This window comes from Dicentrarchus labrax, unplaced genomic scaffold, assembly GCF_905237075.1.
Source record: "Dicentrarchus labrax unplaced genomic scaffold, dlabrax2021, whole genome shotgun sequence".
Classification (NCBI taxonomy): Eukaryota; Metazoa; Chordata; class Actinopteri; family Moronidae; genus Dicentrarchus; species Dicentrarchus labrax.
In genome coordinates, this window is record NW_026136721.1 from 14,926,212 (window position 1) to 15,037,366 (window position 111,155).

Here is a 111,155-nt window from a genome sequence, read left to right on the forward strand (position 1 = left end):
GTGGCTGCAGCTTTATACAGTATTTATTGTAGAGACATGAGTGCGGCATCCATTGTTTTCATTTTAATCTCTGAAAGAAAGAGATTGATTTCCCAATATGTCAAAGTATTCAGTGTTTGTGTGTATTTACCAAAGTCACTGGTACACACAGCCATAAGGACCTCTTCATCTGAGCAGGGTTTACAGGTGACTAAAATGAAAGACACAAAAAAGAAAACATTAAATACTTTAACATTAGAAACAACAGATATTCTTGTTTTCATGTTTCATTTTCTTTTCTCATTAGCTTTATATAATCCTGTGAGTAATGATTAGTCTATTTCCCGGGGCTTACGAGACCAGACAGACATCAAGAGAGTATGTGAATGAGAACAGCAGGTGAGGGAGACGTAATCACAGAATTACCCCTTGACCCTGTCAGCTATAAAAACAGCTATAAAACGTCCAGACACACAGACAGACAAACAGACAGGCTTTCTTCTGTCTCATTAGAAAAGAAGTCCAGCCTTCCTCTCCACCTACCGTCCCTCCCTTCTACCACTTTATACGGGTGGGCTACCCAAAATTCACTGCTTTGTGGAGGGGGGGGTCTGTTCTTGATTGACAGTTGAGAGACGATTGGCTGACCCTTGTGCTTGACCCTAACGGGACCTTTTGATTGGCCTGCTTGTTTTCATAAGTCTGGCTGAGACAAGGGTGTGTGGGAGTGAGGAAGTGGGGGGAGGACGGAGCATCAGAGCATGGCGGCGAGATAAAGAAACAGGGGTGAAACAGTAACGTGGCTTTTCGCCACCTTCACTTTATGTCAGAGAGAAGGCGGCCTGTGTCAGGTATGACGAGTTTAACAGACCCTTTTAAACCAATTAAATCAATTTACACAAAAACAGACAGTGTGGAAAACAACTTCAAGAGAACTGAAACTGACTTGACACAGTTAATATGTTAGAAACGTAATATGTGAGAATATTTTGACTTTTCTTTTTCTTTTTTAAGTTCTTCTGGTGATTATGAAGTTGCAAACATGAGCGGTTTTGGAAACATTTGCTTGTTGGTTCATTCAACCAGTGCTAGAAGAAGCATTCAAATGATTTAAAGTAAAAAGGTCCTGCATTCAAAGTTGTACTTGTGTAAAAGTATTAGCAAGGAAATAAACTTCAAGCATCAAAAGTAAAAGTACTAATTATGCAGAATGGCCCCTATCAATCTAATATAAATGTACCATTGGATCATTATTAATGTATTAATATGTAAGCGGTACTTTCATGTTGTAGTTGGTAAATGTGGAGGGAATTTTGACTAGTTCACATATTTTTGGGTAGTTTAATCTGTTAACAGCGCGTCGTATCTAATAAGCTGTTCATATGTTTTGTATGTAAAATGTTATGTGAAAAGTAACTAATAACTAAGCTGTCAGGTAAATGAAATGGAAATACTCAAGAACAAGAATCTTTAAGTTGTACTTGAGTAAATGTACTTAGTTATTTTCCAACACTGGATCCAACACTTGAGAATCGGCGGCTCAGTGGCATTTATAATGCAATGCCATTTTTGAATCATGTTCCTCCCATTCCCTTATAATTTACCTTCTAGATATGATTTTCCAACAACAGATAGTGAATGGAATGAATTTCAAACTTTTAGAAAACTGGATTTAGAAACTGGATCCATTTTCAAAAGCTCCAGTTTACAACTTCATAAAAATGGAAAAAATATCTAGAATTCACCAAATCAGTCTGTATATTTGTGGTAGGGGTTGGTTGCAACTTACAAAGACTTTCACGAGGCAAGTAGAAAAACAACATTCAGTATCACTGTTCACACAAAGTCACAAGACAAAGCTCAGCAGAAAAGGACTTTTTTTCTGGTGGCACAAGTCTCCACACTTATTAATGCCAACTGCATAACACACAAGGATCCAACACAAATAAGACTGTATCTCTTCCAGAATGGGTGCATTCATTCTCTTACCTAAACCAGGGTGCAGGTATGGGTACATGTGTGCCCCGGGCCCCTGACTGGGCACCAGCTCGTACTGGAAAGCTGTGATCCTCCGGCTGATGTCTGTGTGAGGGACGGCCTCCACAAAGAGAGCTCCCTCTGCCAGGCTGAAACAGTGCACTGTACCCTGAGCGTGGTCCTCCTCTGCCAGCAGCAGCGTCAGATCCCCCGCACGCTCCAGATACAAATGAGAACCCTGGACACGCAGGACCGAGAGGACACATATAATCCATCTGAGACAACAGGGGTAATATTCTGATTGTTGAGCCTGAATTCTGTCCAAGTAATGTTCATTCCTTAATACTGGTGTCATACTCTACCTGGGAGTAAGTGTAGGGTTTGATGCACACATGGAAACCTGCCATGTGTCCTGAAGAGGGCTCTGTGTTTGGCCGCAGGTTGACAATGATAGCTCCTGTGGGGTAGAGCCACTCCAGGGACCCCTGAGAGCAGCGGAGGTAGACCTGCTCCACATCTCTACGATGAGACTCGTGGCTCAAACCACTGCAGATGAGAGGGCAGATTTTTTTCAGACATCAGGCACACGGTTTACCTTTAAAGAGTTTAAGATTCAAGTGCCTAAAATCATCAAGCAACCATCAATAAGGAAACTTGGATCCGGGACTTTAGTGCTGTGAAAATGTTCCTCTGAACACGTACTAATCTGCTGGCAAAACAGAGTTAAAGAAACACATGGAAAGGATTTAATGATAGTGTGACGTTCATTAGGAGCAACTCTGGTGCAGCTGTCTGCCAACAAATCTCTCACTTTGGATGGATGCGGTCGCTTGTCTCTGATGTGCATAAGCTACCTCAACACCAGGAACTGATTGGGCTATTAAGTCGTTAAAAGTTTGAGGCCGGCAAACTTTACAACACCGAGCACGAAGTCATTTTTTATGACTTGGGGACTTGGAGGAGTGATCAAAGGGGCCATGTAGCTGTATTTACTTAAGATAGGAACTAGAGCAGAGACATTCCTCTGATTGCAAGTACATTTCCAGAATCGTAAAGGGAGCATATTTTAAAAGTTCTACTATGTGGAGAACCTTAGTGTAAATAGTCTCTCAATATTAAATTAAGGCCCCTCCTGTCCACACACAATTAGTTTCAGTTGTTTTGTGAGTCATTTTCCTTTGTGAGAAGAAGATTTTAATAAAGATGTTCATATGAATTACTGCAAAATGATGTCATAACATTTCTGAGTAGTAACCACAAGCAGTTGCACAAAGCGGGCCAAACGCATCCTTAACTGGTTCCCATTGCGGGAATATTCACTTACTTTACTCTGACCTTCCAGCGCCCTTACTGCGGATTACGGTACAATCTTAATCAAACATCCATGCGTCTGATTACCCTTTTGAGCCCAATGAAATCCCGAGTAATGCACAACAGAGCCAGTTCAAAGACACAACCTCCCTCTCACAGACGACTGAAGTCCCTTTCATGACCCCCACACACAGCACATGAAAGCGCAGCATCCCCTTACAAAAAACAATTAGATTTTCTTACGGACTTCTTTAAGAAAAGGACAATAACATGCAGATAACAACCCTAAAGTATGTGCTAGGTGTGTTTTATGTGTCGCCTGATACCAGTACAATCTCTGACTATACTCGATGGGTTGCTGTGCTATCTGCACCTATGATCAGTCCTTTGTCCCTGCTTCATCCTCACCTTCCTCGCCAGCTACACTGGTCGCTGGAGTACTGTGCCACCGCCCCACACAGGAGCACAACCGCGACCCAGTGCGCAGCCCACGGCCGGAGCATGGTGGCCAGTCCGCCCCGGTGGTCCCCGGATCCCGCACAACAGCCTGGAAGAGCCGCGCGCTCTGCTGCTCCCGAACCGCAAGATCCAACGAAATGTCCCCGAGAGCTTCAGCGCGCGCAGCCTACATGGCGGGTTGAGTCCAGCCGAGACGAAGGTCCCGTTAGAGGCAGGAAAACATTGTGCCCAGAGGTTTGTGTAAGAGGAGCGGTGCGCGCGCCGCAGGACAGCAGTCTGTTTAAAAAACTTTTGCTGCGTGACCTACGCCTCACGTCACCGGGGGGGGGGCGCGTGCCAGCAGCTGAGATGACTTGAGTGACACGCGAGCGCTCGCCCCAAACCACGCCCCACGCCCCCCCCAAGATGTGTGTAAAGAAAGCCCTCGAGCATAAGAGATACAACCACAGTTACACAAATGAACCAATTAGACCTTTTAATTAGCACCCAGCTGAGCTCGCGACACTGCTGAAGAGTCAATAGCGTGATTTTTTCAAACGTTAACAAGTAAAAAATAAACGCCCACAAAATAACCCCAGCCAAGCTTTCATTATAACATTTTATTGGTATTCCTTTAAGTCCAGATCGATTCACCAAGCGTTCTTAAATAACCTCTATTCTACTGACCAGCTCTTTTCGTATGTCAGGCTTACACTGTCAGAGACAGTTGGCTACAGGCCCGTGTGAGTGTGTTGTGCGTTGGCTTTACAAACAGATGGATCATATTATCACAGTGAAAATGGGAGCCGCATGCAGGTCTGGAACAGCAGCATCTACGATTTCTACAGCTCGCTCAAACATTCACCGAAAGTCCCGCAGCCAGACTCTCTTTACACAACCCTCTGTGGAGTTTAAGCGTGACCTTATCTTTTCAAGCATATTTTAATGTTAGAACTAATATTCCTGTATCTTTTCCATCGTTGTTCCAGAAGACAACCTGCTCGGAGAAAGAAAAAGACCTTGACACAACAACAACAACACACACACACACACACACACACACACACACACACACACAAAAAAGTCACACTTGTGCTCTAAACGCCTGTTTGGTTCTCGGACGGTTTTCCCGTGAGAAAACAGTCGGAACAGCAAGCATGTTACTGAGTCGTCACATTCCCCCACACAGCCAGAGTATGTAACGCATTTCGAGAAATACCGAAACACAGACTCTGCTACACACCCCCACACCAGATCCTCACACACACACACACACACACACACACACACACACACACACACACTCACTCACACACACACACACACACCTCTCCCATTCCAGTGCTGTTATGCGTAAGCCTCTAGCTGTGGTGGGATACCCTGTCAGCAGCAAAATTCATTCAGGGAGATTTTATATTACATTTTAAAGATATAAATCTAATGATATTCATTTTCCACTTCACTTTTTTTTGTTTGTTATTGATGATGCTGTGTGTACAATCCAAATGACATGAACAAACCGAACTGAATAAATTGACCATTTATAAAGAGTTCATAAGTATCTAATGGCTTTATTCATGTTTAATAATCATTGGCTGGTGCTTTATAGATCAGTTATTAGCCAGTAATGAGGACAAGACTTAACAACTTATTAAGCTTTTAATAAAATAAAGGTTGAACACCAGCAAAAGGGCATTGTCACAACCTGACAACCCAAAATGTGTACTTGTAACATTTGTTACAATAAACCCTTTATTTAACTTAGAAGAAAGTGGTATTAGTTCAGGTGTTCTAAAAAAAAAAAAAAACCCTACTGAATGACCCGACAGGAAGGGTGATATATCTACTCTCTCTCTCTCTCTCTCTCTCTCTCTCTCTGCATAAAGAGCAACACATCTGTACCACCAACACATTTCCCCCCTCCAGTGCCTGGATTTTTGAAAAAGATGTAATTTCACCATTAACATAATCGAAGGCCAAAGATCTGGAGGCTGCAGAGTGATTCTAATCCTGTCAGCGCAGCAGAGGAAGTGTAAGCTGCTGATGTGCCGTTTGACCTCATGTGCTCCTTCACCATGTGAAGTATTTACAGAGCAGCAGAGCCTCTGACCTGCTCCCCTCATCCCCCCTGCTGTCACCTGGCTCTTTTCAAGCGGCCTGACAGGAGGAACGCTCCGTCTGTCCACGCACTGCTTCCTCATGGAGCCACACACACACATTCCTCTATCTCTGATTTCAGTCTTCATGACCTTTAGTTCCTCACTACTCGCGCACAGCACACTCCTCTCTCTTTTTTACAACCTTTATTTACCCACGGGGCGGCTGACGGAGCAGCTCCCAGCAGCGGGGTCTGTTGGGAGGTTAAGTGCCTTGCTCGAGGGCAGCTTTGACAGTAGTTGTTGACGGAGGAGGATGAACATAACATATCCAGCTCGGAGCACTGAACTGCAGAAGCAGTGGAAAGTGGTGACAACTGAGAAAACTGGTTTTCAGGCTAACACTGTAATACCTTCACTTCGTGTTTCTTAACTGCTACACAACCTACTTAAAAAAGGAGATACTGCACTACTGCTTTTGGATGGTGTTCAATGGGAAACACAGTATCTACAAACAAAATGTGTTCTTTGAGTTTTCTTGTCTGTTTGAACTAGTTTGTGTGCTAGTGTCTATCTGCCTGACTACTTTAACACTTTAACTGATAAACTGAAATACCAAGATGCTGGTTCATCAACAGATCAAATGGATATGTATTAATTACAGATTACAGCTAGAGGATAGTAAGTTAAATTAATTATTAAAGATAATAATAAGTTAATTTAGCCTGTATAGCCTTCTATAGCTTGTAGCTATAAAACTAGCTAACTTTCACTCAATATAGCGCCAGCTTAAGCAGCCTGGTTGACTTTCTCTCTGTGACATTTCATGCTGTTCTTACAGAACGTAATATATGTAATATAACATAATATCTAGGCCTAGTTAAGTACTTTGGCATTTGGCAGACAGCCTTTCCTTTCAGTGACACACACACACAACCACACACACAACCACACACACACACACACACACACACACACACACACACACACTTCTACAAAGAGAGAGATGGTGAAACAAAGGAATGTGGTCACCTGGAAGGTAAATGAAAAGCCTTTAGTGACCTCTGTCAGCTCTCTTCACCCAAACACACCCGACTCATATCTCTTTCTCTTATCAGCTGTCTTGTAAATGCATGTGTGTGTATGTGTGTGCATTTTGTTTCTACACACATAGGTTTATTTGACTAGCGAGGGCAGGCAGGCTCCAGGGTCAGGGCCATTCATTGTGTGTGTGTGTGTGTGTGTGTTATCAGGTCTGATGTCTAGCGAGAGACAGAGTGTAAACACTGAGTAAAGCTCTGTTTACTCTCTTTCTGAAGTCTCTTTCATAGATTCTCCATTAGAACTCACTCAGATCATCTACCAAGTGCTTTATCAGGACGGCAGAGTGGGTAAAGGAGACAGAAGATATTTATACAGAGCGTGGTCTTACTTAAACAAATTTTGGTTTGTTTCTTTCTCAAATATATGGTCTCCATTTGGTGGACATGTATCCAAAGCACCTTATAGCTCAATGACTGCATACACTTTACATATGAACTTTCAAGCCTGCTGTTTCACTCAAATATTTAGCAGCAGAAATGGTGAGCAGAGGTGATAAATATCTTTAGCGTGTGTCCAATAAAAACATGTGATAAGGGATCAAAAAAGCCCCCAAAATATGTACTTAGGCACAGCAGTGCTTTGTGTTAAATGCTCACAATGACAACGTTAACATGCTGATGTTTAGCAGGTGTAATGTGGATCATCTTCACCATCTTGATTCAGAGTGTTAGCATGCTAACAGCTGAGGCTGATGGGAATGTCATTAGTTTAGCAGATACTGGGTCATAAACGAAGTGAAGCTATTCGACTAATTACAATTTTGACCTGATGACAGCAAAGGAGGCTTGGATCACCAAAGTCACTCATTTCATCTCCTGGGGACCACAAATGTCTGTACAGCATTAATCTGCATTCCATTGAACACACTGCCATCCCATGTTGTTGCCATTGATAGCCTACAGCACTGATAAAAATAAACAAACAAACAACACGCAATTTACAGATGAATACAGATGTGTGTCCAAAAAAGCCAAAAGATAAATTGTTTGATTAGGAATTATTTTAATTATTGAATTTTTCAATTTCTTAATGATGCACAATTTCCTGCTTTTCTTTGTATTATGTGACATTAAACTGAATATCTTTTGGGTTTTAGATGGTAAGACCAAACAAGTTATTTGAGTATGTAACATTGGGTACAATGCAATGAGGATTTTGTACTATTGTCTGCCTTTTTAGAGATAAACAATGAATCAATGAATCAAGAATCTAATCATTAGCTGTAGCCCTTTTGCAGAGAGTCCCGTCTCTGACGAGGACACCTTCTTGTTTAAGTGTCTGTGTGTATAAACACAGAGGGGGAAGAGGGGTCTAGGTGGAGAGTGAGTGCTAAGTGGATGTGATATTTTTCTCAGCCTCTACACAGCACTGTACTGTGGGTGGCAGAGACCTGGGGTTTTCAACTCAAACCTAAGGCTGAATCAGGCCCAAACAGCCATTTATCAAACATAATGAATTAAAGCCGAACCTCTAATACGGTACAGTGATTCTGTGCATCCACACCACTGTGCAACTGTATGTTCAGTCTATGATAACAAACAAAGCTAGTGAAAATAAAATATGGCAGAGTTGAATACCCCATTCCAGTTTTTCTTTTATCGCCACTGCTGCTTCCCTGCAAACTGCTGTGGGGAGATTTACAGTAAGGCAGACCACGTCGCAGACCCAGGAAACACCAGGGGAGATTTTGTGGAGAAAGGTCTGTTTACCTTTGGGCAGAAAAACTCCACAGTCTGTGAGGTAAAATAAACTTTGTGTGTGTGTTTATGTATCAGAACTGTGCTCCCTTAAAGAGGTTATTGTTCTTTAGATTTCATAAGAGACCCAGGGAAAGAAAAACAAATACATGCAGTATCAATGTTTGTACATTTGTAGCAGATGTGTGCGTGTATCTGATTTTGCATGGTTGCACCAGAGAGACTGTTAGGAAATCAGTTTACGATGCTGGCCATAAAACATCCCACCCTTTATAAGTTGAACCTTCTGTGATGTGATGATGTGCTGACTCCTTTGACTTAACCAACACAGGTTAAAATATGTAGGTTGGAAAATACCAGGCCACACGGGATTAGAAAAGACAATAACTTTTAATTTCTCCAATGGTCTACACTGGCAATCACCATGTCCTCTTGCATGATAAATAGCTGTAGTGCCAATACCCTCTGAGTCCGATTATGGTTACTTTTATTACCCTAAACATCAATCATGGTTCCCAGTCTTTTTAAGAAATCATTTTCCAAGAGGTTTTCTTGACAGTACAAGTCAGCACTTGCCCACAAACGGTCATTTAATTTATCAGCTGCGGTAGACCTATTGACACATTTAACTTCAGTTTAATTCCTCCCTGTTTATTGATGTTGGGTTCATGAGGAAGTGTCTCTGGTTCGTTATAGGTAGGTGGTCAGCATTTATAGGACGCTTTCATGGTGTGTTTTGCTGTTCTCGCCACAGCGGATTTTTCCGACACAACTAGTTGACTCAGGCTAAAGTAACAAAATCCGAGCTACCAGTACCTCTAAAGCTAATTAACATGTGTAAAAAGGACCAAAAAACTGGAGTTACTGTGGATGACCAAGAAATACATAACCCCTAATAAAATGGCAAATTGTCATTGTATTGAACAAACATTATATAACGTGTTAATTAGTGAGCTTCAGAAGTGCTGCTAGGTGCATTTAGTTACCTTTGGACAGAGCCAGGCTAGATGTTTTCCCCCCCGTTTCCAGTCTCTGTGCTAAGCTAGGCTAATGTCTTCTGGCTGTAGCTTTATATCCAATGGACAGACATGAGAGTGGTATTGAACCACAGTGCTGTAGGATGAACTGTTGTGCCTTTATCAGACGTTTCATCAACTTTTCCAAGTAAAACTTAAAAACGTTCTCATTCTTTCCCACACATAAAAGGCATCTTTTAACACTTAAAAAGACACTATAACCTCCTCTTTCCTTTGCTGTGGTATTATCTCTGTCCCAGTTTCAGGTCACTCTTCCTGTTATCACCTGCCTATCGCGCAGTCCCCTGCATTCCTCTTAGCTGCAGGGCTCCTCTTGTCTTCTCCATCGCTCTGAGCAGTCAGTTGAAATGGTAGAAATCTATTCCTTCCTTTAGCTGCAAAGAGTTGAGGTTTTCCTCCAGAATGCCTCCAGTCATGTCCTACAGATGAAACATGAGAGAAAGATGAGGAACAGAAAACCTTTCACTCAAAAAACATTATAAGAAGTATAATTCCTTCTCGTCTTCAGTGCCCTGTGCTGTGCGTCTTAACTGTACTGAAGTAAAGTCAAAGGTTATTTAGAGGCTAAAGAGATTCAGCCATGGAAAATGTACAAAGTTCAAATGATTTGTATATTTACTGATTATAGTTATTTAACATCTGGGTATAAAAAACATATCTGATTGAGTCCAGGTGTTTATGTGAGTGTGTGTGTGATTGAGTCCAGGTCTCCTTGTCATCTGACTATGATTACTTCTCCCAATTCCCATAATTGAGCAATTAGTAGCCCCCGTAGGTGGGGTCATTCTGGATTTGATGTCTGAATCTGGCTAGGTGGTAAATAGGCTATTAGTGATTTGGCTGACAGGACAGCTATATGTTTGTGCATGTTAAAATAATAATAAAAAGAGAATGTCGTTGTCTTATATGCAATATTGCAGTAGTGAATAGTGACTATTGCTGAAATGACAAAGCGTACAAAATGGACAGTGAACAGTGGCAAAGACACCCGATGTTTGTACAAGCATCATGTGATCAAAGATCAGGCTGCTGTCTCTACCCATTTCCTGACTGCCTTCTGTGTGTGTGTGTGTGTGTGTGTGTGTGTGTGTGTGTGTGTGTGTGTGTGTGTGTGTGTGTTATGTCCTGTGCCGGGCACACGCCCTTGATCATTATGTCGTTAACTTAGATTACAGACCTGAGGGACAGGCGGTTAGAAACAGCAAACATACAACACACAAACACGCTTTCTGCTCACCAGTTTAACACAGATAATGAAAGGGGCGGAGGCGTCTTTGTAGTGTACAACTGGGATTTTTGGCTTAGGTCTTTGCTGGAGGGAATTCAACAGAAAGAGAGACACGTAAACCACATAAAGTGATTGAGTGACCATTCATTTGAATAATATCTTATAAACTAATACACTGAATCACAATAAACCTGCTGTACTTGGTATCCACAGTTGCTGATCTCACCTGGGATTCCTCATATGTGTAAAAGCCTTTCTGGATCTTGTTCTCATCGACATCACAGAAAGCCTTCACCTGACAAATGAATCAGAATGATGATGAAAGAAAAAAAAAATTATAATTTGGCTAGTGTCTCCCATCCCACTAGCTGGAGATGACGTACCTTCCTCTGATTGGTCGGACTGAGGTAGCGGTACAGCTTCCGGCCCTGTTTCCCAGCGTTCCATATGGTGAAGCTCTCCCATTGGCTGAGAACTCTCTCCTGCAGGAAGTCCACTCGCAGCTTCCAAATAGTTTCCCTGGAAACAGAGGAGACGAGTAGTGGATCAGAGGATGGACACAGAAGTAGGCAACGTTAGTCTGTCTGTGGGTCTAAATGGAGACTGTCTCATTTAGTGTGAAATATACAGATACACGGTATGTGGTATATAATATGCACTTCTATTCCTATATCCTAGTTTGGTTTTTGAGGTGACTTGTATGGAAACTAATTTGGAGGAGAAAATTTAGCCAAAAGTTCAAATTATTACCCAAACTGCCCATTGTAAACACATTACATAACAACTCTGTTTAACTTTGACTGACTATACTTGCTATAGTTGTATATGAACAAATCATTATTACAGACATTTTAGTTTCAGTTTTAGCTCCAAATGAAGTGGTTTAGTTAATTAGACTAAAATCTTGTTTAGTTTACTGCCTGTTTGTGATTTTTGCTTGTCAGACTTTATTTAGGGGAAGTTCCCAGATCTTAACAGATACTCTGACGATCACAATGCTATCACAACTGAAAGAAATTGAAGATAAAACTACAAAAATAAGACCCAAACTGTAATAAATCCGAACAATCCTTACGGTACCAGACCATAATCTCCTAATTTTTCAAAAGCATTCCTTGCATTTGATAAAAAATACACTTATTTTTCAAGACAGAAAAATTGCGCCTGTTTTAAATTAGCTTGTTTTCCTGTTGCCTGCACCTTGACTGATATGCACAGCTGTGCACAGGCCTCTCTCTCTCGCTCGCTCTCTCTCACACACACACACACACACACACACACACCTTTACCCTCAGATATGTCTTCACGCTCTACTCATGCTCTTAACCCCTTCCTCACTCTCTCTTACGCACGCACACACGAACACAGACACACACACACACAGACACAGACACACACACACACACACGCACGCACGCACACACACACACACACACACACACACACACACACTGGTATTGAGTAATTATATGGACACATGCACAAGGGGTGCTCCACTCTCTTCTCCTGATGTGAGCTTCTGACTGGGGCTAACAGTGGGCCTCATATGACAAACAAACCAAAACCCACCACCACCATCAGGGAGCGCGGGTGGTCTCTTTCCTGTACATTCTCTATACAGTCTTTGATTCTAAGACATGGCAGAAATATGGCAGAGATTTACTATAAACTGTATCTGTATACACATACTGGAGCCTTCATCCTCCTAATACCCTGCGGATCAAAAGGCAAACACACTTTCACACACTCTGATATAGATTCACATACACACACTCACATTTATAAACACAGCCTGTCTGTTAGGAAGCTTCATATCTCAGTTACTCTTTGGCACCATCTTAATTTTTTTTAAAACACTTTTCACCCCACTGACATAGCCTCTACAATTACGCGTGTGTGTGTGTGTATGTGTGTGTGTGCATATGTGAATGAAAGAAATAGGATGATGGTTTCATTTCACTAAAGAGAGGAAGTAGGTAAGCTGGGCAGGGGTGACAAGAAGTGGGTGAGAGTGGAAAGTAGGCAAGGCGAGCTTTAAATAGGCGTCCAAAAATAGGCAGATGATAGATGAAGACAGAGAGGTGGATGATCGGTGAAGGAGTGCGTCAACACGAGGAGATATACGAGCAGCGGACAGACGTAGGGGAGGAAGGAAGGAAGGAAGGAGGAAAGGAAGGGAGGTGTGGGGGGAGGGAAGGCAAGAAAGACCTTTTCATTTGGTGTGTTCAGGCGACACAGAGACATCCCACACACACACACACACACACACACAAACACACACAGACAAGATCCGATTCCTTCCCAACAGCGTCAGAGAGATACTGCACATTCCACAGAAGAAAACAGGTTGAAATTCCTGATTCATAGGCTGGGAAAGTATCTGGAATTCCAAAAACACATTCAGAAAATCTCAAGATTACAAAAACATGCGTCTGTGTGTGTGTGTGTGTGTGTGTGTGTGAGCATATTAGTGTGTGAGAGTATGGATCCTTGAGAAAATCTGGGATGCCCATGAGCAGCTGTGAGTAGGTGGAGGATCAACACTGTGTCCAAGTATGTGTGTTATGTGTGTATATGTGTGCTGTGTGTGTATGTGTGTGTGTGTGTGTGTTGTGTGTGTATGTGTGTGTGTGTGTGTGTGTAGCTGAGTGGGACTGACTCTGTTACAGAGTGTGTGGTGGCCTTCTCGTGGTAACGGTACACCAGCAGGCACTGGTCGACTCTGGCCACGCCCCCTCCTTGTCGCATACTCTGGTAGAAGAAAAGCAAGTCCTCCGGGACTCCCTAGAGAGGAGGAAGTAGAGCGTGAAATAATAGTTGGAGATGACAATTAATAACTGCAATATATTTCTATATCAGACATTTTAGGTGCTAATAGAGTTTGGGCGAGTTCAGGTAGAACTGCCTAAGGCTACAGTCCAGGGTTTGGCTCAGTATTTGGTGATAGTGGCTGGGATGTAATAGAAATGAGCAGGTCCAAAACTTTGTATTTTGAATTTGAGTTTGAGAATTTCTCTTCAGTCATTCATCCTGTGTTCGTGTTCGAGGACATTTTGGTGAAGTTGGGAACAAGATAAAGTCTTTTGTGGCTCCAGATGGAGCTGTGTGATGAGTTATTATAGTCTTGTGTTTCTCATTAGTTCTTATTTTATGTTGTTTTTATTTTTTGGTTTTCAATTCAGTTTAGTTTTGGTTCGTTTCCAGAGTGGGTTTGCTTATTTCGGTTTATTTTTAATTTTTAAAATTTTTTTAGTTTTAGGTAGTTTTTATAAGCTAGTGTAAGTTTTAGATTAAAAAAAAAAAACCAATATGGGGGCTGTTTGTCACTGGCAAGATTTAAGACATTTAGAATAGCTATTACAACACAAACACTTTGTGAAGGCAACTGATTCACAGTCATGTAGAAATCCTAGTCTCATGCTTGTTGTGCTGAAGGACTCAACCTTGATACATGGGACGCCAGCTCTACCATGTAAGCTACCCTGGTGCCCCAGTTTTTTGTTTAGCTGTAGTTAACTGTAACAACCTTGGTGTGAAGTCCAATAAATTGCCTCAAGTGATGTCACGTGAGTCAGTGTCGACTGGGTCTGAAGACTACAAGTGAAAATGAAAAAGGCTGGGGTTTTCTCTGCTTGTGGCTCACAACTTAAGGGTACATTAGTCGCACATTAACACATCCAAATCGCCGATTTAATTGTCAGCGGACAAGTTGCATTGTGGATAATGTAGGTGTCAGGTTTTGACATGGAAGAAGAATGCATGGAATAAAAAAAGACGATATATCTGGGCCTGCGGCATCGATCTTGGTCTTTTTTTGTCCAGCATAGTTTTTAGAGTCCATTCCTACATCAGGATTTTATATCATTATCTCTATAAGTCAACTTACCACAGCTTGTACAGCTGCATCAGTCTCATCCTGGCTTGTTGCCATTTTTCTGTCGCTATTTTTCATAAATGTAATTATATAGGTAGCTATCTATGTATGAAAATGACTCCTTAAAATTGAACCAAACGACAGATGGACTGATGCTTGCACTGTACAAAAGAAAGGGATGCACAAACAAGAAACACAAACACAGAATGAAAAGGCTTTGGGAACAGTTTGGGGGTGAACTCTTACCTTGCCTCCCTCGTCAAACGGTCCAACCTTCAGGAACCAGCTCCTCGAGCAGAACCATGTCGGCATGACAACTGTGGGCCCATGAGACGTGTACACCTGAGACACAGGAACAGTTCAGACTGTAACACAGAGTATTTGGACATATACAGTCCATGGCTCTGCTCTCTCCCTGTCTGCCATCAAGCCATCACCTCTTCCAACAAGAACTCTGTACCAACAGCCAGTCGTTGCTGTTTTTGTGGTACACTTTCTGTTATGAAGCTAGTTCATTTTGCCAATCAGTGTAGTTTCTTTGGCTGCCATTTTGATTTACAACTGTTTTTCTTTCTTCTTCAGGATCACCTGCCTGCCTGCCCTCTGCCAAGCCTCCATCCGGACTTCTCCATCCAGCAACACTGTTCTAAAAGTACACCTGAAAACGCATTGCATTACAGATTACATTCTGTGAGTATAAATAAAGTTTTATTATCTTACAAACAAATCTGCATTTGGGCTGCCATAATCAGATCCTGCAAGAGTTACCGGGACATGTAATTAGATTCATCCCCTGCGGTTTATCCCGCAAAAGCTCTCCCTCTCTCTCTCCATCTCCCTCCCTCACACACACACAGTGCAGGAAACATCATTTAATTTCAGCGGAAATATGAAAATAAAGGACGTTTTTTTGTCGTGGTTAGAGAACACCCACATCAGCTTTAAACCTCACCAAGATTTGGCAGATGGTCTGGGGAAATTTCCCATTTGGCTTTCTGGAACAAACAGAAGATTCTCCAAAAGTTAACTTCTAATCCTGCGAACAAAACAGGTTAGAGTGCAGCCACGTGTGCTCTCTTACAGAAGTGTGCGCTTCCTGAAGTGTGCAGGGGAAGGACACACATTTCCATCCTCTTGACTAATGAGTTTGTTTTCTCTCTTCTCTTTCTAACCAAAACCTGTTTAATACACCAGGACCACATTAGGCCTCTATATTTCTTTCTCTATTTTACCCCCACCTCATGCTCACTCCTCTATCTAGACCACAACCGCTTTATGTTGCTCCTTTCCTCTGTGTGTGTGTTTTGTACAGCAGCAGTGTTGTTTTGAATCCGAGGGTCATTCCAGGTTGATCTCTTTCTTTGTCCAACTACTTCACTGTGTTTCACATGTGTGTACTTGTGACTGTTCTTGGTTGAAGTGGAATATTACTACATAACTGAAATGCATCACAGATGAAGACAATTGTGAAAAACATCTGGATTCAGCCAGTCAAACAGCTGGACAGAATCTAGTGTGTGTGTGTGTGTGTGTGTGTGTGTGTGTGTGTGTGTGTGTGGGGGGGGGGGGGTGAGGGAGGGGGGGGGGGGGGGGGGGAGGGGGGGGGGGGGGGAGGGAGAGAGGGGGGAGAGAGTGTGTGTGTGTGTGTGTGTGTGTGTGTGTGTGTGTGTGTGTTTGTCCACCTACGTACAACTCCTCTTCCCTTCTGTTGTAATGTTGCAACATTGTGCAGATATAAGTTGTGGCCAAAGGCATGAATAAGAGGAATAAGAATGAGTTCTGGGAAACCAGGGGACAGAGAGAAGTGGTGTAGGGCAGGTTTGGGATAACCATATCTAATGTTCTACAGATGAAAGCTCAAGTTCCAGCTCTGGCTCAGGTTAAACGAGCAACACGCTGAGTAAATCTCTGGTTTAACTCAGTTAGATTCTGTTTCTTTTAGCCAGAAATTGACAGTAAGGAAGATAAAGTGAAGAAAGGGAAGGGGGAGGAAAAGGAGCTGCTATAAAGCCTGCAGAATCAATGTATGATCTCATTCTCATGCTCCATGAAACTTAATATCATATAAATATCCTGGAATGTCTGCTAAAGAGTTATGCAGACTGTGTGTGTGTGTGTGTGTGTGTGTGTGTGTGTGTGTGTGTGTGTGTGTGTGTGTGTGTGAGTTAAAGAGAGCGGGTCCAGGTTGTATCCTTGGTGACAGTGTGTTTTGTTCAGACAGCAACAGTTGACTTCCATCTCTACGTAAACAGAAGTAGTGCCAGTGGTTTCACTTTTATATCACTAGCTCTCTTATCATTCAGTGATTAACGAGACTATTTAATATGATGAAAGGATATGTATTAGCTGTAAAAGTGGAATGCAAAGATGTTCACTTAATAACAGCTCAAAGTAAGTTACAGCTATATGATCTGAAGTGTAAAATATAATAATAATAACTGATATAATAATATTCTATCAGTATTTCTGAATGCACTGTGATACCACAGTGTAATTACTGACTGAAGTACTAAATCTGCAAACCAGCACAACTGAATGCCACTGTAGGAACAACGTTCAGTCAGTTATTCTTGTTATTTGAGAAGATCTGATCAGGTGATAACAGAGTGGAGTATACTTGGCTAAAAGATATGGCAGACATGACTCTTGGATCCTGACCATTTACAACTTGTCATCCTCATTGATTTCACCATCTGCCACAGCAGGAAATTGGAGCTCCACCTGCTCCGGAGGAACAGCAGCCATTTTTATGTTTTGGGCCATAAAACAATTTCTTATGAAATCCAATCTGGTGGAGTGCAGAAGCTGATGGCGAGACTTTAAATTCTGGTGTTGGATTTGCTTACAGTTTGTACACTGTTTTGTTTGTTTTTCCTGATGTTGTTATGTGGCAACTTTCACATAGTGGTGCAGAACAACAACCAGCAATATAAAAAATGTCCACTGCAAGATCAGTTGAAACAGAAACTTTTCCACCGCCAACAGTTTCCACTATGGACTACCCTGAACTGACGGCTGGCAGCGCGACCTGTTTCCTGTAGTGGGACTGAAATGGACAGAGAGGTCGGGAGTGATGCTGCGGGCGCCATTCACTCCGCTACCACATTTCCGTGGAAACTGTGGATGGCAGGTACGTATCCTGTTTCTGTTGTGACCTGGTTGCTGCCTGGCACATGACCTCTCACATACACACAAACACTCACATTCACAGTATGTGTGCCAAAAAACACGTGCTGTACCAGGTATTGTGTACCTGTGTGATGAGCTGATCCTGAGTGATTGTGTTGATCCAGCGAGTGTAGCGCTCCGTAGATCCCTCGGGAACCCTCTGAACTTTACAGCCAATCAGCTTTCATGAAAGCACACAGACACATACACCATATGAGCCTAAACATATTTTCCTTTCAGCAACCAATGAAAATATTTTCTGAACTAGTACATCTGGGTCAGTGTTAGGCTGCAAAGATCAGCCTTCAGAATAAAGGTACATTAAAGCTTAAAACACCTCAACCTTTAAATTCTGCTGAGACTGTTCAAAGCTGAAATCAGTTGAACAATCAATTAGTTGACTGACAGAAAAATAACATGCAACAATTTTGATAATCAATTCATTGTTTAAATAATTTTTAAAGCAAAAATCCCAAAATGCACTGGTTCCAGGTTCCCAGATTGCCTCTTGCAAAGGGAATTTTATAGACTAAACAATTCATATTTCATTCATCAAGAGAATACTTGACAGAATAAGCAAAGATGAAAACAGATGTTAGTTACAAGCCCCAGTTATATATAGCAGTTTTCAATATTTTTGACACACACACGCCAAATCTCAGGAGAGAGGCCAATGAGAAGTAAATAGGGGCTAACATACAGAAGAGAGGCGTGGTATACAGAATTGAAAAGGAGGACCACATCTTAAGCAGCAGCATAAGATAGTACAGCCACAACAGAAAGAAGTAGGTTGTTTGTGCAGGGCAGCAAGCCTGCTGTCTCCATGCTGTCTCCCTCACTTCCCTCACACACACAACCTTTAACCTCTGACCTGGCAGGCCACAGAAAGCATCAACACCGGATACTCACACTGTTCTGCATGCCAACAGCATGGAAGCACACAGAAACACAAACACACACACACACACACACACACACACACACACACACACACACACACACACACACACACACACACAGAAACAACATGAATATTTTTGATATTGTTTTTAAGGGAGGGATTGGTCAGATGGTTAGAGAGAGGGGGAAGGGGGAGGGGGGGAAGAAGAAAAGAGAAAAGGGGAGGAAGGGCGAAGGCAGAGTGCAACGGAGAGGGAAGGAAGTGAGTAAGCAAATACTTGAGGGAGAACTTACAGAGTTTGGGTGGAGGAGAGACTCCTCATACTGCAGACCAACCCTTTCAGGCAACATAACGTCATCCTGGAGTAAAAAAATAATAATTCAAACCTGTATGACTTGTTACTTATACAGAATACTTATACTCTTCAACTTATACCATACAAAGTCAGTAAAAAAACAATGTTTTCTCAGCCACTGTGGGAAGAAAGAATGCAGATGTAGACAGAAGACACAAGAGTATTTAAATGGAGAGATAAACGTTTCATTTTAAGTTTTAGTGAAAGAGGCGCACCAGGATGTGAATAGTGTCGAGCAGCAGACAAATGCACAAATAGAATTACGTGACTGTCTGTGAAAGCAAACTAAATTAATAATAATTAGTTTTTCATTCTGGCAACAGTCAATTAGTAGATAAACCCAAAAAAACTATTAAAGTCATGATGGTGTGATATTTGTTGGGTTCTGCATCTCAAAAAATTGCACAGGGCCATGTTGCAATTTCGATAATATTTCGATTACTTGTGCAGCTTTACTGTATGACTCAAAAACAATATAAACCTGACCATAGTTCACAAATTTAGATATTGTGGCCTTTGATTTGTAGATTTGACAATTCAGCCTGCAGTTGAGCAACTACAAAGCACAAAGCTGCCATTCATATACATGAAACGCACATATATCAACCACTGTTCCCAGCTCATTAGTCATGTGCTTTGACGGGTCTGTCAAACAGTCACTGAGCTGCTGAGGTCTGCGTGTGAATGTGTCTACAGCCTGTATATTTGGACAAACCAATTTGATCTAATTAGTTTTGACTCACTACTGTATGTGTTATGCAAGACATCTGGACACACACACAGCCCCCGACACACACGCACACGCACACACACACACACACACACACACACACACACACACACACACACACACACACACACTTACCGCATCCTGAAAGCACAAGTACTGTCCACAACTCTGAGATATTGCTTTATTCTTTGCATATCCCACTGAAAGACAAAATGACAGTGTATGTTTCTATTTGTGCGTGTGTGTTCTTGCATTTGTATATACATCTGCCAGCTAACCATTTGGCCATGTGTTAGTAATTATGTTATTCAAACATTACAGTCAACATGTGACAACAATAAAAATTAAAGGAAGTGATTTTCAAAATGTTAAACCAAAAAATGAAACAATAAAAGGCAATGTCAGTCTCATATGCATGAGATAGATAGTCTACCACAGCTGTTTTATTTTTGTGAAACGTGATTGTTCCCTAGTTAATTAGAATAATATAAAACTAAAAACAAAGCTTCTTCATATTGTGCACCTTTTTATTGTAAATAACCAGTTTTTGATCTGATTCTGAGACAGTGAGGTAGATGAATTTCAACAGGCAGTTTCAGCCCTGACAGTGTTGTTGAAAGATCTGAGGCTGGGTGCAGGTAGATATGGGCACAAACACTCTAAAAGTAATGGGTAAAACCAAAAAGATCATCTGGAAACCAATGCAAATATGCCACATTTCATACTTTAATGGATTACACACATACATTACTCATCTTCCTCAGTCACTCACTGAATTATGAGCCTTTTTGTCAATATAATCTTAACTAAAGATCCAGTTTCTAACTTTTTCTTGATCAACAACCTAAAGGTCTACTGACCTCCTCGGGGTTGTGCAGAGTTGTGGCCGGAGATCACCACTGAGATGCCCCTCGCCTCCAGCCTCTCCCTCCAGCCCTGCACCACTTTCCTCGAGTCATCCTGAAGAACACACACATGCACAGGATTTTAACTTCAACTGAGACAAATTACATATTCACATGTGTAAATATGCAAACAAACAGCAAACAGACTCACGGTGCTTGCATCGTCGAAGACCGAGAGCTCCATGGTTCCAGTAAAGTCTTGGTGTAATATGGCCTGCAGACATTCATCCAGCCAACAGGATGCGTTGTACATTGGCATGATAATACTCTGAGCACAGAATACACACACGGAACGTTTTTAACTAATAACGCATAAACAAGCAGCCCTATGGGGATAACAATATAAACAAGCAGTTCAGAGCATTTGGATGAATGAGTCAAACAGGTGAAGTGACTCTTGTTAAGGATGGTTTGTGGAACAGTCTGTTTACATCAGCACTCATCATGTTAATCTGATACACAACTTCAAATCAACAGTAATTTCACACATTTAGACCTGAAGTTCCATATCCGAATCACTGCCACTCCTCCTGTATATTCTGTGTTAGTGTGTATGGATAAACACACACCACATCCACTGCAGTCCTCTCCTCCTCCTCCTCCTCCTCTTCCTCCTCCTCCTGCCATCCTTCCTTCCTTTCATTTTCTGTGGTGCAGAGTCGCTTCGGTGGGTTCATGTCAACCTCTCAGCCTCCGTCCTTCCGCTACTTATCTGCGCAGCCACACCGCCGTTAACCGACGTCTGTCCTCGGTTTAGTGGATTCAATATGTTAAATTATGTCTGAAAGCAGTGAAGATGAACCGTATGAACGTCTACAAGAGCCGGTGACCCCCGCGTGCTACACGTTCATACGAATGTCCGTAAAAACTACTTTTTTTTAAAAAAAATGTTCTCTATATAAAATAGATCCACGTCAACAAATGGCATCTCTTGAAATGTGTTCCGTACATTTTAGTGACGATAAAATGAACCATTTAGTCAAAACGCGAGGTCATAACTTGCTGCGTGGTTAACCGCTTCACGACTTCCGCAAACAATGAATCCCGGACGCTCATTGGCTCCTGCAAAACACGGACAGACCTCGGATTGGCTGAAACTCACAAACTCACCGTCAATCATCTGGACGACTGACGTCCCTAACGTGTGTAAAATAGACTCATTTCTGTGGGCGGTGGAAAAAACCTGTTCTGGCTTTTATAATCTTATAATAGAAGTGCTCCCATCTTAAACCTGACAAATTAGTATTAACACTCAATTAAGATTTCTATATTGTTTAAAATATATTTGTATTTTGTCTGGAGTTTCGTGAACGTGTCCCTGTAACCTTATGTCACCATTATGTATCCTATCATTTGTATTTTGCTTGTCAGTATTCATTATTTTGACTTTTTCAGAGCTTTCAGCCACATCACATGGCCTTCATCAGTGGGTGTTTGCTTTGCTATTATTTCAGATAATTTGGGGATTTTTAAAACAAATATCCACTGAAGTAAAGAGTTCTGTTTTTCTGTCTTTTCATGTTTTGTTTGGTGGGACTTGATGACATTAGACATGGCGCAGCTCTCTCTAGCTTTCCTGTGGTGTTCAACAGGGAAGCAGAGCAGTGTGTTTTTTATGTTAATGTTGGCAGCTGCATCATGGGAGGTTTGTCTTGGTGAGCAGACAGAAAAACAGGATGGGCAGAAATATTGTTTTTGACCATCGTTTTCATTTTCCCTCAGAAAGGAAAGTAAGTGAGTAATGAGAGCGATATATAGTGTGTGTGTGGCGTTCACTGCAGTTGTTGTACTACTCTACCAGCTCCAGGTGTTGTATCAGTATGTGTGAGTCATTCTGAGTCATTAAGATGTTTTTACAATGTACTTACTGTAACTACACAATGAATAAATATCACGGCACTCGGCTGAAGCAGGGATGATCCAGCAGTTCAGGCCATGATGTCAGGAAACAAACAACAGTCCTGGATTATGAAATATCCAAACTCTGTTACCCATTAGATCTGCAGTACTTCCAGAGTACAGAAGGCCAACCACCCCTATTATTAAGTTTAATCCTTATTTTTTATTTTCTTGTTTGTGTCCCGATAAAACCAATCATGAGCAACAAAAAAGACAAAATCCTGGAGGGACTTAAGCTGCTTAACTTCTATGTTACCCACTTTAGAAACACATAAACTCTCTCTCTTCTGGCTAAAGTCCCGAGATATTTTTTAATGAGATCCTGGATTTTACACACAATCCTGCTTAATCAGGGCACCACTCAGACAGGATGTAGCTTAGAGATTGTGCTGCAGAATAATTGTTCCCACATTGCAGCAGCATCTCGATCAGACTAAGCTTAATTTATCACTTTGAATGCATCTTTAAATTGGACGAATGCCTCACTGCAGCCCAGGAACAACAGCTCCAGGGGGTGTCGACAGACCAGGGCCAAGATCAGGGATTATTCTCTCATGCTTGAGCGCTTGATAAATGGGATCAAGAGAGAATCTGGCCCAACTGTAACAGCGCACACACACCTGCTAAACAGAATAGTTATGAGACAGACTGTGTGTACTCTTATGGAAATAGCTAACAAATACATTGTTAAATGTTTGTGTTACCGTCTTTTAAAACTCAGTGGGAGTCCAGAGAAACCATCCATGTATCTTTACAGGAGTTTTTTGTGAAGCAAACCAGATATAAATTTCTGACCAATAGAGATTGATAGTTGCAGTATGATTAACTAAACGATATTCAGGAGATTCAATCTTAGAGATTCAGGTTAAGGTAATGAGTCCTTGTGAGTCTGTTCTGACTGGGGCTGTGAAGTTTGTCCAATTCCTTGCACTGCAGGTCCACATGGACCTCAGATAAACTTTTGCAATAGAGATTACTCTGCATTCACTCTCACAAATGTTCTCACAACCAATCACTGCCGCCTGTTTACGTACCTTCCTCCACCAAATCAACACCACATGGTGATGTTGCATTTCAAATGCGCGCACAAGTTGAGTTACTGTATCTGGAGGTCGGGACTGCAGCTGTTTCAATCTCTGATCAGAAGACTGCAGTTGATTTTGTTTGGACAGAAATGCCAGACATCAAAGAGACGGGAAGTGTGTGAGTGTATCTGGAGGTATGGGCATGATTGGATTTCCTTCATTCATTTAGTTTCGCTTTGAGAATCGCGCATTTGACCTTTTGTGAGAGTTTGTGGTGGTTTTAATTTATCTTGTCCAGGTACACATCAGACACACACACAGATTGAAGACACACAGCATGTTGACAGCTGAGGATGGCCATATGTTGACAGGGGCCACAGCAGGGCCTAAGGATGGAAGTATCAGTCTTTCTTTCATTTCAATACTTTGTAAAGGGCAAGAAATCTCCAACAACTGGCCATGCTGCCGTTACATTTCCCCTTCAGCAAGACTCTAGTCCATGGCAAGGAATCTGGAAAACTGAAAGCCCAGTTGCCATGGTGACACGGACGAAACATTAGTTTGATATACTACTACAGATTAAATAAATGTCTTAGGAGCAGTGTGAGGAGCTGTGTAAGAAATGCCAGATATGAAAGTCAGTTGTAAAATAACTATTCATATCCTTTACTTAAGTTAAAAAAATTATAAATAAAACACCACTGAGAAAATACTCACTACAAGTAAAAGTAAAAGTATCAAAAGTCAATATAGTGAAGAAGAATTATAAAATTGCATGAAATGGAAATACTTAAGTAAATACAAGTACCTCAAATTAGATTTTGTTTCTTCCCTTTCTAGAAAAAAGATATTTACAGTTCACCAGTTTCATTTCCTTAGAGAATAGCTGCTGTTGTGTAAGTGCAGTGCTGGATTAACAAAAAAGCTCACACATGGCTATCAGTGCCACGCCACAATAATCACTGTGGTACAGCTGTTGTTTACAGTGCTGCTTCTTGAAATCTAAAGTGTGCTGACTGCTGGTTCATCACTAACAGACATGTCACCATATACATTTTGAATCCCAGGTGTAAAACTCGAGCTAAATAGCTGGAAAGAAAACCTGCACGGTGCAAACCCTGTCGCACACTGTGTCAATACTACCATCTTGTGGTCAATGAGGAAAAACTGCTCATATCAACTTCATCTTTAGCAGCAGCATACAGTGTACAATAGAACTTTTGCCTTGGTTCCTGTCTCATATGTTAATGCCTGTGTGTGTTTGTGCGCAGCTTTCTTGAACAATGGTGGTGGGCAATCGGAACATTTTGCAATGTCTGTGTATTCAACTCCTTTGGTAGTGTGAGGTAAAAGAAAGAAGGGTGCTCTAGCCGGGGGGGGGGGGGGGGGACTGGAGAAATATTCAAGGGGTGGCCAGAGGGTGGCATGGAGACTTTTAGGGATGGCAAATATATGCCAATCACATATATTAATAATTGTTTGGAAAATCACCCAAATGAAGATATTTGAACTTGAAATATTACATTATTGTTGCATATATAACTAAGGCATTGGCACTAGAACTCAATAAACTCACAGAGATGTTGACATAACTACTACTATACCTACATCCCTAGGAAAATATATATAAAGTGGCTATAATCAATATTTTAATAATAACAATATAAAATGACAATGTGAAAGGGGCCGCTTGTAGAGATGAACGGCTAAATCTGCAGCTCCTTTCCACAGCGAGTTTCAGTTCATTGTTTAGCTCCAAGAAAGTGGAGAAACACTGGATATAATATAACTTGTGATCAAAACATATAGCTTATTGCAAGGCTGTTTTTAGGCACAGGTGAGCTAGGATGTAGCCTAGGACACTACCAGCTGGAGGGGCACCAAAGAGGAGGGAGATTTCTTTGTCATTTATTTCAGACATCCAAATCTACTCATGCCTACTCTTCATTGTTCACAGTTTACATAGGGCTGAAGTTTACTGGTATACCATGAATTAAAGCTGCTGGCTGTCGCTTACTTTGTGACCCACGCAGTTTATTTGTTCACATCGCTGCGTGAGAATCTGAGACATGGATAACCAGATTGGCTAATTGTGTGTCATCAATTCCCACATATCAAAGGAGTCTGCTCTGGTTTTGGTGTGGGAGGCACAATGTCACAAAATATGCTCTGTATTGTTAACATACTAATCCTCATCATTTTTAGTTTCCAATATATTTTAACATGTTTTAAAAAAATCCAGAAAAATTAAGTTGGCTGTACCAGTTAAATGGGGGATAATGGCACACACTCGTCGCAGCCATTCATGCTCGCTTGTGTACACGAAAAGAGATAAAAAGAAATTCTGCGTGTTGAACAATCTGACGAGGCCTGAAAGTATTTATGTATAAAGTTTTGTTGAACAGTGGCCAATGTGTGCTGTGTAAGTGTACATCAATCAATCATATGAACACATCAGAAATTATAATGCAAACACCATTCATTTATTGGTATAATATGTCATAATACTTTATAGGTATCATTCTGTTAAATACATTATGTACTAAGCCTGTGTGTATCTATAGGCAGGCATTTCACATTCAGGTCCAGGTTCAGTGCAGTGATGACCAAACATGTCGTCTCGTCCCACTCTTTTGTTCCTAACACAGAAGTGAACGAGGAGCCGAGGAGAGCAGCAACTGCTCAATACATCAGTTTATCATCTGTAATCATTTTACTTTATTTCTCGTCAGCTTTCCTCTACTCCTCCTTTATCTGTTCATCATCTCATTTTCATACTCACATCTGAAATAAAGTCATTGATCTCCCCTGTCATTTCTTTTTATTTGTAGACAAATGCCTTTCCACTCACTAAGGTTGAATCTCAATGGAGGAGGGACAGAGCGGTCTCCCTGAGGTCCTCCTTAATGGCGCCAATATCAACCAGCCGGGAATGCACTGTGAGTCAGCTGTAAAGACAGGCACGCGGGTCCAATAGGGTACAATCAGTGATCAGTTTAGGTCCAGATTGAGACAGTAAAGTCTAGCTTAGGCTGGTTTAGTCCAGTTTTGAATCCACCTGATTCCTGTTGGGGCTACTTGCCTTCAAGGACAAATAACTAACTTAGGACCAGATGCTATTGGGATTACAAGGTAACAAGGCAATGCAAACTAGATTATGTTTATGTAGGAAGGAATACCTGAGTCAATTAGTTCTTGAACAGTGCTGAATGCTGTCTTGAATCTCACAGTAACACACTTTTGGGGCCTTCTAAAATGATTCAATTGTGCCAATAAAGCTCAAGATACTATTTGACTCATCAGAAAAACAGGATTTATTTGAAGAACTCATCTCAGGTGCTCAGCAGAATAGGATAGTTTGGAGTCTCGGGGGGTGGGATGCATTCATGCTTTCGTCGGTGAAGCAGCAGCGGTAAGGATCCTTGTGAATCATGGTGAACAATCAAAGTATGTGACTTCATACCAACGTTCTAAGGTCTCTGTGGGCCATAGGGATGTCACAAAACCAAAAATGTAGTACTCAATCCAATACCAGGGAAATTCTACAAATTACAATACTTTATTAATAATACAGGTGAATAGCTTTGCATTGTATTAAGAAAAACATGCCTGCATCCAAGCTGTTCCTCATTGTTTATAATTTATTTATAGCCAAAGTAGGCTATAAAATCGCCTAACAATCTCTCTCCATAGTCTTTTTTGGTCTTGGCCCTTTAGGGAATTTCTCTCTTCCTTATTCATTTGTTATTTTTTGTCTTTTGTGGGGATTACATTAAGAAATTGCCCTTATTGGTTTTTTTTTAAAGGAGCTTTTGTTGCACTTGCAGTGGCATATTGAGTGTGCGGCTCTCCACCGCTATCTGTCTCGCCTCCTGCACACACAGTTCAGTGGAGTGGAGAAGAGACAGGCAGCGAAGACAGTTGCAACAGCCGTAAAAGTAAAATCACCTGTACACCTGCATTTCTTCCAATGGCATTTAATGTCAGACAAGAATATTTGTAGGCTTATATATTGCCCCTTCAGGTCCGGAAGAATGTAATTTCCGTCACCTACAGCACTGTTTAGAAACAAGTACCGTCAAGTTTTCCGAATTTTGGCATTGACTTGGTAACGAATTATTGGTTCTTGTGAAATCCCTAGTGGTCAAAGGATGCTCAGAGTTGTCAATGTTGATGGGGAAAAGGCATCGAAGGGACTGTTGAGATACACCCTGTTAGTTTGGTGGTGTGTGCATGTTTGTGTCTGTGCAGCCTTAAGTGCGCCTGAGTGCGTGTGTGTGTGTGTGTGTGTGAGAATTTTTCTTCAAGAGTTCAGGTTATATAGCAGCTGATGTGTCTTTAGACAGACACGCATACATCCAGTCCAAGATTAATCCGCTTCAAGTGTGCACAATGACATCAGACCAGGATCCGCAGTCCAGTTCAGGCTCATTTTAAACTAGTCTCATTGTAGACAGCATAGATGAATCCAAAAAGAGTCCATTCTGTCGGCTTCCTCTGCAGACCAGAGCTTGAAAGACGCAGGTGTCTCAGAGGAAGGGGTTGTGGCTGTGTGTCTGTGTCTGGGACTGAGTGCGGGGTGCTGGTCGTGGAGAAAGGGGGAGCAGGGGCTGTGGGAGGTTTGAGGGAAGGTCCAGGAGTCCGGCAGGAGGTTGCGTGAGAGAGGAGGGGAGGATGGTTGGCTGGTGGTGCAGAGGGAGGGGCAGCGACGGGCTGTAGGAGAGCATGTGCGGGGGTAGTGGGGATGTAGAGGATGGCCGCATTTGGTTGAGGGTGAGGCGAGGCTGGTCGCAGTGGAAGGGGTTTGTGGGAGACGGAGCACTCAGACCTGGGAAGAAAGAATTGGGTGGAAAACCTTTTAATAATCTCACAATCATGTTTCTGTGAGTACAGAATGTGAGAACACTTCTTTCTTACCTGAGAGGAAGGGGTTGTTGTGCGTCTTACTAGGGGGGTTGGAGGGTATCAGTGCATCTAAATTGACCAGCGAGGCCCCTGTAGGTCCCAGGAAGGTCTCTGGGGTTCGACACACACGAGTAGGTGGGGCACTGAGCGGGGGTGCTAGCCGCGACAGGTCAAACATCTCTGGGCTTGCCGACTCACGTCCGTTTACCTGGGGTTTCACCGGAGGGTCAGTCCCAAACGGATCTGGCTTGGAATCCGCTTCAGCAAATGGGTCAGAGTCTGCTTTAATGCCAAACAGCTCTACATCTGAATCAGGACAAGAAGAATAGTTATCGAGGGGATATGATGCAATATGATGTGTGCTGCATGGGTGACAATAAAGGACATCCAAACATTAAGTGTCTTGTCCACAATGACTTAGCTTACTCCAGAACAACTTCATTGCCCTTTGTCTTAGATTCTCAAAGTCTCTGAGGGGGCCTGGTGGTGCAGAGCGCTGTCTAATATCCAAATCTGAAATCTGGTGCCTGTTAAGGCTTTAGCCTACAGTATGGTTCACATCATTTTATATCATTTAGCGACCCCTCGTGCTCTACAAGAAAGATATTAATTTGTTATGCTTCTTCATTGATTTATTAAAGTTATTTCTTGAATTTGTCCCCCACCTGTATGAAATAATTGGTAACAAGTGGATCCACTACAAGGACCCCTCCCTCTACATTACAATGCAATCCATTACAATAGTTGTAAACTGTACTGTTTTGTATATATACAATGAGTTATCTTGCCAATCATGTTGGAACAAGATATTATTCTTTCCAGCTGTCAATGCATGAGACTTATTGCTTCTGTAAGATGTACAGTAAAAAATGCTTCTGCCTGTCCTGCACTAACACTACCTGTGGGACTAGCACGTTGAGGGGAGGACACTTGAGGAACCTCATCTTGAGGCTTCTCCTCTTCCTGTGCAGCAAACGGATCCACCCCATCTCCATCTGCATGTCAAATTGAAAACAGGACAATCTTACATTGAAAACTACGATGTATATGCATATTGATGAGGCTGGTGTTTCTGAAAGGTACCTCCGTCTGTTGGGCTGTCCCACGAGTGGTTGACAGGACTGGAGGAGATAGGTGCTGCTTCCCAGGGGTCTGTGTGTGAGTTGGCGCATGGAGCCCAAGGATTGGATGTGGCGGAGGACGAGGGTGGGGCCGTCCAAGGGCTACCAATCACAGGAGTGCTGCAGTGGACTGCTGTGAAGAGAGACATGTGAAGCATTAAAGACACAAAAACTCCTAGAATCTGAGAAAAAACTGAGATGGTAGAGTAGGTATAGAACCATATTAGTCTTTGTATGTTTGTTATGAGCCACCCACCTACAGATTCCCAGGGGTCAGAGGTGATGTCACCGGTTGCTTGGGTAGAGTTCCAAGGGTCACTAGGCGGAGGTGGGGCCTCCGATGAGGGGCCAAATATGTCCACCAGGTCCAGCATGGCTGACTACAGAGGGAGCAAACAACCTTTCTGTAAATCTGTGGCAAATGTTTTCAACAATGTGTAATTGGATGGGGTTTTGAACCATGTAAGACTCTTAATAAGAAAACCTATCCAACCCTGTTGAGATCTGTGGAGGAGAGTATGAGGAATGATACAATTACTGTGATTATATGTGACAGTTACTTTGTAACACTATTTACACACTCAGCTTGACAGAGCTTGGTTAACTGAAGTAGTTGACACATAATTAGTGGTGTAAAGAGGAAGCTCTGCTGAAATGTTTCCCTGATGTTTTAAACCCTATCACTGTACAAGATTATTATAGTTCTCAAACTCAACTAAAACGTACAAACTAGGTGTGAAGAAACATTTTAGTTAACCACAATAAAAATACAAACTAGACTCTGGAAAAAACTAAAACAAACTGAAATGATATTGTGTACTTGTGTACTGTGTACATATAAATAAACTCATATAACATAAAAATGTACAGGAAATGTCTTTAGTTTTAGTCTTTGTCAATTTGGTCAAATTTGTCAACTCAAGCATTGGTGCTTAATGTTTACTGAGGATGTCTAAACTGAATTGAAAACAAAAATATAACAATATGAATAAAAACTAATGAAACATACGAAACTATAATAAGTCTGTCACTGTGTACAATGAAAGCCATGTGTCTTTGCTACTTTGCTCATTTTTATTCTTTTGGGCTGAGAACATTCTCATACTTCTTAAGCTAAATAAACCAAAAAGGTATTGTCACAAAGATGGAAACTCATGAAAAGTTGATGTTTTGCAGATACAGTGTTGTCTTCATTCATTCACCTGGAAAAAGTATGCACAACTGCTTATATTTGACTGCCACCCTACTGAAAACACACATTTATAACAGCAGCACCATTTTTCTCTCTTTGTGAGTTCTATAATTATTCACTGGTCCGTTATTGTAGATTCTGATTGATATAAATCAGATCAGAAATCAGATCAGAAACAAAAACTGGATGTTGCTAATGTCTGTATTGTTATGAGGTGCAGTGGGATTGCACAACATAATGCAGTGAAAAGTGCTTGAGGTAATTCAGGAACAGTTTGTCAGGCTGCATCTGGACTCTTCTGCATCTGCACTGTTTAGATTATTCTGCAGCAGCGTCTCTCAGCAGAGTAGACAGTAGTGCAACAACTATTTGTGTACTGTTTCTTACAATACAGATAAAATATCTTATGTTAACACATGTGAGGTTGACATTATCATGTGAGAGCATTATTGATCATGAAACCCTTTCAACAAAATATAGAACAACAGACATGATGCCACGTTAGGTGCGTGTTTTGAAATGTGCATTGCTCGTCATTTACAGTAAGAACATGTAATAATGAAATTTATTTCATGTTAGCACATAAATAAATACACAGGAAAATATTTTTCACTATTGTTAATTGAAACATTTTCCACACTTCACGTCCCATGTCAATATCATTATTATAACAATGTGTATAAGTCAACTCTATATTTAGACAGAGACAATTATTCTTTATATTCCATTTAACAGCTACATATCACCACAAACAGCATCATCTCTCTCTACCCTGGGCTCCTCACTCATGTTCAGAAAATCAGTTTAACATCAACTGACCCCATGTGAAATTATGGCATGTATAATAATAATAATAATAATAATAATAATTTATTTATTATTAATTTAATAATACATTTAATTTATAGAGCACTTTTCAAGAAACTCAAAGACACTTCACATAGGTTAAAAAGGAAAATAAAAAGGTAATAAAAATACAGGTATAACTTTGACATTTCAAATATGTTCATATTAGTTGTTTACATGTGAAACCTGAAAGTTTGTCTGAAATGTTCATTTTACTGTAAATAATCTGCTTATTTTATTCAATATTTCCTTTAATGTTAGCAGTTTTAAGTCACCTTCACTGAAAATGTGTTTTTGTTATGGGGTGAGGTTTGACCTTCACTGTGCAGAACGATGTGTGTGCAGAGTTTGTTTTCATGTTGATCTGCTGAGGGGCGAAATTACTCTGGGCTCACCTTAATTCTGACTTTATCACATATGCATACCAACATGATTTTGAAACATCACACCTTCAGTTTGGAGGCAAATCAGGGTCCAGTATGCAACTTAAACAAAGGTTGATGTGGAAACTTGAAGCCTCCCATGCACATAGACTAACAATCTTGCACCAAGTAATTAAACTTTTGAAACAAAGAATGTTTGCTCATTCATAGATTCAGGATTTTTCAATGATTAGGTAGTGGTAGCAGTAACAACACAAAACTGTAATTAAAAAATGTATTTTATTTTTTTACTTTCATGTGTTAAACCATGCCTGAAGGGGATCTTTAAGAACCTTGCTACACACATTTTAAATTGCACTAAATCAAAGCATCAGATAAAAGGCCAGAAATAAAATGTTTTTTTTGAACGTGTGATGATCCTACAAGTCATGATAATCTGTGACGCGCATTTGACCTTGTGAATATGTCAGGACTTACGTCAGAGAACCATTGAGAGGCTCTGGTCTATATTTCCATGCTTTTTTTCTACAGAGCACCTGAAAGCGTCAGGAGTTCTGTGATAAGCAACATAATATAACCAATTACAAGCCATGGGGACCTTTACATAAGACAGCTGGTGACTGATAGGCTCTTTGACAGGCCAATGAGTAAAGGAGCTGGTGTGCTACAAGATAAGGAGTATGCTTTCAGGGAAATGGCATGCTGAGCTCAAGGTTAGACAAGACAAAGTCATTATCATTCAGCAGGCACCTCTTTCTCCTCTCTCTCAGCTCTCTAGCATTTCTCTCGCAAACCTCTCTCATTATGCTGATCCATGTCTTTTTGTCTGTTTCCCTCCCTAGCCCACAGTCCGCACTATAAACTCCACTTCATTCTCTAAATGTCTGCCAGCAACCACCTACAAATGCACCCAACCACCTCTTCCATGCAAACACACACTCATGTAGCATGCCTGCACCCACACACGTACTGTACATCGCACACACACACACACGTTTTTAAACTCACCTCCTGTGTCCCTGACTGGCTCTCTCTCCTGCTCTCATCTAGGGCCTTCTGTAACAGAGACTCGTCTCCTTGACGACAGCACTGCTCCTGCAGGGGTGGCAATCGTGACATCATCAACATTATCGCAAAGGAAATGAGCACGGACGCACGTACAAGCACACTCACATACACACCAGCGTAAATGAAACAGTCTTTGGTTTTGGCCCAGCGAAATGAAGGCGGCACTGGCGCCTTTTTTGTGCCGTTGAAATATTTAGTTGACAAATGCAGAGGCTGGATCAAGCAGAGAAAAAGGATGCAGATCATGTTTTATATGTCGAAATTTAAACATTTAAACCAAATCTGAACAGACTGAGAGCCATTGAAAAGAGTGAGCTGGATGAGCACGGAAAAAGTTGGGAAGAAAGTCATTACATGGCCACAGAGAAGCATTTCAAGATGTAAGAGCCATATCATCAAATGCACAGAAAGAAACTACAGGGTTAATAAATGTAGATACTTAATGGTATGGAGTGAGGTGTGTTTTTGTGTTTTTGTGTGTGTGTATTTGTACCTGCTCATGTTCCTTTTGGCTGAGGCTTAAGGCAATCTGTAGTTGTGTGTCTTCAGCCATCTCTATGGTAACAGGGGAAATGAAGGGCTAGCTAGATGAAGGTGGGCGAATGTTCAGATTTTTTGTACAAAATTTGAATTATTGGAATCATCAAGAGGCAATGAGACATGTGTGGCTCGAGTACAGAGGAAGGATGGTATGCTGTCACACCAAAGGAGATTATATATTATCATAATATGTGTGTGTGTGTGTGTGTGTGTGTGTGTGTGTGTGTGTGTGTGTGTGTGTGTGTGCGTGTGTGTTGTGTTACCTTCTGACTCTCCTCCCTGCTCATGGCTAAGGCCAGCTGGAGCTGCAGCTCCTCCTCACCACTGGTCTGTGGTCGCGCTTGCTCCAGGTCTGAGGCGGCGCGAGGAGACGAGGACGAGGCTGCAGAGGGAACAAGTGAGGGAGTTTGAGGGAGGAGGCAATGGCGGTGCGTCAGGAGAAATGGTCAGATTGACGTGGGGATGCATGAGACATGGAGCACAGGAGTTGTGGGGCTGATTTGAATATTTTCAGGCCTACGCTGCATTATTGATAATCCATGTGGGGGAATGTTTAAAGTGCTGGGCTACAGCACAAAATAGTTTTCACAAGGGATCAGCTCGAATACAAGTGTGTATTTTTAACGCCTCATCCATTCATTCACAGATTGCCAACACATAAAATAATCCATAAATTTATAATAACAATGTATCAGATGACAATGTGAAAGCAATGTGACAAAGGATGTAGTGTAATGAGTTTTAGCTCATTGTTTAGCTGCCCTGTCTGCAACTTTACTGTTTTGGTTCACTCTAACCACTCTCATAGTGTCGTTGTCAGCAGGCAGCTGTTCTCAGTGAAAAGGCTCTAAAAACCCTGGCCCGGGACTGTCTCCCAAACCCTCAGGGAAGAGGCCGTGCGCTGCTCTTTAATGGAGGTGGAGTGGTTAACCAGATGCACATTTGCCCAAGCAAATCAGTCTTCATCCTTAAAGTCTTTGTCTCTTGTAAAACTACAAACAAAATACAGTTTGAGAACACTTCACATGAAGCATCTCACCTTTGTGTGGCTTGCCAAAGTTTGTTTTTGAGTGTAGAAGGGGCTCATTGTTGCCACTTGTGGCCGTTGAGGGGAAAAACACACACTATGACATCGATCAGAAGGGCAGTAAAGACCCCATTATGGTTGCCAGCAAGTTTGCCACATCAACTTTAAAGGTGATGATTTGCTAATGTTGTTTTCACAGCTTGTTTCCTCTGCCCCTAAGCGGCCAAATAAAATCTGTTTTAAATACCCACAATACTCACAGTTAAAGGAGGACGGAGAGCCTCTGGAGCGGCTGAACTCCTCCCCATAGAGCACAGCCATGCTGGGCTGGCTTGTTCGCCTGCCTGGGTGGTAAGAAGGGGGTATACCTCCATACACACCCCCACCCCCCCCCCCCACCCCCTCCTCCACTGCCTCCTCCACTGCCTCCTCCAGCCATTCGCTCCTTGGTCTTTAGGGCTTGACCCCTTTCCTGGCGGAGCCGTTCCTCGTCCCGGAGGAGACACACCAGTTGGCGTGCTTTTTCTCTCACGTTGGCCCCCTGGTCTCTGCCGTCACGGTCCACATATTGGAAGTCACGTAGTGTCTGAACCACACAAAACATTTCCATGATCTTTCAGAGATCAACATGGACTTAAAATACTTAAAATAATGGAGAACTAGTGAAAGGTTATGGTTAAGAAGAAACCTCAATAATCTGAGTAATGAAATTACAGAAATTGATCTAAATAATATTTTAACCTTGACTGGTCTAGTCAATGTTTGAATGTAAGTCTTGCATGTTGTGGGATTTTTAAAAAAAAATGTATGTAGTGTCTATTCTCCTCTTGTTGTAGTCCAGTACCTGAATAGTGAACGCATTCTCACGGCACTGTTGGGCCACTCTCTCTGATCCTGTCTTCAGCAGGTAATCCAACAGAGTCAGGGCCTGGAGACAAATGCTGATTACCGCACTGATACTACAGAAATACTATTTTCTTACATCCCTACTCTATACATTTTAGTTGTAAAATATTGTTAAACAGAACTACTGTATATGTACAATGAGATGGATGCAGGAGAGAATGGTGTAACAAGAGTCTATAGCCATGCTCTGTGAGGCTGTACTTGTACTAAATGCTAACATGCACATCAGCAATAAACACAAATACAACTGAGGAAGAGTCATTTGGAGATATTTAGTCATAAACCTGGAGAAAAGTAATTTTGACCAGATGATGCTGCTAGATGAAATGTCAAGAGACTTGAGAGAAAAAATTTTTTGGGGGGGACTCAGCCTTGGTACATGGGGTGCCAGCTATAAAAGACACCCTTATGATACATCTTCTGGGGATCATTAATTGTATTAACTAATTATGTACCAAATTTCACAACAAAAAATCAAATAGTTGTTGAGATTTATCAATAAAGAACTACAAAGTCATTAGGATTCCTCCTCTGGGGACCACGAATGTCTGCACATTTCCTGGAAATCCATCAAACAGTTGTCAACAAGAACTCTAAAAACAGACATTGGTATCAGACAAATCTTTACACAAACATATGGAACGGAAGTGTGGAGGTGAACTGTGTATGTGGATGGAGAGAAGAAAGTGGAATGAATTTTGAAAGAGCGGGAAAGGTGAAGGGACGGAAGCACAAAAAGAGAGCATTTATAACTAAACCTAGCAGTCTGACAGAAACACGTGTCCTTCGTCAGGTCACCTTGTAGACGTGTCTCCAGTTCTTGCCACTGTCATTGAGGCGTTTCCACACCATGCCCATGACCTCAGCAAACGCCACCACGTTGAAGGTCAAGTCAGCGATCTCTGACATGAGAGACGAGGACGGGCCCCATGGGTCATTCGAGGTGGCCTCACGGACCTACACATCACCAGCAGAGCAACAATGTTGTCCATTCGTTCACATATTTAGATTTCATGCACACAATATTCTTTTTCATCCGGTATTATAGAAAAGTGAGAGATTACAAGTGTCAAAGCACTTCCTTTAATAACACAAACGTTCCAAGTCAAGAAGAGGCAGGAGAGACTTTTGTTCTGTGTTTTCATCTGATCAAATTCAACATCAGTTTTAATTTGAAGGAGTTCTAAAAGCTACTGCACATCAATGACAGTTGAGGAGAGTGTAGTTCATTTTGTAATACCTTGATCTCCGCTTCTGAATAGTTGTGCACAATATTCTTCACCTGCCGGCGCAGGGCTGAGGTTGTCATGGTGACAGATGATGGAGGATGTGGAGGGATAGAAAGTGGAAAACAAACACTCAACAGGTGATAAGAGGGGTTAAAAAAGGGGGGGAACGTGGACTGGAGGAGGAGAGGAGAGGAGCGGTAGCTATGGCATTGAAGGCTCCTTTTCTCTGTCAGGAGTTATAGGACGCCCCTGTGAGGAAGAGATAAAGACAATATGACTGAAATGTTGCAATCTTTTAAGGTTTATCTAATTATCCAGGAATGCCTAAATTAGATTGGGGCATTTCAGAGTCTCCATTCTGAGCCTCAGTTATATCTGTAATGCAATGCTTTGTAATGCTAAGCATAATGTTGCTATGCATTCAGTGAGTGATGCTGGGCTCCAATTTAAGCCCCGTTTGTTACTCTATATTCGTTTACATTTTGGAAAACTGGCACCATTAAAAGTCAAATCAAAAATAAATATAAAAACATATGCCAACAAATTTGACAAAATACTTTAAAATAGTTGCATAAACACTATACACTGATATAAAATACTCAAGTATTCAAAGAGATATTTCTCAAATGTCTATTGCACAAGTAAACAATTAATGTGCCGTGGTGTTTTGCCTTTATAAAGATAGTTAATTATCAATTGTTCTGTTATAAAATCATAACTGTTTTTAAGAAGGGACGCGGTTAATAGGAGTGTATAAGTAGACTGTAATAGGAATGTCATTGTTTTTGCAAGTATTTGCACATAAACCGAAAGCCTTGAACAAGTCGAAATAGTCACCGTGGTCACCAATGTCATGCTGAGGAGAACATGAACCACAATGCAATACACCGGTCGCTAGCATGGCTCGAAACAATGGGTCAAGGTAAAGGCGGCACTCGTTGATTTTACTTCTTGGCTAATCACATCAATACGAAAACACTGAGCAGCATAAACAGAGAATGACGATAGTGACTGAACGAGTGGCTCATAATTGCTGCCCACTCAGGAAGTAGGTCATACAAAAGCTCTGGCACTCAGGTGTCTGATGAAGCTTCTTGGTAGCTTATTTTATTCAGGCCAGCACACACAAACACACGCACACATACACACACCTACACACACACACACACACACACACACAGACACACACACACACACACACACACAACCTAAATTCATATTTCAGAGAGGACACGTGGGAATTGATGATTAAGGATTCCTGTGATACATTTCCCTCTGCCTAAGCCGTCACAAACACAGAACGTATAAAGCACTAACCCAAAGCTGAACTAGGGTGACCTCACTAAACTAAACCTCTCATCAGTCATTGGCTCACTCAGTTGGCCGCTTGTTAAAGATAGGGTTACGTTTCAAATCAAATACCCATCTGATCATGATCATCCTTCTTTTAGTTACAGTTTGAACGAATGGGTGAAGCAGAAATGTGCTTTTTTTTTAATTTGTCTTTTTTTGAAAAGAGTTTTGTCTGTTAGCTTCACATATTTTAGTAATTTGTTCCTGTGTTTCTGATCATTTTCTGAACAAAAAAATGAATATGTATGAATAACTATAGGAATTATAATGCATTTCTTTCAGTTAAGGTCTATTGTGTGCATTAAAATACAAGCTTTAGTTCAGCTTTACTTTAGTTTTATTTCTCAAGACCAAACCACTCTGTCTGAAACACAGTGTCATGTTTGCTGCAGTCTCGCCAATATACTGTCCCAAACTATATATGGGCTAATATTAGGAACTCATATCATATGTCTGTCAATACTGTATGTCTGCCACTAAGTACAAATGTTGCCCAGAATAAATGAAATTTAGAGTTGCCTTATCATAAATGTGTGCTTATATTTTGTGTTTTATGTAAATAAAAACAGATTTAATCAGATGTTTTAAACTTTCAAACATCAATATCAGTGTTGGCCTTAAGAAAATCCTGCATTGGTCGGGTTTTGATAACTACCAAAAAGGATACAAAAATCTCTCTATTTGGGTTGAATACTGTGATTAAACTAATTTTTATAACAAATTCATAGACAATACAATAACATACACTTAATGGAATATTAATCAATTTTCCATGAAGTGTGCAGTATATATTTTTTTCCTTCTAACTTACAGTATGATGAATATTTCAGGTGTCTTTTTCAGGTTTACCACTAAAAAGTGCTGCTGCAGCTAAAATTTGTATTTTGTTTGTCTTCCCAAGGAAAAAAAGCTACTCCATTCAAGTGCTTATGGGCCACTGACCTATGGGCCCTTGAGCTTGTGCCTGATAAGCCCATTCAGTAATCCATCCATGCATGTGGCTCTGAATAGCAGAACATTATTACCAGACTGCTACTGCGACAATCACTACTAACAATAATAAATATAATTAACAATTACTAACTTTGTTAAAGACTCTCTTTTGATTGTCATTATCTACGGCTGCTCCATGTCAGCTCACGTCACAGGATGCCTCATCCTGCCAAAACGCAAACATCAGCAGAAGCACAGAGCAACTGAGATGCACACAGCAGGGACACGGGCAGAACACTCTGAGGGGAGGTCGGGTCTGAGAGTGTTTGTGCAAGAGAGACAGAGAGGGAGAGAGACAATGAAGGGCATAAAGAAGAAAGTGAAGCTCAGCAACTTCAACCAGTATCACCTTTCTGCATAATCATCTTCAGCTTTATGTTCGGACATAGACACACGCCAAACACACACACACACACTCACACCCACACGCACACGCACACATAGGTTTTTAATGGCTGGTGCTGTGAGGTGTTATTGTCTTTTTGTCCCTTTTCAACAGACAATGGATAATTCACATTGTGGGAGTAAAATGAACTTTCTCCATGTGCATGACAACTCTAAAAATAAACAGAGGGGACAAGTGGAAGGAATTATAGGAGATGGAACCAGCTGAAAGAGTGTGTGATGTCAATTTCTAAATACACCCAACCGTGTGACAAAGGAAGATATTTCATATAGACGTTCAATGTTGTGACAGCGCATCATATTTTAGAAGATGTCATGTTTTTAGGTAAAAGTAACTGTTACTAACTGTTAATGAAGTAAAAAGTGTAATATTTTCCCCTGAAAAGTGGAGTAGAAGTATGAAGTAGCAAAAAATGGAAATACTCAAGTACAAGTATCTCAAAGTTCTACTTAAGTAACATACTTAGTTACTTTCCACCATTGCTATATGATCATCTTCCTTTAGGAATCCCATCTATCCCATCAGAGAGAACCTGAAATTACTTGACATGCCCTCATACTTACTATAGGATACTTAAGAAAAAGTACATTTACGGTATTAAAACAGTCTGAGTGCAACAATTAATGTGCAATGAATCTTACAACTGAATCCACAAACACCACAATGGGTGCCAGAAGTAAAATCCATCCTGAACACTTTCAATTAGCAAGATATGTCTCAGTGATTGTACAGCTCAGTTTGAATGTGTGTATTTGATGAAGCCTCATGCAGCACACAGACAGACAGACACAGTGGTGATGAAGTCATCCAGGGACAAACTGTGGAGCTGCTCTGTGAATAATCCGACAACTCCTGGGACTCGATGACAGCACCCAGCGGTGCTTTTACTGGGATATGGGCACACAGCTTCTCAGATTCACATGACTCAACTGTGTGTAATAATTCCAATTCATTCTGAGCCACAGTTGCTCAATCCCCTGATGAAATCTCCAACTCAGGTCCTGATGCTCAACCCTGGGGAGAGTCTGTGTGTGTTAATGCTACTGTAATAACACAATGCACATGAGCTACAGCTGAGGATTAACTTAAAACATCCAACTACAACACACCGACTCATACATCCAAATAAGACTGGTTAGGTTCAAGAGCTCACGAGCTCTGGTCTGATGCGTCAAATTGCTCAAACACAGAGGGGCCTACGTCACCCCGTCGTCCACGTTTATGGCTGCGCATGCGTGCTGCGGTAGCAGGTGTACTGTATTTTCAGGTGGCGATGCTGATGAGTAGGGCGCCCATGGTGGGTCTGCATAATGCATTGCACCCCCCCCCCCCACACACACACACAATCTGTCTCTTGCGGTGGAGTCCCAGTGACGGTTTCCATGTGTCGCGCGGATTCCTGTGCAAGGCCAACTGCCACTGGAGTTACATATAATAGGTCGGCATGGTAGTTAGTCATAGCGTATAAATATACCCACTTCTAAAGAGAAGGAATGCCCCCCCCTCATTTCAACAACATCCACTTTACCTTGCCCATTGCTCATCTCCCGCCGCGTCCACTGAGCATCCTCTCTGCTACCACCTCTCCAGGTCCCCGGTAATATCCCCTCCACTGGGATCGGTTAACCAGGGCAACCACGATTATCCACCCCCCCCCTCCCCTTTCCACCTATATCCGGAAAACGTGAGAGAGGAGCCGAGTGTTTTAGGAAGCCTTGAATGGGAATGTCAGTGTCCGAATCCCCCGGCCTACCCTGGCTGATGCGAGCCGCTCGGGCGGGCAGTCAGCGGTGAAATCCGCATAGGACAAGGATAAGCCACAGCACAGCACACGGCAGCTCGCTCACTCCCTCTCTCTCTCAGGCAGCCCTCATCCACACACGCACCCGGCAGGCCACGCATGCACGGCACGGCACGGCAATCAACGGGGAGCGTAGAGAGAGAGAGAGAGAGAGAGAGAGAGAGAGAGAGAGGGACGGACGGGGGCGCGACGTTTGCGGAGTCAGCGGTCCTTACTACCGTCCGCTGAGGATGAGCGTGACTCAGTGAGCGAGACAGGATGAATGTTACCCAGAGGAACAAAAAAAGTTTATTGGTTTCACAATCGTTTGATCAGTTTCATTTAACATTTACATTTAGTAGTATTCACTGGGCTTCCGTACGCGTGCCTGCCTCTGGTGTGTCCCTTCATTCTCTCTCATTAAGCTCATCCATCAGGTCACACAGGCTGTCCACCAGGTCCTCCATCAGAGCATAAACCTGCGGGACAGATAAGTAGAAAGATTCATGTATTCATAAGATCAATATAGGACAGTGGGAAACCTTTAAAGTGGGCTGGATGCTTTAGATGCAGGGGGGGTGGGAGTCTTCTTTTAAAAGCGGTCAGAATTGAAGCAGCAGAGGTCGACATATCCTGACTTTTAATCACTAGTTGAATGTTATGGAATGAATAGGGTAAAAATAGCAATAAAGTAACACAGTATGAACAGTGTAGTAAATAGTGCCGCAGCTCAGCAGCCTGTTGCACCAGCTGTGTGTAAGTAAGTGTGTGTGCATGTCCAGTGAGTTGTCAGACTGATTCAGAGCAGTTATAGTTGTGTGGAAGAAGCTATAGTTTGAGTCAAGCTCCAAAAACTCATCCAACATTTCCCATAATGCAACTGGATAGTTTCTTTCATTAGTTGACATCATCAGGGTTATTTATGTGGGACAGTGGAGTAGTGATCTCCTCACATGACAAGTAAAATGATGTATTTAAAGATAATCAAAAGACCTTTTTGTGCAGGAGCCTTGAGTAAATGTCCAGCACCTCCAGCTCTACATTTTGGTCACCAGGAGGTTGTCCACTGACGCTCTCTGGACGGGTGTCAGTCAGCGAGGACCATTCCTTCCCTTGCTTGTCTCTGCTACGTTTCCCCGCTTCATCCCTTCTTTTCCCCTTCTGTCTGCTGTCCTGTGAGCAGGATGGCCGGGAAGAAGACAGACAAGAGTTAGACAGAGCGAAGGAGAGAAAGACATTAGCGTGAATTACTGAGGAATGACAATGGCATTTTTACTGAGGACGCAGGAGGGTCCAACTTGGACACTGTGTTGGCTGGTGAGTGGTTATATGCGTCTTATGTCATGAAAAACAACATCTTTCATGTGCTGTACCGTTTGACTTAACGTATAGCCGTGTGTTTTGTGCATGTACCGCAGATGGCATGGACTGGTCCAGGTCCAGGTGCATTAATTCACAACCCTGGGCGCACAATTTGGAGAGCAGGTGCGCATTTTCACGCTGTACTCAGTTACCATGGTACCCGGTGACTAATAAGGCTGTACCTTACCTATGACTCAACCATCACACAGAGGAGAAAATCACTCAGTAAAATATACAGTCACACAGACAAGGCTGCATCTCTAGTCTATTTCTAAATGTAACATTACATACATAACTTTTTTTATGGCTGACAGTGGAGACATGAACCATTAGAAGAGAGATGTAACAGGCCAGATTCACACCCACACTGTTGTTAATGTGACGACCAACTGAGCCACCAGTATTTTGAACAACACAGTTACGCGTCTTCATTAAGGTTCTCTATCCCCGTGCTGACGACGACAAGTTGCTGAGATTCAGATTTGTGAATAGGACGAGGCAAAAGTGGCAGGGTACAATGAGGATGGGAGCAGGAAAACAATCATTACTGAAATGAATGGGTGCTTAGGGACATTTTTAGCTTGTTATCTCATCCGACCAGTCACTCTGCAAAAAACATGAATGGCCACTACCATATTCTATTGCTAAGCTACTATAATAAGTTATTTGGGGGACACAACACTGGATGGAGAGCATTAGCTTCCTACATTTAGTGGAATGGCTGGTTTAACATTGCATATCAGATGGTTAGCATATCAAGTGCACACATGCACACACACATACACCAAGGAACGCACATACACCCCCCCTCCTATGAAATAAACCAAGATTCAGTGGAGAGCCAAACCCTCTAATGTTCTGGGAAACAGAATCAACACACACACACACACACACACACACACACACACACACACACACACACACACACACACACACACACACACACACACGCACCGGGACACTTTTTCATAAAACACACTTATAGAACATAATATTGTAGGTATATGCATTATTGGGAACCAGGCAGTAGGTGGCCAGGTTTTCAGTAGTAACAAGAAAACAAGAGTTGCCTTGTTGAATGGCAGATGAATGAATGATGAACTGACAGCTTGTTTGAAGTGGTGACGCTGACTCATGTTTGTATCAGCTGAAAGTCAGCTGCTATGGTGTGTCATTAGTTACAAAAAATTATACTTGATTCATGTAAAATACTTTTGAATCTGCTGCCACTAAGTGGCAAAACATTGTATAGTAGCCCGTCTCTGTGTAGGTGAAGCCGAGTCAGAAACACAAATGCATCAACCTTATTTCCCCTCACCTCCGCTGACTTTTCAGTTGTCGCTGACTTGGACTCTCCTTTTTTGCCATTTTTTAATCTGGACCTCGACCCACTCTTCTCCTCTTTAGCAGGGGCTCCTCCCTTTTTCTCACTCTTCTCATCTTTGTTGTCAGCCGTATCTGTGATGCAATAACACAGTTGTAACCAGCATGAATTCAATACCTTTCAAAGTATGAGTGAAAGTCTCACCAGCATCCGTAATTACGGATTCCTCCTTTTTATTGATCCACGTGTCTCTCTCTGGAAGGCCCAGCAGGTTTCTGAGCCACATGGCCTCAACATCCATTCTGTCCAGCAGTTTCCTCCACAGCTGCTGCCTGCAGGGGGCACCACACACCACCGTAACGTGAGGGTTTACTACACTGAGTGTGCAAGTGTGGAGCATGTGGATGTGTTTATGTCTCACCCTATAGTTGCTGCTGTTAGATGGTGGTGTTTCAGTTCAGAGGGTCCGGAAAGCTGCAGAAGCAGAGAGTTGAGCTGGGCCAGGCTCTTTTCCTGAGCTGACTCTTGCTCGGGCAGAGACAGCACAACCTTAAACAGAAGAACAGATGAATGCACATATATGTAATGTCTTTGATGAATCATCTTAGTGTAAAATTTTACAAAAGGGTGCATTCGAAGAGGCCTTTGAGACTATAACCTGCTAAATGTGTCAACCTGCTAAATGTACTGCTATAAGTACTCTGTACTGTTAGAGTGTTATTGTGTTTTTTATTATATTTATACATATTTACATTTTATTATTACTAAACAATGTCTCTACCTGTCGGAGTGTATCAACAGAGAGGTCCCAGGAGCATCCTGGATTCACCTCTTGCCACAGTCTCTTTAGGTCCTCCACTGGCTGATCAAGGTACTGCAGCTAAAAGAGGGTAAGTAATAGAAAGTATAAACACATAATGACAAGACTCCCATGGACAAAAATGACTGTCACACTACAGGATGATAATCATCCCCTGGTAGTTATCTCCTCTATCAACTGGGATGCATGTCCCCATTTTCATTCACTCCTCAAGGGAAGAGAGGAACCATGGGTGCCACCCTCTGTGGTGATAAAATGTGGCTATGTGAAAGCCAAATGGGCTGTAATCATCCTAATATTTAATAATGACAGATGTGAAAAGTCCTCTATAAATCCCAATTACAGGTTTGATGACCTATAATTAGAGGTAATATTACACTCTTAATGTTTGGTTTTACCAGTGCTATTTGTAATCATTCTCTCCCATGTCTACAGCTATTGTCATTATAGCTGAGGAGACCTGCTCTATATTCACTAGGCCAATCTAATCAGCCCCCCAATCAACCTAGTTAAAGTCAGGTTCCTATTGCACTGCCATGGCAACATATCCTCTTTTGTACAGTGCAGAGTCAACAATGATATTAGCAATATATAGCAGTTATGATCTATTCAGGTTGAATTAAACAAATGGAAATATTGGTAATACGTGGACTGACCAAAATGTATGATGTAAAAATAACCACAACTTACAAATTTGCTTTCAACTTTAAAGAGTTACCTTGGGGTTTTTGGTTAAAAACTCTGTCTCTTCAGTGATATAGAGTTCTGCAGGTGAGCTGGGTCTCTCCGGGGTGTGGACCCCCTGCAGCACCTCATACACAATCGACCTGCACAGTTCTACCATCACTATCTTTTCCAGCTTCGTCTGCTTGTGCACACAGAACAGACAAAATCACATATGGGTTTCTGTTTATAAAAACCTTGAACACCGGACACACAGTTTAATTGCACACCACCTCTAAGAAGAGCCTCTGGTCTGCAGTTTTGTCCTGGTACAGAGCCACGCCCCTCAATGTGACCTGCATGGAGGCTCCTTGCAGCAGCACAGGGTGGGTGTTGAGCTGCCACAGTTCAGTTTTGATGCCTGGCTTCTTTGACTTAAATATGAACTCCACCTGCTGGGTGTCACCTGGAAGGATCACACCTTGGATTGGAGGGGAAGCGAAATGGAAAGCAGAAAGGTGGCTTGAGTACTGGTTGACAGACACAGTATGATGGGCTGACACAGGGACAAACAGTGTATGACGTGAGAGCGGTGGCAGCAGGTGTGTGATTGTGTTTGTGTGTACCAGAGGAGCAGTTGAAGTAGAATTGCGGACTCTTTGTTTGTGATAGCAGGTTAGGAAAGCTGTGTGGCACGAGAAGCTGCTGCCAGTTGTAAAAGATAGCTGTGCTGCCTTCGTTGTGCAGCTCCAGGTGGGATGAGGCTCTTTCTCCAGTAAGGGCCTCAAAGAATATCGTGGCATTGATTCCAACTTCTCCCTAATTAGTGAGTGTTGGAGAGCCAAACCAAAGCAAAGCAAATAACATATTATCTTGCCATCTGTTCATATATGTGTGTGTGAATATTTGCTACAAGATACAAACACAAATCAGGGCAAATGTCACCTGTAAGACACAGACCGCGGGTGCATGTTTTTGACCCCAGTCTCAGATGGTACAAACAAAAGGTTAGCTGCTAATAAAGGCCGGGTAAAAAAACATTGAGGGGGTGAAATTACTTCAACAACAGCTCACATGGTAAATGTACTATAATGTCCATTTCCACAGCATTGATGCCATTAGTTGTTTCTCCTTTGCCATACTCCTGATTGATGTCAACATACAGTCAACAAAAACAAATTGCATCCCGATGTTTTTTCACATTAAAAGCAATACATTAATTCAAAGTTAATTTTAATTTAAGGTACCTTAACATCGTTCGGGGAAACAAACAAAGAAGAACACCTGACGTGACTCTTGCTGTAGTGATGGAATTAGGGCCTCTGGAAATGGACATTATACTGAGTTTGTCAAGTCAACAGGCAAACATGGGGGAAGTGTAGAGTTTGCATTAACTGGAAACAGGAGATAAAAATAAATAAAACATCTAAAATAAGGCTGCACTTCTTTGAGGTAACTTATTATATTTGAAAATTGACATTAGTCATGGTTTGAAATGTATACTGTACTAGAATTTATTACATTTTTAACGCCAAGCTGTGAAAAAGCCGTTCTGTACCTGCTTAGTGGCAGAGTTTCCAGTCCAGCTAGCAAGCTGACCACAGAACCTCAAGGCAGGAATAAGGAGAGCATCAGACCGAACATTATCATACTGTGCCAGTGGATCACTGTGGAGGACAGCAGTAGCATACAGTCCAGACAGTTAGACACTTAGTGAATAAGTATGTCAATCATCAGCTGTCACTTATTAATACTAGAAAAAGTTGGACTTTGAAGAAGACTGGAACATATCGAATAAATAAGATAAGCAGAGCAAAGAGTTTTTTTCTCACAGGTCCTTCTTCTTGTTGTGCTCCTTCTCCTCTCCTTCCTTCTCCAGTAAGGGACTACGACAAACTGTGACAAAAGTGGCTGGCTTGCCAGCGCCAATCACCTCCAGTCCATCAATGTCCTGTAATCAAAGTGACACAGAGCGGTAGCTTTAAAGGAAGAGGTCAGCTTTGCATGTTCATTCGACATTCTGGTCCCTGTTATTGACAAGCAATACCCTTTTTATTCCAACACCAGTAGATACGTACATCCTGTCCACTCACGTCCAGAAGGTACAGCTAGAGAGGACAAAATGAGGTAACGACACGTTCAACATGACAGGACGAGGTGTTGCGGAACACACTGTCCAGTTGTCAGTGACTATATTAAATTTTATCAAGGTGCACATACTTCCCTTTCCCTAACAGTAATAGACATCTGAATGTTCTCTGAATGAAGCTATCAGTGAGGACAGAGCTCTATCACTATATTATGTGACAGGCAGAGTGAAAAAAGGCAAATATTGTTCTCCCCGTCCTAAAACATAAAACTTCTCTCCTGTACTGGAGGCTTTATTTGCTTTCTCCACTCTCTCTCCTTCCTCTCTAACAACTTACCATCCTCTCTCTCCTCTTTTCCCTCTTAATAACAACTCCCGGTCCCCACTATCATCTCTCTCTCTTTGCACATATGTCACAAAGCTACAGACAAGTCAGATGCTGACAGGACAATCTGTCTCCGTCTATGTGTTACTCAGAAGACACTTCAGACCTCAAATCACCTCAGCATCACATCAGCCACCAACACGACAGAACACACTGCTACCATATCCTCTCATGTCACAGATGCGCCTATGTGTGTGTGTGTGTGTGTGTGTGTGTGTGTGTGTGTGTGTGTGTGTGTGTGTGTGTGTGTGAAAGCGAGAGCAAGAGAGGGAGAGATGGGGGGAGATGAAAAAAAGATGTAATTTGAATAAACCTTCACATAATCAGCACCTGTTACTTAGGGTTTGAAATAGGATTAAATGGGAACTGGCTGTGCAAAGAAGTGCACATTAGTTTAAGTGTTTACCCCAGAACCTCCTGCCCTCTTTTGATAGAGTCATTGTAATGCAGAGAGAGCAATAAGGCATGTTTGGTCCCTTTTCTTGGGCTCTGTTACCCCACAGATCTACTGATGAACAGTGCTACTCTATGGCTGGACACACTCCAGATCTCAATGTTAGCATGTACATGAACACACAAGTGTTTATGGAAGGGCTGCAGTGGTTCATTAATCTCATTATGCATGTGCATGTTTTGCAGGTGATAAAATGTATCATCACATATTTGCACAACAGTATGTGAACAGATTTGCGTGTGTGTTTATGCCTGTGCGCCCGCATACATGTGTGTATTTGTGTGGGCGTGCATTGGCATTGGGTGGTCTGTCTTGGCCATGTGCTGTGGTTTGTTCCTCAGAAAAAAGAACTATGGCTGGATGTCCACAGGGTTTTTTAAGATACAGACTGATCATGAGCAGCTAGCAGCTCCAGCAGCTAGAGACAGAGTGTCCTGAGGGTGTGAGCAGCTTCAGTGGGATGTGTGGTTGGAAGACAAATGGAAATTAAGTTGTTTGTGAAATTAGGTAATTGTACAATGTTAGAACAGCAAAACAAGGTGTAATGTGAATAATATGTGATTTGGATTGTGGCGTCAAGTTTTCAAACTGTGATGGACAGAGGTGAAGGGACAGCTGCATGAACGATGTTCTAAAAACAAGAAGGTTGAAGGTTCTTGAAGGTTGTTGTAGTTTGGACCACTGATTTGGCCCGCTCACTAACACAGTCAGCAGCTGAAGCTTCAGCTGTGTCAATTTCTGCAAATTGCATCAAAAATGGCGCTTGTTCACTGAGTTGTAACCCAGTCTAATGGAAACGGACATGACACATATATTTTCAGGTTCAGTGTGGATTACACTTTCTGGGAATATCAATCTCAAACAAAGAATCCCTACGTGTGCTTAGAAATCATAGACAAAAAGACACTCCTTATAACTCCATCACACTTTTACGTTTTCTTCAGAATCACAGGAATCCAGTAATAGTTGTCTTTACAGAGATAGGTACAGGAACAGGAACTGCTACTAGCCAATTCGGCATACTTACTGGTGCCAATTCAGCAAAATGTAGACAAATATAGGCAAAAAGGTGGCTTGCAGTTGGGCCCACAGTGGTGGACTCCAAAAGGCACCCTGGACTACCATACATTACATATCTAATGGTGTTGCATCACACAATCACCAGTGTACCCAAAAGTAATGAATACCTCCAACTTTGACATGTTTATACATTTATTTATATGTTTTTGTCATTTGTCATGCTTTATTGGAAATGCCAACAGGCTGTTGGCAACTCATAAGAACCTGATTAAGTATATAATACATCCAATGTAATTATATTTATATACAAAATTTTAAAAGAATGTGCTGAGTGGAATATTTTACAGCTAGAGAATATAATTAAAAGCCATCTCTGGTGGACTCCACATTATCTGTGGAAATTCTATACTGTAATTTGTTGTTGCTTAACAGCCAACAAACACGCTGATACTCATGTATCCACAATTAGCTCAGCCTATGTATTGGTCTACCTCTCATTAAAAACCTTTGACCTTTTCAACCTTTTACATTTTTACTGTTATGAGAAATGTTATGAGTTTAAGGGGATTATTGCAAGGTTACAATAGGACCAATTGTATTAATTTGAAGTGCTACTGAGCCAAAGCAGCATTCAGTGTTAGAGTTTATATGTTTGTGTTACCGGCTTTTTGATGTCCAAGTCCTGCAGGACCTCTCCAAGCTCCTGGCACCGGTGCTGCAGGTATACACTCTGGTCCCAAGTCCGAGAGGCTGGACGCAGAGTCCCAGCACAGATTATTCCTAGAGGATGAAACATTTCCCACAGAGAGAATATAGCTCTCAGTTTAGAGTAGTCCCGTAAAAAGAGGCTCTTCTTCGTCTTTTGTTGTTTGGATGCTGTATGCAACCAGACACATCCAATTTACGTTGCATTACCTCTGTTTGCAATTCATCTTCTTTTGTGGGCCTATTTAACTTCACAGAGCATTTTTTTTTCAATTTGGGACACCATTTGGTTTTATGTGAACTCACAATCAGGAGGAAGAGGGTTGATAACAAGGCAGAAGGGAAGAACTGGGGCATGGTGTACTGTAGGTGTCTGTGTGTACCTGATTCCTGGCGTACGCTGCTTGGTTGTCCTACATGTGTGACAGGTCCCCGTCTGCCCTGCTCCGTCTGAGTCAGAGTGGCTGAGATGCCACTCATTTCATCTCCATAACGCTGGGGGAGACTCCAAAACTCACTGCCCACACGATAACCCTAAAACAAGTAAAGACACACAACTGAAGACGCTACAGAGGAAATGATAACAGAGCTTTAGAAATGTTATTTGTTGTAGAAATATAACAAATATGAGTATGACAGACAACTAAAGACACAGTAGAGCAAAGAAAGCAAATAAGAGACATACATATCCAGAGTGGATGAGTGGTATGGCTTGGTTTAGAAATTCCCTCTGCTCCTGAGTTTCTCTGAAACGGTTTGCTTGGTTCATCAGTAAGTTTTCGACTGGCCTGTCAAGCAAGTCTTGAAAGAGTTGAAAAGGGCGTAAGGTGAATAGAGAAATAGATTGATGGAGAGGAGATGTTAATGCATACAAAGGAAATCAAATAACATTACTTATTTGCTTTAAAAGAGAAACCTTATCTGAGATTCCCTGCTGTAGTATACAGATTAAGGTTGTAATAATGATGTAAACAGTTCCATTTCTGGCGCAGGTTGCTGTACTCTCTAATCTGCTCACCAGATAAGAAGCCCTGCTGCCGTCTGCGCTGCATCATATGTGTATGCCAGTGCTGCAGGGCATTACTCTGGATGTTTCTGGAGTCTGAGGAGAGCTCACGCCCTTTGTCCACGGCGTCAGAGTGACGCCTCACTGGGGCCTCATATGGATCTTTCTGGGACTTTGGTATTCGCTTCGCCAACTGGAAGGTGGAGCGAGGATAGAAGGAACTAGAGGTAACTTACGCAGCAGCTTGACAGGTTTTAAATACTGTATGTAAATTAAATACATTTTCTTTTCATGTGTTCCCATTATATTGGTTCTGAATTTACCTCTGTTTCCCCTTTGGCTTCCAGATAACGTCTGAAATCCTCTAAACTGCCCAGGATGCTATGTGGAAGAATCATGCCTTGTTCATCAAACCGAATCCCTTCCAATCGTGAAAAGAGAACATGGACAGAGAAAAAGTGGGGTTTTAGCTTTAAGGATGCATATTATGACTAAGACAACATCACTTATGTTTCAATATGCTACTGTACTGTATGTTATTATCCATGAGGGCGAAAGAATACAACTAACCTGCGTAGCCCAGAGCTTGAGAGTCAAGGTCCAGGTTCACTGGATGACCCACGGAATTTCTATCTTCATCAGATGGCTGTGTCTTACTCACACAAGCTATGAGCACTGGTTTTTGACGGCCCTTGGGTGGCTTTGGTATATGAAGCTGCAGTCATAATCACATACTCAGTTAAATAATAATGAAAAAAAAAGCTTCAGAATAAATGTATCCTGCTGCCACACACACATAATTTGTATCTTGTTTGGGGGAGCAAAGTAATTTTCCAACAAATGGCAAATACAGCATATGGATGAAGTGGGTTTACTTTATGGAGGTCCTGTGGGTTAATGGCCAGAGCCTGGATGTCCCTGCCTCTGAGAGTGGAGGTTTTTGACTGGCTTTCAACCAAGATGTGCAACTCCTCTGATGTTTTTAGCTTCTTATTCTCTGGAAGAGAGGAGAAACAGTGTGTGTGTTTGAGTAATATGTTGAGTGGGTGCTGCTGTAATACTTAAAAGTATATACTTAACCTGTGGAATCTCTGCACACACAGATTATAATGATCCATGTTGTTTATTAGTAATGCCCTGGTTTCAACATTTTAAATAGTGAAAAGAGATTCAACTTCATTGTGTGCAAAGTACACCATCAGTGCTCACACAAACACACACCCACATGCGGACACAAAGAGATTACCCTGGAACACTGACATGGTTATGCAATTCTGTTAATTTGTCTTTATCCAACTGGCCTGATTATAGTTTCCATGGCCACAACAACAATTATTAGTCCTTGGCTTCAATGTTTTCATCCACAGACTCAGTTCAGTTTGTCAGATAAGTACTTTGCTTTGCTGGAAGTGAAAGATGCCCTTGGCCCTCGAGGAAGGACACTGCATCAGATCCACATCGACTCTCTGCTTCCCAACCTAACTGTAAAAATGGTGGTGCAATGCAACTACAATTACAATGCAAGTACATTTAATCAAATACTGTACAAGTACAATTTTGACTTACTTTTTTATGCTACTTTAGACTTAATACTTACTACATTTCAGAGGGATATATTGTCCTCCACTAACACTGCATTTATTAGACAACTTCACTAGTTACTCTGCATATTCAGATTATTAAACTAAATATTATCAACAAAAATATTTTGATGTATTATATTTCAGATTAGGGGGAAATCTCCAGGCCTAGCCAAGTTAAAAGTCCCCCCTGCACCTTCATCATCAGCCGCAGCATTAAAGTGATGTGCATATATTAATGCATCATCAATAACAATAATCACATAATATCTGAAATAACGAGTAACTTAATTACTACTTTCTCTTCGGATACGAGCAATATTTTGATGCTTTTGTAGGCTACTTTTACTTAACTAGTCTCCATTTTTGAATGCAGGATTTTAACTTGTAACAGATTACTTTGACTATTGTTGCTTCAGTTATTTAAAGATTAGTTCTTCCACCGCTGAATAAAGAGGAAACGTTTCATAGAGCATTGGCTCAGCAGTGCTACAAACAGTTAGCTTAACATTAGAGAGGCGGAGGCACACGGAGGGTGGTGCTGTAGCTGACCTGCGTTACAGAGAGGTCGGAACTCCTTCTTCGCTGACTCCCCGCGGATCATTCCGTCCAAACTCCCGTTAAAACAACAGTCACCGATAAATATAACGTTAATGTAGTGATAGTTAGCAATGCTAACCGAGCTAGCGCCTCGCTTCAAGCGCAAGTAAGTTATGTGTTGCTCTGACCGTTACCATGGCAACAGACGCTTAAAAACCACAGAGCAACGAGAGTTTCTTTCTTTCTTTCTTTCTTTCTTTCTTTCTTTCTTTCTTTCTTTCTTTCTTTTTGGCATTAATCAAAACAAAAAACACAAAAAAATAACAAATAACAATAACAAAAGAATAACTTACAATAAGAATAATAACAGGCCTATATAAATCAACAAGATATGCCTCTTGTATAAAGAAAAGAAAGAAAGGGAACAAGACCAAAGCAAAAAGGAGCTTTAATAAATATTACTGTATTTTAGAGACAAATGTATAGGACAGTCTTCTCTTTTCTTCTTTTATTTTCTTTTTCTTCTGCTTCCTTCTTTTACAGCCAACATATAGGCTACCATAGCAAAAGTGTGTGAATGTTGGGAGTTAAAAAAAAAGTCGGCCTATAAGTTTATGTAGCCTATTATATCTAGGTTAATAACAATAACACTAACCTATTAATAATAATAATAATAATAATAATAATAATGATAATGATAATTAGCCTACACATTAAGTTTCCTGAAAACATGGTGTTCTCCTGAAGAACACAACTCCTTCTGTCAATCAGCATGACGCGGATGAACCACGGGGTTGAGGATAGCCTATATAAAGAAAGCTGACATCAGCCAAAGACCAGCTCCAGCAGGCCTATAAAACGTCAGATCACAGATTGTTCCCACTTTGTTGCTCGGAACCACGGGCCAAAATCCTCCTACAACGATGGAAATGGGCAGCATCTCCACCGGCGCACAAACCACCTCCATCCCTGTCCCGCACCAGCTCAGCTGCTCCACCATGGATGGCCCCCAGTTTCATGGTAATATGGACGGGCAGTGCGCCGGATCCTCCAAAGTCTTACTGGCTTACAAAAACGCGTCGCAGCGCCTGAGTTCGTCGGGACTTAAAGCGGGCTTGGGCTTACTTAAAGTGGCGACGTCTCAGTGGAAACAGGAGAAGAAGACGCGCTCAGGGGCGACCGTAAGGCAGCTGTCCACTGCAAACACCACATATCCCTGCAAGAGATCCCCACTGGATCAGCTGGCAACTCTGGTCCTCCACGGGCAAACGAGGCAGCGCCAGGTGGGCCAAGACCACCCACTTACTTCTACCAAGCCGCAGAACTGTAAGCGCATTGTGGTTCTTGGTGCGCCACGAGTCGGCAAGACCTCCATCCTAAGAAGATACCTTCGGGACGGCTTTGTGGAGGAGTACAATCCCACCTCCGAGGATTTCCTCCGAAAACTGTTTCGTATCCGCGGAGAGACCTACCAAATCGACATCCTGGACGCATCCAGGGAAAGGGATTTCCCAGCCAAGCGGCGACTGTCTATCCTCACTGGTGCGTATTGGCTCAGTCATAATCTATGTCCTGCAAAAACTTGTCAGTTTTTTATTTGTCATAACAGACAAATAATAGACCAGAAAGGGCAGGTTATGGGTGCATGCGTAAATGCATAATTCTCTCTCTTGAAGAGTGCATGTGTATGCTTAAATCAACCATTACAGGGAAATAATTGATTTATTTTCCATTTGAATATTTTTGCAGGAGACATTTTTCTTCTAGTATTCAGTCTAAATGACCGGAGCTCTTTCCAAGAGGTCTGCGCCCTGCGAACGGAGATCCTGGCCGCTAAATCCAAGCTAATGAAACCTCCTGTGCCGGAGCAGTGCGCACAGCTGCAGATTCCCCTGGTGGTCTGCGCCAACAAGGTGGATCTCCTGCAGTCTGAGAGTGGAATATCCAAGGCGGAGGTACTCCGAGCCCTCGGTGATGACTGTGCCTATTTTGAAACGTCTGCAAAGGACAGCACCAATCTGGAGAAAGTCTTCGAGACTTTGGCAAAGCGAGGCGGGCTTCCGACCGAAACTGGCCCGTCTCAGCATCGCAAGGTCTCCCTCCGTTCCTACCAGGCCATGCGGACTGGCCGTGTGGCGGGGAGAGGGTGTCAGACCCCGGGGCGCGATGACCCCTGCGGCGCCCTGCATCCACTGGCTCGGCGGCCGAGTTTTAGCACGGATCTCCGACAAGTTATCGGGCCAAATACGGGAAGAAAGCCCGGCAAAGCGCTGGAAAAATGTCAGATTCAGTGAGAGACAAACAGAGAATGAGACGAAGTGTTACTGAGCGAATAAAACAACGTATAAAGCACTGATGTTCATGTAAATATAATGTATTATCGTTGTCTAATTACATAGACTTGAGATTATGTTTTCAAAATAAAATATTTTTGAATATCATAATGGCTCGTTTATTCTATCTATCTATCTATCTATCTATCTATCTATCTATCTATCTATCTATCTATCTATCTATCTATCTATCTATCTATCGTGTGTGTGTGTGTGTGTGTGTGTGTGTGTGTGTGTGTGTGTGTGTGTGTGTGTGTGTGTGAAGGGGACAGTGGGAGGTTGTTGAGTCAGGAAACTGATCATTTGATTATTGCATAACCTATATTCAGAAATCTATTAGATAGCAACTCCTTCTGTCGCCCACTCTTTTTTAGATCTTCCTGTGTGCATATAGGTGTGTGTTTGTGTGTGTTGCCCATTGAGTCGTGATTGCCAGAGGTCCACAGCCTGAATCCCACACATGCAAAACAACCAGATTAAAGCCGGGGTTTCCAGTTGGCCTATACCTTCGCATCCTACACTACTCTTTAAATGACTTCTCCGATAGGCCTGTCACTCTGTGGGCCTTTCAGGCGAGGCTAACACAAGTTATACAGCTTTCACATCCATGCTGATTAAGCTGGATGTTTTTGCTGTGTGTGCTGGATTCAGTGACGGTTCTGGAGGTTCTGTAGATGTGTTTCCATTGGCCCTGCTTCTGAGTTCATATTAAGAAATGTTTGTGTGGCAGAAAACATACCACTCAGACTTTACATTTACAACAGACTTCACATGATGATCACCTATGAGCAGTCTCTTTCTGTGCCCATTAGTAACAAGCAAGATAAAATGACACTGCTTCTCATGTGCAGTGATAAATGGACTAGTAATAACACCCTTCCTACGCTATCAACCAAAAAGTAGTGATAAAAGTGTTAACTCTCGTACCTCTTCTACACGCATTCAGTGTGACAATCACACCATGTCAGTACCCAGCTCTCCTTTTTCTCAAAAAAGAAAACATGTGAGAGTAGTTTCTTTACTCAGAGAGCTCTAATTGGGTACCATTGTAAAGATGTGTAGTTTGGATATGTGAGTCTTGATGCCTGAAAGCCTCATAATAATGTCTGTGCTGAGGTCGGGCGAAACTCAGAGAGATTTGGGGACCACATACAAAACCTATTTTTTGGAGTAGAAAGAAGTTCTCCTAATAAAGCTGGTAGGGAAGAATAAGGCTAAAACCCACTTAAACATAGTAGTCAGGGGACTAATGAAAAATCTGAAGACCTGTAACCTGTTTTCCTATTATGCCATTCAAGGGTTCAGCAGTGGAAGTGGTTCCCCATACCTGCTGCTCTTCAGTCTTCAATCATCAGTTCATCTGGGCCAAAGCTGCACACTCATATGTTTTTCCTGCCAGCATTCATCAGTGCGTATTATCCTTCTTTCTGTTGACTAGCCAAAAAGAAAAATAACAATATTTGATCACAAAGAAATTATAGCCTATTGAAGACCCCCTTGTTGTTAGGCCTGTTAAGCTTCCTGCTCTCCTACACTGAGGACGCTGTAGGCCTTGCCTAATGGGATCAGGTATACTTGAACTTACTATTTTTGGGAACAATGGGTCCTTGATTTCAGACGGAGGTACAACAATAAACAACTGTCACTGACAAATTAATGTCAGCTATAACTACTAGCTCATAACGCTAGTGTTAGGTGCATGAATTGATTGTAGAGGCTTTTTCCAGCAGGCTTTTAATGTCTCCAAAATTTATTTAAAATGAGAAAAACCTAAGGGGGGGTCATAAATATGTGCTCCATGGCTTCATGCATGCATGTGTTGGTGTGCATGTATATGTAAGTGTTGAGGAGCAACAAGGAGCACTGGTATATAAGCTAAGAAATAGAAAAGAGAAGAGGAAAAGAAGATGAGAGAAAAAAGGCAATTGACAATAGCACATTGTTCTTATATTGCTGGTTTGTCCTTTAGTAAGGGAAAATGCTTTGGTTTTGGTTTTTATACCAAGCATAATGTATAATTATGATATTTTGGAAATTATAAGAATATATGTGAACACATATCAATCAAAACATTGCTAAATCTGGTTGAATTTTAAGAGCCAGCTCTTATTGTTGAGCTGAACCAAAATGTCACTAAATTCCCATCACTAGGATCAAAGGCACTGATGTTAGCCTGAACTGTGTTAGCTTCCACATAATGGGAACATACAATTCAGTGAATGCACCTGTTGTGAATTGGGCTTTCAAAGTAACAAAAAACCTCACAAAATAATGTGCTTTAGTACAGTGCTGGGTTACTACTCTAAGCCTGCTATTAACCACCACTTCAGCTAATGCAGATAAACATGTTTAATCAACACTTGTTGTGTTCTTGGTTTTGAAAAAGGACTAAAGAAGACACAACCCTGCCAACTCTTTGTACGTGTATCACTCTTACTACAGTAGCATGCACATCACTTCAACATCTGGTTACAGTTACTAAGCTACGGTTGGGCTATTGATAATTATCTGTCACATACAGTAAAGCTGATTGTGTAAAATGTTTCGCTTTGACAATATCTATCAGTCATATCAGTGAAGCAAATTTGAATAACATCTGTGAACATTAATCAAAGGATGGAGAGTGAAAGAAACATATTTTGCAAGTTAAAAATGTTTTATGCAAATTATTTTGTGAATTATATTGTTTTGTATTGTTTGGTTGATCTATAATATGTTTAATGGCTGTTTGTTCATGGTTCTGTTTCTGCAATAAGCCAGTCTGAACTTTGCCTCTCTGCTGTCGCGTGCTGGGAAGTTCACATTGCAGGAAACTGCAGCCATTTTCACTAGCTGTGTGGCCCCAATGACTTTATTACACGTGCAGTGGCACTTGGCGTCTTGTGCTTTGTTATAGCAATCACCACACACACAAAGACACACAGACAGCCAGACACACATCCAGCCAAACAGATGCTCCTGCCTCTGTTTGCACGTGGGGAGGATTCACATATGTTCCTGTTCTCATGGACTGCTGAAACGTGATGCTGTTTTTCTTGCCTTGTCATTCACAGGAACAATTGTTCTGCTAAGGCCACTCACAACAATAAGCCTCCAGTTCTGTAAACCCAATGCATTTCGGATGTGCTGCCCACACAAAATTATAGGATATATGGAAGGTCTGACTTAGATTCTCAGGAGGAAAATAATACATTTGTTCAGTTTTCCTTGAAAAGCCCACTGAGACACATACTGTACATAAACTTAACTTGTCTGGCTAGTTTGTAAAGGTATCATCTGGAACAAAGCTTGTCTTCAAATATGCAAGCATCTTCAGTCACTTAATATAATTTCAGACCCCCTGACTTTGAAAACACAAAACCAGTAGGATCAGAGCGTCCACTAACTGCTGTCATCACACCATGTCCTGACTTTCTATGATTTCAAGGGGTGGCAAGTCTACACCTAGCACATGGAAAGTTGTGTTTGTCCAATCAGTCACTAGTTCATAGCAGCAGGAGCAAGATCATGCCACAAAGATAAGGATGGAAGGCGGCTTGTCACGCAGTTAGATGACAGAAATGTAATGACAGCAATGGAACAAGCACACACACACACACACACACACACACACACACACACACACACACAAAATCTGTGATGGGGTTAAAAAGATTGTACCCTTATGTAACATTCATGAGGATGGCAGGAGTCTGGCGATATGATACGTAGCACGATTAAATAAAATTCTGTTTTACAGAAAGCAGGAAGGCTGAAACCATACTAAGTGACGTGTTCTGTCTGTCTGTCTGTCTGTCTATTGATTTCCTCCACTCCGTTTCAGCACAAAGCAGCATCCACACACACACACGCCTAACCTTATCATTTCTCTATTTCACAGCACAAATGCCCACTTGCTTAGCTGCGGAGCTAACAGTAATCCAGGGGGCATCTAGGCTATTTGATTGGATTTCAACACTATCAAAAATATATGATTGTTGATGATATGATAAACCTATGATACCCTTGTATTTTTCATTTATATCTTTCACTATTGACCAAAGTCTTTCACTTTACTTTATTTCCTGCATTATAATTATGTTTTATGCACCAATATGCCCAATTTCCTAAAGGAAAAGAAATCAGGCTCCAGCTGACCATTCAAAATATAATACAATATAATGCAGGAAGGGCTCTCAGACATTCTGTATCCCCCTCAAATATTTATTCTCTATAGATCAATTTTTCACATTTAATGTGACCTATTCATGTCAATGATTAATAATTTATTTTTACATTTTAATACCTCATATCTGTTTCAGCAAGATTTCTGCTCATTCAAAACATACTTGTGTTTTGGAATGATGGTTAGGAATCAAGTAGATCTCAGCTATGTTATTAAAGCTGATTGAAAACAAGAATACAACACATTTTGGTTCAATGATAAGATAATCAGTGTTGTTCACTTCACCGTTCAGTGGGTGGGATATATCAGGCTGCAAGTGAACATTTTGTCCTCAGGTTGATGTGTTAGAAGCAGGAAAAATGGGCGGGTTTTGATTTGAGCGACTTTGACAGTGTATTAGAGAATTAGACTTTGTTAAAGTAGCAGTGTGTAGGATTTAGTGGCATCTAGTGGTAAGGTTGCAGATTGCAACCATTTGAATACAACTCAGCCTTCCAAGCGCGTACGAACAACAATGGTGGACGTGTTTGGTTTGTCCGTTCTGGGCTAAATATGGTGGTTCAACATGGCAATTATACTACATTCTGCCAGTAGACCCTCGTAAATGTTATACATCAGACCTTTAAATACACACATGCAAATCATGACAGAGTTAAAATCAACCTTAAAAGTCCCATTTTGAGGAAATCTGCCTGTTCCTGTGATTTTTAAAGTTGGTGAACTCAGTACTCTATGTTAACAAAGTGAAACAAAGCGTCACTCTGTCAGCCTTTTGTTAAAACTGGAAACTAAAACTTCACATAGCCTGTTAGATCAATAGTCAAAGGTAAGGGAATTTCCGTTGAAAAAACTGCTAGACTGATTTTACTGGAAATAAGTTGTATCTGCCACTATACCCAAAACATAGTGCTGTGTGTCACATTTTAAATATCTAAAATCTAAAAATCTGCTGCTTTCTGCTGGGGGAGGGACTGTGGAGAGCTACATGAACTGCATGTCACGACTTTCTTTTCCACTTTCAAGCTCTCAGGACACATGTTGACCCTGTCACCCTTGTAGTTATCCATTTTCAGGTATGTTGTTGGTTTTAAACAGAGTTAACTTAGCTGTAACTTGCTAATATGACTGTTAAGGGAAAGTTATTGCTCAGTTTTGTGGGTCGTGTGTGTGAATTCACTTGTACTTGTAATCTATTTTGCACTGTCATCTGTATAATATGTTTCATGCACTTTTGTTAGTTTTGTGAGAGTTTACCGTGTTTAAGTTACTCCGTGCTGATAAATGAGAGTTATAGGTACTTTACTGTATATATTTCCTCATTTGTGACATAATTCTTGTGATCATTTATCCCCAATTTTCAAGGCCTAACACAACTTTCCTCAAAGGGAACTTTTGAACTTTATTACTCCAACTTCTCTTCTCAGCTTAGCCTATACTGTTTTAAAATATGTTCTTTCTGTTTTTGCGCAGTTGACAGTTCCAGACATGCTACGACGAAGAGCTCCGACCAAATTCTGCACCCTGCTTCTGCTGGTCATTTTATTTGGTCAAATCCACAGCCAAAAGCAATACAAAGTACATCACACATATGTATATACATTGTGTATAGATGAAGACATCGTTTCCACAGTGTTACATAATTGTTTTATAGACAAGAAAACACAGTGACAGTGATTAAAAACAAGAACAAAGTAGGTATGCAGTGGAGAACAATGTTCCTTTCTGGTTCAGTGTCATGCTTCCTGGTGTCCACTAGAGGGCAGACAGGGTATGGCGTTAGGTTCAATGGAAGTTTAATGTTACAACACAAAGGTAGCCTGCCTGATATAAAAGGAAACAATGCCACTGGCCCTGCAGGTTTGTCATGAGAGGAGAGTAAAAAACATGGAGTCCTTAAACTGACAAAATAAGTTTATGAGAGTAGTCAAAAATATAGCTGCTAAAATACTTCTGCTACATTTACAAGTACATATAGAATGATGCTGCAGCAATATGCAGTCCAGTATGTGGATGGTTAACATGCACTGGCTGGTGAAGAATTTATGATGAAATATAGTTTCAGTTTTTTCACCATCTGAAAGTTAAAAAAAAGTTATTATAGAAAGCATAGATCTGAAAAGACTGATAAACCAGTACGGAGGAAGATACCATTCACTCATCAATGACGAGAGAGCAAGCAGAACCCAGGTCACAGAGCTTCTAGAGAAGATAGAGAACATGGTGAGGTCCAATGGAGGAAGCCACTACACCAATGACATGTACCTGGAAGCCCAGAGGAAACTTGAGGAGGAGAGGAAAAAGAGGGAGGAGGAGGAGGAAGAGCAAAGAAAGAAGGATTGGTCTGAAATGGTGATGAGGTTAGGTGATTTGGTTAAGTTATATCAAAACAACCCCGAAGTTGTCTATCTAATAAAAGAAGCAGTCACTGAAGGGGCAAAAAACTTGAAAGAATTCATTAAACATGTGTTTATACTAGTTTTGGGTAGTTTGGAAAACAAGTAAATTTAATGGCTAAGCCTGAGATTAACTCTATTAAGATGCCTGTTAACCTGAAATAGAAATATCAGTGTGCATGCTTTATTTGTTATTGTTATTTACAGGTTTTCTCTATGTGATTGTGTGGGCTAAAGAAATTGAAATAAAGGCTAAAGTTCAGTTTACTTCTTGTGGCCTACATTGCTTAATTAATTAATTTTTTGTTTTTAAATGTTGTATCTTCAATGGCTTTTTGTATGGTCACCGTTTATTCATAGGAAAGGCAGACTAGGCTGTAATTCCAAAGTAAAAAATACGTAGATACACAATCCTGATTATAAACAAAATCATATTTTACAAGTAAGAGTGGACCTCAGTCAGGACACCAAATATCAACAGTATTAGTTTTAAAACAAAAAATATACATGAGTATTAGTGAGGCCAGATATTTCAAAAGGTTATCTAGTGTTTTTTGTGTGTAAGTTGAAACTTAAAATGTTTGGATGATGTTAGAGTTAAGGTTTGTTGGAGTCCCCACTTTGTAAGTCAGTCATTTAAAGTTCAATTTTCATGACGCTGGCACTGTTTATCCCGTTCAGTTTTTAATATCAGTAACATTCATTCATCATTTCCAAATCTGCTTGTTTCCAGTCCTACCTCTAGCCACCACTATGCACATTCACATTACCGTCATCAATGAATAAAGATTCATATTGATGATCCTGTAATGATTTGGGAGGTCTGTGTTGTTAGCGGTGGGCTACATATGCATCACAATATTTCTTAAGAGGAAAAGAAAATAAGATTTTTACAAATAGATTCAACCAAGGCCCTTTTCCTTGGGCTCATAGAGATTTGAAGTACATTATGACAGGCAGAGCACTGGTCTAGTCAAAGTTAGGGAGGGATGTTGTCTGAAATACTCCAAGATCAATGTATAGGAAACAAATGAGTTAGTAGTAGCGGGCTGTACATGGCTATGATCCTGTATGTTGAGAAGCTGACATTGAGGTTGTCAAGGGGGCTCAACCCCTTCAGTCACTTTCACTGACCACGAACAAATTTCAGTTTCCAGGACTGCTTGCTGTCAGTGCACACAGTTTTGTAACCTGAACCGATGCCATCCCTCCTGCCACCAGTAGATGGCTCCCTCCTCCTTTAGCCTGCTCTGTGTGTGCATTTCAGCATCCCTGTTATTTGAAAAGTGGGTGTGTTATGATTTTTGTGACATATAATAGTCTCTCCACCTGCCAACATATCATACAGCTGAGGAGACTCGTACAGGTAGGCTAGATTAAGTATAATACACCTATTGTTTTATATTTTTTATTATATTTCCTGTGACTAAATTGTTTAATTACGTAACCACTTACGTTACCATATATTTTGTAATTTATTTATTAGAAACATGTATTTGCCACCTGTTTAAATAGATTTTCCCTTTTTTCTTCTTTTGTCCGTAAAGTTTTTGACAGATTTTACTGCTTCAGGGATGTTGCGAGGAAAAGCTTGGATCCAAGTTTGCACCCTGCTTGTGCTGGTCACATTTTGCAGTCACACTGCTCATTGCCAAGCTCAACACAAAGGTAGGCTACACTGTATGTTAAAGGAAGGAATGTCACCGGCACTGCAGGTGTGTCGTAAGAGGAGAGTAGGAAATACGGAGCCCTTAAACTGACAAAATATAGGCTAAAAAAGATTGTATTCAGTCAAAAATAATTGAATATATCTATAAATATATTATATAATATGATCTATTGAGAAAATAAAAAATAATAATTTACAGTACTAGTTTACTCTTCCATCTTCCGCAGGCTCATTTTACTTTTTATTATTTGTGGCTTGCTATATTGCTTTATTTAAAGCGCTCGTGGCTGAACAGTTTCAACTACCAACAGCTACTAGTGATGGGTCGGTCGCGAACGATCCAGCTCTAAGAGCCGGCTCTTTGAAGTGAACGACGGGAGCCGGCTCCTGATTGGGAGCCAGATCCGGATTTTTTTCCCAGATTTTCCCGTTTTTTCCTGTTAAAGCCGCGTGATTGGTCAAGATGTGTGGCGGCATCTGTGTATCTACACTGAGCAGGAGGGGGAGGGAGGGGTTACAGACACACAGGGCACAGTGAGCACGTGAACAGGTGGGAGGGAGACGTGAGAGCGAGAGACCTTGGCGCTACATAGACAGAGACTACACACTGGAAAGGGTGAGGAAAATGAGAAACCTAGTAAAGTTTGGACACATTTTAATGTGATAGTTCAAAGGCAGAGTGTACACTGTGCAAAGTTAAACATTTCATATCAAGCATCTTTTTGTCTAATTAAGAATTAAATTAAGTCTTTGTTCTTGTGTTTTATAATTTTTTTTGTAGCACTGTTCCATGTTGAGTGTATTAATAAATCCATATAAATACTAAACATTTGATATAATGCATGTATTTACATTAGATATTCATTTTACACATAATTTGGTAATAAATTAATTTAAGCAAAAAAAAATACGAGGAGCCACTTGGGAGCCGAAGGAGCCGGCTCTTTTTAGTGAGCCGAGCCAAAGGAGCCGGTTCTCTAAAAAGAGCCGGAATTCCCATCACTAACAGCTACCAACCTGGCATGTTAATAATCCGTGTAGCCTGCTGGACACTGCATGCTGTTGTAGCATCACTTCATAAACTCTTGTAGATAAAGCCTTTTAGTAGGTGAGCTAACACTAACAAAGTTTTCTAACGCTACTTAGTTCACAGACATGGCTTATCCTCATAGCACTATACCTTCAAGTAGGCCTACATTTCTTGTCTTCATCAAAGCGTTTGTTTTTTACTCATTCTTGCAATGTGTATGAGTAATGTCTCTTTTCTCATAATGTCAAACAACCAAAACTAAAAATCTCTATGGATTCTGCAGCAATATGCAGTCCAGGTGAAGTTTTTATATAAAAGATAGCTTCAGCTTAGTTAGCTGAAAAGGCTGGTGCTCTGTGTGTTTGCGTTGTTCAGTTAAAATATGCACCTGATGACTTTGAATGGGAATACACAGAGTTGGATACAACCACACATTCAGTATGTTTTAAATCAAAGCAGTCAAGTGAGATTTTTATTGATAATTCTTGATGAGCGAATGCAAATATATTTACACATAAGAAACCACACCACATGAAATTTACTATTTTATTTGTGACACCAATGTTTAAATAATTTCCCACAGATTCAACACATCTGAAAGACCTGAGACTCATTCTGGTTGGAAAAACTGGAACAGGAAAGAGTGCTTCTGGAAACACCATCCTGGGACATGAAAATGCCTTTAAAGAGGAAATGTCACCTGAGTCTGTCACTAGAAGCTATCACAGAGAAGAAGTAAAGGATGGTGGGAGGAACATTGTTGTCATCGACAGCCCAGGGCTGTTTGACACAAACCAATCACCAGAAGAACTGAAAGGAAACATTGAGAAGTGTATTTACAAGTCAGTTCCTGGACCCCATGCTTTTCTGTTAGTGATCAGTCTGAAGGCAAGATTCACAGACGAGGAGAAAGCAGCTGTGAAGTGGATTCAGGATAATTTTGGCTCATCTTCTTCCATGTATACCATAGTCCTGTTTACACATGCTGACTTGCTAAAAGGTAAATCTGTGGAAGACTATGTGGCAGAGAGCATCGATCTACAAAGACTGATAAACCAGTGTGGAGGAAGATACCATTCACTCATCAATGACAAGAGGGCAAGCAGAACCCAGGTCACAGAGCTTCTAGAGAAGATAGAGAACATGGTGAAGTCCAATGGAGGAAGCCACTACACCAATGAGATGTACCTGGAAGCCCAGAAGAAACTTGAGGAGGAGAGGAAAAAGAGGGAGGAGGAGGAAGAGCGAAGAAAGAAGGAAGAGGAGGAGAGGATCAGAGAAGAGGAGAATAAGCTTTCCTGGTGTAAAATGAAAGCTATTGGTTCCGTCGCATTAGTTGGCATAGGAGGGATTACCAGCTCACCTGTTCTAATGGCGGCAGGTGTAGCAGTTGGACTCATTGGTTTAGATTGCACATCATATATATGACCTGTGACAAAAAGAAAATAGGGAATAGGCAATATATGATGCAAATGCAAAGCCTGAAATAGCCTCTACAAAGATGCCCATTAACTAAATCTTGAATAGAAAATATCGGTGTGCGTGCTTTGTTTTGTTATTGGGAATGAGGAATGTGCTATATACAGTTTTACTATATATGTCTGTGTGGGCTTCAAATGTCAATAAAGTCTGAAGATCAGTTTTCTTGTCATTCATTGGTAATTTAATTTTTCTACTTTTTAAAAGTATATTTATGATTGTTTTTTGTATGTTTAGCATCTATTTTTTAAACGTGACTAGTCTGTTATGTCACAGAAAGAAATGTGTAGATACATAATCATATTTGAAACAAATACATATTAATATTAGTTAAGGCTGATAGGTCAACCTGTTTCAAAAGGTTATATGTTGCTTGTATGTTGGAACTGTACAGATATGTTTAAAATATTTAACACACAACATCAATAGAAGGATGTGATGTCTTCCAGAGGTTTCTTGTTTCCTTCCTATTAAACAACCAGGCCTCATTAAGATAACCTGAAGTTTATCAGTTATAGAGCTTGAATGCTGCTCTTGTGATTCTAAAACATACCAGACATGCCCACGAAAATCTGCTCAGCATATTCAGAGAACTGTGGACAGCCTCTGTGGGGATGCACATTGTCAGATGTAAACTAAAGACAATACAAGGAAATAGGAAGCCCCCTGTGTGCATAAGCCAGGCTTCCAGAAGTTTCCCAGAAAACTAACACGAAAGTGTCAAGCCACAGAGCTTGTCTATGTTCACTTCTCAGGCCTGGAACAGTACATTTGGCCACCTGGGAGCTGGAAAAGGTAGATCTGAAGTAATGGCTGAAGGTAAGACAATCTATCTGACTTAAGGCTAAAAAAACTAACCAAAAAAAAACTGTGATCACTGGAAGATGTAACACTTACTGTGACACTGTTAAAGATCACCAGAGGGAAAAAGAAAAAAAATGTAGACCTTGATAATGAAGTCAGTGACTAATAGTCTTTTTTCCTGTTGGTCTCAATGGTATAATTTCATATTACAGCAATACCACTGCGAGAAAAGAAGAAAACTCTACCTCGGTCTGATGGGTGTGGTCTGAATAACTTTGACGGTATGCTCATTCATTGTCTCTCTCATGAAATCTCTCAGTATGGTTAGACATACATATATCTGTATATCACTTTCTATTAAGGGACACTGTATGAAGGCTTTATAAGTTAAACTAATGGCTTTATTAATGTGAATACGTAGTTTATTCATGTTTTTCACATCAACTTTTGGGTTGCCAGGTAGTGAAAAATCCCTTTGTCTCCTATTTTTCTTCTCTGGTATCACTAGCTCTTTTTACAGTAGCTGCTTTCAGCACATTTTGAAAATGAATGACTATTACATTATTAATGACTTCCTAATATCTGTATCAGACTTAACTGCTTATTAGTCACTTAATGACTTATGAGTTCTTGCACCTTTTAATCCCTTATGAAGAGCATTCATCCACTTACTATCTTGTTTGCAAAAGAGTAGCAGGGCAACTGGAGCCTGAATTTTATAAGCAGTTTATTACATTTACAACCACAGACTGTTTATGGTCGGGGAAAACCTCTTTTATTAACGTGACACTGATAACTCCAGTCCTCTTAAAGTTAAAGTTATTTTTACATTCAGTATTTTTCTATGTATCCTTGAGATCTATAATATGTGTTAAATATATTCAATTTCTATAAATAATAAAAAAAAGAAAAACACTTGCAAAGCAGGTTTTATAACATTTAAAATTGTGCAGTATTATAAGAATTGGATACCAGATTGCTGAAAGGTCCCCAGTTATTTGAATGAAAATCACTCACCCAGCACTTTTGAAATTGTTTTGGCTCACTACACATGCGCATTATAGTGCTTCTCCTGCTGGCCCCGCCTGTGTGGTCCTGCTCGGCCCATAGACTTACATTAGGATGATGTCATAAACTAAAAATACTGTATCTAGGATTTGGGAACGTTTTACTTCCATGGTTTAAAAATGCAAAATAATGAGAGTACTAATCACTATTACTTGTTGTTTGAGGTGTCCTGTAGTATTTTTACCTTACAGAGATTGTTATGTTTCCACTTACATAGAGACATTAACACTGACAACCAACAAAGAAGAACTCAGGAGGATGTGAGAGTCAAAGAAATGGGATTTATTTACAATATTTAAGTGAAAAGGTAAACAACGAATGTAGGTTTGAACAATGTGGGGGGAAGAGGGACCTGTGGGGTTTTGCCAAATAAAACAAACAAAGTACAATCATAAAGGGCCTAGCTCAACCCTATCTGTGTGAAAAGAAAAAAAGGAAAAAAAGCCTGACTGTCTTGCCTACAAAAAGCATCTAAAAATAATAAAAGTACAACAGTGGCAACAACCCATGACCTGATGTGACAACAATTTCTTTCTACGTGTGTAGATGTAGAGGGTACCCCAGTCTTACCTCAGTCCCTAATCCCCACCACAAACCTTCCTACCCAACAAAGCAAAGTCAGAGCGAGAGCAAAACAAGAGAGAGGCTTTTCAAAGGTCACTCCGTCTCTGATTGGCCGGAGTGTGAGCCAATCCACGGCTCTTTTCACAGGCTGGCAGCCAATCTTCCAATCTTCAACCTCTCACCTGCAGGACTGGGGAAGAGAGAGAGAAAGAGACACACACACACACACACACACACACACACACACACACACACACACACACACACACACAAATCCATACATGTAACAGAGATAGTTAAGAATATAAGGCTATATAAAGTTATACTAGAGCGATATATACAAAATGTTCATACAACCCAATGCAACCCAAGTAGTGCCCATAAATCAAAACTGCAGATTAATGTGGGAAAAAACACTCAAATGATTCACTTTTGTCTTGTGCTCAACATTAATTCTGCATCTGCCGTTCCAGCTCTGGATTTGACTGGAGGGTTGAGGATAGTCCTGGTGGGCAAGACTGGATCAGGAAAGAGTGCTACAGGAAACACCATCCTTGGGAGACCTGCCTTCAAAGAGGACCCGAGCCCTATGTCGGTGACCAAACACTGCGAAACACAGAGCGGAGAAGTGGATGGGACTTTGGTCCAGGTGATTGACACTCCAGGTCTGTTTGATACAGGCATCTTAGAGGAAGAATTAAAATCCAGAATAGAGGAGTGTGTTAAGATGTCAGTGCCAGGCCCTCACGCTTTCCTACTGGTGATCAGGCTCGGAGTAAGGTTCACCGAGGAGGAAAGAAACGCTGTGAAGTGGATCCAGGACAACTTTGGAGATGATGCCTCCATGTACACTATCATGCTGTTTACATGTAAAGATCAGGCCAAAGCTGACAATGCTCTGAAGGAGTGCAAGGAGCTGCGGAGACTCTCGATTACATTTGGACGCAGATACCATGCTTTCAACAACAATGACCCAGATGACGAAGTACAGGTCAAAGAGCTGATCACCATGATAAAGGAAATGGTACAGGATAACGGGGGGAAGCACTACACCAACGAGATGTATGAGAAAGCCCAGAAGAAGCTGAGAGAGGAGGAGGAGCAGAGGAAACAAGAGGAGGAAGAGAAGAAAGAGGAGGAGAAGAAAATGTGGGATGCTGAGAGGGAGAAGAAAGAGAAAGAGAGAAAAAAGGAGAAAAAGGTTACTAGAAAGAATATATGCGTGGCTTCGGCTGCTGCCGTTGTGTTGGTGTTTGCTGGGATGGTTATAGCAGTGGGAGCACAACTAACAGTGGCTTTGGCTCTAGGAGCTCCTGTGCTCATCCTGGGGGTGTTATGTGGTATAGCTGCCCTTTGTATATGGAAGGGCATGAGATGCAAAGCCAAAACAAGTGTTCCAGTATAAGTAGTGAGAAGGACATGCTGATCCATCTGCAGTATTAGTACTGCACACATTACTATTTACTGTTTAGAACTAATCAATGATGTTGTTTGGGCCTTTTCGGCATTCTGCTTCCAAATGAGTTTTGACACAACTTTCTGCAAAAACAAAAGTATGTGAATTTTATTGTAAACAAGCGGTGTGAAATGCAATACTTGTTTTCTCTCTATTTGTTTTCTGTTCACTCATTTATTGTATGGAGCTTAAATATGAAACCCACATCAGGAGTTATACTTGAACAGATGTTTTCTGGTTTATGAGAAACAGTTTCAATTGTAATAAATAATGTTCAAACTTACTGACATATTGTGCTGATAGATCTCATCTTGTGTAAATAAATGTTTGCACAACCTATACTTTTAAACCTTATGTGATAATGGCTCAAATAAAATATCCATGCAGATTAATTACCGTTCTTTATTTAAACTATGATGTGCTGTTGCTCTCGCTTTATTATTAGTAACATTACGAGTTCATTTCCCTTAAGGAAATGAGAGACAATGGTAGACGTCAACCGACTGCTTAAGTGAGGAAACAGAGCAACCAATCACTATGCTCCACCACGCATGACCAAGAAAGGCCTTAGAATGGTGGGATGTAGGTTGGACAGCCATATATTGATCAAAGTAAAAGTATTTTAGCTTTTGGTAACACTTTAATTTACAGTCTGCTAATTACCAGACATTTACTAGGAAACTGTGGTAACAAAATATAGTTATTAGAAAAGTACCAAAAGAACAGAATAATAAGTACAAAGTTATTACTTAGTAAGTACATGGAGATATACCAAGAAACTATTTAGTACCCATAAAAAAATTACTAATAAGTACTAATTAATTAGCAAGGAAGTACATGGAATGTATCAGGAAAGTAGAAGATAAAAATATCCTTATTAAGAAAGTACCCAAATAAATGGTTAGTAAGTAGCCTACTTATTTATTATGCAGTATACACACTGTACATAATTACCCACTAGGAAATAGTAGGGTACAACAAGCTTCTTTGAATACATTGATGAGTTCCAGTTACTTCCTTTATATACCATATACTACCAATCCTATCCTGTTGTGCTCTGATGAGGTGTCATTGGTGCTTATGCAATGTTTTCAGAAATCAATCATATCAAAGTTTTTGTGTACAAACATATAGGACTGTAAAATAAATCCATTTGCATGTTCTTAAATACCAAGTTCTTTATTAACAAGTATAGTCTACCTTAAAATGGTTGAGTTGATAAACTCAAAGTAAAAGTTCTATCCAAGTACTAAATTATTTACTTTTTCAAAGCAATAATTGTATTCATAATCATACAGCGATGACTTGGTATTTGTGTTTTACATTAGTTAACTTTAAATTAAAACCTGCATCACCCTGAGCTGTTGCATTGATGTTTTAAATAATAATGTAATTTACAGGTTATACACTCACACAATTAGTGCCTCTGAAGTCAGGGCCAGAGTGGGACTCAGCTGCTGCTGCTTACAGACTACAACAGACAGGAAAGTCTACTCTCACTTTCACACTTACATCGTGCAACACACCATTTCGCATTTAATAAAGGACTTATTTGTGTCGTATATGTTATATGCCATAATGCCACACAATTCCTTGACACTAAACTTAATATAATCTTATATAAAGTATTATATTCATACTTGTTGTGCTTGGACGTTGTAATAAGAAAGCCTAATATATTCATTTATTATACATTCATTATTATGCATTGTATAAGTTTGACATTGTTTTCTTGCTGAGAGTTAGATGAGAGGATCAATGTCACTTTTATGTCTGTTTGTTAAATTTGAAGCTACAGCTAGCAGCCAGTTAGCTTAACTTAGCTTAGCACAAAGACTGGAAACTGGTCCAAACAGCTGGCCTGAAACAAGGTCGGCCAACCAGCAACTCTAAAGCTGACAAACATTTAAGTATAAAAAGGGCAATGTGTGGTGTTTATGTGTCTGATGAGTCTTGGCTCAGCTGACTCCTGAAGTCTTGTCATCACTGTGAGGTTGCCAGGCAACCAGAGGAGACTGATTGTTCTTATACCATGGGTTTTCATGGATCAAATAAACAAGATGAGTTTTAGCTTGCGGACATGAGAGTATTATTGATCACTCACCTAACTCTAGCAAGCACCACAGCAGTAAACATGCCTACATTTTCAATTATGTTTAGTTTAAAAATTTAGTTGTTTTTTTTAACTCTTAAATTATGTAAAATATGATCTGTAATGTAGGTAGTGATTATATCTTTAAATAAACCAGCTATTTTGCCTTTGTAAAATTACCTAACAGTATTCATTTTCTGCAGGTAAAGACAATAAATAAACCTACCTCCGGTATGGCTCAACAGCTTCAATGTTCACTCTTCCTCCAGCTTTGTTTCAGTCTCCATTATCTCCTGAGGGAAATATCGATCTGCTTTTGTGTTTAGATAAGATCCACAGTGGTTCTCTCAGTACCAGCTCACTCTAATGAAGCCACCCTGACTGAACTCAATTGTGTTGAATCGTGAAAGCTTTTGTGGGAATTTTTGCTTCTATTACTGGGATTTTCACATAATAGATTTTGACAGAACATCAAACACAGGTTTTCGTTACAATTAATTATTTAATTCTCACAAATCAAACAGAAGTTTTTACAATGGTGTTCTTTAAGCAAAATCCTCAATATCAATTCAGGATAAAAGTGTACATTGACATTTAAAATATTTATTATACAAGGTTAATTTATTGTTCAAAGCAGTGAAACTCCGACTGTGTATGAATGTACATTAATGAAATGAAGAAATTAAATAATATTTTGACAACAAAAGTCAAACATGAATTTGCATTCATCTATGAAAAAGCAATAAATTAAATGACTTCACAAGTTTGCTTAAAGGTCCAGGTGTGACATTCAGGAGGATCTTTTAGCATAAATGGAATATGACATAAATTGGTATGTTTTCATTAGTGTATAATCACCTGAAAATAAGAATTGTTGTGTTTTCGTTACCTTAGAATGAGCGTTTTGCGGCTACCATAGTTTATCCTACATGCTGCAGGCTGAGCTATATTTAAATGGTTCTGCATCTGCACAGCTAGTTGCCACTGAATCCTACCCACTGGTCCTATAAAGGATCATGACTTGACAGATTTAGGTGTCTCTTTTAGGTTTCATCCACCACCCAATGGCTTTAGTAATCCCTGCACCTGTGAGCATTAAAAGTGACCCCAAGGATGCAGCTGCTCCACCAACTACAGGGGTGTTAACTACAGCTGCAACTACTGCTCCCATAAACAACTGATCAGCTGCTTTGCTCATAGTGTCTGCACGCTTTTCCCACTGTTTATCCAAATTCATCTTTCTCTGGGCCTCTTCGTATATGCCACTGGTATAATGCTGACCATTTAACTGCACTATCTTGTCTATCTTTTCAAACAGATCAGCCACCTGAGTGTGGTTTTCCATGCGTGTGTTGTCAAGCACAAAGTACCCAGCTGTATAGCTATGGATGAGCTCTCTCAGTTCAGGACTTTTGTGTAAATAACTCTCAATCGACTTCTCCATGAGCTGATCTCCTCTAGTGAAAAGCACCAGCGTGTACTTTGAGGCTTCCTCACCAAAGCTGTCTGTGATCCACTTGACGGCATTCTTCTCCTCCTCTGTGAAGCGAATATCCAGTCTGATCATCAGCAGGAAGATATGGGGTCCTGGGACAGACAGCATGATACATTTCTCTATTTCTCTTTTCAGCTGGTCTTTTTCAATCGAGGTGTCAAAGATCCCAGGGGTGTCGATGACACTCACAGTTCTTTCATCATAATGGCGGGTTGCTTTTTTACATGTCTCAGTCACAGAGGACAGAGACATGCCTGTGACAAAAAGCTTTTCGTCCCAGGATGGTGTTCCCTGTTGCACTCTTTCCTGATCCAGTCTTCCCGAGCAGGACAATCCTCAGGTTGTGGATAACCGGAGGGATGGAGTCTGTGGACAAGAAGACAGGGGAACAGTTAAGGTGAATTATTGGGTTTTGGGTCATCTCACATAAGGAATGTAAAAAGCCTTCATATACACACAAGTAAAGACACACCTTCAATTGTGCTTAATCCCATCTTGATGTAGAGAAAGAAATACCATGAAACACTGGTCAAACCTGACTTTCCTCCAGATCACAGAACTTGCTGTGCTGTACTTGTGTATGCTTAGTCCTCCCTCCCTCTCTCTCTCCACTCTCTCTCTCTCCACCCACCTCAGTGGTTTCCTGAGAAATGAAACTCTGTCCCTTTCTCTCTTTCCACCACAGCGCTGTTCATGGAAAATGAATCTAGAGCAGAAAGCTGTTGCCAAGGAATTTCAAAACATTAGGAAAATAGTTTAGATGAAGACTTCTCTCATACTAGAGCAGGTGACACCCTAATCTCAGTTTTGGCGTACACTCTTAAGGGAGACTTGACATTATAACTCATTTGCACTTATCGTAGACAGAAACCAGAAATCTAGTCAACAATTTGAGTTGACTAACTTCCATTGATATGTCCCATGTATTGACAATCAACGTTCAAGGTTAATTATTACTGGCATTACACAATGCAGGGTCATAGTCACCTCGGTAGATGACTGCGAATGATGTTCTGAGCTGTTATGATCAGCTGCTGCAGAGCCTTTTGTTCCTGGGCCCTATGTAGTTTGTGAGTCATGCCCATCAGGAATCCTCCTCTGTAAAAGAAAAGAACATGGCAGGGGAATATTTCCTTCTTAAAACTGCATTTTGGCCACTTACAGGACAAGGGAAACACGCTGATATCAATGACATGTTATTACCTTATAAACAGTCAGGAAACAGTTTTCCAACTTTGACTATTTGCTGTTTGAAACTCGGTTGATAATTCCCTGTGGGTTCATCACATTAGCAAATCCTTTCACATACAAGTGGTCATATAATTAATTGTTAGTATGAAAATATTGATTCTTATAATCAGGTTTCAGTAGAATGCCCACTGTACTTGTCCAGTGGCAAATGACAGTCCATTATAACAACTAGTGGATAAACACAGTGGAGCATTTATCTGTTAAGGAGCCAGATAGTTCATCTAACTAATGAAGGCATTTTGGCAGCTATGACCACACTTTACATTATGATGACAGCGAGTACCATTATGTTCAGAAAACCTTGTTATCTTTCATGCAAAACAGCCCTAGTTAAGTATTATAATCATACTTGTAATGCTGCAGGATTGTTGTTATAAGACATCATAGTATATTCATTTAGTAAGCATGCATTATAATGCATTGTGTTATTAAATTATTAATATTTCTTAAGCCCTTAAAGGTTTGATAGTGCGGCATTTTGGAAAACACTTTTATTCTCTTTCTTGCTGAGAGTTAGATTGGAAGATCAGTAAATACCACAGTAAACACACTGATATTTTTCCTTTCTTATCGGTTGAAAAATGCATTTTTTCCCCATAAATTCATTGACTTTGTGAATTTACCTGTAGCGTATACAGACAAATATTAGCACGCAAAAGTGTGCGCCAATTTCAACCTTTCACCTTGATGGCGGATATCTGTGGTGTCATGTTAACTGTATGCTCACTCTAATCAATCCACCCAGACCGGGTTTATCTCAAACAAGCAACTGTGTGGAGTCCTAGATGCTTTTGTGTGAATTTTTGCTTTTAGAAGTGGCATTTTCATATAATACAGATTGTGGTACAGCATCAAACATACTTTTGAGGTTGTGGTCACATTGTTTTATTTTATTTTAACAAATCAAACAGAACAATTACAGTAGTGTTCTCCATATGCAAAATCCTCAATATCAATTCAGCATCAACATTTAAAAGATTTAATTAATTGAAACAAAGAAATGCAATAATAATGCAATAACAGAAGTCAAATATGAATGTGTGCTCATGTGTGAAAAAAACAAAACATGGAATGACTTCACACATTTGATTAAAGGTTCATGGCTTGACACACTTAGCTGTCTGTATTTTTAGGTTTCATCCACCTCCCGATGGCTTTAGAAATCCCTGCACCTCCAAGCATTACACATGACCCTATGGATACAGCTGCTGCTTCCTCTGCCACTATAGCAGCACCAGCTGCTGGAAGAGCTGTGGCTGTTGCTAATATAAACAACTGATTACCTGCAGTGTTCATATAGTCTCCACATTTGCTCCACCATTGCATTGATTTCATCTTTCTCTGTGCCTCTTCGTATATGCCACTGGTATAATGCTGACCATTTAACTGCACTATCTCGTCTATTCTTTCAAACAGATCAGCCACCTGAGTGCGGTTTTCCATGCGTGTGTTGTCAAATACAGCGTACCCAGCTGTATAGCTATGGATGAACTCTCTCAGTTCAGGACTTTTGTGTATATAACTCTCAATGGACTTCTGCATAAGCTGATCTCCTCTAGTGAAAAGCACCAGCGTGTACTTTGAGGCTTCCTCACCAAAGTTGTCTGTGATCCACTTGACGGCATTCTTCTCCTCCTCTGTGAAGCGATTATCCAGTCTGATCACCAGCAGGAAGATATGGGGTCCTGGGACAGACAGCATGATACATTTCTCTATTTCTCTTTTCAGCTGGTCTTTTTCAGTCGAGGTGTCAAAGATCCCAGGGGTGTCGATGACACTCACAGTTCTTTTATCATAATGGCAGGTTTCTTTTTTACATGTCTCGGTCACAGAGGATGGGGAAATCTCTGCCACAAAAGCTTTTCGTCCCAGAATGGTGTTCCCTGTTGCACTGTTTCCTGATCCAGTCTTCCCGAGCAGGACAATCCTCAGGTCGTTGGTTACCGGAGAGCTGGAGTCTGTGGACAAGAATAGAGTGAAACGTTCCTGGGTTACATACGGAGTGTAAAAAGCCTCCATATACACACAAGTAAAGACACACCTTTAATTGAGCTGAATTCCATCTTGTTGTAGAGAATGAAATACCATGAAACACTGGTACAACCTGACTTTGAACAACAAAATCTTCTTAAACTTTCCGTGTGCTAGTTGTTCCTCCCTCTCTCCGCCTTTAGTGGTTTCCTGAGAAATGAAACTCTGTTCCATTCATTGATAATCAAGGTTTAAGGTTATTTTTTATTGCCATTACACAATACAACATGATGTAATTTATGTACAGCATGAATACAAATGTATGTTGCACACAAAACAAGGAATTATAACAGAATAGAATTGGAAACTATAAATAGGGTGTATGCAAAAATGTCGACCAGTTTGGCTCATCAGACTGCATTACAGCACTCAAAGACAAATGCCCTTGGAATCCAAACTCTCTGCTGCCAGCCTCAGTACTGTCCAGCATCATACCAGGCAGCTAAAAACCAGCACACCGCCTTCTGCAAGTAATTAGTAATGTGTCTAAGTAAGTGTCTAAGACAAGAGTAATGTTGAAGGCAGTGTGGAAACGGTGGCAGTGTCTCTAATGCCATCTAGTGGCTGTACAGCCAATGCAACATTTAATTTACCCACCTGCATGCTGTTAAAGTGTTCTCAGGTGCTCAGTAGTATCTACTAGCCACTGTTGAGTCAGATTACTTTGTACATGTATTACTTTATTTGCAAATTACATGGCATTTTTTTGTAATTAGTAATCCATTGGATAACAATAAAGTAATATAATCTGAAAACAGATAAAGGGGACCCTCATGTGAGGAGGGCCCACAATAATACTAGAATGGTGGTTTTGCACTTTTATATGATATGGACTAACAACATGGCAGCAATCAGCAATGTCTGTAACAAAGTGTCCTTGTGCTGTCATTTTTTTTGCATAGCTAGCTCTGTGTGTGTGTATTAAGTATGCAGTATTACACACTGCAGCCCTCCTACACCCCAGTATATGGGATCCAGAGGGACAAGCTGGCCAGTCATAACAGAAGCAAGACAGCAACTGCTCACATCACACGACACCACAAGGAAACACACAAAGGACCATCAACACACTGTCCATGGACCTGACTGCTTGATAAGTTATTGAAAAGTAAGTTTTAGAGCTAATACGGTTTTGCCTGAACTGTGGAAGTTAGTATTCCAGATGGAGCAAGTTTAATGCTCTTATTTTGACTAATATTATTGGTTTATTGCATAATTACATGCTGTATTTAGCATCAGCTCAGATCTTTTACTAGTTAATTGAAATTGTGCTTTTATAAAGTAATTTTGATGAAAACCTTGTCATCTTAACAGTAAGTGTGTTACTGAGGAGAAGAAGGGGACTCATCTCAGCACACATCTCACAATCACTGGACATCTTATTAAGTGACTGTTGGAAGATCTGACTTTCCCTACTGAGTACTAGACTCTCAGCAACCTACTTGTGAGAAAGACAAGAAAAAATCTGGACTGAGGTTTTTCTACGAAACATTTTTTAGACGTTGAGAGCGCCCTACAGTTTCCTCAGTGATGGCAACAACAGGTCTTCAGCTGCTGGGCTTGGTGTTGGCTGTGATGGGTTGGGTGTGTGGGGCGTTGGTGTGTGCTGCTCCTCTGTGGCGTGTGTCCGCCTTCGTGGGTGGGGAGCTGGTCATAGCCCAGGTGTTGTGGGAGGGACTGTGGATGAACTGCCTGTCTCAGACCACAGGCCATATCCAGTGCAAAAGCTATGACTCCACCCTTGCCCTGCCCACCTCTGCCCAAGCTGCCCGGGGCCTCACGGTTCTCTCCCTGCTCCTCTGCGTCCTGGCCCTCATACTTGGGGTGGCGGGGGCCAAGTGTACTCACTGCATGGGTGACAACAACCAGGCATCCAAGGCACGGCTGGGCAGGATAGCAGGGGTGCTCTTCCTTGTGGCTGGCCTTGCCTACTTGATACCCATCTGCTGGACTGCCTATGTAATCATCCGGGACTTCTATAATCCGAACATTGCGGCGCCTTTAAAGAGAGAGCTGGGGCCGGCACTGTACCTGGGCTGGGGGGCCTGTGTGCTGCTCCTGGTAGGGGGTGCTCTGCTGCATGTCGGCTCGTCTTCACCAGTAGGAAGAACGCGGCCCGTTTTTGGAGGAGCAGCGAAGGACAACCCACATCCAGGGGCAGCAGGAGAGGGGAGGCAACCGGAGAAATCTTTTGTATGAAATCATTTTATTGGACGTGTGAGGGACAAACAACCTCGTCACACAAGCTACTAGAAACTGCAAGGTCACAATCTATTACAGGATATTCAGCTTACACTGTGCTTTATATCTTAAAAAGCAGAATTAGTGTAGGCATATGTGTCTTTAAGTTATAATGTGGATTTCATTATTTGTTGGTAACTGATGGTTTTACATTTATTAATACATTTACATAATGAACTGCACAGCAATGGTTTCTAATAGAACTGACATTATTTATTAGCTTTCTGTCAGAGTGGGAGTTGACATGAATTGTGGGAGGATTTTAGATGTTTAGATGTTTACTAATGTGTGTGACTTACATTTCTCAAATTCCACTCTGCCTCTGCTTGTGTTTGTGTGTTTGTGTATGTGTGTGTGTGTGTGTGTGTGTGTGTGTGTGTGTGTGTGTGTGTGTGTGTGTGGGCAGTCTGTGTACAGAAGACCAGTGTACACAGTATATCAGTGTATGCTGGTGTGTTCACTGAAAATTTGTGTGGGAATTCAGAGCAGATGCTTGTTTATGTACTTTTTATAATTATGAGTATTTGGGGTTTTCTAAGCAAATTTACTTTCTTTTACTATCATTTTTCCTTTTTTCTATTTATTTCTTTATTCTTGTCTACATTTATTTTTACCGTTGTCCTGCAATATGTGTATTTACTTTACGTTTTATTTATGTCAGTTCAAATGCCCCTATTGTTGAAGTTTTAGAGATTGTTTTTTTTCCTATGTATGAGAAATAATTATTGTTTATGTAATATTATTTCCAGTAGTAGCAATAGTTGTATTAATTTAGTTTAACAAATGCAATTTAAAAAACATTTGTTGCTGACATGAACATTTTTGACCTTGTGTTCTATAACTTTATAGTTTACTAATTCTCACCATTAAATAAAAGAAGTATTTGGTTCTCACTGGGTTAGGATAAGTAAAATGGGTTGGCTATGATTAGGGTTAGGATAACATAGTCTATAGATGTAGCAAGTCTTATAATGTTTCATGTAGCTTTTGCCAAATCACAGCTGAATTAATAACATTACAGTATACATTATTCAGTAGTGTGACATTGCATTTTGCATCTTTTTTCGTGTCGACTAACTGTAATTTATAACCACTTTTGTACAATAAATGTGTGTTTGTATTCCACTACAACTGATTATACATTAGCTATAAGGCCCCTGTGATGTGTGTTTACGTGCAGAATAAATACTGTGTGTGTTACCACTTGTTGTGTTTTCAAGAACTATGAAACAGATCACATATTATTGCTAGAATGAGTAAAAAACTATCAAAGAGCATACGTACACCAGTTGTGAGTGCTACTGGTCAACAACGGCCATCAATTAGCCACAATGAGTGGTAACAGCACATATAGTACACTTGGGGGCAGTAAACACTAAGTAACTGATGTGCTCTGTAACATGAACTGTCACATATCATGACTGCAACACTGAATATTTATATATACAGGTATAAGACAGTGTTAACACTTACAGGTGAAGAGCAATGTATTTGAATTAAGTTTACAACAGCAAACGAGCATATGGGTGCCATCAGTTTGAGTACAAGTTTGCAGCTTTTGTCATCCTCTCATGCTGTATCTTCTGTCATATAGTGTTTGACATAATGACTGTTTCTCCTTCTGCTGAAATACATTGCTGATTTTTCCATCTACACTTTGGGCATGGTTTAAAACACCTCTCACAATCTGACCTACCAATGTCACATATTTGCAACCCTGACCAAGGTAAGGGTTTGATTGCCGGTAAATGTCCATATGTCTAGTTGAACTACTATAATTGTGTTCAGTGATCCAGAGGTATTATGACTTATGTGTGTTAAATGAAAAGCAGCGCTTGAAACTGACTCAGGATGGAAGAGCAAGGGAATCAACTCTGCTGCTTTCAGCTCATTGTTTTATTTACATATAATATATAAAAAAGAAAAAGGGTAGGAAAGTGGTTGATGATGACTGACGTGATGGGTATTATTCCACTGAGCACAGGGGTCATAACAAGTTAATAAAAACCAGAATGAGATGAAGATTGTGCACTTGAAAACGTACTTGGACCGGCCCGACAAATGTGGAGGATTCATGCTTTGTTAAGTATCATGTTTAATTTTTAAAAGAGTGAAAGCTTCAAATATAAAGACTATTCTATGTAAGTTAGCTTTGTGACATCTGGGACTGTTTCCCACACAATGAGAAAGTCGGTCACGAAGCCAACATCTAGTTAGATATGAAGAATGACAAACAAAATAACCTTAAAAACGTCAGGCACACTATGTACTGGAAAGTTTTACCAAATCCCACTTATGTACCTAATTGAGTTTTTAACCAAATCCAACAAGAATGTTTGGTCTCTGAAGTTTTCCATTTCATACTTTAATAAAAATTAACTACTGTAAGTAACAATGTAATTAACAGGCCTATGTAAATCCCAATACAAATAACAACAAATATGATTAATAATTTTCATCTCATAGTACCCTAATAAATGCTAGAATACCCTAATAAAAGTGGTGTGCTGGTAAAAAATCAAAAGTATAAAAGCATATAGTTGAATGGAACAGTATTTCTATTCAACCTTAAATGAAACAGATCACTGTTTACTGTCAATGATTAATTAATTAATTAATTGCCATTTATGTCTGGTAGTGCAACATAAACTTGTGTCCAGGAGTAATTTTTCTTTCCAAATGAAATTTAAAGTAACATCTGCCCACATATACAAGAATAAATCAACCAGTTTTATAGATCTGTTTCATTCTTGTAAGAAATAGAAAGTCCAGTAAAATAAAATACACTCAGAGAAAACAAAACACACAACTACAGGGGTGCCTTTTCAAAACTGTGTTAGTGCCCCGTTAAAGAGGCCCACTGTAAAGAATTTGGCCCATGATCGAACCTAATCGCTGACAGATCAATAATAGTAATGACTGTATTAACTTCCTTCAAGTATCCTGAAATAAGTCCGTGGGCTTGCTTTCTGCCTTTTAATCTGACCTTCCAAATGACACAGTAGTTTGATCAAATACAAAAATCTTGGTGTCTCATATTTAACTAGGACATTATTTCAACCCGCTGCAGTGAGAGAGAGAGAGAGAGAGAGTCCAGTAAACACTCTCACATGTGGACACATGTCACAAATAATCGTAACAATAAATTTTTTCCCTTCAAACTAACTAAAGTTCCTGCTTGGGTTGAGAGAGTCGACTGATTGTCTTCTTAAAGACACAGGGTCAGTGTGTGGCCCCCACAGCTGCGGGAGGAGGTGCGTACCACTTTAAAACAAATCGCATGACAGTTGTGAGCGGTGAAAGTGGGCTGAGAGAGAGAGCGTGCAGTTCGGGGCTTCAGCATTCTCATACCCCGCTGTCGACCTTTGGATCTCGGAGCCCGGGGCGGGTAGGCAGCTCCACCGTCCACGGTGGCAATTGGCTGCGCTCTTCTCTTCTGTCTTCAGCCGCTTCCTATTGCACACCGTGAACCAAACACAGCAGACAGTGCGCGCGCACTCACACTCACTCTTTTTCGCAAGCACGCACGCAATGTCTCGTGAGTGCGCGCGACTCCGCTGGAGCCCAAAGTCCCCCCCGGTCCGAGGAGCATCTCTTATCGCAATGTTTGAAGATTAACGAGGTTAGCCGTGTCCTGTAAAGCACAAGCTACAGCCAGCTGAAGCCTTCAGGCCAGAAAGCCGACAGAGCAGGCGGACCGCAGCGTGTCAAGGCGGACTGGGAGGCAGGAAGTCACCGCTGTAGCTGCTGCATCAGACTACGGCATAGCGCGGCACCATGACCGAGAAACGGATGTCGCGGTGGTATTTCGGTGGGCTGGCGTCCTGCGGAGCCGCCTGCTGCACGCATCCTTTGGATCTCATCAAGGTGAGGGGCTCAAGTTAGTCTGTATCCTTCCGCATGTGTGCAGAGGAGCGCAGGCCCGAAACACCAGGCTACAGCTGTTTCCCAGCAGGAGTCATTCCGGGAATGCTAGACTGTTATTTACCTCCTGGCCGCTCATCACAGTACTGTGTTCCTATTAGATGTCCTTGTTGTGTGCTTGCTACAGCTGCAGTGAGCTTGTAGTGGCCATGCCGTACTCTGAGGTATCACATGTCGGCTGTGGTATTACTATAATGTGTGTTTGGATACTCAAGGCTGTTTCAAAATATAGGGCACAGGTTAGGGTAGAGTGAAAGTTGGTTATCCGAGCTGAAATGATATTAGAAATTACACAGAATGTCCCTATGTAGCCTTAGTTTTGCATTTAATAATTTTATTGAGATAAATGGTAATTATTATAAGATCACACTGACTACTGGACATGTGTTTTCCCCTCCACTAGCAGCTTGTCATCGCCTGAAAGCAGGGTGTGTGTGTGTGTGTGTGTGTGTGTGTGTGTGTGTGTGTGAGATCATGCATGCTCAGTCTTGTTAATGTTCGCCTTGCTGTGCTGCACAGCAGTAAATCAGCACATATCTGTCCAGTGCCAAAAACCCTCGCTCCCTTTACACGTTCCCTGTTTTTTGCTTGCATTGAAAACGGCAGCATGTGACCCTGATAGCAGTAACTGGTGCTCAGGAAGTCATGTGGTATCTAATTATGTAGACAAGGCTGGTAATGAACACATTGAATTAAAACTCAGGGCTTCATTTCTGCCCTAACTTGCTTGTTAGCTGGTGATGTCGTTTAACATTGTAGTATATGACTGAAGTTGCTGAAATGCACTACAAGTTACTGCTCTACTTGTAGTGCTGAGAACAATCTTAGTTTTGGAACTGTCGTATTTTCAAAAGTGTGTTTCTATCAGCATGCTTATGAGAGAGGCTGGTATCTTGGCTATTGCTTCAGACTGATTCCCAAACTAAATTCTTATCTTTTTTTTTTTTCTTTTCTGGAAATAATAAAAGTGAGGATGAGCATTTTTGTAGGTTCATACAGCATTTTACTGTTTGCCAAAAGAAAGACACAATCTGAAACACTTTGTGTTCCCAGAACTCAGTATCCAGTATCGGGTTCAAAAGGTGGAAGTTCTTTCAAGAACCACTAAGAACTGCAAAGTGTTTTTCACCATTACAGTGAGTGTGGGAGGCTTTATTAACCTACACAACCTGATACTTTGTCCCATGGATTCCCTGTCCCAGTCCCAATAGGTGAACTTAGTGGATTTGATGGAGTTTTGATCAAATCTATCAAAACATTAAACTTAAATAAGAGTTGAGTGGACCTACTGTCTGAACTCTACCAGTCAACAGTGATGTTGAAAGGTTTAGATTCTTAGGTGGGTAAAAAACTAACTTAAAGAATTGTTAAAATTAAAAACTTCTACACCTACATCTAAGAGACTCAAATTTAAGGAAAAGGAAAATCAACTGAGCTGGGTCGAGGTCAGTTCAGTGCTGCTCAGCTGTCAACAGACGGTTTCTAGCCTAGAATTAGGATCTGCTGCACTGAGTTGAGTTGGTTTGGTTCCTTTGCATTGGAGGTGATTTTTTTATTTATTTATTTTTTTGTACATCTGCTCATCTTAAAATTCCAAGAGAGAGAGGGGCCAGAGGCATTTATGTTTTTGGGTTGTCCGTCCTTTCGTCCCATTCTTGTAAAATGGACATACATGGATCTAAACTGCCACTTGACTGGTTGAAGGAGGCATATAATTGTGGTAATTCTATTTTTTTTGTGCCTATTTGTTTACATTTTGGTAAACTGACACCATTAAAAGTATGCAGAATTAGCTATTAGCTGTTCCTGTTAGCAGTGTGTATATATACACTGTCCCAGGATTACTTTTATACTGAAGGAAACTTGAAAACATCATGATTCTCAGGCAAGCTCTGGCATGTATAAGGAGTGTCCTTTCTCTATGAATTTTAAATGGATTTATGGACAGATTATCAGAGATTATGATATCCTTGGAAAGTGTCACACTGACTTGCGTATGTGTGGCACTAAAGCGCGATGGGTTTAAAGGTACCCTAATTGCCTCCATGAGGTGTGTGTGACCATGTTGCTAAACACACAGGCCCAAACCGCATCAGCTAACTTCCCCTTGTTTTTTGAAACACCAGCATGCACTTGTCTCTTATACCTTACGCAATATCTTCAGGAGGGAGGGCCTCACGTTTCCCCCAACTGTCCCGTGCCAGTCAGTATGATTAATCAATACTCTCTGTTGTTTACTGCTCAGGTGCAAAATTGTGATGCATGAAGGTTTAGGTGCAAATAAGTGGTTTTGGTTGGACCAGAGAATATGGTTTTGTTATTCTCACCATATCTTAAAAATGTCTTTCTCTTCAAGTGCCTAATTTCACACTCATACTCAGTCAGTTATAAAACAGTTTCTTGCATTTATTTGCATCCTTTGTTCCTTAGTGGCTCACCTTGCACTTTACGCTATTTTATGATTGTGAGCATTAATGCACAAGAGCAGTGACTGAGGACACTATTTCATGCTGTGATAAAAGCAGCATGGTACCTAGAATAAGAAGCTGGTAGCACTTTAAATGGAAAACATGGTCTGAAAAACAGGGATTTACAAAGTACGATTAGCACAGCAGTCGGTATCCTCACATGACTTATATGTGGCCATGAGGAGAGATTGTACAGACCCTAAGTAGTTGGACCATAACACATTTTCTGTTGTGCTGTACTCTGGACTCCAGCAGATTGGATTTCAAATTAATTAATGACTATGGGGTTAAATATTTGAAGCTCCTTTTTTATGCTTTGTCCACTAAACTTTTGGGATTATACAGCAGAGGACAATGGCAAGGCTACAAGTTACTCTTGTCACCTAATATGAATGTTACATCTTCAAATGAAAGCTGAGAGTCATACGTAAACCTCAAAGTCATTGCTTGTCCTCAGGTCCATTGTGCTGGAGTACAGAGCCAGCAGAACAAAAGCATGCATCGCTGTACAAATACTTGCAGCCTGTACTGTACACAGTACACAGGTTTTACACCAATCATACTGCTGTTTGCAGTGGCAGTCAGGTGAGGAGTGTTACTGGATGGAGCTTACGACATACTGTATCAGGACTGGTGCTTTCATGAAGAGGTGCTCTAGCTGGTCTCACATGGGGACTTTTCTTAAAAGATACCATTCAAGTGTTGCTAATTACAAAATAACATAAAATATTTAAAACTTGCAATAATGCATGCATGCATAGTGGAATTGAATTATCATGTATATGAGTGTGGGAGCCCTGTGTGTATTTAGTGAGTTCAGCCACAGTGAACAAAGTGCCAGTGTTGTGGAAGCACTGTGTTGGTAAGGGTTCATTTCAGATAATTTTATAGGTGGGGTAAGCGATTCTAAGTAATGTGATTACCTAGAAATGAGAAAGTGTGTGTGTGTGATAAAAGCTGGAGGTAATTACAGTCATCTACTTCTCACAGTGCACATTCTTCACATTTACGTAACGTGAATTGCTATTGCACCCGTTTTGCTGTGCCACAAGCATCTCATCTTCTCGCAGATTTGAAGGATGTTCAGCATGAATGGAGGTTAAAAGGCAACTCTAAGTAGTGTGTTGTTAGCATCCTGAATGTAACATTGTTCCTTTCTGTGCAGCTGATGTGGCTTAAATCATTATCGTAATATTAATAAGGATCATTTTATGTAAAAAAACAAAACAAAACACAAAATGTTACTACAATGAGCACAGGTCACTTAAGCTGAGCTGCTCCTGATGATAAAGCCATATTCATAAAGTATTTTTAAGGTATTTTCACCCTCGTAGCATGTAACCTGTTCTTTGTAACCAGTCAGGGAGGTTGGTGACTTTGTAGCAACAGTTTACAAAGCTCAAAAAGGGAAGGGCTTCATAATGCCATGCACTTACTACATTCCTGTAAAAAGCAGGCTAACATTAGAGCATCTAAACTTACAAGGAGTGTCATTTAGAGGAGACACTATGTTAATGTGGTTTTTTGCAGGAAAGTTGGACTTGACCAAACACACATATCGCATGGCAAAAATTGCTTAGTCATATTCTGTTGATTTCCTCCTTGTGTTAACCCAGACCTCCTTTGCACCATCAGATAAACTGCTTTATTGTTTCCCTGAACTGATACCAGCAGGGTTGCTAAACAAGATTTGTCTGACCTCACCTAAAAAAAACATTGTTATAGCCAGACATTTATCAACTCATCTGGGTGTAATATTTCACCTTGGTGAGAGTGTTACCTGTACACATTTGCTTGGCGATGGCTCAATATGACATTGTCATTTTAGCACATTGTGGTTCCCTTTGTAGGGGATACACTACTTTTTCATTAGAAAGGTAATTAATCACTGGGGATTAATAATACACTCGTAAATGGGGCACCACCTCCGTTGTTTAGCTACTGGAATAATCCGGAGGAAATTATTCCACAGATCTAATCAAATCAATTTCAAATCAATTTATTAAGTTTCAAAATCTATATTTAATCTCATATTTCTGAAGTAGTGATTTCTTTTACACGATTCATCGATTTCCCCGCATCAAATCAAACCTGCACCAACAAGGACATACGGTTATATATGTTTATTAACTAAACTAATGCAGAGTAAATAGCATGAAATGACAAACAAACAAATGACAACAAGTAACAGAATATGTGGACAATATATGAATTATTACTATTAGGTGATTCAGGAGCGATGGTGGATTTTGCGATGTGGCAGTAAGTTTAAAATATTACGAGAGTAAATTTTAGAACTGAGAGGCCCTAATCAAAATTTCTCTTAAACTTAAAAGATGGGAATCAAAGCTTATAGACAGACACCAGCTCTTTCTCATGTGTGTGAATCCGGCCGTGTACCGGAGAGTCAGCCTACTTTGTTTGTAGATGGAACTTGGAAGGATTCCAGGTCCTTGGCTTTCAGCTCAACTGTGGCTTTGCGTCACTGATCCAACAGGGAAGGGAAGTTGTGTCTCGTCCCTGGTACCAGTGGCAATCTCTCCAAAAGCCGGCTGGAAACGTTTGTACGTCTTCTTGAGCAGTCAACTACTGCGACGTCCTTCTGGCTGATGATAAATGTCTTAGAGTGGTTGGTCTTCAGCTTTGATTGTAAACTAATTCAGCTTCTTGTTTGAAAATAACTGGAGGATGAAACGCTGGCCTGGCGAATTCTCCAAGAAAGTCCAAGAATTTGATTAAATTCACTTTCTGTGAAAAGGCGACAATACTTGACGATAAGACTACAAAAATATGAAAGAAGAAATTTGTTTGTGTCTTGAGCTTTCAAAATAAAAGTACTTGAAAGTATTTCAGCACGGCAAGTTATTACTTGAGGAAAAATTCAACACGTGTCGCAAACGAAGTAAAATAAAGTACGGAAATTGAATTAAAGTAAGAGCGAGAATAAATAACGAGTGGGGAGAAGAGAAGAGAAAAGCGAAGAGTGACCGGAGTCTATCTCTTATAGCTTTTATTCTTGAGGCGGAACTGGACGAGAGGAGCTGACCGCGCGCGTCACTTCCTCTAGTGATAATTTGATATACGTAACTTTATCAACTTACTCCTATCGTGTTTTAAAGTTTCAAGATCATAATTCACCGTTCACAGAACCCACCATGACTTAATACACAGTTCACATGTTTTAACATAACCGAAATTACTAAATGTAAAGGAAAAGTGGAACTGATTAAAATCATTAAATCATAATCATTAAACACGCACATAAGTAGCACTTAGGGATTGTACATATTTCGTATAGTGCTAGCTTAATCCTTGTTATAACAAATATGTGTCAGGCATTTACTTATTGTATTACTATACAGTTATCAAACAAAGTTCATTTTGAAAATACCTTATGCTATACCAGAACCTTACCAAAAGGTGGCACTGTGGCTCCATCAAACATTCAGACATTTTACACATGATTTTGTAACTTAGTCCAATCTGATGACAGAAACATCAGACAAACGTTACATTTGCGTCCTTCTCATGCTGGATGGCAATCTGTTAATTAGGAGGAGATGAAATTTTACCATAATACTCCAACAGAACTAAATCTATATCCGTGCAACTGTTGTTACTGCTTCCTAGATTGGAATGTCCACTATCAAAAGAAAACATCGTAATTTACACTTTAGAGGAAGGGGTGTCAGAATGCCAGATGTGGATTCCAGAGGAGTTTCTCTCTGGAGGTGATACAATTTAGATCAAGGAGATGCAAACACATTCCATGTCCACTCCATAGGAATTTACAACCAGAAAGGCACTAAGAACTCTGTCATTTAGATACGCGCTGGTATTGTTTTTACCATCTGGCTTAGGTTCAAAACGGATTATGTCACTCAGGTGTCTGCCACCTCCAGAAGCTTTCTGATGACTCCACTATTGTTGGATGCGTCAATAAAGACAACAAAGAGGAGTACAGAGGACTGATGGAGAGCTTCATCACATGGTGTAACAACAATAGCCTGAAATCCAATATCAGCAAAACGAATGAGCTTTTGGTCGACTACCGTCCCTCTGAGTATGAATAAAAGATTGTCTCATCTTATCTTAATGCAAGCTAGTGATGAGACATGACAAATATTGTGTTTTGAAGGGCTTAGTGGCCTTCAAACTCAAATACTGATTAGAAAAGAGGACAAAGGTCACATTGTAGAGTTGTTGACCTTTTGAGAAGGACCGCACACACACACACGCGCACGCACACACGCACACACACAGGGTTAAGACATTTAGAAAACATGTATGGTATTATAACTGCCTGTTACACATTACTCTGTTCCTCAGTAACAGTTGAATGATGTCCTGACTCTGGAGATGATTTCTTAAATGACTGAAAAATAACCCTGACGATGTCATCACCTTTGACACCTAGTAAGATGTCGACTTTATTTACTTGATTTAATTTCTTATTTTGATTGCTTTTTATTGCGTGGCTATTATTTTTACTCATGTTTTATGTCTTTTTGTTTTATTGATGTATTGTATATGTAATTTGGCACCTCGTGAGCTGTTATGTCTTTTATTCATGATGTCTTATTTATTATCCTGTACAGCACTTTGGTCAACTTTGGTTGTTTTAAAGTGCTTAACAAATAAAGTTGGACTGGATAGTGATGTCATCAAGAACAGAAAGCCATAGACTGTGTAATTAATAAATAAATAGATGTAGTCTCTGTGGTGTCGCCAATAGGTTTGTAAAGAGCAGTTGTGACGCTCAGTGTCTGGCTGTCGCCATCTTGGAGTGTGTGTAGCTGAGGTGGGCTGAATGAAGCCTGGTTGCTGAAAACCACCTCCCGTCACTCAAACTTTAAACCTTGATATAATTTAAATGGGTTTTTTGTACCAGGTTGTAAACATGTTCATATTATGGGGCCTTATCAAGATTGACTCACACCTAAATATATGAGCTGGTGTCTACATTACGCCGCAAGGAGGAACAAAAGGTTACTTAGGTTGCTGTGTCAGCTGCGACAGCACCACACATTGTCTGTGTCTGCAGATTTGTTGTGTCTGTGTTCTGTCAAGCTTGGCCTTGAAAATGATACCAATGCTAATACACAACTGTCTTTGCAGGTGCACCTTCAGACACAGCAGGAGGTGAAGAAGAGGATGATGGGGATGGCCATTCATGTGGTGAAGAGCGATGGGGTGTTGGCTCTTTACAATGGCCTCTCTGCCTCCCTTTGTAGACAAGTATGTATGTCTGTATGCATGCTTAACGGTTTTGTGTGTGTGTGTAGTGTGTAGTGTGTGTGTAGTGTTGATTAGTTTGTCTTTTGTATTTTCTTTTCAACCTGTATTTAACCAGGTAAGTCCCACTGGGGGAGGAAACCTCTTTTGTGAAATAGACCTGGCCAAGATGGTAGCAATAAAAAGTTGCAAACAGGGGCGTCCTGATAACGCATCGCTCTTTTTAGTTTGTTAGTGTTACTTTTTAGTTTTTTTAACTAGTTTGCTGATGGCTGTCTGCAGTCAGCAGTCTGTGGCTAGATCCTTAAATAAAATACCTAACAGTAGTATAAGAATATTACCAAACGATAATAACAATATAAAATATAAGATATAGAAATAGAAAGAAATATGTAGTGAGAAGTGATGAAGAAGTCAAGAATTTCTCCACTTTGCCTTTTTCAGTGTGTCTCAGTTCTAACTGAAATAAACATACTGTACATAATAACTAAAACATTTTATGGCCATCAGCATTTTTCTGGTTGGAGGAAGAGAGAGTATAACAGACAACCTTAGAACAAGTTTTTTTATGTAGATTTTCTGTAACAGGTTCATTCTAATGAGATTCATATGCTGTTGCCTCAGTCGGCCCTTCAGTCATATTGTGTGCTAATACTGACTTCATGTGAAGTTACTATTATTCCATATGGCTGCAGGGTACTATCAATAGATCAATAGATTAGTTTTGTAAAGCAGAGGAGATTAGCCGTGTGTGCAGCAGGTCTGTGTATAATATGATTGGAGAGAGAGAAGAAAGTATAAACCACAAAATGGTGATGAAGGGTAGGATAAGTTGTATCCTGTAAACAGCAGTGCATCCTGGTTAGTTTCTGGCCACAGACGTTAAAAGATAAAAACCCATTTGTATTTTAGATTGGTTGTTTTGCCAGAAGCTCCTCCTAGTGGTTGTAAAAAGAAAGTGTTAAATAGTGAGGAGAGTTTAGGATAGAATATCCTGGACTCATTGTTTTTCTTCCCTCTCCTCTCCTCTCCTCTCCTTCTCTCCTCTCAGATGTCCTATTCCCTCACCAGATTTGCAATCTACGAGACCGTAAGGGACATGATGGGCAGCTCAAGCCAGGGCCCCATGCCCTTTTACCAGAAGGTCCTGCTGGGAGCCTTTGGAGGTGGGAACACACACATCCTGCATCTCCTCTCCTCTCTCTCTCACACTCACACACACACACACACACACACACATATGTAAACATGCAGTGTCCCGCCATACAGGATTGTGTGTCAACAACATTTCTCTGCCAACAGGTTTTACTGGTGGGTTTGTTGGCACGCCAGCTGACATGGTGAATGTCAGGTAACATGACAATTTTCAAATTCTCTTAAATCTCACAAATTATTCTGAACAAGCTGCGGTTAGGTTTTTGGCTCGGGTGCAGCAAATGGTGGATTTAAAGGATCTGAACTGTTGTTTCTTCTAGGATGCAGAACGACATGAAACTACCACCAGAGCTGAGGAGAAAGTAAGTGTTTAACTTACTAAAATGGTCAGATTGAGGTTATTAATCTCTTATCTTAATTCAATCTGAATGTTTGTTTTTTCTTTCAGCTACAAACATGCCATTGATGGACTCTTCAGAGTCTTCAGAGAAGGTAAATCCCAAGCAGTATACTGTCCATTCTGTCAAATCAAGTCAATTCTATTTATATACAAATAGCAATTTGCTTCAGGGGGCTTTATAATCTGTATGTATATGTGTGTGTATAACTTCATGCAACCCACATGGTGGCATCATGTCTGACCTCTGACCTGTGTCCTGTCCCACAGAGGGCATGAGGAGACTGTTCTCAGGAGCCACCATGGCCTCCAGCAGAGGAGCCATGGTCACTGTGGGACAGGCAAGTCACAGTGCTAGGATATGACCAGAGACCTTTTGTTTTTGGTATTACCGGTATAATGTTTGTACCTTTTTTATTAAATGCCTGCAGGTATAAAAGAGACCCGAGAGAACATCCGTTTCTTAATCTTTGGGCAAACAGAAGTATATTCTAGATCCATTTTCTACGGAGCCCCTAAAGGGACATGGGGGAAAAAAAAAAAAAAAAAATGAAACATTTCTAGTGCCACTAGATATGGATCTTGTGTTGTGGCGAATCAACAAATGGCTTATTTGAATATTAAAATTAGCCATGTGTTGATAGGTCACTACACGAAAATGTAACCAATGAAATTACTTATTTTGACACACATTTTAAGCCAATAAGTATTAAACTAACAAGGTAATGTGTCAAAAGGCGCACCGTGTTTGTTATTTTCTCAAAAGGAGGACAAATGAGTGTCCGGCTTCTGGACAGGGCATTTAAATGCGGACTGTAACAAAAAAGGTTACAGATTAATTTACATTTATTTTTTAGTTACAGACAAATTAGTTTAATACTCATTTGAATATTAAAATTAGCCATGTGTTGATTCGCCACAACACGGGATCTGTATCTAGTGCGCACAAGATAGTACTAGATAGTATCTAGTGCACACTAGATAGTACTAGATAGGGATCTAGTGAGCACAAGATAGTATCTAGTGCGCACTAGAAACGTTTCATTTTTTATTTTTTTTCCCCCATGTCCCTTTAGGGGCTCCGTAATTTTCCTCTTAAATACATTAAGAAGATATTTATCAGTCATATCAAATTCAGAATCCAGCTAGAAGTCGTGTAATAAGATCATGGAATTAAATCAAGTTAAATAAAGGTAATCAATCTAATAGATGAATAGGCTGCATGTTCAAATGGCTCCATTTATGCAATGCATAATGCAATAATCCATAAAACCTCAGCCTCACTTTAATGAAGTCTGTGTTGGCGAGCATATCCAAAGGAAATTGAGTTCAGACTGTGCCACTGATACAACTTACATCTTAGCAAAAGAATTCGGTTATATGCATTCACTGTCAACCACACAGTAACGTACAGGATAGAATACATTGCATGTTAGCACAAAACTTTTCTAAATATACTATAAACAGATTATTGAAGGCTGCCTGCAGAAAGATGTGGCTTCCTAGAACCAGAGGTTGGAAGTAATGAAGTACAAATACTTTGTCACAGTACCTCGTAGTTTTTCAGGTATCTGAACTTTACTTAAGTATTTATTTTCTGACAACTGTTACCCCTTCCCTTTTTACAAATATGTATACTTTCTACGTCTTTTTTCAATTTTCAAAAAAGGCTTATTAAACAGATAGACAGGCTTCATGTAGTAAAGAGATCATTAATATGTCCCACATTTTCTCCATCTCGTCTTGTTTTCCCCACCTTTTTAGCTGGCGTGTTATGACCAGGCTAAGCAGCTCGTGTTGGGAACAGGCATAATGGGAGATAACATACTCACACACTTTCTTTCCAGCTTCATTGCCGTAAGTATCAGGTTTTATTTGTGTGCCCCAGACACCTGATTGAGTAAGTGTAAAGTTTACAGGGCTCTTTTGTGAAGTGATAAACTGTTCCTCTGCAGGGAGGGTGTGCTACATTCTTGTGTCAACCTCTGGATGTACTAAAGACGAGACTGATGAGCTCAAAGGGAGAGTACACAGTGAGTCCCTCTGTATTGTCTCCTTTAATCCTTTCATTCCTCTGTTTTTGTTTATCCATCTTCTTTATTTCTCTGTTCATTCTAACCCAGTGTGTGTCTCTCTTTTCAGGGGGTGACGCATTGCCTACGAGAAACTGCCAAACTGGGTCCCATGGCATTTTACAAGGTAAAAAAAACAATCTCACAGACCATACCTTAACCCTACTGTGGTTATTTAGTGCCACTTTTAATCAGAGGTTCTCTATTACAGGTGCTTATACTTAATTATTTCAGTTATTTAACTCACTGTCTGGATCACTCTTGGACGACTTAATTCAGACTGACTAGTTAGAGGAGAGCTGTTCCCTAGCTGCAGAAAAGCAGTCATAGAAAAGACTTCTGGATAAAACCATTCATATAGCAATAAAAAAAACAACATGAATTGGGCTTGGAGAGAATTCTGGTCCACAAGACAAAGTTGGTTTGTTGTAGTTTAACACCTGTAGTTCAATACCTAAAGAGATGGGGACTGCAGAGTCTTAAAGGTGACACACTCATCATAAACATTAAAACATCAGAAACTATACACATGCTTGCAGAAAGCATTTTGATGTGTCAGTGTCAGACCTGGTCTACAATAGAAATTATTTGCATGTAACCAGTCAAATTGCCTAAATCTGTAACTGTTGTTGGCCGACAGTAGCACTACGCCACGACACAACAACCCCGTAAGCTTTTCAGCTCATGCCTCCTTCTTATCTACAAGCATGGACACATGTCTTTTCTAGCTGAACAAGCTACCAAAGAAACATTCACTGCCAGTTTTCTGGATATATATAGCAGCCAGTGATGTAGCACTTTGGAGCAGCTTAAAAACTTACCTGCAGTTGTCAAGTTTGGTTTGTTTTAGATGCTAAATGGCATCCATCCTTTGTCTTTAGCTCCACTGTTAACTAAACACTGTCTTCTCATGGCATGCCTCTGCCAGCTCAGCTGTCAATCAGTCACATGTAGTCACTTTGAATAACTTTTTTTTGTACTTTCAAAAATAATGTAAAATAAATTAAATCAAAATAAATTTGTCAAATCGCATGGTTTTTGACAACAATTTTGTAAGCATGCTGTTACTAATGTGATAAATGATCCCTGCATTTTCAGTTAGTTAGTTTTACAGTTAATACAAAGGTACTTATTAGACTTAGTGACTTTAAATTGACAGGTGTAATGGAAGAAAATGCCATAATAGTAATCTTATGCCATATTTTCATTGCAGGGTCTCGTCCCCGCAGGGATCCGCTTGATTCCTCATACAGTGCTCACCTTCATCTTCCTCGAGCAGCTCAAGAAATACTTTGGAATTTGCATTATCTCCTGAGCACACTCTGTGACCAGCTGCTCTTCACCCACCAACAGTGCTGCTCACAACACACCTTGATCATGCTACTCTCTGCATTTCTAAGAAAATAAGGGAAGAAAGGGAGTCGTGTACAGTTTATTACAGGCTTGTGCATGTTTTCCTTCTCCTTTTGCTCTACCTCTTTCTAACGGCTCGAAGCGAAATTATTCTGATCATTATGAGTAGCAACTTCTTGAGGGGACAAATACTGGAATTAACAGAAGAGTTCCTCTGTCAATGTAGATGATCAATATGATCCTAAATATAAAGCTGCTGCAATGGCATTATTAGAATGACCTGCCAGATTTAGAGAGGAGATTAGGATCAGCTTAAGCAGATGTTTAATGTGGTTATCCAGTATCCAGTAATTTCAGGTACGTTAGTTACGTGACAGGATGAGAGTTATTGAGATTAAAGGAATGGTTTTGTTTTTTTGTAGAGGGGTTGTATGAGGTTCTTATCCGTAGTTAGTGTATTACCTACAGTAGACGGCGGTCAGCATGCCTCCAAATGTCAGTTTGGAGAAGCAGACAGGAGTACCAGCACAGAAGCTAACTGGTGTGTACGGGGGCAAAAAAAATGCAAATCAGTTTGTGCAATACTTAAAATACTTTTCATGCTTTACTTTAGCTTTACTTCAATGTATTACGACTCAGATCAAAGTTGCAAAATCGGACTGAAATCAAACTACACGATTCTAAAGATTTAAAAGATGGTGTTTGCTTGTGTTTTTCCAGGATCTTCAAACAAAGAAGTGTTCTGTTCACCGTATAGATTTGACTGTTTTTCTGTGATATTGACCTTAAACAGCTGTGGACATAATTTCCCCAGAGCTGACACACTGCTGTGGAAATGAGTCTGGCTATGCAGGACTGTAGTTTCCATCCCCCCCCTTTGACACATTCAGTATCCATCCTCAAAAGAAAGCTCTACGGTTGAGAAAATGTAGTGGCAAAGCTAAGGGTCTGTCTGACGGCCTGGCAAAGCTGTGAAAATATTCTAAATGCAGCATACCGTTAAACTGATATAAAGTATTTGAGGTGGGCCTTTTTTTGCGCCCCCATCGTCCACAGCAGTACTTTGCTGTGCTTCTGTGCTGGCACTCCAGTCTGCTTCTCCAAAGTGGGGGCGCACTGACGGCCATCTACTGTAGAAATACAGTCACTGTTGATAAGTACCTCATACAACCCCACTTCAAAAACTCCAAAGTATCCCTTTAAGTGTTAAAAGGAGCAATTCTGTCATGTTGATGACAGACTAATGTTAACTTTGAATAATTCCAGATCAGGTTTTGTGATTTATTTTTTAATCTCAGCAGTTCTTAAAGCCCGGTTAACCCCAGTGGTATAGACCGTCTTGAGTGTGTAACAAAATACCTTTTTCAAAGCAGCCATTTTGCCAACATGCACAATAGCATAACCTAGATTTATTTTGAGCTGAATGAAATGGAACCTTAATTAATATCACTGGATATTATGGATATTAAGGACCCTACTATTTCATGTAAAAATGGCTGCTGTGAAAAAGGTCTATTGTGGCTCTAAAGTTTGTGCCAGGAATGTGTTTCCTTATTAGTCCTTTCCACCACTTGTGTTGTGTCATTGTGTCATTGTGTCAGGCCAGAACATAGTCTGTAATTAGGTTGAAGTACAGAATCAAAACAAACACAGTGTAGCCTTCATCAGTGCCATTCTTACAATCTATAATATTTCCCAAAAGCCATCGCTAAAACATGACTGAACAAACTTTTATGCAACTACATAGTAATCATTCCCAACAGTGGTGACCAAATGTGATGCACCCTGAATTGATCAAGTTCATTTATTTGTTTGCCTTTCTAAATGAATGATTTTAGAATTGTCAATCAACCAGGAGCAGGTTAAAATGTCTGTAACTTTTACCTGATTCTCCTTTACTTCTTTCTGATCCTCTGTCATCATTTCATTATCAAAGCTTTTGGAGAAGAGGACCAAGCTCTTTTGTCTTTTTATTTTTTTATTTTTTTTAAGTAAGGGGAGGAATTTGTGGACAAACTGTGAAGAAGATAGTTGATAGTTGAAATCCTGATGAGCGTACAGTTTGACAGTGGCTCTTTTTAGTTTTCCACCAGTGAAATTCTGTATGACCACTTGATCTCTTAATGTTCTTACTGTTTTGAATAAAGATGCCTGTAGAGAACTGCTGCACCATACAAGTGTACATGTAGCATACCACCTGTCATGTTACTGTCTTGTTTAGCTGAATTTGTGTTAGACTTTAGGACTCAGGATGCTACTCTGTTTTATGAGGCACTTTACTGACATACTGACTAACCTGCTGCGTAGAAAAACATGCTGCCATACTAAAACATGTTCTAAAAGTGAAATTGTAGATGTTTTAACATGTTTAGAATTTACAATGTTAATGGTTCGAATTGAGGGCAGTCTCTTTTGTTTTGTGACTCTTTTCAGGCCAATGATATGTTTGAAAGTTCAGTAAATACATTAACTGTTCTGTGCCTGCTCTGTTGACAGAGACATTGTCATGTTGCCTTACAGGATGTGTCCTTTAGGGGGCAGTGTAGTAACGTGTGAATGATATCAATGCCAACAACCTGAATGATCCTCTCTTGAGCATCCTATTAAGCCTTGAACCTTCATCCAAGGGTACATTTATTAAAAAAAAAAAAAAAAGAGACACAAACACCATAACTGCATGGTCTTATGATCAAATGTTCCTTAAAAATTTAGATCAGCCATAGTAAGTAATGTTAACCCCAAAACTTTATTCATATGCACAGAAATTAAACTGGAGGGTGTTGTGGATTTGTATTTTGTGGATCACTAACTAATGATTGTGGAATTAAAAGACTAATGTGAAATATGAGTTTGTGTCCGACCATCAACTTTGTTAAAGTTTATAGTAAATCAGGTTGTTGTAAATCACACCACATTTGTATGATTATTGTTATTATTATTTTTGTCATATCATAAATCAGCTGTAGGCCCTGTGGGAAGTGTTCAGTCCACGTCATAACACAAACAGCGTGATCTTTGTCTCTGTTTTGTGCTGCCGCCAGTTCATGCTGCGATGATGTTGGCTGTGACTGAATCAAGCTTCAGCCTCGGGGATTCACCCTCATCAGAACAAGGACGTATTTTACTGTTTGATCCACCAGTCTTTCACAGCCCACAGACCTAAGATCAGGACTTATTTTACAGAATTGCAACCTCCCAGCCTGCACCATGTGGCAGCAGGGCCATAAAGTTAAGTGGTAATGTTCAGCTCTAGAGATGAATGTGTGACTCTGTTGCTCTGCCTAGATGAACATTGCTGTCCATTCCTTTATTAATACTATCCATCACATGCAAGCATTAATGACTGTGACCATTCACCTCTATCATCACATATGCGTGTGGGAATTTGTGAGCCTTATGTCTGCAGGCTCATGTTCACAGTCATCTGTGGAGGAGAATCAGAGTGTAGGCCTACTCACTGTAATGCTCTTGCTTCAAGAATGTGCTTTGATTTCAGGAGGAACCATCATCCAATACATCGACACTCATTAACTATCAAGCAATTCAGGTTCTGTGTCCCTAAATATCTGACAATAACCTGAAATTACATTCCTTACGAACACAAGTGTGCAAGAAGAATGGAAGGTTCTATTATTTCACCAAGATTTTGAGAGTACTCTGAAAAAGGAAACACATACAGGAAACATGTAAAGGTCAATGGATATTGTCAGAGATTTGGGCTGTAAAATGGTCCAGCCTCTGTGTTTTGTCGACTGCTGAAATATATTTTCTCAAAGTCACTTTCCTCATCTCAGGAAGACAACTGATAGCTGTTCTTTTAGGCCAAGAACAGAAAATTGTTTCTACAGCTATTAAAAAAAAAATGTAATTGCAGAATTCTGTTTATTCAAAATAACAACATTGATTTGTATTCAGTATTCTGACTTTTTTATGTACAATTTTCTGTGCTGCTGCTTTTTTTATGTATGCAGGTAGACAGAAATGTTCCCATATGGGACAATAAAATACCAAATCAAATCATTTAAAACCAAAGAAATGGGGCAGGAGGTACAATTTGTCTCTCACTTATTAAAAAAAAAAGGCTGTTAAATATTAACATGTCCATATGTTGATATTATATTAACATGACCAGACTGAATTTAATATCTGTAAAATTGATTAGCAAGACGTGCCTCGTATTGAATATCTTCAGCTCAGTGCTTTGTTAAAACAGTTACAGTTATACAATTTTTACTTGGCAAATTTGCACACATTTTACTGTTGAGTGTAAGTTGAGCACATAAGGCGTAGTAAAATATTTGAGTTCGGGATTTTTCAGTTTGCTTTGTCTGCCCAAAGGGACAACACATCTTCAAATACTTTATTTCCTGTTCTTTCACATCATCCATCACCCTTACAGAAACAAGACACTGGGAAAGAGAAGTGAAAAATAAAGAGAAAAAAACCCATTAACTTTTACTTGTTTGGGCTCCCTGTGTACCTCACAATTAAGGACCTTGCCAGTGTAACAAACGTTCCATTCATGTCACTAAAAGACAAAGGTAAAAAGCAACATTGATTAGCAAGATCACTTTCTCCTCAAGGTTCAGACTTATTGTGGCTGTAAAATTGTGAAATGAAGGGTTGGTGAGAGCCGTCATAAAGTTCTCTTCATCATAAAATAACAGAACAAGAATTAACCAGATACATGTGGCAGAAATGCAGACGCAAAACCAACTTTATATTTCAGTTTAACAAATAAGAGAGTTACTTCCTTTATCTCAGCTCTGTCCATTTGATTTTTGTTTTTTCAGTCACAGATATGTTCTGTCTCAAAGACAGCACTGATAATATTGGGTGGACTGCGAGTAGGAATAATAAAGTCATTCCCCACTTCACTGGCCAGTAGTGACTCTAAAGGCCAGCTACAGTTCAGGTGGATCTGAGCTTGGTTGGGTGCTCAGAGAAAAGTGATTTTGGGCTTTCAGTTAAGGCGGCTGGAGGAACTGACATTAACTCAAAGGTTATGATGACACCCTGGCAGCAGAGTGACTGTGGGCCAACAATAAAGTTAACTTTCTCCTAGTTGCTCAGCAGTGCACACACTTATGTGCAATCCCAGCGAAGCAGTCATTGGTAATGACATTCTTCTTCAAATCATGTAACTAAATGAGAAATGAGCAAAAGAGAATTTCGGTAGTTTGCTGGGGTCCTAGTCAGGCTGAGGAAATGAGGATGCAGAGGATTAGAAGAAAAGAGCCGTGATAAAGAGACAAAATAGGAAAAATGTCTCAACTACAGACATGATAAAAGGATCAGTGCTAAACAAACACCAGTTGGATGTATGTTCCCCCCGACAACCAACAGTTGATTTCCTCTTTCACTCTGAGACCCTGCTACCCACAGTTACCTTGTAATCACTCTAATTCAAATCACAACCAAGCCAAACCTATTTAAGTCTGCAAATATGTTCATCTAGGCTATTTGAAAAGAAATCCATGCATCACTGAACACCATAACACTTGAACCTGATAATTTCAGCTGCCAGTCATCAGTCACTGTCAATGACGACCACGTCTAAATGTAGTGTGATTGAAAGCATCCTACTGTTCAGCTGTCGATAAAGTGGACCTCGTAGAATGATGGAGATCAAACTGACTTTAAAATGAGAGCATGCAACATTCTCACACACATACAGTACACACACACCTTTATACACTTTGCTGCACTTGCAGGTAATAAACAACTGCCACAGGTAGATTAAAGTCCTCTTAAAAGGAAACTTCACTGATTTAATACGTCAAGGTCACTGAGAGAACTACTGCACAGTGAAAAAAGTCCAGAGGGGGCTGTGTGATGTCTAATAAATGTCCTCAAGTGATGTCACTTGAGGCAGCATTGGTTTGGGCTGAAGTTTGAAAATGAAAAAAATCGGTTCAATCGGATGAGGTCCTGATTGCGGTTACTAACACAGCACCACTGAATCTCAGATAGAACTGTCGGCAGGCAGTTCACACAGTTGGACAGTATTTACAGTTAATCTTCATTATTTCTTTTAATACAGTCCCTTTATTAATTTGTGCATCTCTTATTTAATGTTTTAGTGCATTAGGTAAAGCAACTTAAGTTGCTTTTGTGTATGAAGTGTGCTCTACAAATTAATATCCCTTTCTTTACACAATTTCTTAAAAGTTTTCATGGTACCCTGGTTATAACAGCTGTTTTAGATGATAAATGTAATCTGTTTCAGATATAAAATGTACTGTTGATATTCGTCTTTCATGTTTTTAATTGGTTTCATTTCATCAGATGGAATAAATTAGTGGGTTTTCTCTCTCTCTCTCTCTCTCTCTCTCTCTCAACCACCCACCCACTCACACATTCACATACATGTCAAAGACACTTGCTCAGGTCAAATACTGCTCTCATTATTTTGCTTGCAAGGTCATGACCTCTCCACCACAAAGAGTGTAGAGGAAAGTGATCAATAGACTACATGACGGACACATTACAGCTCTTTAACCAGGTTTCTTTTCGCATCAGTTAGCTGGCCGAAGACGACGCTTTGCACAGGCAGGCGAACATCAGTCACCGGGAAATCTTATGCAGCCAGTTTACAAGAGGTTTTGCCTTTTGCCAGACCGCCATTGTAAATAAGATTTTATTCTCAATGTCAAAGATTAAATTTTTTTAAGTTAAAACTCCCACAGTAGACCAAAGAGACGTTATCTGTAGTCTTTTTGCTAGCAGATTTAAATATCAAAGAATGATAACATCTTCAGCAGAACACTTTAACAAATGCATGTTAAAACCTTTAATGTAAGTATACAAAGTCTGCACTACTCAGTGAATACACCAGTTGTTCTCAAACTTTTTCTGTCATGACCCCCGTCAGAAGCCAAAAAAAGTTCATGCTCCACACCCACATTTTTTTTATCATGAAAAAAAAACAATGACAGGGGAAGTTTGATTTTAGGGAAACAAAGGTCAGCATGGTAGCATCAACAAACTCTTTTTTGTTCATTTTCCCTACATAAATCACATTCATTCAGCTTAGTTTCACTCTGCATTTTTCCCCTTATCATCCACACCCTCCAACCCCCAACCCTGCCCACTTGTGGCTGTATGCCCTGCCCCACAGAAATCCCTGGAATAAACAGATGTAATTATGAAGAATGAAATGAAATCGAAAAATGTATGCCACATTTGCCAAATAAATTGCAGCAAATTGCAGTTACCTTCCTTTGTAACCCTATACAGTGATTAGGAAGTAGATGGTTCAGAGAAATATATATATATATATATATAGAGGAAGAAAACAAAATAACAGACACAAGTGAAATAGGGACAGTAGGGGTATTTATTGTTAGAAAAGAGTATGAGTAATGCCAGAGAGCAGTGTGTAACTGATTTATTTCTCTCTCTTCCTCACACACACACACACACACACACAAACCAAAACACATACTTCACCTCACACTTCATGACTTCATTACAACCAGTGAGACTGCTGCCAGCTACCGTGTTATAGATTGGGCGTACAACAGGAAGAAAATGATTATTACTTTTCTGCTGGGAGGAATATGTGAATGATCATAACTCACCCTCTCACTGACTGTGGGCAGGCAGGGTGTGTGGTTGTTACTGTGGAAGAGAATGAGTTCTCTTCTGAGTCTGGGGTTAAGATAAACATAAGGCTTTGTGGTTTATGACCTGGGAAATAATCCCTCTTGACCCTGCCTCGCACACTGATTGCTCTCCTGTCACCAAATCAAAAACAACTGTCAATTGCTTCAGAGACTAATTGTGTTTGTGTGGTGTAATTACCTGTCTTCTGCGTGTGTGTGTGTGAGGAGGTGATTTAGTGTGCTTTAGGTGTGGGTGAGTGAGAGCATCAGGAAGGATTAGACGGATTGGTAGAAAGATGAGAAAAGCAAATTTAGCTCTTTGTGGGTGTTATATGTGCATACATGTCTGTAGTTGTGTGAAAGGATATCGAGGCCAAATCTCTGAATGCAATCTGGTTCGCTTAGGTTTCAGTGTAATGGAAATGATGTGTAACATATTTCGCTCACATTTTCTTTATCTGTATTTCTACTCATGGTTATTTTTTATATTTGTGAAGGTTGAGGAGATTTGGCCTTGCAGATTGTTGTTACTTTGTGTCACTGGGCATTACAGCAGTACAGGAAAGAGCTATTAAAACCATATTTCTTAGAAATGTGAGGAGACAGAAAAATATTCGCCAACTGGCAAGGACAAGCAGAGATCATTTGCATACATGCATATGATGATTTCCATTTTTGTTTTATGTCTCAGGAATAATTATATATATCCACAATGGGGTTTCAAAGATTTTGAATCTATGCTTTGAATCATATTTTTCTGTCGGAAATTAAATCTGGGCTTTGCACATATCCACCCCTTTTACTACATCCTATGTCATGCATGCAGAATTAACTGAATCAACAAGTAAACACATATATAGCGGTTATTAGGGTAATCAGTACTGAAGGGTTATGCATTTAAGAAAGTCTGCACAATCTGAAATCTCTGCATATTTTAGCCGTCTGATATATATTGTAACTACTGAACAATTACTGAAGCTTTCTCTATGAAGCTTATAACCTTATACAACACAGTGTTTTAGGTCTTTATATTTCTATCCTAAGTAAATTACAACCGATAAGACTTTATTTACAGAATTAAGTGTTAATCCTGTCAAAGTTTTGATTCACTGAAGACCTCTTGATTGTCTTTCTTCACCCTAATACAATTATCTAATCACCATCAGATGTTTAACTAAGTTGTGGCCTATATTACATACCAGTGCCTTTGCAAATGCATATGGAGTATGCAACACCTTTTTTCCCTACTCACACAATCCATATCTTGAGAAAAAAATGTAAAATAATTGTCAAACTGAAGGTAAGGCTTCTTCATTTATCAGCAATCTAACAATTATATTAGCTAGCAAAGGACAAGAGGAAAATATCTGACAATTTAGCTCCTAAATTTTGTCTGTACAGTGGGTTTTTTAGAGCTTTTCTCTGACACAGAATTAAACTATGAGAGCAGTGACAGTGAACAAAAAAGCCAGAAAGCTAAACAATGAGTTGCAACTCTGTATAAAGCTCCGTAAAGCCACAGAGTTGCAGATTTTTGTGATAATTGGGTTAATAACTTCTAAATTTTTTTACACTGCCACTTGATACATTGTTATTACTAAAATATTGATTCTACATACTTTAACTTGACGTGTAAGGCATCTTTGAGTATCTTGAGAAGCACTCTATAAATAAAATGTTTAACTTATTTATTTCTAACTTGCAAACATTCATATTTATGAACCTGAGCTGACATCCTGTACTTCTTGGCCACTGCGCAGCTCCACAGGAAGGGTTGGGCAGACTTTGCCAAAGGGCACCACACCCGTACTTGTTTATTTAGTGACTTTATAAAATCAGGTAGTCTCATTGAATCAAGCTCTCTTACAAACACATATACAAGCTCTCTGTTTCAAAAGAGACCTAAGAACAGGATACATTTGTAGTCAAACAACCACACAACCAGCATATGAGAATAACGTGTCTAAAGCCAGACAACAAACAATCACATTCTTGTTTCATTAAGGCTTTTAGGAGAACCATAATTACAACTGTCACTTACTTTGTCTTGTCTTGGATCTTATCTGTTATTTTTGTGTCCTTAATTGCTGAACATTGATAACACGCATGAAATATGTCACGATTCTATAGTTACTCTAATCAATAACTTTAAAGGGTTTTAATGGATCAGATGTCTATGTGTAATTTGAAAGGTGACACTCAGTGACAAATCCACAAAGATTTTTCACCTGCCTCCACAGTTCTTCTCAGCTTCACCGTTCACAGTTGCAGCAGGCAGCTGTTTGCTTGTTCCAAACAAGCACTGATAAACCTGCAGCACACTGCCTGCTCAGCACCAAACAGCAAACAGTGAGCTACTAGCTGGTGAAAAGTGCATGAGCCAAAGAACCAGATATTTATTGGTAGAGATTTATATTGGACTTACATTTGCAAGTTGTCCAGAAACAAACTCCAAAGGAAGGCTTATGTTGCTCTGTGTCTGCTGGATGTTACAAGTTCAACATTAAAACTTGACAGGAATATAAAAATGTCATTGTTGTGTTTACAGCTTGACCAAAATAATAAGTCATAGCAGGTTTAAACACGAGGATCTTCCTGTAACACTTCATGATTAATGATGATACAGAAGTGAATAAAACATCTTATAAAACCACTCAAACCAACAGTCAATGACCATGTAAATGACATTAACAAAAGCAGTTAGACCTGAATCATTTTGAGTTAAACACTATCAGCATGGGCCTGGTCCCATTTTTATTTGCAGAATTTTAAGGCATCATTAAAGCAACTTAAATACAGGGAGGGTTATGTAAAGTTCAGAGGGCAAAACTCAAAAAAACAAACAGTCACATGCATGCCAAACATTGAAAAACTGTGCCAGTCACAAGATCCTCACCATTACTGACTAAAAGACACTGAACGGGATATTTTTTAACAACACCACAAAATACAGCCTCAAACACTACCACAAAGTGGAATCGACACTTCTGGCAGTCCCAGTTTTGTGTTTAGAGCGATCATATTAGAAGGTGTTTCAGTTATTTTCAGTTATTAATGTTTGATATCAGTATTTGGTGCAAAGCAACAATTCTGAAAAAACAAAACTGTTCATGTGCGATGGATTTTGAATGACACTCTGAAGTTAAAGAGTTTTTAAGATATTTTCTTAGAAAACTGAATTTGCATTGGGCAGATTTTTGATCAACTAGCTTTTCTTATGATTAATATTATTTTCATTTAAAGTTTTAATTTAAGAAAAACTACTGGGACTTTTGACTCTTTTTTAACCTACTTGACATACACTCACATAATAAGAAAGAGAGATTGATTCATTTCCCTGATCACAATTTTATCAAATGGGTCAGACAGTAAGAAAGACTCTTATTATTTTGACAATTTGCAGTTGTCATCTGTACAATATTGCTGAACCAATTGCCCAGATATATCTTTATGAACTCAAAACAGTATTGCCAACGACTTTAACATATTTAGACTGTGTGTGTGTGTGTGTGTGTGTGTGTGTGTGTGTGTGTGTGTGTGTGTGTGGAGAGAGAGAGAGGGGAGGTGGGGGGGATAAATAAATTCTTTGTTCATTGAAAAACTACTCTCAGCTGACTATAAAGAGTTTGGGATGTTATTCTACCAGCTTTCAGTTCTCTGATTTTTTAAATCTAATCTGCTTTCACAGTTTAAATTGCAGCGGCAATAGAGCTATTACATAGAATGTAATGTGCAAATTGATAATGCCTCCACAAGCATGTAAATGTGCACACATATGTGTGTTTGTACGTTTGTATTTGTACTTAAATGATGATTGAACACGTGAATGTTGTTGCTGTGTTTCAATGCCATACTGTCCTGTATATGTTCGAGGGTCATCCTTTAAACCTTCTGGTCCATGTTAAGCACAGATGAGGTTGCAACAGCTGAAGTTCAGGGACCACTCTGATATTGAATTGCCTTTTTCATAAAGACTACCTGCAATATGACAGAGAGTGAGGCAAAGGTAGAATGCCAATGATACCTAACAGCGAGAGCATTCAGCATCTAACCTGAGATCCAATTTCATCTGAGAATGCTGAGCCAGACCTCAGATTAATGGATTCTCATTTACATCTCCAGGTCCAAATAAAATCCAGAGTTTTCTGACAGAATCCTGAAGCTTTTGGCGATTCTTATTCAAATGCTGTGGTGGTCAGGATGGCCTTGTCAGTATAAGGTCCTGCTATATGCAAAGAAACCTCCCTAGTTACATCCTTTTCAGAATGATGATTATGGAGCTGCATTAACAAACATGTTTTTATGTTATATTGTTTTGACTAAGGTCTGACCTTCTTCAAGCCTGATCAGGGTTAATATGAATCTCTCCTAACAAATTCCTAAAAGAAAATTCTGGTTACATCATGCAGAGGCAATATTAGACACATGTTTATACCAGAGGCCAAGCGAGCAACTTGAGCTGTTTAATGAATCCCCATGTTTACCACTAGTATCTGAATCACATATTTGGAGTTGAAAACAACAAAAATGTGCAAATATAGTCTTGTGTTGCACTGGAAACATGTGTTTTTACAACTAATGTAGATATAAAGTTGAACCTGCAAAATGTAATAGATACCCGAAGACGGATCCTGATGACGTGGAAGCATCCTGTACTGTTGGAGAAAATAAGACTCTCCAAGGAAGGTCCAGTGCATTTGCAAAGGTATGCAGCCCCTTTTTCCTGCACATACAAAATACTAAAGGTTTTCAGATATTCCAAACTAATATATGAATCGTGTAGGGATAATGTGTGGCAATGTGAGGTTTCTGTCAGTGCAAAAACAGAAAATGTAGTAGGTTAATCATGTATTGTTTGCATAGTTGTTATATGCAGCTTCAGTATGTCTCCTCATTTACTCCTATTAAAGCTGCTGTAGGTTCAAGAGGAAATAAATGAATCCATGGAAACTGACAGGATGGAGTAGGGCATCCTGCCTCAAATTCTTCATAGGTCAGATCAGTTTGCACATACTTTAATTTAAAATGTTAAGGTTCACTTAAGGAGCAATGCTTCATTCATTCCCTGTTGCTTCATTAATTACTCCACTCAAGATGTGCACTGTGGCTCTTATCCATTCATATTGTTCTGCATCCTTCTATTAACTTGTATCATAGTTCATCCACAAATTCAAAACTTTAACTAGACTCAGATTACTAACGATCAGTGAGGTTATGCTGCTAATTAGGCACTGACCCTGAATTAAATTGGTGCAATGACGCATCACAGTGTGTCTTGTTATTAATGCAGAGTAGCATAAAATTGGAAATGCACAGAGGACAGGGGTGCTTAAGTATTAGAATAAAATCAGAATCAGAAATACTTTATAAGACAAGGAAATGGCATACATTACAACATGAATAATTTATAATTTTTTAAAAAGAAAAGCAAGTAAATAAATGCAAGGTAAACACTGATGCCTAATATCTCTGTTATACATATACAGTATATTTGTTAAAAACAGCAGCTAAAATTCCAAATCTATAGGGCTAGAGGAAATTATTGATTCAATGGTATCAAACCAAGTCAGATTCTTGCTTTGAGTTTGCATGAATGTGAAACATTTTCCAACGTCATCACTATTAGCTCAAAGCAGAAGCTGCTTACCACTCCTAAAAAAAATAAATGCAGAGTTCTGAGCTGTACAGATCTGAAATAGCATAGATAGAGGTAAATGTAAATCATTAATACGAGACCTAAAACTTCCCACTCTCACTCAAGAGGATGCTGAGCACCCTGGAGAACCAGTCACTCTGACTGAACTAAAAAAAGGTATAGCTGGTATGAAAAAAGGCAAACCCAAACCTAACAAGGACATCACTAAACGCAGTAATTACAGACCATTATCTAGCCTTCATGCAGGAATAAACATTTTTGACTGGATCTCTGCCCTTTAAGTCCTTTCTTATTTGCTTTATAAAGAGCACCTCATTCTGAAAATTGATCAACACCCCTCTATCACCCCCATCATTTTTAATAACAATACTCATTCCATTTCATTGTATGCTGATGACATATTGTTATACTTTGTCAAAGCTGCCAGGTCAGAATCCCTGTTTGGTTATAAAATAAATTGGAGCATCAGCATATTTATTTGAGCTATATTCATGGGACTTATCTCACTCTGAGAAAGGGCTATTTCATGAAATGGTTACCATCTCCAAATTGCAGCTTTTGTCCAGATGATCGCCATGAGGTTCTAGTCTTTTGCTTGGTTTTATGTTGTTATTGGTTTTTTTTAGGTCTTCTCTGTATAAACCTGAAGTAAGAATACAATAAAAAGTTGATCACAATTATTTTGTGTTTTCCAATGTGAAAACAACCCCAATAATTTATGATTTATTAAGTTATTTTTATTTGGTTTTATTATTATGTATCACAAAAACCGAAGGTGACATTTCTATTTGATTGGGTGATTTCCTATTAGTATTGGCATCCATAAACTTCCATTTATGTAACCCTATTTTCCATTTTCTATTTTCTGAACATCGTATGATACTGAGGCATACAGCCAATTCACAAAGCTGAAAGTCATGGGATTGTAGTCAGAAAATAGATAATAAACAGGGTCTCCAGTATCGTTTCCTTCATGAGTCTCATTGCTTTAGCAGCATGTCAGCTTTCTGAAACAGCCCTCACTTTGCTCTCATGCTTCAGTGGTCTTATCAGCCTAAAGGCTAATGTTAGACTTGATTATACTACATCGGGGAAATTGTTTTGGAAATAAAACCAAAAATATTATCTCATAGAATTTTTATTTTTGGAAGATAAAGGGCTAATGTACTGAAATGGGTTCTATGTCACTAACTTTTTTGTGAAGTGAGCAATAGTGCAATTGGAAAATATTAACCAATGTCCAATAATACATGCATTGTATAATAATTTACTTTCAGCACAAAGCAACATTTCTTGTACACTGACTACTAAAACAGAGCTAGTTAATGGACATTTTGACTTGCAGGAAAAGTCAAATATAAACTGACAAGTTGCATGTCATTCCTCCATGCACTGCCCATTACGTTGAACCAATGCTGCATTTACAATACGACACCTGTGCATGCTGGCATGGCACTCGTGACTCTGATAAAGCTTATAAGTGATAAGAGGAAACAACTTTTTGTTTTCTTACAGTAATGGGTTGATTATCTTGCTATTTCATTCAATTTTTGTTTTTTCATTTATTAATAGAAGGTTTATACTTCAACGTAAACTGATTTTTTTGAAGGAGTTTTGGTTCAAATGTTGGTAGTAATGAGGCATTTTTTGAGCATTATTATTTTTTTATTTAAATGTTGTTGTCAAGCACAGATATAAGGTAAAATAAAATAAAATGTTTATGAATGATTTATTTTTACTTTGGCAGTCCTGGACTTCCATACAGTGCTACCTGTTGCTGACTGCAGCCCACTCCT

The 111,155-nt window shown here is 40.2% G+C and overlaps 10 protein-coding genes, 1 long non-coding RNA gene and 1 pseudogene across 13 annotated transcripts in view; 5 read left to right on the plus strand and 7 right to left on the minus strand.

Annotated features, from left to right (window-relative positions):
* Positions 1 to 4,013, minus strand: part of metrnlb (meteorin like, glial cell differentiation regulator b) — a 5,572-nt gene extending 1,559 nt beyond the window's left edge. Inside the window, exons 1-4 of the mRNA XM_051384292.1 lie at positions 3,676 to 4,013; positions 2,319 to 2,502; positions 1,969 to 2,194; positions 131 to 190 (exon numbers count right to left, since the gene is read on the minus strand). Coding sequence (XP_051240252.1) covers positions 131 to 190; positions 1,969 to 2,194; positions 2,319 to 2,502; positions 3,676 to 3,770 — 565 coding nt within the window. The 5' untranslated portion in view covers positions 3,771 to 4,013. The remainder of the gene's footprint in view (positions 1 to 130; positions 191 to 1,968; positions 2,195 to 2,318; positions 2,503 to 3,675) is intronic.
* A 4,960-nt stretch (positions 4,014 to 8,973) lies between these two features.
* On the minus strand, positions 8,974 to 21,823 carry b3gntl1 (UDP-GlcNAc:betaGal beta-1,3-N-acetylglucosaminyltransferase-like 1). Of its 2 annotated transcripts, none has more exons than XM_051384286.1 (12): positions 21,370 to 21,823; positions 20,952 to 21,068; positions 20,756 to 20,855; positions 20,031 to 20,095; positions 19,104 to 19,169; positions 17,995 to 18,090; positions 14,988 to 15,083; positions 13,527 to 13,651; positions 11,251 to 11,386; positions 11,094 to 11,162; positions 10,877 to 10,951; positions 8,974 to 10,058 (listed from the first exon to the last, which is right to left on the minus strand). In XM_051384286.1, exons 1-12 carry the CDS (start codon positions 21,475 to 21,477, stop codon positions 9,978 to 9,980), a joined length of 1,134 nt encoding a protein of 377 aa, XP_051240246.1. In that variant the 5' UTR covers positions 21,478 to 21,823; the 3' UTR covers positions 8,974 to 9,977. The 2 variants fall into 2 exon arrangements, with proteins under 2 accessions (XP_051240246.1, XP_051240247.1); XM_051384287.1 differs by having other exon boundaries at positions 21,289 to 21,372.
* A 4,362-nt stretch (positions 21,824 to 26,185) lies between these two features.
* On the minus strand, positions 26,186 to 41,627 carry epn3b (epsin 3b). Its single transcript, XM_051384279.1, is given in 13 exon segments — positions 26,186 to 28,552; positions 28,642 to 28,935; positions 29,529 to 29,624; positions 29,713 to 29,883; positions 30,007 to 30,130; positions 33,180 to 33,266; positions 34,043 to 34,161; positions 35,067 to 35,199; positions 35,201 to 35,392; positions 35,651 to 35,734; positions 36,511 to 36,669; positions 36,953 to 37,190; positions 41,222 to 41,627. Coding segments are annotated over 12 exon segments (1,827 nt in total). The 5' UTR covers positions 37,022 to 37,190; positions 41,222 to 41,627; the 3' UTR covers positions 26,186 to 28,253.
* Positions 41,628 to 41,753: 126 nt separating this feature from the next.
* Positions 41,754 to 53,616, minus strand: mycbpap (mycbp associated protein). The gene is made up of 19 exons (XM_051384277.1): positions 53,434 to 53,616; positions 52,177 to 52,298; positions 51,872 to 52,016; positions 51,625 to 51,722; positions 51,314 to 51,494; positions 50,981 to 51,096; positions 50,679 to 50,829; positions 50,252 to 50,370; positions 47,475 to 47,593; positions 47,201 to 47,309; positions 46,269 to 46,461; positions 45,936 to 46,123; positions 45,698 to 45,844; positions 44,941 to 45,039; positions 44,581 to 44,708; positions 44,364 to 44,491; positions 44,154 to 44,293; positions 42,467 to 42,646; positions 41,754 to 41,952 (listed from the first exon to the last, which is right to left on the minus strand). Exons 1-19 carry the CDS (start codon positions 53,483 to 53,485, stop codon positions 41,881 to 41,883), a joined length of 2,487 nt encoding a protein of 828 aa, XP_051240237.1. The 5' UTR covers positions 53,486 to 53,616; the 3' UTR covers positions 41,754 to 41,880.
* A 203-nt stretch (positions 53,617 to 53,819) lies between these two features.
* rasd2b (RASD family member 2b) lies at positions 53,820 to 55,865 on the plus strand. Its single transcript, XM_051384283.1, has 2 exons — positions 53,820 to 54,963; positions 55,171 to 55,865. The coding sequence occupies exons 1-2, from the start codon at positions 54,345 to 54,347 to the stop codon at positions 55,713 to 55,715; spliced, it is 1,164 nt and encodes a 387-aa protein (XP_051240243.1). The 5' UTR covers positions 53,820 to 54,344; the 3' UTR covers positions 55,716 to 55,865.
* A 7,734-nt stretch (positions 55,866 to 63,599) lies between these two features.
* Positions 63,600 to 66,650, plus strand: LOC127354405 (GTPase IMAP family member 7). Of its 2 annotated transcripts, XM_051384289.1 has the most exons (3): positions 63,600 to 63,678; positions 63,860 to 63,980; positions 65,595 to 66,650. In XM_051384289.1, exons 1-3 carry the CDS (start codon positions 63,610 to 63,612, stop codon positions 66,437 to 66,439), a joined length of 1,035 nt encoding a protein of 344 aa, XP_051240249.1. In that variant the 5' UTR covers positions 63,600 to 63,609; the 3' UTR covers positions 66,440 to 66,650. The 2 variants fall into 2 exon arrangements, with proteins under 2 accessions (XP_051240249.1, XP_051240250.1); XM_051384290.1 differs by lacking the exon at positions 63,600 to 63,678 and having other exon boundaries at positions 63,821 to 63,980.
* Positions 66,651 to 66,713: 63 nt separating this feature from the next.
* Positions 66,714 to 70,774, plus strand: LOC127354404 (GTPase IMAP family member 7-like). Its single transcript, XM_051384288.1, has 3 exons — positions 66,714 to 67,309; positions 67,507 to 67,575; positions 69,400 to 70,774. The coding sequence occupies exons 1-3, from the start codon at positions 67,231 to 67,233 to the stop codon at positions 70,329 to 70,331; spliced, it is 1,080 nt and encodes a 359-aa protein (XP_051240248.1). The 5' UTR covers positions 66,714 to 67,230; the 3' UTR covers positions 70,332 to 70,774.
* LOC127354418 (uncharacterized) lies at positions 68,624 to 69,462 on the minus strand. Its single transcript, XR_007881547.1, has 2 exons — positions 69,357 to 69,462; positions 68,624 to 69,116 (listed from the first exon to the last, which is right to left on the minus strand). It is a non-coding gene; the product is annotated as an uncharacterized LOC127354418 (long non-coding RNA).
* A 2,182-nt stretch (positions 70,775 to 72,956) lies between the features above and the next one.
* LOC127355066 (GTPase IMAP family member 4-like) lies at positions 72,957 to 74,463 on the minus strand (annotated as a pseudogene).
* Positions 74,464 to 76,089: 1,626 nt separating this feature from the next.
* On the minus strand, positions 76,090 to 77,621 carry LOC127354406 (GTPase IMAP family member 4). Its single transcript, XM_051384291.1, has 2 exons — positions 77,262 to 77,621; positions 76,090 to 77,178 (listed from the first exon to the last, which is right to left on the minus strand). Exons 1-2 carry the CDS (start codon positions 77,281 to 77,283, stop codon positions 76,334 to 76,336), a joined length of 867 nt encoding a protein of 288 aa, XP_051240251.1. The 5' UTR covers positions 77,284 to 77,621; the 3' UTR covers positions 76,090 to 76,333.
* Positions 77,622 to 78,169: 548 nt separating this feature from the next.
* LOC127354410 (claudin-9-like) lies at positions 78,170 to 80,692 on the plus strand. Its single transcript, XM_051384294.1, has 2 exons — positions 78,170 to 78,359; positions 78,566 to 80,692. Exon 2 carries the CDS (start codon positions 78,782 to 78,784, stop codon positions 79,448 to 79,450), a length of 669 nt encoding a protein of 222 aa, XP_051240254.1. The 5' UTR covers positions 78,170 to 78,359; positions 78,566 to 78,781; the 3' UTR covers positions 79,451 to 80,692.
* Positions 80,693 to 82,780: 2,088 nt separating this feature from the next.
* slc25a10b (solute carrier family 25 member 10b) lies at positions 82,781 to 98,944 on the plus strand. Its single transcript, XM_051384293.1, has 11 exons — positions 82,781 to 83,359; positions 91,003 to 91,122; positions 92,171 to 92,285; positions 92,422 to 92,470; positions 92,595 to 92,636; positions 92,723 to 92,766; positions 92,942 to 93,012; positions 94,436 to 94,528; positions 94,627 to 94,704; positions 94,814 to 94,870; positions 95,957 to 98,944. Exons 1-11 carry the CDS (start codon positions 83,270 to 83,272, stop codon positions 96,056 to 96,058), a joined length of 861 nt encoding a protein of 286 aa, XP_051240253.1. The 5' UTR covers positions 82,781 to 83,269; the 3' UTR covers positions 96,059 to 98,944.
* The last annotated feature ends 12,211 nt before the right edge of the window (positions 98,945 to 111,155 follow it).

Coding starts and splice junctions, on each gene's coding strand:
- b3gntl1 (XM_051384286.1), bottom strand. CDS start 21,477: ATGAACCCACCGAAGCGACTCTGCACCACAGAAAATGAAAGGAAGGAA. Junction 21,069..21,369: donor AGAGGACTGCAGTGGATGTG/GTGTGTGTTTAT, acceptor TTCTGTGCTCAG/AGTATTATCATGCCAATGTA. Junction 15,084..17,994: donor AGGATCAGCTCATCACACAG/GTACACAATACC, acceptor CCTGTGTCTCAG/GTGTACACGTCTCATGGGCC.
- mycbpap (XM_051384277.1), bottom strand. CDS start 53,485: ATGATCCGCGGGGAGTCAGCGAAGAAGGAGTTCCGACCTCTCTGTAAC. Junction 44,709..44,940: donor CTGTTGATACACTCCGACAG/GTAGAGACATTG, acceptor CTTCTGTTTAAG/GTTGTGCTGTCTCTGCCCGA. Junction 44,492..44,580: donor CTAACAGCAGCAACTATAGG/GTGAGACATAAA, acceptor TGCCCCCTGCAG/GCAGCAGCTGTGGAGGAAAC.
- rasd2b (XM_051384283.1), top strand. CDS start 54,345: ATGGAAATGGGCAGCATCTCCACCGGCGCACAAACCACCTCCATCCCT. Junction 54,964..55,170: donor GCGACTGTCTATCCTCACTG/GTGCGTATTGGC, acceptor ATATTTTTGCAG/GAGACATTTTTCTTCTAGTA.
- LOC127354405 (XM_051384289.1), top strand. CDS start 63,610: ATGATTTTTGTGACATATAATAGTCTCTCCACCTGCCAACATATCATA. Junction 63,679..63,859: donor AGCTGAGGAGACTCGTACAG/GTAGGCTAGATT, acceptor TTGTCCGTAAAG/TTTTTGACAGATTTTACTGC. Junction 63,981..65,594: donor TTGCCAAGCTCAACACAAAG/GTAGGCTACACT, acceptor AATTTCCCACAG/ATTCAACACATCTGAAAGAC.
- LOC127354404 (XM_051384288.1), top strand. CDS start 67,231: ATGTTCACTTCTCAGGCCTGGAACAGTACATTTGGCCACCTGGGAGCT. Junction 67,310..67,506: donor ATCTGAAGTAATGGCTGAAG/GTAAGACAATCT, acceptor TTCATATTACAG/CAATACCACTGCGAGAAAAG. Junction 67,576..69,399: donor TGGTCTGAATAACTTTGACG/GTATGCTCATTC, acceptor CTGCCGTTCCAG/CTCTGGATTTGACTGGAGGG.
- LOC127354406 (XM_051384291.1), bottom strand. CDS start 77,283: ATGGAATTCAGCTCAATTAAAG. Junction 77,179..77,261: donor GGAATTCAGCTCAATTAAAG/GTGTGTCTTTAC, acceptor TCTTGTCCACAG/ACTCCAGCTCTCCGGTAACC.
- LOC127354410 (XM_051384294.1), top strand. CDS start 78,782: ATGGCAACAACAGGTCTTCAGCTGCTGGGCTTGGTGTTGGCTGTGATG.
- slc25a10b (XM_051384293.1), top strand. CDS start 83,270: ATGACCGAGAAACGGATGTCGCGGTGGTATTTCGGTGGGCTGGCGTCC. Junction 93,013..94,435: donor CCATGGTCACTGTGGGACAG/GCAAGTCACAGT, acceptor CCACCTTTTTAG/CTGGCGTGTTATGACCAGGC. Junction 94,529..94,626: donor TTCTTTCCAGCTTCATTGCC/GTAAGTATCAGG, acceptor GTTCCTCTGCAG/GGAGGGTGTGCTACATTCTT.